General features: G+C 44.3%; 1 protein-coding gene, 2 long non-coding RNA genes and 3 pseudogenes across 7 annotated transcripts; 1 reads left to right on the top strand and 5 right to left on the bottom strand.

Moving 5' to 3' along the window:
• Nucleotides 1–14,881: 14,881 nt before the first annotated feature.
• Nucleotides 14,882–17,897, bottom strand: LOC118717788 (annotated as a pseudogene).
• Nucleotides 17,898–18,524: 627 nt separating this feature from the next.
• Nucleotides 18,525–19,057, bottom strand: LOC123652234. The gene is made up of 2 exons (XR_006741465.1): nt 18,898–19,057; nt 18,525–18,643 (listed from the first exon to the last, which is right to left on the bottom strand). It is a non-coding gene; the product is annotated as an uncharacterized LOC123652234 (long non-coding RNA).
• Nucleotides 19,058–19,092: 35 nt separating this feature from the next.
• On the bottom strand, nt 19,093–19,904 carry LOC118717789 (annotated as a pseudogene).
• Nucleotides 19,905–23,125: 3,221 nt separating this feature from the next.
• LOC123652233 lies at nt 23,126–30,726 on the bottom strand. 3 transcript variants are annotated; one of them, XR_006741464.1, is made up of 3 exons: nt 30,617–30,726; nt 29,395–29,768; nt 23,126–23,175 (listed from the first exon to the last, which is right to left on the bottom strand). It is a non-coding gene; the product is annotated as an uncharacterized LOC123652233 (long non-coding RNA). The 3 variants fall into 3 exon arrangements; XR_006741462.1 differs by having other exon boundaries at nt 28,702–29,768; XR_006741463.1 differs by lacking the exon at nt 23,126–23,175 and adding an exon at nt 28,101–28,843.
• Nucleotides 30,727–31,117: 391 nt separating this feature from the next.
• On the top strand, nt 31,118–92,151 carry KCMF1 (potassium channel modulatory factor 1). 3 transcript variants are annotated; one of them, XM_045580950.1, is made up of 8 exons: nt 40,794–40,850; nt 44,422–44,425; nt 62,505–62,672; nt 66,449–66,588; nt 80,855–80,956; nt 83,463–83,637; nt 85,432–85,714; nt 90,087–92,151. In XM_045580950.1, the coding sequence occupies exons 1-8, from the start codon at nt 40,809–40,811 to the stop codon at nt 90,346–90,348; spliced, it is 1,176 nt and encodes a 391-aa protein (XP_045436906.1). In that variant the 5' UTR covers nt 40,794–40,808; the 3' UTR covers nt 90,349–92,151. The 3 variants fall into 3 exon arrangements, with proteins under 3 accessions (XP_045436907.1, XP_036291756.1, XP_045436906.1); XM_036435863.2 differs by lacking the exons at nt 40,794–40,850; nt 44,422–44,425 and adding an exon at nt 31,650–31,993; XM_045580951.1 differs by lacking the exons at nt 44,422–44,425; nt 62,505–62,672; nt 66,449–66,588; ... (2 more) ...; nt 85,432–85,714; nt 90,087–92,151 and adding an exon at nt 31,118–31,993 and having other exon boundaries at nt 38,497–40,848.
• Nucleotides 48,604–49,117, bottom strand: LOC118717729 (annotated as a pseudogene).
• Nucleotides 92,152–124,361: the final 32,210 nt, after the last annotated feature.

A 124,361-nucleotide genomic window follows, 5' to 3' on the forward strand; every position in this document is an offset into this window, starting at 1 on the left:
ACTTGCTTTTTCATTTCTCAATGTATCTTGGAGAATGTTTCAGGACAACACACAGTTTCCTCTTTGATTTTATGCAATGAATGCTCATTTAACGTTGTGGGTCTGTCCTGTGAATTTAAGTGAAACAACATATAATGAAACCAATTTTACAATAGGCTAATGGTATAAACAGGCATCTATCCACGAGAGTTAAGTTCCTACGGCACCTAGGCACCTGTTGTTAGAAAATGACATTGACAGAAACATTAGTTGAGGACCTGCTGGAGGGCTGCATTTCTCTGTGTGGTGGCATCGTCTTCTCTCTCTCTCTCTCTCTCTCTCTCTCTCTCTCTCTCTCTCTCTCTCTCTCTCTTTAATTGATATTTCACAGAAAGGAAGGGAGAGGAATAGAGTTAGAAACATCAATGAGAGAAACATCAATCAGCTGCCTCCTGCACACCCCCCACTGGGGATGTGCCTGCAACCAAGGTACATGCCCTTGACCAGAATCGAACCTGGAACCCCTCAATCCACAGGCCGATGCTCTAACCATTGAGCAAAACTGGCTAGGGCTTTTCTTTTTATATAATATATTTTTATTGATTTCAGAGAGGAAGGTTGAGAGAGATGGAAACATCAATTATGAGATCGGCTGTCTCCTGCTCGCCCCACATTGGGCGAACCCAGGACCCTGAGCCAAACCAGCTAGGACCATCTTTTTTTTTTTTCAATATATATTTTATTGATTTTTTTACAGACAGGAAGGGAGAGGGATAGAGAGTTTGAAACATTGATGAGAGAGAAGCATCAATCAGCTGCTTCCTGCACACTCTCCACTGGGTATGTGCCCGCAACATGTGTACATGCCCTTGACCAGAATCAAACCTGGGACTCTTGAGTCAGCAGGCCGACACTCTATCCATTGAGCCAAACCGGTTAGGGATTGGACCATCTTTTGAATTAATGTTGAGCATTAAGGTTATTTCCAATCTTTGTTATAATCAATAGCACTGCAGCGTACAACCCTGTTCACATGTGCTTTCTTACACGTGAAAATAAAGGTATATTCCTGGAAGGGAAAATTTAGCTAGTTATTATTTCCTTCATAAAACTCATGCCAACTTTACCCTCCCTTTGCAATATAGAGCAGTGCTCCAGGCATGAATTTAGATGATTTCAACCCTACTGTGCTGAGTAACCGCCCGCAGAGGGCACAGGAGAAACAGCCCCTGAGGATGCTTGGAGGAGGGGGGAGGGCTGCTCTTTCCTTCCAAAGCTCTCCCATTATACTTTAATTTTTCAGTTATTAAATTCAGAATGGTCATTTGTTTATTAGTCTCCCCAAACCTCAACAGCTAAGACAGGGCCTTATTCACCTTTGTACCTCTAGGATCTGGCCCAGAGTAGGTGATCAGTACATTCTTATTAGGTGGTTGAACAAATAAATTGAGCTCCTAGGTTTCATCTAACGAACTATAGAATAAGGACTAAGGCCGAAACCGGTTTGGCTCAATGGATAGAACATCGGCCTGCGGACTGAAAGGTCCCAGGTTCAATTCTGGTCAAGGGCATGTACCATGGTTGTGGGCACATCCCCAGTAGGGGATGTGCAAGAGGCAATTGGTCGATGATTCTAACTCTATCCCTCTTCCTTCCTCTCTGTAAAAAATCAATAAAATATATTTAAAAAAAAAAAAGAATAAGGACTAAGGCTATAATAACCTTAAAAGATTCCTCGACTCTGCAACTTTCCTGTGTTTGGGGCTTTTGTCTTCTTGCCTGAGAGCGATTAGCAATTAGGTCCGATCTAATAAGGATGGAATATGCAAACTGACTGTAACTCTGTGACAAAGATGGTGGTGCCCACAGACAATAAGGAGGGAATATGCAAATTGACACAGCAAGGCAAGAGGTGGAAAGGCAGCTCTGGCCGAGGCGAAGGCGGTGCTGGCAGCAAGGGGAAAGAAGGCCTATCCTTGCACGAATCTTCGTGCATGGGGCCTCCAGTCAAAAATAAAAAGGGCTTCTAGAGTGTCTTCACTCAGCCAGCAGGCATCCTCACCCTTCAGGCCCACACTGAGCATAAAGGCAGGCCACAGCTTCTGCCCAGAGTGCCAGGTCATGGCTCGGCCTTGCATATGTTCATGCAACATGGAAGTATTTCCTGAGAGCTGCAAAAGTACCGGGCACTGTGCCAAGGGGTCTGCACTCCACCATGGCAGGATCGCAGAGCATTGCCCCCCACCCTCATGGGGCACGTTTGTTGCTTCCCCACCCTTCAGGGACCCATCCCTCCTTATCTACCACAAGACCCTGCCGCTGGCCCCTGACCTCAGATGGCTTCAGGGGCCAGCAAACAAGTCACTCATCAGAGTGGCTATCAGGGCTGTTGCAGGTCCCAGGACTAAATAAGAAGCATTCCCCTTCTGGCTGGAACTGAGCTGCAGAGCAAGGGCAGGAGCAACTGTAGCCAATTGTTGTCACCCGCCAAGGTCAAGGTGCTGAGAACGGATCTCAGAGATGGGAAGTGAGATGAAATCATCAGGGAGTGAAATCAGCCCCTGACATTTGTATCCAGCCTTGGCTAAAGTTAGATGGAGCCCTCTGGAATTTTCAGATTTGTGAGCCAATACATTCCTTCTTTGCTTAACCTGTGCATGCCAGGTGTTCAGTTAACATGCAATGGGATTCAAAGAGCTTCTAGGCTGGTAGACACAGTGAGGGCCTAGGTGCTAGGAGGATGGCACACCCAGAGAGGGCATGGACGCTCTGCCTCCAATACTTGGCCACAGGCGTCTCTTCCATCCAGCTGTTCCTTTATAATAATGCGGTAAATGTAAGTAAGGTGTTTCTGTGAGCCGTTTGTTAAGCACTGAAAATGGAAGAGCGGCTGATAGAAAGCCCCACTGTACAGCCAGTAGGTCAGAAGTACGGGTGGGAAGCTCTGACTTGCAATGGGCATCTGACGTAGAGGCCATCTTGTGGAACTGAGCTCCTAACCTGTGGAACCTGGCACTACCTCCAGGTAGACAGTAGCGAATAGAATTGAATTGTTGGACACTCAGTTGGTGTCCAGAGAGCCGGAGAACTGGTTGGTGTGAGTGGGGGAAATCACACATTGGGTGTCAGAAGTATTGTGAGTAAAAACAGTTCAGATCTTCCCTCTTCTCAATCCAGACAACATGGAGTCATCCTCTCTGCCCACCAGCCCTGTCCAATCGCTTGACAAGTTATTCTGATTTAACCTCCCAAATATCTCTCATTTTCCCTCTTTGCTTTTAATTTTTTACTTTCTTTAAGCCTTTATCTGAGGATGTTTTCATTGATTTTTAGAGAGAGGAAAGGGGGAGGAGGGAGGGAGGGAGGAAGGGAGAGAGAGAGAGAGAGAGAGAGAGAGAGAGAGAGAGAGAGAGAGAAATGAGAAGGCAGGGCAGGGTGGGGCTAACTCCTGACTCCATTTTGCACTACAGGGCAGGGCGGAGCTATCCTCCCTAGCCCTCACCCAACCAATCATGGTCAGCCAAAGCAGTGACATCACCACCCGTATAAAACCCCTTGATCTGTTGAAGCTCGCTCTCTTCCGCCATGCCGCTGTTGGTGGAAGTGGGACAGAGCCCATGCTAGCGCGGAATACAGGCTTTCTGCTATTGCATCGGACTCGGCTCCCTGGTGGTCTTCGGGGATCACAAAATCTGGGCACAACAAGAAACATCGATAGGTTGCCTCAGCCTGAGATGGAAAGTGATGGAATGCCCCAAACAGGGAGGGAAGCCCTCAACTTAGATACGTGCCCTGACCTGGATGCAAACCCACAACCTTTTGGTGTGTGGGACGACACTTCAATCCAACCAACTGAATCACCCCAGCCAGGGCTTCCCTCTTTACCTTGCATTCATCCATTTCCTCATTCAGTCACAGATATTTATTGAATTACCTTTTCAGGTCAGGTTTTGTGCCAGGCATTGGAGACCCAAGGACCAATGAGACCTTGCCTGTGCCCTAGGAAAATCATGATCTAATTCAGAAATCAAAATACAACCATAGAGCTATGGGATTCATGCAGAGAGAGAAATGCACAGAGCCTCACAGAGCCCAGATTAGGGGTTCCTGTGTTACCAGAAAAGGACTGGGCCCGTGTGGGTCTGCTTCCGGCCAGCCTGTAGTGAGTGGACTCCTGACTTCCTGCAAGAAAGATTTCACAACACGAGTCAAGGTGACGTTGAGAGTATGTTTATTAAACCTGGGGACAGTGACACAAGGAAGGGCTTAGGATAGAAGCAACAGGAGAGAGCCTGGGCGGGGCTGCTTTGGTTTTCAAGAAATGTTACAGGAAAGAAGTGAGCCAAGGTGGGGCTGCTGTCAGCTCCCTGGAGAGTTAGAGGAAAGGGGGGGGAGGGGGGGTTTGGGGACGGGTTCAGTGGATGAGCTGCTGCTGCCTATTGCTCCCCTGTTTGTAAGCCTGGTGAGGACCCTTAGAGTTTAGGAGATGCCTGGGGGGGGGGGGGGGGGGGGGGGGGAAGAAGAGGGGAAAGGGAAAGGCCAGGGCATGCTTCCGGGAGGAAGAGCATACCCTCCATCCTTTGTCTTCAGGGTTGTAAGGGCTGGGGTTTTGGGGAGATCTTAGGGGAGGCTCTCAATAGAATATTCATCAGCTTTATGCTAATGAACCAAAACAATATTTACTCCTTTAAAACAATTTTTTTAATATGTTTTTATTGATTTCAGAGGAAGGAAGGGAAAGGGAGAGAAGGATAGACACATCAATGATGAGAGAGAATCTGCATGCTCCCTTCTGGGGATTGAGCCAGACACTCAGCCGCTGGGCCACCCTGGCCAGGCTCCATTGATTTTTAGAGAGAATGGAAAGGATGGGGAAAGACAGAGAGAGAAACATCCATGTGAGAGAGATTCACTGATTGGTTGCCTCCCGCACACACCCTGACTGGGGCCAGGGATGGAGCCTGCAAGGAAGGTACATACCCTTGACTAGGAATCAGACCCTTAGCCCTTCAGTTCACGGAGCCAAACTGGATAGGGCGACTTACTCCCTTAACTTCATCTGTCCTTGGGTGTGTTTGGCAAATGGAACTTTTTTAAAAAATGTATTTTTATTGACTTCAGAGAGGAAAGAAGAGGGACAGAGAGATATTGTAGAAGCATCAATGATGAGAGAGAATCATTGATCAGCTGCTTCCTGCAAGCGTCCCACTAGGGATCGAGCCCACAAACCTGGCATGTGCCCTTGATCGGAAACGAACCTCGGACCTTTCAGTCTGCAGGCCGACGTTCTATCCACCAAGCCAAACCGGCTAGGGCAGAACTCTTTTAAAAGTTGGATTTCTGTTATCTCTCTCCCTGAGTAGGGTGATTTAGGCTATTAATACTTTGATTAGGGAGGAGAAGTGCAAACCGTTTACTCTTAAGAGTCCTCGGCTAGTGAAGACAGGATTTGTGATTGATTAGATGGCTGTGAACCGCTGGGCCCTTTAACCCTCTGTCTCAGTTTCCCTGTCCGTTTGTCCTGGCTCACTAGCCTCTCCACCTCACCAGCTGGCAGTGGTGGGGATGGGAGAGGAAGTCAGTGAACTTTTTTTCCTGGAAGTAATACCTGAGTTTTAAAAGTTTAAAGACAGAAAGAGAAGTGGCCATGCCAACAGGAGGGGGAAGGCCACAGCAAGCACCGCGGGCAGCGTGGAGAACGGCCCCGAGGAGGGGGCTGCGTGGTCTGACTCCACCGCCGGCTGAATGCAGGCTCTCATCACTCCTCACCGGGGCGAGAGATCAGCCCCCGTCCCCTCCGCTACCCCCAGGAAAACCTCTCTAACGCTCCCATTTGACTTCCTGTCTCTCCTGCACATAACCCTCACTAGTTCCCCTTCCTGATCCGTGGCCTCTCAGCCTCTTCTGTCTTCCTGGAACTTCCGGCCCTGCCTTGGTGGATTCATACTCAGAGGTGACTGATTGCACAAGGACCCCTCCCACTTTTACGGCCTCCGTGGTGTACGCACTGCATTCCAGGGCGGTGAACTTGGCCTGTTTACGAGTCTCCCTCCTGCTCAGGGTGAGGGGGTGAGGACACGGACCTCCCCGCACCAGCCCCAGGAATGGCCTGCAGCGGAGTTTCCGAAAATGAGGAAACAAGGGTGAAAATGCAGCCCATGACCCAGAAGGTAGAAGCTGCTATAACATTCTTGAGACCCTTTAGACCTAGAAGGAGCTGGATGTGAGGGGGTTCCTGACTGGAAGGCTGGTGCCTCAGACCCTTCCCAGCCAAGGCCCTGCTCTGGCTTCTCCATCCAACCTGCCTCCCCTTGGTCCATGGAAACAGCTAGAAGCCCATGTACAACCCCGGGTGGATGCTTTAGGGCACTGTGTAAGGTGTCTGTGGCTATTCTTCTTATAAAGTTGTTAATTACGTAGAATAAAGCTTAGGGTACATTCTGCCTGACTAGTAAACGCTTTTGAATTAAAAAAAAAATTCCCAGAGGCTCAGTGGTTGAGTGTTGACCTATGAACCAGGAGGTCATGGTTCAATTCCCAGTCAGGGCACATTCCCTGAGTTACGGGCTCAGTCCCCAGTGTGAGGTGTGAAGGAGGAAGCTGATCATTGATTCTCTCTCATCACTGATGTTTCTATCTCTTGCTTCCTCTCTGAAATCAATTTTAAAAAATATTTTGAATTCAAATTGAATTAAAATTTTTTTAAATTTATTTTAGAGAGAGGAAGGGAGGGAGAGAGAGAAATTTTGCTTTGTTGTTCCACTTATTTATGCATTCATTGGTTGATTCTTGTTTGTGCGCTGACTGGGGATCAAACCCCAAACCTTGGTGTATCAGATGATGTTCTAACCAACTGAGCTACCTGGCCAAGGCTAGGTGAATTTTATTTAATTACATTTATTTTTTTTTAATATATGTTTATTGATTTGTTACAGAGAGGAAGGGAGAGAGAAGAGAGCTAGAAACGTCGATGAGAGAGAAACGCCGACCAGTTGTCTCTTGCACACCCCCTACCGGGGATGTGCCCGCAACCAATGTACATGCCCCTGACTGGAATCGAACCTGGGACCTTTCAGTCCGCAGACCGACGCTCTACCACTGAGCCAAACCGGTTTCGGCTATTTAATTGCATTTAAACAATAAGTTAAGGAAGAGTACCCCTCTGCCCCATCTCCCACTTCCCCGGTTCTAATCACTTGCTGTGACTGCTGTTAACAGTTAGGTGTGTGTCTATATAAATGTGTGTGTAATTTTCACCCTTCCTCCTAAAATATTTTTTGTTTGTTTAACAGCTTGGTGGATGTCTCTGCCAATATACATAATTTTACTTTAATGCTTTTAATAGCCAAATTGTAAGAGTTCAGCAAATTATGGCCTGCGGGTCGAAGGTGACCTAGCCCCTAAATCAATGTTCCTGGAGCACAGACAAGCCCATTCATTTGCATATTGTCTTCGCTGCTTCAGCTTCACAACAGCTGAGTTGAATAGTTACATCAGAGACTCTGTGGCCCGTAAGTCTAAAACATTACTCTCTGGTCTTTTACAGAAAAAGTGTGGCAACTTTGCAGGAAATGGCGGTACGAGGCTTTATTTAACCCTATAAATAATATTTAAATTATTTCCATTTGTTCAGCATTACAAATGACAATTAACACCTTTTTTCCCACCATACCAGTCAATGGTCACCTGGGTGTCAGTGAGTGAGAACACAACTGAATGTGAACTCAGTGTGTCCACACAGAAAAATTACCTTTAAAAAGGTTCTTCAAGTCTGGCCTGTGTTGCTCAGTGGTTGAGCTTGACCCAGAACCAGAAGGTCATGCTTCAGCTCACAGTCAGGGCACATGCCTGGGTTTCAGGCTCAGCCCCCAGCAGGGGGCATGCAGGAGGCAGCGGATGGATCATTCTCTCTCATCATTGACTAGAGGCCCGGTGCATGAAATTCATGCATGGGTAGAATCCCTAGGCCTGGCTGACAATCAGGAATGATATGTGGGGAGATTGGCAGGGCGATCAGGGGATCTCCACTGATACCTGCCATGGCTAGTCTGGGGCCTGCAGGCTGGGGGCAGCTCCGTCATTGAGCATCTGCCCCCTGATGGTCAATGCTTGTCATAGCAACTAGTTGTTCCACTGTTCTGTATATTTGCATATTAGACTTTTATTATATAGGATGTTTCCATCTCTCTCTCCCTATCCCTTCCTCTCTCTCTGAAATCAATGAAAACATATTTTAAAAAGGTTCTTCAAGTTAACAGATCCAGGGGCTCAATGAGGGACTCTGGGATTATAACCAATGGCCAAAGTCGTTGTGGCAAAGGGCTATATAGAAAGATTTTATTTTCATGATAAAGAACCAGAACACCCAACAAAGAACACCAAAGCACACTCCAGGGTCCAGCTGAGGTGAAAATTCAGGGATGTAAAACAACCAATGGCCTCCTCTCAAGGATGGCAAGATATAAAAGAGCCCAAAAGAGAAGGAAAGGAAAGGAAATTAAGAATTACCAACCGTATGCCAGGTGAGTGAGCCAGATGATTGATGAACAGGAATGTTAAACAGCCATTGTAAGGGAACTCACTGAGATGCGATGGGGCTCCAGCAGCAAAGGCAGCTGGGAAATGTTGGACTCAATCCTCTGAGGCCTCCAGCTTGGCTGACTAAGCAGAAAACCAGATTCTTTCTCACCACTGATGTTTCTCTCTCTCCCTCACCCTTTTTTAAAAAACGGAACGAAATCTTGATATATGCTACAACATGGGTCAGCAAAGAAAGCCTTATGCTAAGTGAAAGAGCATACACAAAGGCCAAATGCGTATGCATGATTCCATTTACATGAAATGTTCAAAATATGCAAATTCATAGAGACTGAAAGTAGATAAGTGGTGGCCAGATGCTAGAAGGAGGGGGGAGGGGGATGGGGAGTGATTCAGTGGCTACAGGGTGATGAAATGTTCTAGAATTAGATAGAACTCTGTGAATATGCTAAAAACCCCTGTATTCATCTTTCAGAAGGCTGGACTTCAGGGCACGTGAATAAAATTCTTTCAACAGGTATATGTTGTTACACCAATGGACCGACCATATTTATTGGTGATTTGAAGTTTCATCCCAAAGATCTGCCTTTATACGTAAGAGAGAACATTCATTTGGCATCTCACCTAAGCCCTGTTCCAGCAAATCCAGCTAGTTCCTTTTTGAAACCAAGTCCTCTGCGGGCACTGCTACCAACAGGCCTGCTTCAGCCAGAGGTCTTCCCTAGGCCTGCTGGCCCCACCCCACGCCTCAGAGCCAGTCCGGCTTCCTTCCTGCACATGGTGCCCTGCCTGTTCAGTGCACTGCCACCCTGATGGGGACAGGATTTCATACCTCTTCCAGGATGGGGCATAGCCTTCTTAGGAGCAGAGATAGAGGAGAGAGAGAGAGAAAGAGGAGAGAGGAGGGAGGAGGGAGGAGGGAGGAAGGAGGAGGGAGGAGGGAGGAGGGAGGAGGGGAGAGGGGAGAGGGGAGGGGAGGAGATGAAAAGAAGTGCTTGAAAAAAAAAAAAAGAAGTGCTTGATATTCTGCTTTTTTCTTTCTTTCTTAATTCCTTGAATGAACTTACCCATTCACTCTTTCATTCACACATTATTCTTATGTACCAGGCACAGAACCAAGCCCTGAGGAATACATGTTTTCTTCTTTACTTTTGCTCAGAGAGGAAAGGGGGGATGGAGGGGGGCGCGGAGAGAGTTACAGAGAGAAACATCAATGATGAGGGAGACTCATTGATCGGCTGCCTCCTACACACCTCACAATGGGGATTGAGCCCAAAACCCAGGCATGTGCCCCAATCGGTAATCGAACCCTCTCCTTCTGATTCATATGGCAATGTTCCACCACTGAGCATGCTGGCCGGCTCCTCCTCCTTCCTGATTACCGCCAGCTGCCCTCCTGGCTGACTTTCCTCGGTGACCGCGGGGCCCTGATGGCAGAGGTCCTCTGCTCCTGGGGCCCGTCAGCAGCACCTCCGCAGCTTCTGACAACCCTGCATCTTCCAGTTTCAAAGCCCATGTCCACTGGAGTCCAGGTCCTGGACTCAGAGACGCCTCTTGCCCACAGTCTAATTATAATGAAAGGACAGCGGGTCCTGGGCGCTGTCCAAGTGCCACGCTGCCATTGGGATTTAGGGAAGGACAGTTAACAGCGCTGTCTTCGTTCTGGCGGAGGGTTCCTCGGGGCGAGGAGTAGATGAAATAACTCCACACCGGACTGGATGGAAGGGCCGCTGGGTCACCAGCTGAGAGGGAAGCCACAGGAATAGACCCAGAGGGAGTCCCGGCACAGGAAAGGTCAAGGTGAGTCCCGTGTGCCAGGTACGTGGGGCACGGTTTGAGGCAATGTGTCAGGGGTGAGGGAATGGACAGCCACCTCTCAAATGTTATTATTATTTTTTCATTTTTTGTTAATGCTCACCCGAGACTATTTTTTCCATTGCTTTGCAGAGATAGCGGATTGGAAGGGAGGGAGGAAGAGGGAGAGAGAGAAAGAGAGACAGAGACAGAGAGGGAGAGAGACAGAGAGAGAGAGAAAGAGGAGAGAAACATTGACTGGCTGTCTCCTGCACATGTTCCAATTGGGGGCGGGGAGTGAATCCGCAGCCTAGGTACCTGCCCTTGACCGTGAATCAAACCCACAACCCTTCCGTCCACCGACTGACGCTCTAACCACTGGGCAGCACCGGGCAGGGCTGGCTTATTATTTTTAACTGCTGTGTGTGCCTTCCTCTTTGTGGACCACACCTTGCCTACTTTAATCATAAGGCAATAGCAACAACAGAAACAGTAAGTAACACACTCCCCTAGGCTGACTCTAGGCCAGACACTGCACTCTGTACTTTACCAGAGTGAACAGCTCTATTGGGTGGGAGGGGCCACTGTTTATACTCCTGGTCAATGGCCCCTGGGGTCTCCCCATTAGAGTCCTGAAGAGGTGGCCTTCACATGGGGATGGTGGGCAGCAGTGGTGCAGAGAGAGCCCAGGGCACTGTGTCCCAAAGAGTCCAAAGGAAACGCAGAACCCTGGCAGAGGGTAGCCTGAGACAGTGCCCAGCAACAAAGGAACAAGGTGAAGCTCAGAATCTGGAGCCAGGCTGCAGCCTGAGATTGGAAAAGCAGTCAGAGTGGGAGGTGGGCTCCTAAGGGAACAACCCTCAGCACCCCGTGAACGGGCTGGTGCTGCAGCATCTGATCCCAAATCCAGGTCTCCACCAAGAGCTCCCGGGCTCCTCACGGAAAGACGGGGCTCAGATCTGGACAGGACGTGCAGGGGTGATGCCGGTGTAGATTCCCAGGCCTGGCTGCCCCAGGGGTTCCGACAAGGCAGTGCCCGGGAGAACAAGAGCAGGCTGAAATGTTTGGAGTGGTGTTCAAAGATCCAGTCCATGGGAAGGGCAAGATAGAGAGCAAGACAGAACAGCAGGACCCCAACAAAAGGCCAAGCCCGGGGCTGCGGGGATCATGGGCAGGGCAAGCAATGGCTTCGGAAACACGATGTAGGCTCCGTGGGGGTCCCTGGGCTGTAGGCTCCAGTAGCCAGCGCATAAAGCAAAGGCGTGGGAAGCAAAACGCAGCTCGGGGGTAGAGCACGGCTGTCAGAGCGGAGTCTGTTCCCAACGTGCTCCTTGGAATGAAGCTGGGCTGGTGGGCTGCAAAACAGGACGCGGATGGAGACAACGGGACAGCATTGTAAACCAGGATTAATTCTAGACTGTAATCAAGAATAAAAAGCTTTTATTTGAGCAAAAGGAGCTGCCACCCAGGAGACAGAGATTCGGGCAGCAACCTAAATCGGGTCCCACTGAGATGAAGGGCAGGCTGCCTTTTACGCTGCAAGTTCCCACCCACTTCGGTCCCATTTACGTAAGTGAAAACGCAAATTGCGCAGTCCCGATTAGCTAACGTAGGTGCACAAGGATACAATGTGTGCAGGTCGGATTGGACGGGGCAGGTCTCAGTGGGTGGAAGGATGAAGCCAAGGTTTCCCTGCCATTGTTGACTCAGAGAAGGTGTAAGGGAGCCAGGTATCCTGAGTTCAGGCTGACGTTCTTCCCGGCACATAGCGTGTGTGAGGAGCCTCCATCAGCAAATGGCCACTAGACTCTTTATATTTATTTTTTAAATATGTTTTATTTATTTATTTATGTATTTATTTATTTATTTAATTTATTTATTTATTTACAGAGAGGAAGGGAGAGGGATAGAGAGCTAGAAACATCGATGAGAGAGAAACATTGACCAGCTGCCGCCTGCACACCCCCTACAGGGCATGTTCCCGCAACCAAGGTACATGCCCTTGACCGGAATCGAACCTGGGACCCTTCAGTCCGCAGGCCGACTCTCTATCCTCTGAGCCACTAGACTTTTTTTATTTATAAAATTTGGGCTCTTGGCTGGTCATAGGGAGTCCATCTCAGCAGATAAATTCCTTCTCCGGGTTCATATTAAAGAGATCTTCTTGGGGTCCACAGAGTCCCAGGGAAAAGCTAAGGGCGAGCCTAGCAGACTGTTTACAAAATGTCAGTCTTGAGGGGCTGGGCGGAAACGAAGTACCAGGGGGCAAGACAGGACCAGACATCCCTGGGATGAGATGCACAGGGTGAGAAAGTGTGGTCAGAATGGGGACAGGACACAGCCCTGGGAGAGCTCCCCGGGGCCACTAGGAGTGTGGTCAAACGTGGTTCCATGCCCCCGGGGGAGGGTCTGATGAAAGCACCGCGCCGGCCGGTTCAGACAGAAGCTGGGTCTTCCCTCCTCCCTCAACTGCACCACCGGGCTCAGGCGGCTCCCACACGCGTGTCCCAGGAAGAACCGGCTCTAGAACTTGTTAGAGAAAGTAGCAGTGGCCCAGCTGTGAGCCAGTGTTTCTTTTCTTCTTTTTCTTTTTTTTTTGGCCCATTTTTTTGAAGGAAATGGGCCTCTGTGACCCATCTTCAGCAAGGCCCGCTTTTGATGGAATCCTTGCTGAATTTCCTCAGGGCAAACAGGATATGAGGAGGAGGGAAGAGGATGTAAAAGGAGCTGTGGGCGTGGGCCAGCATCAGGGTGGGAAAACCCCCCCCCCCTCCAGGCGCCTGCCTCAGCTAGACAGTGGGAGGCAGAGACAACTAAAAAAAGGCCTCAGCCCAATTTGTTTTTATTTTTTAAAAATATTTTTATATATTATCTTATTGATTTCAAAGAGAAAAGAAAAGGGAGAGAGAGGTAGAAACATCAATGATGAGAGAGAATCATTGATTGGCTGCCTCTTGCACAGGTCCCACTGGAGATTGAGCCCACAACCTGGGTATGTGCCTTTGACCGGAATCAAACCCAGGACCCTTCAGTCCACGGGCCGATGCTCTATCCACTGAGCCAAACCAGGTAGTCAGTCCAATTTTTTTAAATGGCCCAATGAGAGACAGCAAGATCTAGGCGACTTATGAGGAAACCAGTGATGCCATCGTATTCAGCCAATGAGGAACCAGAGAAGGAACTGAATAAACGGGCTGTGTTCGCTGCCCCAGGTGTGCCTGCACAACCGAATGGACACCCGCTCTCGAGAGAGAACGTATTAACACTCTCGTTTTTTGCCAGCCTTCTGTCTCCGAGTCCGTTATTTGACCTTGGGCAGGTGAGCATTTCTCACAATCCTCACCCAAGTATATTTTCCCATTGATTTTAGAAAGACTGGAAGAGAGAGGGAAAGACAGTATTAACATAAAAACATTCGAACCTGTACAGAATTTTCATGAGTTTATTTGAGCCAAACTGTCTACAATCATGGAAGCAGAATCTCAATGTATTGGGATAATGCTCTGGAAAATGGTGGTTTTTCACCTACCGTATTTTTCCATGTATAAGACGCCCACACTTTTCCAATCCAAAATTTAAAAATCAATATTTTAAATGTTTTGCTGGTTTTTCTCTTATGGCCTTCTTCTTTTTTGGCATCTTAAGGAGTTGTTTCTCCTGTTTTCTCTACTGTCTGATCATATACTCAGTGGGAAGAGGTCCAAATTGTCTCTCTGCAGCTCTATATCTATGCTCTTTTGCATAGCTGATTACATTCAGCTGAATTTTTGCAGTTAGACAATCGTTTACTGGTATTTACCTTCTTTTTTTTTTTTTTTTTTTTTTTTTTACACCTTTATGGGCTCAGAATGCTCCAGTCCCTGTTGTTTCTGCACACTCTCCACCTGCACCTCCAATTATGGCATCAGCTGACCTCGGTAACAATAAGGCTCGTGATTGGAAGAAGCCTGTTTGACAAGGTATGGGCAGCTCCCTCCTTGCCTGGCTTCCAGGTATAAGACGCCCCTTGATTTTCAGTCTACTGATTTTTAGAAAAAAATAGCATATAATACATGGGAAAATAGGATATTTTTATACACTATTTTGAAATCCATTGATGATAGATTAAGAAGTCAGAAGAAAGCACAGCAGGGGAAATCTCTGAGATTGGCTGACAAGTAAATTGATAGGCACATACTTCTTTTACTTAGGTGGGTACAGGATAATTAACAGTCAACAACTAACATGATGACAATAACAATGAAGGAATTTATGGCCTCTATTCTGGGCACCCAGGAGCATTTGGTTGTACCCTGAGAGGTCCAGAGAAAAAGGGAAGTTATAAGTTACCCTGACATTTCAAGGGTATGCTATTAGAGATGCAAAAAGACAGACAGGCTCAGTTAAGGTAAAGGTTGACCTTGGCAGTGAAGATATCGGCCTAGGATGTGACCACCCACCATCACTGCTTTTAGTTAAAGTGTAATTTCAGACAATCCTTTGTGGTTACTTTAGGTCTCTGAGTCTGCAAGACCGCCATGCAGGCCTTCCCTGAGCTGGTCAGGTTAGCATGTGGCCCCTTTCATCCACACACTTACCATGCCATGAACTCATAGGGAATGTGTTCCAGCAGCTCAGGCTCCTTCCCATTGGTTCTCACAAAGCGTGCTTCTCTGGGTGGAGCAGGCTGGCACTTCAGCTGAACACAGGTACCTTTCTCTTGGCTTCCTCCTTTTTCTGATCATTTTCCTTCACATGTTCCAGGAAGCTGTCTCGGCTCTTAGAGAGCTTAATATGCTCAAGACGTACATTAACTCTCTTGGCAAGAATCTTGCCCTTACCTTGCTTGTCCACAGCAATGCCCACCGCATGCTGCGTGGCTCAGACTCTTCAGTTCTGCCATAGTAACATGTGTGGGGCATTCCTTTTTGAGCAGTGCCCATTTCCTTGATGCCCACAATGTCACCTTCCTGGTAGATTCGCATGCATGTGGCCAAAGGAACAACTCCATGTTTTCTTTCTCGCTCTCTCTCTTTTTTTTAATATATATTTTTATTGATTTTTTACAGAGAGGAAGGGAGAGGGATAGAGATAGGGCTCCATGTTTTCTAAAAGGCCTAGAAAACATATAGCAGGGGCCTCTCCTCTTTTCCTTTGTGTTGTCATTTTGGTGAAATACTGGAAGATGGCTGTTCCAGCCAAAAGGCAATAAATGTTCTAATACCAAAAAGAAGAAATAAGGTCCAGATAGTCAGTAACTTGCTTAGGGTCATACTGATGGTGTATGGCAAAGTTGGGATTCAGACTCCAGTCTGATTCTGGAGCTCATGTCCTTTTGCTATTCTAATGCTACCTCGGAAAGCAGGAAGGAAGAGAGAGGGGTTGTCAGTCTCAGTGCCTGAGATCATTCACTCATCCATCCATTCATTCAAGGAATATATTGCTTATACTATGTGTGAAGTACAGGGGATTCAGAGATGAATGAGATAAGATTTTTGTCCTTGAGTAGCTCAGAGTCTAGCATTTAAACCTATTGTTGTATGCGGGGCGATGAAGAAAAGGAAGTATGATTTATTAAGAAGATCAAGGAGCCGAAACTGGTTTGGCTCAGTGGTAGAGCGTCGGTCTGCGGACTGAAAGGTCCCAAGTTCGATTCCGGTCAAGGGCATGTACCTTGGTTGCGGGCACATCCCCAGTATGGGGTGTGCAAGAGGCAACTGGTCGATGTTTCTCTCTCATCGACGTTTCTAGCTCTCTATCTCTCTCCCTTCCTCTCTGTAAAAAATCAATAAAAATATATTTAAACACAATCTTTGCTTTAAAAAAAAAAAAAAAAAAGATGATGATCAAGGAAATAAAACATTAAAGTTGCTCTCATCCCTCTCCTTCCCTCTAAACATCCAGAGTCCTCTGATCTTTTGGATTAGATACACCCATATTTTACCCTCTAGCATTGAACGAATGGGGGGGGAAAGGGGGTGGATTTACTATGAAACCGTTGAAGCTTAAGCTTCAGGGTCCCTTGTTTCCTGAAACAAAGCCTTCTGAGGCCCTGTGATTTCTGCAGCCTCAAGCTCCAGAATCAGAGACACCCAGGGTTTCAATGCTCCAAGAATCTTCTCAACAACCTCCCTGTGGGCAGGAAAGGACACACACAATCTTAAGGGGCCAGAAGTAGGACTGAGGCAGTGCTGTAACTGAGCAATGAAGGCAGGTCACTGTGGTCAAAGGACTTCCCCGTATGGGAAGCTTTCTATCCATCTGTCCATAAAAAATCAAACCCTGAAGAATTTAACTGTTAAAAACAAACAGCAGGCCCAAAATGGAGTCTCTTATGCTAAGCCCCTCACCAACAAATTGAAACTTAATTCGTTTGGGCTCTCCCAGAGATGGAATCTTAAACCGATCGATCAAGAACCACCGAATCAGCTCTAGGTAGGTGTTCTGCCTGATCGACTCCTGCAATCCTCTGAAGGAAAAAGTGACTTTGCAAGAACCAGTCACTTTTTTTGTCTAGTATAACTTCCTTGTTCCCGTTCCCTTCTCCCTATTAAAGTATTTCATTTTCCACAGCTCCTCAGAGCTCCTTTCTATCTGCTAGTTTGGATACTGATTCGTGAATTGTTGAATAAAGCCAACAAGATCTTTAAAATATATTCAGTTGGCCCTAAGCAGTTTGGCTCAGTGGATAGAGCATAGATCTGCGGACTGAAAGGTCCCAGGTTCAATTCCGGTCAAGGGCATGTACCTTGGTTGCGGGCACATCCACAGTAGGGTGTGCAGGAGGTGGCTGATGGATGTTTCTCTCATTGATGTTTCTAACTCTCTATTCCTCTCCCTGCCTCTCTATAAAATAAAAAAAAAATCAATAAAACAAATTTTAAAATAATAAAGTATGGGAGATCCAACCTGCACTTAAAAAAAATAAATGTATTCAGTTGAATTTTGTTTAACAACTGTTTTACACTCACCCAAGTCATAAGTGATTCAAGACTAAAAAGGTGTGGGTTTTTTTTTATGTTTTATTGATTTTTTACAGAGAGGAAGGGAAAGAGATAATCAGAAACATAGATGAGAGAGAAACATCGATCAGCTGTCTCCTGCACACCTCCTCCTGGGGATATGCCCTCGGTCAGAATGGAACCTGGGACCTTTTAGTCTGCAGGCTGACGCTCTATCCACTGAGCCAAACCGGTTAGGGCAAGACTCGAAAGTTCTTAGAATGAGAACAGGAGGCCTCACTGGCAAAATCTGCCAGGTGGATCCACAAAGCATGCCACGCTACACGGGTGAGTGAGAACATGTGACTCCTTAGGGCAGGTACTGTACCTGCTGTGCCTACTGTCACATCTCTGGCAGCTGGTACAGCCCTTGACCTATGGGAGATGCTCAAATAAAGACTGTAGTTAAAAAAGGAGTTGTTCTTGTGAGAGATACCTATTTCTCCCAAGATATACTGGCAGTCTTTTGGACTAGCTCTCTCTAAATTAGTAGCATGAGCCAATACCATCAGAGCATCTTTATCCTTGGATAGAGATACACTGTAATTTCTCCAGGCAAACCACACGCAAGCCTTGTTACATGACTCGTTACCTGCGAGCAACCATCTTGTATCATCCCAGGGCTCTTTTCCAGAGGATGTTTTAACTCCTGGCTGGGTTTGGGGGAGACGGGGCTTGCTTGCTCCCCCGTCTTGTGGTGATTCTATTCACTTCACTATCAGAAGGCCTCATTTTCTGACTTTCCTTAGAGCAGTCAATCCTCCAAAAACCCCATTCTTCCCAGAATCTATGTGGATTTGTGCGGTTTGGGGGTTTCTTTTTATTTTTAATATATATTTTTATTGATTTCAGAGAAGAAGGGAAAGAGATAGAAACATCAATGATGAGAGAGAATCATTAATTGGCTGCCTCCTGCAAACCCCACACGGGGCATTGAGCCCGCAACCCAGGCAGGTGTCCTGACCGGGAATGGAACCATGACCTCCTGGATCACAAATGAACTCCCAACCACTGAGCCACGTGAGCTTGGGCCGTTTTTTGTTGGTTTACTTTTTTGGCAGAATTTTACGGTTTTATTAACACAAATACAATGTGTACACAAGTCTATTCATCTCCTTCACTGCGCAGTCTGGCACTGGGGTTGGTGACCTGATGGCCTGCTGGCTGCCCTTCCCACATGGCTTTGCGGTTCTCTGAGGAGACGTGTGAGCGATCTCAGCACAGTGACATGTGTTGCACATCAGCAGCACTTCAAGCTCCTTGACCCTGTGGACCAGGAACTTCCGAAAGCCACTGGGCAGCACGTGCTTTGTTTCTGTGCTGCTCCCATAACTCATATTGGGCATTAAGACCTGGCCTTGGGCGAAACCAGTTTGACTCAATGGATAGAGCGTCAGCCTGCGAACTGAAGGGTCCCAGGTTCAATTCTGGTCAGGGGCATGTGCCTTGGTTTCAGGCACATCCCCAGTAAGGGGAGTGGGGGGTAGGTGTAGGAGGCATGATTGATGTTTCTCTCTCATCAATGTTTCTGGCTCTCTGTCCCTCTCCCTTCCTCTCTGTAAAAAAATTAAAATAAAAAAAAATTATATATATATATATAAAAGACCTGGCCTTGAACCTTCTGCACACACTATTGTCAATGCCTCTGGATATGTTGACATTTGTGTTTGGCTGGTGTTGATGAACTTCTTGGTTCTCTTTTGACAAGCTGAGGGCAGCCTTGGTGCCCAGTGAGCTGCCAGGCCCACAGACAGCACCGAGGAAGAGAGATTTGTGAGGTTTTTATTTCTTTTTAATTTTATTTTTTTTTTAGAACATCTTAAATTTTTAATCTTTTCTTTACAGGTTACCTAAGACCACTTTTGATTAAGAAAACTGTAGAAAGTTGGTAACTGCCACAAGCAAACGCCCGTGTCCATTTCCGCAGAGTCCTGCTTTGCGGGGTGTCTGAATGCACTGCTCGGGGTCTCTGCTTACATTTGCTGGAATCAATCGTGGCAGATTCTAGTCCACAGGTCGCTTTTCCCATATTTCTTTGTAAACTCTTCCGTATTCTTACAGAATTTCTTATGGTCCTTATTCTTCAGCTAGGTCAGCCCGAAGCGGGTGCTCAGGCTGGGGGTCATCCACCAGTGCTATGAGAGACTGGATTACTTGGTCGGTTTTCATTGCTAGCTTCCAGTTTTCAGCACTAATTACTGGCAGACATACCTGCCCCTTTTCATCGATGTTGGGGTGATAGATCTTTGTTTTAAATGTGATCATCGGTGGTTTGAATGGGTATTCTGCTGGAAAGCTGATTTCGATTCTGAAGGCCCCTTATCCTAGGGAGGGTTGTCAGGAACAAATAAGCCCTTGCCAAGTCAATAAGTTAGCTTCATCAACCTGGATGTGACGGAAGTTTTTCACTCCACATGTGCGGATTTCTTCAAGCTCCTTCGTCAGCCTCCTGCTGCCCGCCATCTTGGATCTGGTGCTGCTCTGATTTGTGAGGTTTTTAAGTTGGCTTGTGATGTTTAGGCATAGTTGGAGCAGGAAATGCTTTCACAAAGAATTAGGCAGCTGCCGAAACCGGTTTGGCTCAGTGGATAGAGCGTCGGCCTGCAGACTGAAAGGTTCCGGGTTTGATTCCGGTCAAGGGCATGTACCTTGGTTGCAGGCACATCCCCAGTGGGGGTGTGCAGGAGGCAGCTGATCGATGATTCTCTCTCATCGACGTTTCTAATTCTCTATCCCTCTCAATTCCTCTCTGTGTAAAAATCAATAAAATATATATATTTTTTAAAAGAATTAGGCGGCTTATGGAGATAAACATGTGACAACAAAAACAGTAGATCTGGGGATCAGAACACCTGGGCTCCCTCCTCTTTTGGGCACATCACTCATTTCACAAATGAGCACCCATAGTCCACTGTGATAGCCAAGGGCAAGGTGTTAGATCGCCGAAGGAGGGAGGCCAGAATGGTGAGGGATTATGAAATTATTCAACCATCTACACACTGGTGGCTGAGCCTAGATTAGGGGTGTCGAACTCAATCAGAGAAGGGGCCAAAATCTAAAATCCAGCCTAAATCGTGGGCCGAATGGTTTACTGAACAGTCATAAACTGTCATTGTGATGGAAACGCAGCGGAGTGCAGTGATGACAGCGAGGTGCGGGCCACATTGCAAGGCCTGGCGGGACGGATTTGGCCCAAGGGCCTTGTGTTTGACATGTGGCCTAGATGGTCCAGCCCCCAGTGATGGGAGTCGGCGGCTTTTAAATGACTTTTTCTTTCTGGGCGGGGAATTCTCTGTGCAGAGCCGGAGGGGAGAGAATGGAGTGTGGTCCGAGCAAGTGAGTTGTGGGTCTCAGCAAAGGGAATGTCCACTGTGAAATGGCCTGAAAAGCCAGTTCCCAAGAGAGGGGTATCGATTCAATTATTTGACCAGACCTAACACAGGGAGGGCTGCGCTGGAAGTATGTAAATGAGAAGACTCTCCTTCCCAAGAGCAGCATGGTGGGCAAAGGAAATAGTTTAATTGCAACAATGGAGAATTGTAAAATGAATTGGGACATTTACTGGGGTGGTTTTCCAACTTGATTGCACCATCAGGATCCCCGTGGGTGGTCTTTCAAATACAGATCCGTGGGCCCCACCCTTCAAAAAGTCTGACCCAGTAAGTCTGAAAGTGTTCAAGGACTCCGAAGCCTTCGCAGGCGCCCCTCTCCCTAGCCCCCCACAAAAGTGATTCTACTGGAAGTGGCCCCAGCACATGACAAGGGAAGAGCCAGGAAATGGTTCTCAAAGGCAGGGGCCTACTGTTGATTTTTTGTTCTTTGTTTGCTTGTTTTTAACCTCACCTGAAAATATTTTTTTCCATAGACTTTTAAAGAGAGAGAGGAAGGGATGGGGAGAGACAAGAGAAACATCAAGGTCAAAGAGATACATCAATTGGTTGCCTCTGCAGGCGCCTCAACCAGGGCCTGGGATTGAGCTAGCAACTTAGGCACATGCCCTCACAAAAATTCAACTAGTGACCTCCTGGTTCATGGGTCAATGCTCAACCACTGAGCCACACCAGCCTGGCAAAATGCCCCTATAGATTAAGCTCCTTCAAAAAGAGTATGCCATCCTCCAGTCTTTTATGTATTTGCTTTACTAAAAAACTAAAAATGGCATCATGCTATATATCACTTAGAAAAGGATCAGTATAAGTTTGAAACTTGCTTTTTTTTTTCTTCTGATAATATACCACAAATATATTTCTAGCTCCTTTGGGTTTGAACAAACCATAACTTATTTAAATTGTCATCAATTTTAAATATTAAAAAGAACATTGTGATAAGCATCTGTATCTAAAATCTTTGCGTATTATCAATCATAATTTAAAAAGACTAAATGAGTTGAAGCTGGATTGCTATATCAAAGAATGGGCAAGTCTATGGCTTTTGAAATCCTGTTTTGAAATGGTTGTAATTATTTACGTGAATAAATGAAGAAAAAACAGAACTAAAAAAATATAGTGTGGCCGAAACTGGTTTGGCTCAGTGGATAGAGCATTAGCCTGCAGACTGAAAGATCCCAGGTTTGATTCTGGTCAAGGGCATGTACTTTGGTTGCGGGCACATCCCCAGTAGGGGGTATGCAAGAGGCAGCTGATCAATGATTCTCTCTCATTGATTGTTTCTAACTCTTTATCCCTCTCTCTTCCTCTCTGTAAAAAAATCAATAAAATATATTACACTATAAAATATAAATATACTATCAATATATATTGGGTCGGCAGCTAAGTAATTGCGGATTTTTTAAAGAAAATCAAAGACAATTTTTTCATGGAACTAAATAACTTTATTCTGTAATGTATTGCCCATTTTGATCAATGACCTCTTGCCATCTTTCAGGCAGCATCATAATCCCACGTTCAAAAAACTTCTGGTTTTTATTAGCAAAAAACTGAATCAGGTACGATTTGACATCATCATCATTATTGAAATTTTTACCATTCAAGGAGTTTTGTAAAGATCGAAACAAAAAGTAATCAGATGGTGCAAAGTCAGGACTATATGGTGGATGTGGCAAAACATCCCAACCAAGCTCCATTAATTTTTGCCGAGTGACCAAAAATGTGTGTGGCCTTGCATTGTCATGATGTAATACAGCTCCTTTTCGATTTGTCAATTCGGGCCGCTTTTCTTCAACTGCATTGTTTAATTTCGTTAGTTGTTCAATGTAGACATCAGAATTGATCGTTCAGTTGGGTGGTAAGAGTTCAAAGTAGACAATTCCTTTGTAATCCCACCAAACTGATAACAAAACCTTCTTTTGATGAATATCAGCTTTTGATGTTGTTTGAGTTGGTTCACCTGGCCTGCTCCACGATCTTTTCCGCTTGATATTGTTGTAAACAACCCATTTTTCATCGCCAGTTATCAGTCGTTTTAAAAATGGACCATTTTCATTACGTTTCTTTAGCAAATCGCAGCTGCTAATGCGTTGCATTAACTCTGATTCTTTCAGTTCGCGAGGAACCCATGTATCGAGTTTTTGAACATAGCCAAGTTGTTTTAAGTGATTTTCAATGCATGTATGTGATACATGAAGCTTCTCTGCAATCTCACGTGTTGTACTGTGACAGTCCGAATTGATTATTGCTTTGATTAGGGCGTCATCAACTTCAACTGGACGACCAGAGCGTTTTTCATCTTTGAGTGAAAAATCACCAGAACGAAATTTGGCAAACCAATTTTGACACTGCCGTTATTTTAAGGCTTCGTCACCATAAACAGCACATAACTTTTTATGAGCTTGCGATGCGTTTTTCCCTTTGAGGAAGTAAAAAAGCAAAATATGACGAAAATGTTCCTTTTGATTTTCCATTTTTCAACGAACGCCAAACGAAAACTACAAAACAGATCAAAAAACTTTTTTTACTGATTAACAGCTGAATAGCCAACTATCAAATAACAAAATGTGTTTTACATTTGTACTACGTCTGCAAACCTAAAAATTCAACTGAAGCCATATATGTGTGAAACCAGCAATTACTTAGTTGCCGACCCAATATATTATATAGTTTGTGTGTAGGGGGGGCAAGTTAGTTGGAGTGACATCCCATACATCAAAAGGTTGTGGGTTCAGTCCTTGAGGGGCCTGGCCATACAGGAGGCAACCAATTTTTATTTCTCCATTGAATTTTTTTTTCTCTCTCTCTAAAAAAAAAAATCAATGAAAACATATCCTGGGATGCGGAAAAAAAAAAAAAAAAAAGAAAGAAAGAAAGAAAAGAAGTAACTCAGGCCCTGGCTGGAGAGCTCAGTTGGTTAGAGCATCATCCCTGTACACCAAGGCTGAGGGTTCAGATCCCTAATCAGGGTACATATAAGAATTAAAAATGAATGTATAAATAAGTGGAGCAACAAATCAATCATCTCCCTCTTTCCCTGTGTCTAAAATCAATTCATCCATCCATCCATCCAATGGGAAGAGCACCATAATGTTAGGTAGAGTGCTCAGTAATGGCTTCTTCAAGATGATTTTAAATTATCATGACAAATCAGGTATAAACATTCCAGAGGCCCCGAGGCAGGAAAGAAAAGGAGACCACCCTGCAGCCAGGGCAGCCACCTAAGACCGGCCACACGGCGGGCAGCAAGAGACACGCGGGAGTAGAGGCGGACCCACGGGACTTCAGACTATGGCAGGAATTTGAGTTAAGTCTGTAAGAGGGGGGCAGCAGTGAAAGTGAACCACTGAAGGACTCTAAGCAGTGGAATATGATCTGATTTATGATTCTGAACAACTCTAGCAAGAAAACAAAATTATAATATTTATCTCTGGGTGGTAAGGTTATGAGTGATTTCTAATATCTTCATCCTTTTCTGTATTTTTCAAATTTTCTCTAATGTGCGTTTATCACATTTGTGGTTTAAGAAATTTAGTCAAGTCCTGACCAGTTTGGCTCAGTGGATGGAGCATTGGCCTGTGGACTGGGTGGTCCTGGGTTCTGTGTGCGTCGAGGGCATGTACCTTTGGTTGTGGGCACATCCCCAGTAGTGGGTATGCAGGAGGCAGTTGATCAATGTTTCTCTCTCATTGATGTTTCTAGCTCTCTGTCCTTCTCCCTTCCTTTCTGTAAAAAATCAATAAATTTAAAAAATAAAAATAAAAAATTTAGTCAAAAAGGCTAATTGGAAAGCAGTTCAAAGGACAACGAAAGGAAGTATAATTGATGGTGATCCTTGGGCCCCACCCTTCAGAAAGTCTGACCCAGTAAGTCTGAAAGTGTTCAAGGACTCTGAGGCCTTCCCAAGTGCCCCTCTCCCTAGAATGGTTTGGTGGACAGGGAAATGGAAAGGCAAGAACCTGACCAATGTTTTATGGGTAAAATCCACCAGTGACTGGTTGAGTGGGAGATAAGTCTAAAATGAGTGCTGGGTTCCATCTTGGGTGACTGGCTCACAGTGACCCCCTCTCAACCCAACAGGGGACACAGGAAGAGCACAAACACGGGAGGGAAGGTGAATGGGGTATCATAGAAAATGAGTGGCCCACAGCACCAAAAGCCAAGTAATCAGATGACTCGGGTTATAGAGCTAAGAGGAATGACGATTCTTTCCAGAAGCTTGACTCTAAAGAGAAACAATAGGGCAGTACCAGAGTGTAGGGCTGAAGGAGTGTTTCAGCCAAGGGAAATGAACCAGTGGAGGCTGAGTGGTTGCAAGTACAGATGTTAAGGGGGCGGCTGAGGAGCATGGTCACAAAGTGAGATCATAAGCAGAGGTGGAACTTCACTAGAGAAAGGACATCAGTTCTCTTGGGACTGGGGGCAGAGGCAGCAAGATCCACACGTACAGGCTCTTTTGGAGGCTCATAGTGGGAAGGGGGAGTTCTTGCTTTTGGAATTTTACTACCTCTGTGCATTAGAAGGCGGTTATCTACTGGGGATGCGGATGAGTAAGCAGTTGAAGCAAAGTAGTAAAGGTTTATAATAATCTGAGAAGAATGGTAGAGGCTGCTGATCCAAGATCAGGACTGTTGACTTAACTAGATTTTATAACCACCCTCCCCATCATCTGTACATTCCATCTTTTTTTTTTTAATCTTTTTGAAAGTATTACAGATGTCTCCCCCCCCCCCCCCCGCCCCATGACCCTCTTCACCCCGTACTGTCCCCCTCCCTCTCTTCCCTATTTGTTGTTTTTTTTACACTGTTTTGCAACCCAAGAAGACATAGGTGGGAAATGAAATCATGCAATTGATTCAGGATTGGGAGTTGGCAGAGTAGGCAAACCTTGAGAATAAGGGCTCTAAAGCATGGAGTGTTATGAATGAGAATAGCTTGATACCACACATTGCACTGCCTCTGCTTTGGATCTCTTGCCTCACCTCTGCTCAAAATGGACTCCAACTGCTCCTGTCTCACTGCTGGATCCTGCACCTGTGCTGGCTCCTGCAATGCAAAGCCTGCAAATGACCTCCCATGGGCTGTGCGGGCTGCGCCCGGAGCCTGTCTGCAGGAGCGTGGGCAATGTGCATGTTGGGGAGAGCTGCTCCCAGCTGGAAATAGAGCGTGTTCAAACCTGCATTTTCTTTTCATTCCACCCCGAACTGTTTGCCACATTCCCTTTTTATGAAATATGTGAGGGATAATAAAAATTGTTGACTTAAAAAAAAAAACCAGTTTGAGTTAATCATAGGGTACCTACTGGGTCAGGCAGAGAATAGAGTTAAAAGAGAAAAAAAAAAAAAAAAAAAGAAAAAGAAAAAGAAAAGAAAAGAAGGAAAGAAAGAAAGAGCTGAAACCGGTTTGGCTCAGTGGATAGAGCGTCGGCCTGTGGACTGAAAGGTCCTGGGTTCGATTCCGGTCAAGGGCATGTACCTTGGTTGCGGGCACATCCCCAGTAGGGGGTGTGCAAGAGGCAGCTGATCGATGATTCTCTCTCATCGATGTTTCTAGCTCTCTCTCTCTCTTCCTCTCTGTGAAAAATCAATAAAATATATTTTAAAAAAAGAAAGAGAAAAAAAAATAAGGTCAAGCAGAAATATCAAGAGATTGGGACCCAAAAGTAAAAAAATAGATTTAGTGACGAAGGAAGAAAACTGGAAAAGCAGTCAAATCCTGGCTCTCCTAGTGTCTAGGTTGCCTCCTCCGTGCCTCGCTTGTCTTACAAGTAAAACCTGTATCTATAAAAGCCTAAGTGACCACTGAGACCGAACAGACGGCCGGACAGGCTGTGTGGGGTGACCAGGCCTGCTGGGGCGGGGGTGGGCAGTTGGGAGGGACTAGACTGGCGAGGGGTGGGGTGGGGGGCAGTGAGAGATGACCAGGCAGGCAGGCAAGCAGTTAGGAGCCAGTGGTCCCAGATTGTGAGAACTGAGATCAGGCCTAAACTGTAGTCAGCCCCCAAGGGGTCCCTGATTAGAGAGGATGCAGGCCAGGCTGAGACCACCCCCACCCCCCATGCACGAATTTCATGCACTGGGACTCTAGAATATAATACTGGACACTAAACTGGTCTGAGGCCACCTATCACTACTTGAACCAAATTAAGCGGAGACAGGATTGAATCATGTATGAGCACTTATGCCAGTACTGTTGGCAGTATGGAAGAGCAGTCAATCATCCTGAAAATTCTGCTGATCCCCCTTGCCAGTTGGCTGGTTATGTGAGTGAGTGAGAAGGTAACTGCATGCAGCTGCAGGTTGCAAGGGAAACAGGGAGAGGAGAGGGGAGGGGAGGGCTGGGGAAGGTCTGCAGTCCTGCCTTCAGGAACTCAAAGTCTGATAACGAGGTGGCTAATCTTCTATGATGTTACGAATAGCTCAGCCCATCCCTGGGACCAGAGAATGGTCAGTATTCCTGAGGCAAACTCCCAAAGAGGGGCAGGGTCTGGGCACAGCAACCAAATCAAAGCGTGTCCTGTGCTTGGTTTGTTCTCCAAATAAATTTCTCTTCTGAGTAACTGACCCTCCGAGGCATCTTATCTTTTTGTTGTTGTAGTTAATCCTCACCCTAGGATATTTTTTCCATTGATATTTTATTTTATTATTGATTTCAGAGAGGGAGAGATAGAAACATTAATGATGAGAATCATTGATTGACTGCTTCCTGCATGCCCCCTCTGAGAATCAAGCCCACAACCCGGGCATGTGCGCTGACTAGGAATCAAACTGGGAGTTCCTGGTTCATTGGTCCATATACAACCACTGAGCCATGTTAGCTGGGCTCCGCTGTTTTTTAGAGAATGGAAGGGAGGGGGAAGAGACAAACATGCAAGAGACACATCTGACTGGTTGCCTCCTGCTCATGCCCCAACCAATATCAAGGATTGAGTTTGAAATCGAGGCACATGCTCTTGCCCGGAATTGAACCCGCAACCCTTCAGTCCACAGGCTCTATCCACTGAGCAAAATTGGCTAGGGCAGTGGTTGGTAAACTCATTAGTCAACAGAGCCAAATATCAACAGTACAATTAAAATTTCTTTTGAGAGCCAATTTTTTTTTAACTTAAACTTCTTCTAATGCCACTTCTTCAAAACAGACTCGCCCAGGCCGTGATATTTTGTGGAAAAGCCACACTTAAGGGGTCAAAGAGCAGCCATGTGGCTCGTGAGCCGCAGTTTGCCAACCATGGGGCTAGGACATGGCATTTTATCTTTTTCCAGCCTTGTTTCATCCTCCAGTTTCCCAGGGTCATAAGAAAACCTCTTGCCTGGCCAGCATGTCTCAGTGGTGGAGCATCTACCTATGAATCATGGTTCGATTCCTGGACAGGGCACATGCCCAGGTTACAGGCTTGATCCCCAGTAGAGGGCGTAGAGTAAGCCCATCAGTGATTCTCTCTCATCATTGAGGTTATTTCTCCCTTCCTCTCTGAAATCAATACAAAATATATATAAAAAAATAAAAATATATTTAAAAAGAAAACCTATCTATAGTTAGTAAGGTGAATAATTAGTAAGTATTCTTAGTACGTGCCTTTAACCCATCAGAAGTAACAGCGCCTGCACCTAAAGTGCTTGGAACAGGGCCTGCCACATGGACCACAGCATCACTTAAATTCAGCAGCAGCATCATTTCTCATTTGAACAATGAGGGGGCCTATAACAGTCTCTAAAGCAGATATTCTCAAATGTCTTGGCCTATGAACACCTTTACACGCTTAAAATGATTGAAGATGCCAAAGAACTTTTAAAAATGTGTAGTTTACCTATTGATTTTTTAATCTCTTAAAACTATTTCTTAGTAAAATAAGTATTTTTAAGAAACGTAACTTTAAAATATATATATATATAAAAGTGTGACACATTGTGCAAATACCTTTAATGTTTGGCTTAATTAAAGACAGCTGGATTCTCAGCGTCTACATGCAGCATACTGAGGTGTGCTGTTTGAAGGATATAAGAAAACCCAAGCACCTCACTGACCTTCTAAAAGGGTCTGGAAGACCCTGGCCCACATTTTGAGAACTTTTTCTAAAGTTTTCTTCCAGCTTTAAAGCACTCATTCATTCATCCATTCGGCACCACTTTATCCCAGAGGTAGAAACAAAACATATGGCTGCCTGTCCTGGAAGAATTTAGTTAAGAGATGAAAATTAATGAAAATGACAGCACAGCATAAGTGAACACAGGAGGAAGTTGCCGAGAGGCAAGGAAGGTGGAACAGAGTCCAGGAAATTGGAATTTGGGCTGTATTTCTTGCAAGAGACTACGCGAAGGCCCAGCGGCAGGAATCAATCTGGTACAAGAAAACCCAGGTACACTGGCAGAGAAAGGAAGTCTTTTCCAGAGGAGGGGAAAGGTTGTTGGGCCTGAGATGATAAGTTAAATCTCACCCTCAGGAGGCTGGGGTAAGGAACTTGTTTTCCCCTTTTCTGCCAGGTTCATTGAGGTTTAATTTACACAGAAAATATTTTACCTTTTTAGGTGTAGTATAGTTCTGTAAGTCATGACATAGGTACAGTAAACAATGACACAATCAAGACATAATATATTCTCATCACCTCAAAAAGTTCTCTTTGGCCAATCCCCAACCTCCACTCCTTTGGCTGCAGGCAACGATTGGCCTGATTTCTGTTTCAACAGTTTTAATTTTTACTTTGAAATAATTATACTCACTGGACGTTGCAGAGAGGGTCCATGTACACAAGCTCCAGCTCCTTCCAATACTAACTACTTCAGATTCCACCAGTGCTTACGTGCATCAGCTCACTTTAAGGAACATAATCGGGCCGTATATGCAAGCTGGGCTGATGAAGCAAGGTCATGGAAGAACTCAAGGAGGTGCAGGGAGAGGAGAGGACTGAAGGAAACATTCCTGGAGAACAGGCATTATTTGATGAACAATTCGTATGAGTATTTAAGTTCATCCCTTTTTCGGAAATGAACTCTCCTATAGGGCAGGACAGCAAGCAGGTTGTTAGAAGTTGAAGAGCCCGATCTTTGACTGAATTGAGGAAATGTTTCTTCCAGGCATGATATTCCTGCTTACTCTTAAACAGGAAAAAAAAAATTTTTTCAGTCACTTTCTTCATTTTCTTACTTTTGCATGATCGGAAACAATGAAATAACTGTCAAAGACCTGATATTACCTTGAGATGTAGACCCTTACCTATTGGCTCTCACGAACAGAATTAACTAACTCCCAAAAACCGAAACAAACTAAACTATACTTTCATTGCTTCCTGGAGTTCTGAACTTTTGTTGGTTCTCCCACCTGCTTCAGCCTTGCATCTGCCTGTGGTATTAATAATGCCTGTAACTTAACGTATTTACAAATATCATTTGCTCATCCCAAGACTGGGTGTTATCTTCACTTTTACAGTCCGAGACATTGAGACTCGTGTTTGGTGCCCAGGACCACACCCACACTGTAAAAAGCTTAGAAAGGTGCTGGCGCCGGGGATGCATGCTGTCACGTTAGCGAGCCTTGTCCGAAGCCTGTTTCTCTCCACCCCAATTATGGCCGGCACGGACCGTTTTCTCCCACAGCTGCGGCGGACTAAATTTAGACAAAAGCTCCATCCATGCCATGGAAGTGTTTCTGGTGACAAAATCTGCACTTAAAACCCCAGTTTGTTTAAACCTTACTCCGGCTGCTACCTAGTTTCTCACTAGTTATAACCAAACACAGCCCTGCGGTACCTCTGAGTGATCTTGTACCTATTCATGACGAGCTTTTAAATACGTATCTTTAAAATCAGGAAGTATCTTAAAACCCAGATTTAATGAAATATGCTAACATAGTGTTGTGTGTGTGGTTTTTTTTTGTTTTTTTTTTTACCATTCCCTGGACTAGATATTTTATAAACACTTAATATTCAACCCTCCAAACACCTACCTGTGAATAACATCATCGTTAATAACGCAGACAGGTCCTTCTGACCCAATTTCAGTCAACTCGGCCCCGAGTCACAGCTCCGTTTTATGCAAACACACAGGAAACAATCCCAAACATAAGGGGGTACATTAAAAATAACAACCACAACCAAACAAAAACGGGAAAACTCCGAGGCTCAGCACGGCTCCACACCCGGCCCGAGCTCACCCCGAGGGCATCAGCCCCGGAATCCCCCAGCTCCACCCGCTTCCACCAACCCCGCCGCCGCTGCCACGTGGTGGGGCAGCACCAGCTCCGTTTTGCAGAAGCCGAGCCTGGGAGCAAGGCGGGCGGGGCGGAGGGTAAACATGTAATGGGAACAGAACCAAACGTGCAGGAGAAAGGAGCGCACCTCCACCCTCCAAAAAAACCCCCTAGTTTTCAAAGCAGAGCGTTCGGGGTGCGCCGGGTGCCGGACACCCTCCGCGCGGGTCCCGCAAGACGGCGGAGTCTTCAGAGAAGATGGTTCCGATCCGGCGACCTTGGGGGCCCCGCTGCCACCCGGCCGGGCCACACCCGAGGCGGCCGCCCGCTCCCCCGGGGGCGCTGCTCAAACACACACGCGCGCACGTGTCCCGGGCGGCCCCGCAGCCCCGCGCCCGAGGTGGGGCCCCCGCAGCCGCCGTCACCGCCGGCCGCCTGCGGTGCAGCCCGCCCCGCAGCGGGCCTCCCCCCCGCCCGGCCCCGGGAGGCCCCGCAGGGCGCAGGGCGGCGCGGCAGCCGGAGCCCGGGCCACGCGGGCGCCGCACTTCCTCTTCCTCCCCCCGCGCGGGCGGCGGGGCGGCCGGAGCGAGGCCCCTCCGCGAGCCGCCGGCCCCGCCGCGCCCCCGCCGCCGCCGCCCCCGCCGCGCCCTCGGACCGCGCGGCCTCCGGGTGGCTGGGCCCCGCGCGGGCAGCGAGAGGCGGGGCCGCCGTGCGGGCGGCGGAAGGAGGCGGAGGAGGAGGAAGAGGAGGCGGAGGCGGCGGCCGGGAGCGGGGAGAGGGCGGGGGGCGGGCCGGGGAAGGGGAGGAGCGGGATTTCAGGAGCGCGGCGCCGCAGCCGGGAGCCGGCGGCCCGAGAGTGACCGAGTCACGGCGGCCGCCGGGGGAGCCGCGGCGTCGGACCCGCCTCCTGGAGCGCAGCCCCGGCCAGGCCCGGCCCCGTTCCCGCCCCGCGCCGCCTCCCCGCCGCCGCCGCCGCCGCCGGAGCGCTCCTGCCCACCCCGCCCCCGCGGCCGAGCCCGGGAGACGAGTGGGAGTCGGCCGCCGGCGCGGGCACCGGGACCCCGCGGGGGACACTGCAGCCGGAGCCCGGAGGCCGCGCCGCCGCCGTCTCAACTAGGATGTCCCGACATGAAGGTGAGCGCCCCCCTCCCCTCCCCCCGCCGGGCCTCGGCCTACCCTCCCGGGCCGCGCGCCGCGGGGGCCGGCCGGCCGGAGGCGGCGGGGACGGCGGCCGGGCGAGCCGGCCCCGAAACGCCCGGCCCGGGAGCGAGCGGGCCCGGCGGAGAGCCCGGCGCCTCCGCGGTGGCCGCCGCGGCCCGGCCCGGAGCTGGGCCTGGAGCCGGAGGCGGGGCGGCGGGCCGGCGGAGGGTTTGCACTGTCATGGGGAGGGGGAGGGGAGGCGGCGGGGCCCGTTACCGGCGGGGGCCCGGCCCCGGGAGCGGATACCGGACGCCGCGGGGCCGCCGGGCCGGTGCCGGAGCCGTGGGCCCCGCCGCGGCCTAGCGCGCCCGCCACCCCGGAAGGGCCCGGCGCGGCCGCCGCCGAGCAGGCCACCGGCGGAGGCGGGAGGCCGGGGAGCCGGGCCCGGGATCGGCGGGCGCGTCCGGTCGCCGGGAGACGACAGCGAGGGCCCTGCGTGCGGGCGGCGGGAAGGCGCCGCGGCCGGGGACCGAGAGAGCCCCGCCGCCGCCGGCCTCGCGGCTAGGCCTCGGCGCGGCCCTGGGCTCGGGTAACCCAGTTCCCCGGGCGGGTCCGGCCCGGCCGCGGCGGCGAGCAAACTCCCTGCCCCGTCACCTGGTCGGACGGGCTGGCCCCCGCGGCCGGCCGGCTCCCGGCGTGCACCACCCCGGAGCCCGGCTTTGGTAAATGACCTGGCGAGGTCTCTTCATGGTCAGGGGGGGCATGCGGGGCTTGGTTTTGAGGCTTAAAAACATGATCGGGGCGCAGTTGCAAATAAGTAGGCAGCTCTATCTAGCCTAGTCCCTGCCGGGGCACAAAGAGAAACACGTCCAGGGCACATGTATAAGGCGTTGTGCTGGTTCAAAAGTAAATAAATAAATAAGTTAACTTCAGTTTACTGCCATATGGTTTAGAAAAGGGGGAGAAAGGGGGTCGTGTTCTCTTTGTTTCCCTGCCACAGGTCTTCAAATAAAAAAAAGTATTAAGAGACTTGGCGAATACTTTAGCCTGGTCAGGTCAATGCAACATTGTAGAAGTGGCCGGAAAGTATAGTGTGCACTCTCAAGTTTAAAATCCTGTGTGGTGGGTAGGTGATGTGGGGAGGAGGAGTGGAGAAAGTTTAGGGAGTCAGATGAGTGTGTGCTTTCACACCCGTTGGAAAGGTATTCTTAGGGAAGGAAATACAGGCCTTAGGATTTTGAGGTTGAAAAACTCAGATTGATTTAAAATGGTACAGAGAGCAAATTGCATTACTAATTGCAACGTTGAGATTGACTCAGAGAATATTTTTGGTTTCAAGGATTCCGTATTTTGAACGTCCAAGGTGAATTGGAAATACAATGCACTTTTTTCACTTACTGTGTACAACTGTGGACATTTTGAAATAATAATGTGCTTAGGCTCATAGGAATACTTTGAAACAATACCTAGTTTTCCTTCCCCCCCCCCCCCTTATTGGAAATATATTTCCTATCTGTAATTTAAAAGAAATTCTAATTGAAATTCTAATCAAATTTGGAATATTAAAGTTTACATTAGACTCTACTTGTGTGTACGTTGACCATCTTCAAGACAAACTTAATTTGATTAGTAGCTCCAGGCCCCTCTCACTCATAAGAACGGGAGAGTTAAAATTATGGTATCAAAGCGATGGGAGAACTGGAGTTGAGACCCATTCTCCTTGCTTCAGGAAAACAGGCAAGTAGTTTCAAACTGAGTAATTCAAATGGAGTAGTATCCTTTATCCACAGTAATCTTTGAGAACACCAATTTTCAACAGGTGTGCTACAAGGATTTTTAAAACATGCAATATCTGACTAGTCAGGTGCACTGGTATCTTTTCCCTTATATTATCCAATTAAAAAAACCCAACACAGCAGTAGCTGTCTGGTGTGAATTAATCAAAATTATACCTTTTTTTTGTCAGAGTGGCAAAAGTATTTTTTAGTGTCCTCCAAATTTTAGTAATTAGTGTGTGCCATGAGTTGGAAAAGGTTAAAAATCGCTGTTTTAGAGTAATTAAAATCCCACAGTGACAGTATTTTTGCGTATAACAAATCTGTAATCTAAGCCCATTTTCCCTGTGGAAAAGCATGTGGATTAGAAAGTTACAATACTTTTTAGTTGTTGAATATTACTGAACCTTAGGACATTAATAGCACACCTTTTCTGGTAACTTACATAACACCAGATATTTCTGAAAAAGGAACATTCTTGTAATACATCAGTTGAAGACTGTAGTACAGTATTTAACAAGTGATCTTTTAACGGTCTAGTTTATATCTAAGGGTCTAAGGCAGGAATGACAGTCTCATTAAGAATCACATTTAATTCATTAGATGTTTTGTAGCATATTAGTTCAGATTTCCATTACTTTCATCATTAGGAATTCAACCTAACAATGATTACAGTTTGACACCCTTACTGTTCTAGCTTTTTTTTACCTCTCTCTTTAACCTACTAATCCTATTTCTTTTAACTATATTTTATTGATTTCAGAGAGGAAGAAGAGGGGGAGAGAGATAAAAACATCAGTGATGAGAGAGAATCATTGATCGGCTGCTTCCTGCAAGCCCCACACTTGGGGATCGAGCCTGCTGCCACAGCCCAGGCATGTGCCCTGACGGGGAATCAAACGGTGACCTCCTGGTTTATAGATTGATGCTCAACCGCTGAGCAACGCCAGCCTAGCTAATCCCATTTCTTCTAGCATTTCAGTGGTATTAATCTGTTCACCTTCAAATTCTCTGTAGTTCTTGTTTCCTTTCACTAGTATATCCCAGAACTGGATGTAGTAGTAGTCTGGTGCACTGTGCTGCAGGTAATGTACTTGCATTGTGTTTCCTTTTCAGTACCTTCTGTGTGGTGTAATTTGTTACTTTGTCTTTGTGCCCACCTTAATGAGTAGCACTAATGTATCTATATGTAAGATATAACTTTGGACAACACAGCTCCAAGATGAACATCTATCAAGCTTAGACTCTACGTTGTGAAGCAGTGGACTGACTACCTCTGAAAAAGGAGAAGCAGCCAGCAGCATAGAATGCCGTAGCTCAGGGGTCTGCATAAGTCTTCTGAGAAGGGCAGGTAGTAAATATTGTGGTTTGGTAAGCCATGAGGTCAGCTCTGCCACTGTAGTGTAAATGCAGCGTTAGCCAACATGTAAATGAATGAGCACAACCATGTTCTAATTAAAACTTTTATTTATAGACTGACATTTCAATTTCATGTAATTTTCATGTGTCATGAAATAAGACTCAGGTTTACCATTTAAAAATGTAAAACCATTCTTAGCTTGCAGACCTTACGTAGAAAGTGGCTGAATTTGGCCCAGTTTGGCCCAGGGCTATAATTTGCCTTCTTTGGCTCTACTAAAGCTTTGGAGAGTTTATAGAAATGGAATTTTGTATTCCCTCATTTCCTTTGGTGTAATGGGGCTGAATCTATGGACCAAACCCGTTCTGTACCTCAGTTTCCAGTAGCGCTGTGCAGATTGGGATGGAAGTAATTGTTCCCAGGTTTGGAAACTGGCTCCTCACCTTTCCAGAACCTGAGTGGGGAGGCAGACCCTCCATTGTCTCCTGCTTGGCCAATTATTTAATGTTCACTATTACAAAGTGCCCAATTACTTAATGTTCACTATACAAATACCATGTTACACGTGGCAAAACCAATTATTTTCTACTTTATTTGTAAGAATATCTTTTAATGTTTCACTACATACAACACATCTAAGTACTTATTAGCTAAAATGAAGTTGTTAATGCTCTTGCATGAATTGGAACCTAATTGACTACCCAAAGTTAGGAACACACTTACTGTCTTAAGACATTCAACCTTTTTTCAGTTGCTACTATATGTTAGGCACTTTGCTAGATACCAAGGAATGTGAGGATAAATGATACGAAGCTCCTTACTTTAACTATAGCACAATGTGAGACATGCCATAAGAAAAGGACAAACAAATTGATGACAATATTACCATTTTTCATAATTTTGTCCAGTTTCAGAGACAATCTATTGTAATTTCTAACACTTTTTTCCTCTTAAATATGTTTTTACTGATTTGAGAGAGGAAGGAAAAGTGGAAGAGAGAGAAACATTGATGTGAGAGACATTGATTGGCTGTCTCCCTTCCATGTCCTAACCAGGAATTGAACCTGCCAACTTTTGGTGCATAGGACTATGTTCAGCTAACTGAGCCACGCTGGCTAGGACTTTCTTGAGTGCTGTCTTAACTTTTGGTGGATTACTCTTGGGTTTGGATAAAATTACTTACTACTTCAAATACTGTACAGTCCTTATCTTTACCTGATTTATGCTTTCCCTAGCTTTGAAGATTTCCATATGTAAAAATGATAGTGGATAAATGGACAGGTGATCATATTGTTTTGTTATTCTTTGAAGCATTTGTGATACTGTTTATTTTTTGAATGTAAAGTACAAGAGTGGGCAGGCCATTAATCTAATTTCTGAAAGTTGTACCATTTTTTTTGAAATTGTACCGTTCTTCTGTTAGTAGATTCAAATTTTCTCTTTTTTAAAAATTGTCTGACACTAAAAACATATATAAACAATTCTAGAGTGAATTGCAATAATATTGTTTTCAGAATTTGGGGATTACAAAGACAAGATTGGTAATTAACATGTGATTTTAATGTGGTGACTTTTGCCTTCTGCAGCAAAGTAAAATTAACTCCCACTGAAAAGATCTTTATCATGTCAGTTTATTTAACTGTGATCTATAAAAGGATTGTGACATTCTTATACTTTTTCAATTTCAATACATCATGAATTATACTTAACTTGACTTTCAATAAAAGAAAGATAAGAATATAAATATTTTAACTTTTGGAGTCTTTGATTCGTGATTTCATATAAAGTTGATTTTGAAGCCTATTTTTCCTATATTGACATTTGTGTTTTATTGCAAAAAAATATAACTTTACTCTCTTTTAAGTTGGAGATTTAATTTGGAAAGAATTCCTTTTAGTTTTAGAATCTTTTTTTTTTTTAATATATATTTTATTGATTTTGCACAGAGAGGAAGGGAGAGAGATAGAGAGTTAGAAACATCGATGAGAGAGAGTCATCGATTGGCTGCCTCTTGCACACTCCCTACTGGGGATATGCCCGCAACCAAGGTACATGCCCTTGACCGGAATCAAACCCGGGACCTTTCAGTCCCCAAACCGACGCTCTATCCATTGAGCCAAACCGGTCTCGGCTAGTTTTAGAATCTTAAGCTGTATTAGCAGCAAACTTGTTTAAAGATTCAATATTTTTTCACAGTAGAAACTTAGGAAACTTCTGATATGAAATGACCAAACAAGTTCCTTCATATTAGGCTTGCAGTGTTTTTAAAAATCCATGCACTTATGAGTCATCAGCTCTATAGTATCTGTGTACATTTGCTGAGGTTTGGTGGTTTTCTTTTTAATCCTCCTCACCCAAGGATATGTGGGGTTTGTTTGTTTGTTTGTTTGTTTTTTATTTTAGGGGGAGAGGAAGGGAGTGAGAGAAAACCATTAATCCTTGTCTCCCGTACTTGCCTTGACCTGGGAGCGAACCAGCAGCCTTTTTGGTGTACCGGACTACTCTCCAACCAACTATGCCACCCAGCCGGAACTGTTTTCATTTTCTAAATGGAGGTTCCAAAAGTTGTTTTTAGTGAAGGTTAAGGCATCATTGGATTATTATAGAAATAGTGTTTTTTAATTACATTATAAATACTGCTTTTGGGCTACTGGCATAAATACAGACTCAGAGGAAACATTTCCTACAATTCATATTCATAAAAGTTAAAACTAGAGTGCTGTTCATAATTAAAATATTTATTTATGAAATATTAATTTCAGTGTTGTGCTAGGAGCCATGATGTTTTTCATTTCCTTAATATAGTTTTTTTCACTCACTAAAGTTATTCATTAAAATTGAGCCAAGAGCCTCTTAATTATACAGATCCGAGCATTTTAAAAAATATGCTCTAATCTGTATAAATACTTTAATTTTTAAAATAAGCCATGTCCTGATTCATGTGAAAGATACAGGGAAAAGGCAGACAGCTTCCTAAGGGAACATATTATTACCTTGTTTCTATGGTAAGGAAGGAAGTGGTGAAGAAAAGAGGTTGTTCTTGGGTGGTAAATGACCAGAGGCCTGGGGGGTAATGGCAGAGGAAAGGCACGGGAAGCTTGGAAATGATCTGTAGCCAGTCAGAAACAAACCAGTTTGTGCCTCATGAAACATCCTAAGCGCTGGTATCAGGAGATGCAAGCTCAGTGTCCTGTGGAACTAGGCAAAGGTGAATTGCCTTGTGATGCAGTTTCCATGGTGCCATCCCTTCTACCTCTCACACGTTCCCACGGTGTATGTTAATCGTGTTTTTGTCGATAGTTGTCTTTTTGAATAACAAAGCAATGTGTGGGCCCATCAGTTTATCGCTTCCATGACCACAGTTCCAACCAGCAATCCAGCAGTCGGGCCAGTGGCCACAGGGGTGTCAGGGAGAACGAGTGGAGGGAGCCTGCAAATCCATCACTGCTGCTAGAAAAACCAACAACTCACAAGAGTGGGTCAGTCTAGTCACCTTCAGCCAGGAGGGACGACAGTGGGTAAAGCCTCTTGATATCATTACTAATTTGGTTTGCATTATCTTCTGCTGAATTGTGTGTGTGTGTGGGAGGGGGCGGGGGGGGGGGGGTCCTCTCTTGATAGTACTCAGTGCCAGTGTCACGAACTTCAACTCTTTCCAGAGTAAAAGGATTTTCATTAGGAGAGTCACTTCAGAGTGCTAACTAGATGCTTTAACTATCACAACAGTCACAGGCATTTCGATGATAATTTATTTTTTAATTTTGATTTCTTTTTTAATTGCTCCTCTAAGATTGTCACCCTCCCCTCCCACCTAGCAAAGTTAAGGTTCCATCCATTGGCACTCCTGCCTTATTCTGCAGGCATTTTTTTTCTTTACAGCTATCATTGCTCACTTGTCTGTCTGCCTCCCCCACAGGCTACCTGAGGGGCAGGTATAGTGTTACTTACCTTTGTGCCTTACCTCTTAGCATGGTGTCTGATCTTTGGGAGGCCCACTGCACATTTTGTGGGTGATGATTAGAGATGGTAATACTTGTATAAAAAATGATGAGACTGGAAAATACTCTCCTTTTTTTTTCTGAGGAAGCTGGTTAAAAGGAAGGGATATTATGGAAAAGAAGGCTTACAATTTTCATAAAAGTAAGATGAGATAAATACGTAGAGCGAAAATAACTTAAGAGAGCTGGCTCATGAGGGAATGGCCAGGGATAGACTCGGTATGTTTTGTTCTAGCTACTCCTGCTCTGATTTCAGAGTAACTAGCTGTGGGTTCTGCATAGTAATTGTACCATGTGCATGAGTTTCTGGTTCATTTGGTCATTCATCCAGTGAATATTTATGGACTACCTACTTGAGTAGCACTCAGAGCATTTCCAGAGCTGGCCACAAGTTGTTGACCCTGCTTCAGGATGATAACATTCAGTGGTTTGAAACACATGTTTGGGATTTACGTGCTTTCCTGTTGCATGGGCTGTTGTCTTCCCAGCGTGCTGGAATTAGTCCTTAAAAGTTTATATTTTATTACAAGGTAATGAAATAATATAAGTATTTTAATCTTTTAGCATTATTTGCAACCCCCTCCTTTTTAAAAAGTTTATTTTTATTTGTTTAACAGTTATTTCTAATTCCACTCAGTTTATTTCTCTCCATAACAGTACTGCCCTTAGACTACGGGAGTCTCAAAATACTTCTGTCTGCACATGTTAAAATACGTTGAAGTAGATTGTTCCTTATAGGTTTGTATTCTTTTTATGCTTGGAGAGAAAAGAACTTGGGTGAAATGTTTAATTTTTCTATTCAGTGTAGTTTTTTGCAATGGTAATATAGCAGCTGTTGGGTAACCAGACCCTACTTCTGCTATTCTTTTTCAGCCAGTGTCAGTGTCCCCCTTCGGGGCCTTCCTCTGTGGCTGTAGAAGTGAGGCAGCACAAGCCAGTGCAAAGCTTTCTAAAGTCAAAGTTAAGGGCATTGAAGTAAAACGGCAGGGATTACAGGAATTGTTACAGATGTTCCCTTTCTGTAAGAGGGAAATAACTGCTGGGCGCTGGGGGTGGCAGGGTGCCGGGAACCAGGTCATTTTTATAGGCGGAGATCTTATGTTCAGCTTTATGAACACCACTAGGGATTCTGATACATTCAGTTGCAATTCGAAATGAATGTCAACTGTGCAGTGTGTTTGTATAGCTATTGATATGGATATACAGAATGGTCACGAGGAACTAATCTTCCCTAGGAAATACTAGTATGGTGATTAGAACATCAAGTGACAATGGGTGACCTGTGGTGTTCCTACATTAGGCCAAGGTCAAAGATCTTCAGTCCATGTTAGACATGCTCATATCTTCATGTTCACTCATTGCTCCATAACATTTTCTAGAAGCTTTATAGAAATCAACCAAAGTGGGAGGAGATAGCAAATCTATTAGCAGAATTGGGGTATACTATATCACCTTCCAATGGAAATCTAGTGCAAGTCACATGTAATTTTAACACTCCGGTAGCCACAGTAACAACTGAGAAGGTACAATTAATTTTAATAATTTAATACTTTAGCCCAATATATCCAAAATAACATTTCCATCTGTAATCAACATAAACTTTATTAATGAGATGTTTTTACAGTCTTTTTCTTTACAAAGTTGATGTATATTTTACACTTAACAGTTTAATTCAGATGCTAAATTTTTACCAAAAATACTTTTCTTTTTCAATTACAGTTGGCACTCAATATTATATCACTTTTATTTTTTTAAAATATATATTTTATTGATTTTTTTTTTTTTTTTTTTTTTTTACAGAGAGGAAAGGAGAGAGATAGAGTTAGAAACATTGATGAGAGAGAAACATCGATCAGCTGCCTCCTGCACACCCCACTGGGGATTTGCCCACAACCAAGGTACATGCCCCTGACCGGAATCGAACCTGAGACCCTTCAGTCTGCAGGCCAACTGAGCCAAACCAGCCAGGGCATTATATCAGTTTTAGTTGTACAGTATAATGGTTAGCCATATATATAACTTACAGAGTGATCCCTGGGATAAATCTAGTACCCATCTGGTACCATGTTACTAAAATATTATTTACTATATTCCCTAGGCTATACTTAACATCCCTATATCCCCATGACTTTTGTAACTGCCAATTTGTATTTAATCCTTCACCCTTTTCACCCAGCCCCTCAATAATCTCCCTCCACTCTGACAACCATCAGTTTGTTCTCTATATCTATGAATTTGTTTCTGTTTTGCTTATTTGTTTAATACATTTCACATATAAGTAAAATCATGTTATTCGTCTTTCTCTTATCTGACTTATTCACTTAGCATAATATTCTAGGTCCACCCATCTTGTTGCAAATTATAAGATCCTAGAGGCCCGGTGCACAAAATTGGTGGGGTGGGGGTAGGGGTGTTCCTCAGCCCAGCCTGCACCGTTTCCAATCTGGGATCCCTCTCACAATCCAGGACTGCTGGCCCCAACTGCTCGCCTGCCTGCCTTCCTGATTGCTTCTAACTGCTTCTGCCTGCCAGCCTGATCACTCCCTAACCACTCCCATGCCAGCCTGATTGAGGTCTACTTGCTCCCCTGCCAGCCCGTTTGCCCCCAACTTCCCTCCTCTGCCAGCCTGGTCCCTCCCAACTGTCCTCCCCTGCTGGCCATCTTGTGGTGGCCATCTTGTGTCCACATGGGGGCCAGATCTTTGACCACATGGGGGCAGCCATTTTGATCTTGTGTGTTGGAGTGATGGTCAATCTGCATATTGCTCTTTTATTAGGATAGAGGCCTGGTGCACGGGAGGAAGCCAGCTGGTTTGCCCTGAAGGGTGTCCCGGATCAGGGTGTGGGTTCCCTTGGGGCATAGGGAGGCCTGGGCGAGGGGCCTGTGATGGTTTGCAGGCCAACTACGCCCCGACCCAAGCAGAGGCCCTGGTATCTGGAATTTATTTACCTTCTACAATTGAAACTTTTGTAGCCTTGAGTGGAGGCCTAAGCTGGCCCATTGCCTGGGAAACCCAAGCGTCCCTCCTGCTCTCTGTGGCCACAGCCATCTTGGTTGGGGTTAATTTGCATACTCACTCTGATTAGCTGGTGGGTGTGGCTTGTGTGGTGTAGCAGAGGTATGGTCAATTTGCATATTACTTTTTTTATTAGATAAGATCATTCTTGTGGCCAAGTAATATTCTATTGTATATATGTACCACATCGTCTTTATTTAATCTCACCAAAAATACTTGATCTTAGCTAAAATCATCTTTAGACTTGTGCATTGGGGATCTGCTAATTCATGGTTGATTATATACTTTCTCTTCTGTAGGTACATTTAAAAAAAATCTTTGCTGATTTCAGAGAGGAAGGGAGAGAGAGGGACATAGAAACATCAGTGATGAGAGAGAATTGTTGATCAGCTGCTTCCTGCATGCCCCACACTGGGGATCGAGCCTGCAATCTGGATGTACCCTGACTGGGAATCAAACTGTGACCTCCTGGGTCATAGGTTGATGCTCAACCACTGAGCCACGCTGGCCAGGCTATATGTACATTGTTTAAAATGTAGATATTTTTATTGATTTCAGAGAGAGATAGAAACATCAATGATGAGAATCATTGATTGAATGTCTCCTGCATGTCCCCTACTGGGGATCAAACCCGGGACCCTTCAATCTGCAGGCTGACACTCTATCCACCGAACCAAACCAGCTAGGGCTTTATGTACAATACATTTTGATGCAGTATTGCCATATCCTTAATGATCTATTCGTTAACATTCTGGATTTCTACTTCTTAAATTTCTCTTCTAGGAACCTAGGTTTCTCCTTTTTCACCCTAAAATTATTTTTTAATCTACTTTAGTTACCATTTATAATAAAAACCCACTATATAGACATCTACAAATGTATACAAATTCTGATCACTTTGTAGGTGTTCAGATTGAAGAGCATTTATATCAATTTTTAAAAATGATTTACATGTAAATCATTTGAAAATAAAGGGATTTGTAACCAACAACAAAAAAACAGTATAAAAATGTTAGTACTCTAATATTTTGGTACTCTCATCCAGTGGTTCTCAAAGTGTGATTCAGGGCCAGCAGTATCAGCATCACCTGGGCACTTGCTGGAAGGCGGATTCTTGGACAGCACCTAAACCTACTGCATTGGCACTTCTGTGAGTGAAGCCCAGCAGTCTGTTTTAACATGTTCTCAGGGCCCAGTTGTGACCAAAGGCATTTGTGTGTGAGACGGTCACTGCTGTTGACGAGCACACTGAGTGTACAACCATCTTTCATGCTGTGCTACTACTAACAGGAAATGGAGCTGCTGACCTTGACCTCGTTCTTCTTGAACAGCACGTTATTTGGAGGTGGAAGAGGAGTATAACTCCCAACTCCAGACTACTGCTGTTTATTTACTCAGCACACATTTATCAGAAGTGTACTTGGGGCCAGAGAAAATCCTTGTCCTTGGGACAGTCACTTTTTATTAGGAGTATAGCAGGAGTATATGGCCTGTGGGACAAATCTAGCCGGCTACCTGTTCTGTTGTTTTTTTTTTTTTAGCTTATTTTAATCCTTACCCAAGGATACGTTTTTTTAAATTGATTTTAGAGAGAGAGGAAAAGAGAGTGAGAAACGTTGATGTGATGGAGAAATATTGATCGGTTGCCTCCTGAATGCACCTGCACCCTGTACTGAATGACTCCAACCAACTGAGCCACCTGGCCAGGGCTACCTGTTTTTGTAAATAAAGTTTTATTGCACCACAGCAACATCTGCTCATTTACATATTGTCTAAGCTGTTTTTGTACTAGAGTACAAAGTGCCCAGGTGATGCTGATACTGCTGGTCCTGAATCACACTTTGAGAACCACTGGATGAGAGTACCAAAATATTAGAGTACTAACATTTTTATACTGTTTTTTTGTTGTTGTTGTTGTTGGTTACAAATCCCTTTATTTTCAAATGACTTACATGTAAATCATTTTAAAAAATTGATATAAATGCTCTTCAATCTGAACACCTACACAGTGATCAGAATTTCTCTGGCACAGTTGAGTAGCTGTGACAGAGAAAGCTGAAAATATATATTATCTGGCTCTTTACAGAAAAAGTTTGTGGATCCTTGGGATAGACCATGGAGGAATAAATGTGCAATTAAGAGGTGGCAAGTATTAGGAAAAAACATGCAGCAGGTTAAGGGACTAGGGAAGGGGGGCTACTTTATATATGGTGATCATGGAGGGCCTTTCTGAAGATGGGACGTTAACAGAGAAGGATACTATTTAAAGGAGGAAGGTAGGAAATGTCTTAATGTGCAGCAAGTGCAGAGGCCCTGAAACTTGGAATGTCTGGGAATAGCAATGAGGCCGAGGAGGAAAGTGGTTGAGGGGGAAAGGAGGTAGGAACTGAGGCTGGGATGGCGGGGGCCAGATCCTGCATCCTCTTGCATTGTATGCTGCAGTGCGCTCTAGGTTTCAGAGTGAGTGCTTCGAGAGAATTTTGGAAACCCTTCTATATAGTGGCTAAATAAATGGCAGAGTCTGGAAACTAAATACCCTTGTAGCATATTTCAACATCTCTAAGTAACATTTCTTTGTTTTAATATATATTTTTGGTGTTTTCAGCAAGAAAGGGAGAGGGAGAGAGAGAGAGAAACATCAATGATGAGAGAGAATCTGGCTGTCTCCTGTACACCCCCTACTGGGGATTGAGCCTGCAATACGAAGTGTATGCCCTGTCCATAACCTAACCATGACCTCCTGGTTCATAGGTCGACACTCAACCATGCTGGCCCGGCTCTAAGAAACATTTTTTTTTTTTTTTTAACAAACTTTCCCCTACTCTCATCACTCTTAAGCTTTGTCTCCCACAGCCCCTAGGTGCTATCTATGTATTCTATTTCACTGAATGTTCTTGGAGGGTATACAGTTTGGTGGAGAAAAAATATCTCCCTGGTTAGAATGTAAAACGCTGGAGCCTAGAAATCGGATCATCTACATTAGCAGCGTTCAAACTTAAAAAAATACATAATCTAACAAAAAATATATTTGGTATTATGAGTCAGTAATTATATATATATGTAATGAAATAAGGGTTTCACAAAACAGTACTCATCTTTACTATGAGAGATGAATTCCATTTTCTATTCTGTTTTATTAAAAACAAAAATACTAGTTGTGACTAGTATATAATAGAAATCTGGATTGATTTCTCATTCTACTCATTGTGCCTGGCTATTTGAAGACCCAGGCCTAGGCTGTCTAATCCAAAACTTTGAGTCCTTATGGACAAGGTATTGTCATAAATAGAAAACTCCCAATACATTTTCCTCCTGTAGTATGACTGGGGCAATAAGTATCAAATCAATTACTACAAGTTCCACAGTATTGGCAAGTGGAATAGAATGCTTTTTGGATGTCAGAGAAGGCATTCCCCAAAAGTTGGCATTTAAACTCAGGACTTGAAGACGTTTTGTGTTTTTATAACAAGAGTTGGGGGACAGAGGAGTCTACCAAGTGGGAGAATAGTGGGAGATAAAGTGCAGAGCTAAGAAAACACGAGGTGGGTTGGAGATGGTGGAGAGGACTACACCAAAGAGACCAGAGTTTCTGAAACAGAAGACTCCTATGTATTAGTGGTGAGAGTGAGGTATTAGAAAGATTGATGGATTGCGTATGATTCCCAGGGGAAAGTGAAACAGGGACCCTTTGTTTTGACTTTAGCTCAGTGCTAAAGTCTGTTTTTTCTTCCGTAAAAGAAGGATACCAATGCTTGTTTTGCTTTTCTCTAAAGGTGTGTGGTGATAGAGTGCCAGCACTTGTAAGAATGTTTTCTAAGTTAAGGAAAGCACTGCATAAATATAAGATGATGGTATTTTTAAAAAGTATATCTTTCTGTTGATTTTTTAAAGAGAGAAAGGGAGAGGGACAAAGAAACATTGACAGGTTGCCTCTCATACTCACCCCAACCTGGGACCAAACCCACAACCCGGGCATGTGCTCTGACCCGGGCATGTGCTCTGACCCAAAATCAAACTAGCAACCTTTTGGTGTATGGGACAATGCTCAGCCAACTGAGCTTGACCAGGCAGGACAAAGTGGTGGTATTTTTAACATGGGAGGTAAGATTAGAAAGGTGGATTAGAGCAAGATAGATAGGAAAGGATTTTGGTTGCCACACTAAAGTGAATCTTTTCCTTTTTCCATACTGATTATGGGATAGAAAAGAAAGGGCAGTGAAGTTTTTTTTTCCCCTTCTAATTCTTTTTTTAAAATATATTTTATTAATTTTTTAAATATATTTTATTGATTTTTTTACAGAGAGGAATAGAGCTAGAAACATCGATGAGAGAGAAACATCGATCAGCTGTCTTCTGCACACCCCCTACTGGTGTGCAGTAGGGGGTGTGCAGAAGAGATGCCTAACCGGTTTGGCTCAGAGCATCGGCCTACAGAAAGAAGGGTCCCTGATTCGACTCCAGTTAAGGGCCTGTACCTTGGTTGCGGGCACATCCCCAGTGAGGGGTGTGTAAGAGGCAGCTGAGCGATGATTCTCTCTCATCGATGCAACCAGTATACATGCCCTTGACTGGAATCGAACCTGGGATCTTTCAGTTCACAGTCCGACACACTATCCACTGAGCCAAACTGGTTTCGGCATATTTTACTAATTTTTTTACAGAGAAGAAGGGAGAGGGATAGAGACTTAGAAACATTGATGAGAGAGAATCATCGATCAGCTGCCTCTTACACACCCCCCACTGGGGATGTGCCTGCAACCAAGGTACAGGCCCTTAACTGGAGTCGAATCAGGGACCCTTCTTTCTGTAGGCCGATTCTCTGAGCCAAACCTGTTAGGCATCTCTAGTTTTAAGCAGAGAAAGGTCATGATGAAAAATGGTATGTTTTAGTGAAGGTTAGTGTGTACAGAAGAGATTATTGCCTATGGCAGGGAGTCCAGTACAGTTAGAGGCTTTTTGGTGAAATAAACTTGAAATTAAAAGAGCCTGAATTAGTCCATGGCAGTGGGGGGGGGGGGGGGGGGGAAGACTTGAAATAAGGTTTCCATGCGAGAGAGCAGGGACTAAAGTATAATTTCAGGACAAACTATCCAGAGGAGAGATGGGATAAAGCAATTTTCAGCTTTTAACATTTTGAATTTAAAGTGATGGTAGGCCATTAGGTAGAAATCAAGAGTTGCAAAATGCTATAGTGCCATTCAGGGGGGAGAGATCTTAGCTAGAGATAAGAATTTTATAGCCTCTACATTTAATCCTGGGATTGGCTAGATTTCTAAGGAAGAAGGCATCTGGAGAAGGGAAGATTATCAGATTGCTAAGAGAAGAATCATGATTGTGAAGTGACTTGGAAGCCACAAAGACCCTAACAGCACTTACCAAGCAGTTATTGACTTACTCCTTTAGATGAAGGCTTTTTTTTTTTTTTTTTAACAACTATTCAGTTTTTATTTTATAATCATAAACTTAACTCTGCAATCTAGTAGACTGGGAAGGAAGAGGTAAGGAAATTATGGAACCCAGTGAACTGTAGCAAGAGCACAAAGATTATAGAACACTAGAGGCCTGGTGCACGGATTTGTGCACCGGTGGGGCCCCTTGGCCTGGCCTGCAGGGATCCGGCCAAAGCCAGCTCTCCAATATCTCCTGAAGGGTCCTGGATTTTAAAAGGGCACAGGCCAGGCCAAGGGACCTCACCAGTGTACGAATCTGTACATCGGGCCAGTTTTGGCCCGATCCCTACAGGCCAGGCCAAGGGACCCCACTGGTGCACAAATCTGTGCACCAAGCCTGTGGTATACATATAATTTCTTTGTTTAATCTTTTCCCATCCTCCCCCTTCCTCCCTTCCCTCTGAGATTCATCAGTTTGTTCCATGTTTCCATGCCTGTGGTTTCTGCTCCTGCATTGAGCGTCTGCCCCCTGGTGGTCAGTGTATGTCACGTGTCAAACCCAAGGCCCGCGGGCAAAATCCGTCCGCACCGGGCTGTCATCACTGCACTCCGCTGCGTTTCCATTACAATGACAGTTTATGACTGTTCAGTAAACCATTCGGCCCGCGATTTAGGCTGGATTTTAGATTTTGGCCCCTTCTCTGATTGAGTTCGACACCCCTAGTGTATGTCATAGCTACCAGCCAGTCAGCCGGTCATTTAGGCATTTTTTTATTTTTTTTAATTTTTTTAAAATACATTTTATTGATTTCCTACAGAGAGGAAGGGAGAGAGATAGAGAGCTAGAAACGTCAATGAGAGAGAAACATTGACCAGCCGCCTCCTGCACACCCCCCACCGGGGATGTGCCCGCAACCAATGTACATGCCCTTGACCGGAATCGAACCTGGGACCCTCCAGTCCGCAGGCCAACGCTCTACCGCTGAGCCAAACCGGTTTTGGCTAGGCATTTATATATATTTTTTTTTTTTCTTTTTTTTTTTTTTCATTCCAAGCAAATCTCCTTATCTGGTAGTTAAGATAAAACACAAGTCAAATTTATTAGAATTTTCCATATTGCTGGCAAGACCAGCAGTGGTGATCTTCTTGCTGGTCTTGCCATTCCTGGACCCAAATGCTCCATGGCTGTCAAAATATCCATGCCGCCTTTCACCTGGCCGAAGATCACATGCTTGCCATCCAACCACTCAGTCTTGGCAGCGCAGATGAAAAACTGGGAGCCGTTTGTCTAAGGTCAGCATTTGCCATGGACAAGATGCCAGGACCTGCATGTTTCAGGATGAAGTTCTTATCTTCAAATTTCTCCCCATTGATGGACTTGCTGCTGTGCCATTATGGCATGTGAAGTCACCATACTGGCATATACATTGCAGAATAATTCTGTGAAAGCAGGAACCTTTATTTTTCCCCAGTCCTCAGAGCATGGAAGTTTTCTGCTGTCTTTGAAACTTTGTCTGCAAACAGCTTGAAGGAGACGCAGCCCAAGGCCTGTTGTGAGCAGCTTCGGGGTGACAGCATCTATGGAGATGAAGGTTTCTTTGAATAGGGATGGAATGTAGAGGATATGAAGAGGTGGGAAGGGGAGAAACTAGTATTAATCAAGTGTCTGATATATTAACCTATATATATAAAAGCCTACCATGCAAATTTCCCCCATGGGAGTTCAATCAGGAGACCCATCGCTCACTATGATGTGCGCTGACTACCAGGGGGTGGCGCAGAATAAAGGGAGGCCCTGGCCAGCAGCTGGGAGGCCCCAATTGACCATGATCGGACTCCACCTGTGCACTGTTTTTGTGCACTGGGCCTCTAATAGTACTGTACATATTGAGTGCTTACTACCTGATATTCAGCATTGATGTTCAGCTTTGCACATGTGCCAACTCATTTAATTCTTGCAACTGTCTTTGAGATACATATTATTATTCCAGTTTTACAGATGAGGAAGTTGATGCACTGAGAAATTGAGTACCTTGCCAAAAGTCACATGGTCTGATACAGTGGGGATTTAGACCCAGGCCATACTCTGTACTGGCCCTTTATAGACTGGTTTCTACAGCAGGGATCTGTAAAAATTAAAAGGCCTAGTAAGATTTTAAAGCAACACAGCAAGATGTTTTCCCATTTTACAAAATAAGGAATTGGGTCTCAAAGGTTAGGTTATTTGTTCTAGTAAAAAAGCTAATAAATGGTAAAACCAGGAATTGAATTAATTCTGTCAGAAACCAAAGCCCATGTTCACTTATATTTCATACAAAGGTCAACAAACTTCTTTGTGTAGTTAGATAGCATCCATGGCTTTGTGGGCCATATGGTCTCCATTGCAACTCCTCCACTCTGCTGTTGGCATGAAAGCTGCCATAAGACTACACATACGCAGGTGAACATGGGTGACTATGATCCAATAAACCTTTGGTTATGGGCACTGAAATTTTCAGGCATCACCAAATAGTACTCTTTAGAATTTCCTTTTCTAAACAATTAAAGATGTAAAAAGTATTCTTAGCTAGTAGGCTGTACAAAAACAGGTGGTAGGGCATGATTTGCTGACCCCAGCTTTAATCTGTTCACTTAATATATATTGAATATATTTTCTATGTGGAGACATTGTGTTGGAGACTGGAGACAAATAAAGGGGGTTCCAAGGTGAGAAAGGTGATCATAATACAGTGAAGTAAGAACTATAATAAGTTTATACTTAAAAGGTATAATGAAAGGATATAGGAGGTTTCTCAGTTCCTTGGGTGAATTCATGAAGACATCCCAAAAGAAGTCATGCATTTGAGCTGGGAGTTGATAGATTGCTGGCTAGGTGGTGTGGGGGAGGGTATCCCTTGAACGAGAGTGTTCTTTGAGGGGAGGCCATGGGAAATTTGGCATCTGAAGGATGGACTTAAGGGAGGAGGGAGGACAGGTAAATGACCATAAGTAAGACGGTTGCTGTAATGGGTACCAATAGAAGATATATTTGGTGACTGGTTAGACATTGGGATTGAGGAAGAGCAAAATGTCTAGTAAAACTTAGGGTTTTGGCTTGATTAGTTGGTCAGTGCCATTCATTAAGAAGTTTATCTAGGGCAGAGAAGCATGTGTTAAGGGTGGGAAGCAGGGAAAAGAGAAGTGACTTTCCATTTTCAGCATGTTGGGTTTGAGGTACCTATGGGACATCTAGGTAGAGATGTCCAGTGGCAGTAGAATATGTGGATCTGGAATTTAGGAGGAAGATGTCTGAGCTAAGAATATGAATCTCTAGTATAGGGGTGTCGAACTCAATCAGAGAAGGGGCCAAAATCTAAAATCCAGCCTAAATCGCGGGCCGAATGGTTTACTGAACAGTCATAAACTGTCATTGTGATGGAAACGCAGCGGAGTGCAGTGATGACAGCGCGGTGCGGGCCACATTGCAAGGCCTGGCGGGACGGATTTGGCCCGCGGGCCTTGTGTTTGACACATGTGCTCTAGTAGTAGAGTTGATTATTGCTCAATGAAGTTGAGAACATATGGATTGAGGAGACTGATCTTTAAGCCCTTTGGACCATAACATTGAACAGGACACTGGCTGAATGGGGACAGTCTGGAGAGAAGGGGGAGAACCAGGAGACAGTTGAAATTTAGGAAGGTGATTTGCCGGAAGGAGGATATTGTCAGTTTTTCTGCAGAAAGGTCAAGAAGATAAGGAATGAAGTGTCTATTGGCTGGGTCTGTTGAAATCAGGAAGGTTGTGGAACTTAATGAGCACGTTCAAAGGAGTGGACTAGATCCCAGATTTCAGTTTGTTAAATCCTGAATGAACATGAGAGGTTAGAAATACTATTTAAAGATTTAGTTGGGAAGGGAAGGGAAGGAGATAGCCATAGCTAAGACATCTCTAGCAGTTATTTAGTGTAGGTTTTGGCAGATATTAGAGGATAGGAAAATTCATTCAACAAACACTGTGCCAGGCACTGTTGTTGAAACTGGGGATAGAGTAATGAAAAAGAGTAAGAGGAAGTTCTTATTGTAGAACTTACATTTTAATGGGGAGAAGGGTACAGAAAAGAAACATAATATAATATTGGTTAGTGGTAAAATTCTGAAGAAAATAAAGCAGAGAATAAGGATTGAATAGATAGAAAGAGGAGGAGAGGTCTGTGTGGCTATTTTTAAGAGAAGATGGTCAGGAAGACCTTGCAGAGAAGGTGACTACTCTCAAGCAGAGACTTTATCAAGTGTACAGGCCTGGGGTGAGAAAAAAGTGGGTTCTTTGAGGAATGGGGTGGATGAGGCAGAGAAGTAGGGAAGATGAGGTAGGGAAAGACTGGTTCCAGATTAAATGGGGCATTACAGGCTATGGCAACGCATTTTAATTCTTTGAATGTAGAGCTGACAGGACTTGATGGTATAGTGTAGGTAAAAGCAAGTAGGTGAGAAGAAGACCACTTACTGAGATGGGGAAGGCAGGAGGAGGGGCAGAGCATTTGGGGGAAAGGAGATCAAGAGTTTTATTTCAGACTAAGGTTAGGGATGTCAGATGTTCAGGTGGATATGTATAAGCCATTTGGAGGAATAAACTAGAATTTAGTTGGTTGAATATCAGAGATCTAGACTTGATGTGATTATGTTACCTTTTCTCTAGTTGAATGTGCTTGAGTTCCCCAAATATTTTAGTAGGTAAATGTCTTTTCGGGGGAGGTCTTGTCTTTTTACCAAAATGGCAGAAAAGAGAGCTCATGTTTGTAGAAAGCCCACTGTGGCTTCTGTGCCAGCGCTTCAGGGATAGAGGCACTGGCCAGCAGAGCTCACTGTGAGAATTGGGCCATTCTGGCAGCCTGATAATGAATCAGCTCATTTTAGTGCTTTTCTCACCAATAAAATCAAGAGGAAGGTAGGATAAATATAGGCAGTCCTCAGGTTACGTTGGAGATCCATTCCTACAGCTCGATGTAACATAGTTTTCGCTATAAGTCGGAACCCATCTATTATACATCACTCACATGGAGCACACACACGGCAGTAATGAAATGAAACAGTAAAAAAAAAATTTTTTTAAGATAACAATTCTTGGACTTTACTTGTGGTAAATAAATAATAAAAAACATAAAGCACATATGTACATACGTCTGAACGACGGAACTTTTTTTTTTTTTTTTTAATCTGTAAATAGAAGATGGCGACATAACCACAAAGCAACATAAGTAGAGTCCAGTGTAACCCAAGGACTGCATGTAGACCTTTTGGTCTAGAAGGAAATCAACATTCTTCCTTTTTCCCCCAATAAAATTGTGGTTTGGAAAGGCCACATTACTTGAGATCATATTACTTGAGATCAATGTCAGGACTAGAATTCAGATCCAATGGCTTTTTAAAATATATATATATATATATATATATATATATATATATATATATATATATATATTTTTTTTTTTTTTTTAATTTTTTTTTTAATATTAAAAGAGAGAGACCGAAACATCAATGATGAGAGAATCCCATCCTACACGCCCCCTGCTGGGGATCGAGCCCACAACCAGGGCATGTGACCTGACGGAATTGAAATGTGACCTCTCCTGGTTCATAGGTTGACACTCAACCACTGAGCTATGCTAGTCGGGCCAAATCCCATGGCTTTTACTCGAGCCTATTTTCTACTGTGTACGCTTCTGGGATGAAGTGACCCAAAACTGCAGGCTCATTAGTTTATAGGTACTCTAAGGCTAGACTTCTGCAGTGGGTAAAATTTGCCTGTTTGCTCAAGTTTTTTCTGAGTTTCTGAGCACTTAATTTGGGAATGGGACTTTGGAGCCAGATTGCATGGGTTCAAACCCCAGCTTGGATACTTACTTACTTACTGTAACATCGGTAAATTGTTTCTCTCTCTGTGCATCATTTCACAAAATAGGCATAATGCTTAGTAACTTCAGGGTAGTTGTATTTGATGGTTAGCCTATCTAATAAAGAGGGAATATGCAAATTGACCATCACACAATAACGGTGCCCACAGTGGGGAGAGGGCTCAATGGGCCGTCTTCACCTGGAACTGCTGACTACCCCACCCACCACCTCCCCCACTCACCATGGCCTCCCTGCTGCTCACCTCGCCCATCAGGCCGTCTGCAGACTGCGGGGCTCTAGGCAGGCAGTGCCTGGTGGAGCCTGTACTGAGGTGGGTGAGGCAGGTGCATGGGCCACAGCAGTCCCTGCGGCACGGGGACGGACTGAAACTTCAGGTGACTCACTGCGGCTTCCAGGTGTCACTGGGCTGGGCTCGGGGTGGGATTGGGATGGGTGGGGGCAAAGCTTCACTACAGGCCACGGGCGGGGGTGCGAGCAGAGGTTTAGTGCTGGAGATGGAAGGGCGTGGCCTGCACAGTGTCATCCGTCTGCAAGTCCCTGAGGGGCGCTGCTAGGAGGTGTGGGGCAGGTCCAGGCAGGTGGAGACAGTGCCCGGGAGCGCCTGGACCCGCCTTTGACAGATGTGTTCTGTCACACTTCTCTTCATGATGCACCCAAGCCGGAGTGGTAGGGAGTGGATGTTAGAAGTGGCGTCGAGAGTAAGCCTGGAGCACAGGGTCACGGAAGCGGGTCCCCAAAGACTGACCGTCTGCCTGGGTGGGAGGATGGGCTGAGGTGAGAAGATCTGCGGACGGGAAGGACTAGGGAGCAGGCAGCAAGCATGTCTCACACAAATCCCAGGCTCTTTGTGGTAATTGCCGTGCTCTGGAGTATTGTGTAAACCCTGGAGAGAAATGTATAGGTCATTTTGGCTTTTATCTCTTAAAAATGCGATTTTTAACTGCAGATCCGTTTAACATAATTAATGTAAGGCTCCCTATTACTTATGAAGGGATGTGACCTAATATGGCAGTCATGTCAGGATTAAAGATATATCATTTCAATTGATACCATGTGGTTAAAAAACAGGACTTTGTCTAAGTCAACAGGTAAATTCCTATTTAAAATTCCTTATATGAAAATAAACACAGAGAAACTGTTGCCTTTCTGGAAAGATGTACATATCCTTTTGGAAAATGAATTAAGAAATAGCTTTGCTTTAACTGTCGTGATTCTCTTATGATAATTTTCTGACTTTTCTGGGAGGGATCTAGAGTTACAATTTTGGTCACATTTTTAGATCAATGCGATTCTTCTCTCCTCATCCCTACCCCCAGCCATATATTTCTGTTGTAACTATAAGATTGATCTAATTTTGCATTCTTATTTATGATAACATTTCTTTACTGGTGACTGAGGAGGGGCACAAAAGTCTTCTTTGAAGGGCTTTGTACAGTTACTGAAGGGTGTCAGAAGCAGTGTTGATTGATCTGTTTGGTTTGACATTGAACTCTCAGAAAAACTATCAGACATTACTGAAGACATTGAATGTTGTTAGGTACCACCATGCTGCCAAGGCCAAGTTCCTTTGCATAATGTGTTCAACCGGCAGTTGGACATCCCCTGAGGGGTGGGTCCCAGTTTGGAGAGAGTGCAGGCTGGGCTGAGGAGGACCCCCACCCCCACCCCTGCTCTCTCTCTCTCTCTCTCTCTCTCTCACACACACACACACACACACACACACACACACACACACTATGCATGAATTTCGTGCACCAGGCCTATAGTCTATATATATATATATAAAGGTCTAATATGCTGTATCCAACAAGTTACTGTGATGCACACTGACTACCAGGGGACATATGTGCAATGCAGGAGCTACTGAGCTGCAGTGACTTGGCAGCGGCCATTCTCGGTTGATGCACCCTGAAACCAGAGAGGAGGGAGCCTGATTCCTTCAGGGCCATGCGATTCCACCTTCGACTGTGGGTTATGTTGTTGCTGGGGCTTTTGGCCCCAAATCTGGTTTACTGCACACTGTGTTTGCCTTCCACACCCTGTACAACAGCAACTTAGCAGAATGCTCTCTCATACTCCGGGACCCCTCAGGGGATGTGGGAGAGCGGGTTTTGGCCCAAGCCCTGCAGGTCAGGCCAAGGGGTCCCACTTGCAGGAGGGACTGGTGGGAGGTTGGTTCCAGGGTGTATCTGGCCCATCTTGCCCAGGCCTGCACCACCTGGGCCTGCACCGCCCACATTCTAATTAATTTCCTTTCAATGAGCAGCAATCTGTGTTAGTAGTCCTATATAATAAAGAGGTATCATGCAAATTGATCATCACACCCTTACAAGATTGTTGCCTACAACTGGGCTGGCAGGGGGGTCAGTGAGGGATGACTAAACAAGCAGGCTGCATGGGGCAACCAGGCCAGCGGGGGAGGGGGGAGAGTTGGGGGTGACCAGGAAGGTAGGCAGGTGAGTGATTAGGAGCCAGCAGTCCAGGATTGTGAGAGGGATGTCCCAGATTGGAGAGGATGCAGGCTGGACTGAGGGGACCCCTACCCCCGTGTACAAATTTTGTGCACTGGGCCTCTAGTGTGTGTGTGTGTGTGTGTGTGTGTGTGTGCATACACACACACACACACACACACGCACACGATCTTTGATTAAACTCTTCCAATCCCCTTCCCCCTTCCTTCTGAGATTCTTCAGTGTGTTCCATGTTTCCATGCCTCTGATACTATTTTACTCAAGTTTATTTTGTTCATTAAATTTCTTGTTTGTTTTGGTTTTTAGATTCAATTGTTGATAATGTATTTATTGCTATTTTATTCATATTTTTACCTTTTTTTCTTCCTCTTCTTAAAAAAATACCCTTCAACATTTCATGTAATACTGGTTAGGTGGTGATGAACTCCTTTAGCTTTTTCTTCTCTGTGAAGCTTTTTATCTGACCTTTAATCGTAAACAATAGCTTTGCTGGGTAATCTTGCTGGTAGTTGCTTGCTTTTCATAAGTTTGAATATTTCTTGCCATTCCTTCTAGCCTACAAAGTTTCTCTTGAGAAATCAGCTGACAGTAGTATGAGTGCTTCCTTGTAGGTAACTAACTGCTTTTTTTTTTTTTTTTTGTGCTGCTTTTAGATCTCTCTTTAACACTTGGCATTATAATTGTGATGTGTCTTGTGGGCCTCTTTGGGTTTCTCCTGTTTGAAACTCTCTGTGCTTCCTGGACTTGTAAGTTTATTTCTTTTCCCAGGTAGAGGAATTTTTTTGCCATTATTTCTTCAAATAGGTTTTTAATATCTTGCTCTCTCTTCTCCTTCTGGCACTCCCACAATGCAATGTTGGTACACTTGAAGTTGTCCCAGAGACTCCTTACACCACCTTAATATTTATTTATTTATTTATTTATTTATGCTCTTCTGACTGGGTGTTTTTTGCTTTTATTCTCAGAATCCTTTATTGTTGTATCTCTGTAAATTTTTCTTTTATTTTAGTTAGTATGTGCTTAATTTCTGACTGTTCTTTGTTTATGTCTTTGACATTCTCACTAATATCCTTGAAAGTCTCACTAAGTCCCTTGAAGCCCTCATTAAGATTCTTGAGTAATCATATAACCATTGGTTTATATTCTGGATCCAGTAATTTGCACACTTCTATTTCTTTCATTTGTAACATGTTTCTTTATCTCCCCATTTTGGCTGCTTCTCTGTGTTTGTTTCTATTTACTAGGTAGAGTTGTTGTGTCTCCTGGAATTGGTAGACTAGCCTTGTGTAATAGGTGTCCTGTAAGGCCCAGTGACTCAGCCTCCCCAGTCACCTGAGCTGGACACTCTAGGTCAGGCGTCCTCAAACTTTTTAAAGTGGGGGCCAGATCACGGTCCCTCAGAGAGCTGGAGGGCCAGACTATATGAACTACTAATTCCTACTGGAACACCTCGGCTGTGCTCACTGCCCAAAAAACCTGGTGGGCCGGATCAGACTCCTCTGCGGGCCACATGTGGCCCGGGGGCCGTAGTTTGAAGACCCCTGCTAGGTGCACCCTGTGTGGGCTGTGTGTACAGTCTTGTTATAGTTGAGCTTTGATTGGCATCACTGGGAGGAATTGGCCTTCAGGCCAATTGACTATGAGGACCAGCTGAATCTACAGTGGAAGAGGTGTGCTATGCAGTAGACCCCTATATAGCAGGACTTGCTTTAAAGTGGGGGCCAGATCACGGTCCCTCAGAGAGCTGGAGGGCCGGACTATATGAACTACTAATTCCTACTGTAACACCTCGGCTGCGCTCACTGCCCAAAAAACCTGGCGGGCTGGATCAGACTCCTCTGCGGGCCACATGTGGCCCGCGGGCCGTAGTTTGAAGACCCCTGCTTTGGGGCCTCCAGGACAGTGCAAAGTTAGCTACTGCCTAGGGCCACCTGGCAAGAGTTATAGAAGGATCTGCAGATGACTGCTATTTATATTGAGCTTGGGAGTGCTCAGATGAGGCCCAACTGTGAAGTAAGGCAGGCGAGTGCTATTGCTGGGTCTTGGGCCTTTTATTGGTAGGCTTGGGGCATGCTGACACCAGCTGCAGCTTGTTTGAGAGATTCTAGCAAAGTCTGAAGCCTGAGGCAGGACAGCTTTTTTTCATATGGAAAAGCTGAAGCAAACAGGGAGTGGGGCTCTGGGAATCACCAGGGCAGAGCAAAGAGTATGGGCCATGCTGATGGAAACTCAGATATGCCTGCCAGTCAGCCCTGACAGGGAGGGTCCCAGAACAGGAACAGTGACCCCCTGCAAGCTCTCCCATCTGGGAGAAAGTCAAATTCCTGCCCTGATAGCAGACAATCCAGTTCCTCCCCATATGTGTCCAGGTTCGAGTCTGAGTAAGTTTGTGACCAGCTCTTTAAGAGGAACACCTGGGTCTCCAGCATCCTCTGTCACACAGCCACAATCCCCACTAGTTTTTACAGCCCTCAATTACAAGGACTACTCAGTTTTGAAACCCTAAACTGGGGCCTGGTGTGGGGCTGGGACACCTCCCTTGCTCCTCACAGGCAGCCTCCACAAAGACGATCTTTCTTTCTCCCGATTAAAAAATGGGCACATGTGGGTGTCGGACCAGCCCATTCCATGCCTCCACTCTTCCTACCAGTCTCAGTGTGCTTTCTTCTTTATTTCCTAGTTATAGGACTGCCATTCTGCCAGCCTTCGGGCAATTCTGAATGATGGTTGTTCTGTATTTTAGCTGTAATTTTTATGTGTTTGTGAGGCGACAGTACAGTTGTTTACCTATGCTGCCATCCTTGAACATTTCTTGTAGCAATATTGTTTTTTCCTGATATATCACCCAGGCAAGGGAAACAAAAGAAAAGAAAAGAAATAGAACTACATGAAACTAAAAAAAAAAAAAAAAAAAAAATTGCACAGCAAAGGAAAGGATAAATAAAATGAGAAAACAGCCCACCGAATGGGAGACTATATTCACTAATGATAAGCCGTTAATTTCCAAAGTTTATAAAGAACTTATAAAACTCAACACCAAAATAACAAATAGTCCAATTAAAAAATGGTCACAATACCTGAGTAGATACTTTGGGCAATTGACCTGAAAAAATGCTCAGTGTTACTGACCATCAGAGAAATGCAAATTAAAACCACCTCATGCCTGCCAGAATGGGTATATTGGTAAATCAACAAACAGCCCTAGCCTGTTCAGCTCAGTGGATAGAGCATCAGTCCGTGGACCATAGGTTCCCAGGTTTGATTTCAGTCAAAGGCACATACCTTGGTTGCAGGCTTTTCTTTAGCCTGGGTCCTGATTGGGGCTTGTGTAGGAGGCAACCAGTTGATGTTTTCTCTCACATCAATGTTTCTATCTTTCTTTCCTTCTCTCTTCTCGCCCCTCCTCCCAAAAAAAATCAATAGAAAAATATTATTGGGTGAGGATTTAAAAATGAAAAAATAAATCAACAAACAAGTGTTGGTGAGGATATGGAGAAAAGGGAACCCTTGTGCACTGTTGGTCTGAAGGCAGATTGGTACAGCCACTGTGAAAAGCATTATGGAATTACCTCAAAAAATAGCAAATAGCCTCACCAATGTGGTTCAGTGGTTGATTGTCAACCCATGCACCAAGACGTCGCTGTTTTGATTTCCTATCAGAACATATGTCCAGGTTACTGACTGGATACCCAGTAGGAGTTATGCAGGTGGCAGGTGATTGATATAACACCTTCACATACATGTTTCTTTCTCCTTCTCCTTCCTCTCTCTAAAAAATCCATGAAAAACATGCTTTATAAAAAATAAAAATGGAGCTAGCAGGTTCACCCTGGGAATATATCCAAAGAAACCTGAAACACTATTTTAAAAAAATAAATGCCCACCCTTATCTTCACTACAGCATTATTTATAATAGCGAAGATTTGGAATCAGCCCAAGTGTCTTATCAGTGGATGAGTAGATAAAAAGCTTTGAACACAATGGAATACTACTCAATTGTACAAAAAGGAAATCTTACCCTTAGCGACAACATGGATAGACCTAGAGAGCATTATGCTAAATTAAATAAGCCAGTCAGAGAAAGACAGGTACCATATGTTTAATTTTTATAGGGAATCTAGTGAACAAAATAAACTAAAGATAGAAACAAACTCAGAGAACAGACTGAGAGCTCAGAAGGAGGGGTATGCACAGCTGGGTGAATAAGGTGAAGGTATTAAGCAAAAACAAAAAACTCAGACACAGGCAATAGTATAGTGATTACGAGGGGCAGGAAAAGGAAGAAGGTATAGGGGCATATGGTGAACACACAATATACAGATGATATATTATAGAATTATACACCTGAAACCTATATAATTTTATTAACCAATGTCACCCCAATACATTCATTAAAAAAGAATAAATAAAATAACAACACATCGTAGCAAAAAAAAAAAAAGTATTGAACTACTAAGGTATATAGCTGATAAAATCACCAAACTTCTAAATAATTAGGTGCAAAATATTTCTAGTATTAAACATTGAAATAAGTGTGAGTTGTATATACATTTAAGAAAGATGAATAAAAACAAGCAGGATCATCTATTCCAAGCTGATTCCAGTTCAGTTTGGTTGGTGGTTGGAATCGCTCCTAGCAGCTTGGGGTACAAGGTGAGACCCGCTTCCATCACAGGGCCACTTACATGAGACACTGCCAATTTACCTCACATGTACGTATTTGGGAGGTGGGAGGGAATAGAGTCCCCAGAGAAAAGCCACGCAGATATGGGGAGACAGTGGTGACCCTGGCACAGAATTATGTTTTTTTTTTTCTCATCAGCATTATAATGAAATAGAATTATTCGAGAACCTGCTATAATAGGGTCTCAGCTTTATGAGAAATTGCCTGTTAGACACTACGCCTTAACAGACCTTGGATTTTGCTTCCTATTTTTTATCTTACAAGACTATGAAAATCTATACTAGGATATTTTTAGTGATTCCAGTTACCTTTTTCTCTTTCATTTGGTTTTTAACCTCTTGCAAGGTCATCAAGGCATAATTTTTGAAAAATATATTTTTATTGGTTTTAGAGAGGAAGGGAAAGAGAGGGAGAGAGAGACAGAAACATCAATAAAGAGAGAGAATCATCAACTGTCTCCTGCACATCCCCTACTGGGGATGGAGCCTACAACCCAGGCATTTGCTCTTGACTGGAATCAAATCTGGGACCCTTTAGTCCACAAGCCAACGCTTTATTCACTGAGCCAAACAAGCTAGGGCAAGGCATAAATTTTTAATTAAAGGTAACATTGGTTTATAATATTATGTAAGTTTTTGGTGTGCAACATTATAATTTATACATTATGCTATTATACACTATTAGAAGCCCGGTGCACGAAATTCATGCACTGGGGGAGGAGGGGGGAGGTTATCCCTCAGCCCAGCCTGCTCCCTCTCCAATCCAGGTCTGCTGGCTACCAACTGCTCGCCTACCTACCTTCCTAATTGCTCCTAACTGCTTCTGCCTGCCAACCTGATCATCCCCTAACCACTCCCCTGCCAACCTGATTGATGCCTAATTGCTCCCCTGCAGGCCTGGTCACCCCTAACTGCCCTTCCCTGCTGGCCTTGTCATCCCTATCTGCCCTCCCCTGCTGGGCTGATCACCCCCAACTGCCCTCCCTTGAAGGCCTGGTTCCTCCCAACTACCCTCCCCTGTTGACCATCTTGTGGTGTCCATTTTGTGTTTACATAGGGGCAGCCATCTTGTGTGTTGGAGTGATGGTCAATTTGCATATTACTCTTTAATTAGGTAGAATTATTGGATTGGATAGGATAGAGAGGCCTGGTGCACAGGTGGGGGCCACCTGGTTTCCCCTGAAGGGAGTCCCAGATCAGGGTGGTGGTTCCCTTGGGGCATGGGGCAGCCAGGGCGAAGGGTCTGTTGTGGTTTGCAGGCCAGCCATGCCCCCGCCATCCCAAGCGGAGGCCCTGGTATCTGGGATTTATTTATCTTCTATAATTGAAACTTTGTAGCCTTGAGTGGAAGCCCTGACCTGCCAAGGTGTGCAGAAAGCTTGGCTTCATCCATTGCTAGGGAAACAAACCCAAGCCTCCTATTTGCTTCGTGGCCGCAGCCATATTGCTTGGGATTAATTTGCATACTTGCTCCTAATTGGCTAGTGGGTGTGACTTGTGTCTATAGTTCAATGGTGGTTAATTTGCATATAACTTTTTTATTAGATAGAATAGCATTCTCAACATCAAAAGTCTAGTTTCCATCTGTCACCATACATTTGACCCCCCCTTTACCCATTTCACCCTCGCATACCTATCACCTCCTTCCCTTTTGGTAACCACCCATCTGTTGCTGTATCTGTGAGTTTGATTTTGTAACATTTTATTAAACATTTTAAGTTATTTTCATTAAGTGTAAAGCAGAGTAACATATTCACCATATTTTTGGATATTCCTATACTATTTTCCTATTTTGTTTCTAGTCATTTTGGAAAGGAAATATGGGGTTAAATGAACACCTGAACAATTTATAAATGTGAAATGGAGAGTGGTCTTTTACAGTTGCTAATTAATGATCTTTTTTTTTTTTTTTTTTGTAGGTGTCAGCTGTGATGCATGTTTAAAAGGAAATTTTCGAGGTCGCAGATATAAGTGTTTAATTTGCTACGATTACGATCTTTGTGCGTCTTGTTATGAAAGTGGTGCAACAACAACAAGGCATACAACTGACCACCCAATGCAGTGCATATTAACAAGGGTAGATTTTGGTACGTATTTAATAATATTTTAGTGGATTATCATTTAGAATTTTATGTATATGTGTGTGAAGAAGTAAAGGCAAAAGGTTCTAAGAACTAATCCCCAACAGCATACATAAGGCACCAAACTTATTAAAAATAACATGAATCTTTTATAAATTTTATGTAATTCTTTCTCCTAATCATAGTTTACTTGTTTATGAAAGCCATTCAGAAACATAACTGACAAGATATGATACAAGAGTGCTTCAGTAAGAAGGAATAAGTTAAACTGCCTGTTCTAATAATATACACATATTCTTTTTTTAATATAATATATTTTATTGATTTTTTTACAGAGAGGAAGAGAGAGGATAGAGAGCTAGAAACATCGATGAGAGAGAATCATCGATCAGCTGCCTCCTGCACACCCCCTACTGGGGATGTGCCCGCAACCAAGGTACATGCCCTTGACCGGAATCGAACCTGGGACCTTTCAGTCCACAGGCCGTCGCTCTGTCCACTGAGCCAAACTGGTTTTGGCAATATACACATATTCTTGTTCTAGTTATTCCTACAGTTGATTAGAAGGCATTGTCAGTCCATAGGAAACCTATGAACGTTCCATTGCTATAATTTCTTACATAGTCAGCTCTTGTTATTATCTGTCCTTTTTTTTATTATAGTCAAAAAAGACTAGTGGGTGTCTCAGGTGGTTTTAATTTGCATTTCTCTGATGGCTAATATATTGACCATCTTTTCTTGTGCTTATTGGCCATTTGTATGCATATCCTTTGAAGAAATGTCTATTCAGATCCTTTGCAAATTTTTAAAATGGAGATATATCTTTTGTTACTGAGTTTTAATAGTTCATTTGTATTTTTATACAAATTCCTTATCAGAAATTTTGGTTTGCAGAAATTTTTTTCTATTCTGTGGGTTGTCTTTACTTTCTTAATATGTTTTGAAGCACAAAAGTTTTAATTTTGTTGATGTCCAGTTAACCTGTTTTATTCCTTACATTGTGCTTTTGGTGTCATAGCTAGGAAACCTATTGCCTAATTCAAGATCACAAAAATTTAAAACTGTTTTCTTCTAAGAGTTTTGTAATTTTAGCTTTTATATTTAGATCTTTGATCCACTTTGCTTTAATTTTTATAAATGGAATGAGAAAGAGGTTCAACTTCATTCTTTGGCATATGGATATTCAGTTGTCCCAGCACCATTTGTTAAATGACAATTCTTTACCCAGTGAAATATGTCTTGGCATTCTTGTTGAAAATCACTTGGCAGGAATAGGGGGAAATAGAGTGATGTTGGTCAAAGGGTACAAAGTTTTGTTATGCAAGATGAATAAGCTCAAGAAATGAATAAATTCTAATGCATAGCACGATGACCATAGTTAGCAGTATTGTATTCTATATCAACAAACACAGGGGTAATTATGTAGAGGTGGAGGATATGTTAATTAGGTTGATTATGGTGATCTTTCTATAGTATTAAGTAATCCAAACATCAAGTTGTAACCATTAATATATATAATTTTTATGTGTCAAAGATATCTTGATAATGCTGTTAAAAAGTTAGTTGATCATAAATGTGTTTATTTCTAGAATCTTAAGTGATTTCATTGATTTATATGACTATCTTTATCAAGACAGTACCATAATATCATGATAACTAGCTTTGCAGTAAGCTTTGAAATCAAGAAGTGTGAGTCAACTTTGTTGTTCTTCAAGGTTATTTTGGGTATTCTAGATCCCTTGAGTTTCTGTGTAAATTTTGGATCAATTTGCCAAATTTTTGCAAGGAAGCCAACAAGGATTTTGATAGGAATTGTTTTGAATCTGTAGATCAGTTGGGAGAGTAATATTAAATCTCTCAGTCCATGAACATGAGATCTCTTTCCATTTACTTAGGTCATTTAATTTTTTTCAACAATAATTTATAGTTATCAAAGAATAAGTTTTATGCTTCTTTAAATATATTCCTAATATTCTATTATTTTTGCTATTGTATATGGAATTTTTAAATTTTAATTTTTTTATATATTTTTTTTACTGCAAGTATATAGAACAACAATTGGTTTTGTATATAGAACTTGTGTCCTGTGATGTTACTGAACTCACTTATTACTTTTAATAGTTTTTTAGTGGATTCCTTAGGGTTTGGAAGGAGTTCATCTGTTATTAGAGGTGAATTTATTAAAGCCATCTGGATGGCTTTAGTGTCACTTTCTTACCTAGATTTTTAGTAAAATATTGAATAGAAATGGCAAGAGTGAACCATTCTTGTCGTTTCTGGTGTGTGTGTGGGTGGTAATCAAGTCTTTTACCAGTATACTGTTAGCTGTGCCTTTTTTGTAAATGCCCTTTAATAGCTGAGGAAGTTTTTTATATATTTACCCTCACTATCCCAAATTTACCTGACAAGTCTTATGCACATAATAAATGGTCAGTATATATGTAGTGGATACATACTTTTAAGATAGTCTAAATCTCCCTAGAAATTAATGTGAACAAATTAATCTCGTAATGAGCACTTACTTCCATTTTCTCATCTCACAAAAATAGTCATGTCCTCTTAAATTAGGCATTTGTTTCATGTTAAAAAATGAGAGAGTTCTTTGTAATGAAGTGACCTATTAAGTATACTTTCAATTACATCTTTTGTGTACTCTTATGGAGGAAAATAGAGTTATTCCTTGAGATGTACTAATGAAGCAAACAGATTATTCCCACAGATTCTCAGAGTGGTTGGTTCTTCACTAAGTTGAGCAGAGTATGTTATGGTAGCGTCCAAGTTAGCATTACAAGAACTGAATGCCGAGGAACCTTGCTGCTTATAAGAATGGTATATGATGGCCGAAACCGGTTTGGCTCAGTGGTAGAGCGTCGGTCTGCGGACTGAAAGGTCCCAGGTTCGATCCCGGTCAGGGGCATGTACGTTGGTTGCGGGCACATCCCCAGTAGGGGGTGTGCAAGAGGCAGCTGGTCGGTGTTTCTCTCTCATCGACATTTCTAGCTATCCCTCTCCCTTCCTCTCTGTAAAAAATCAATAAAAATATATTTTAAAAAAGAAGAAAAAAGAATGGTATATGATGAAACTGCATCTGGGAGTTGGCATACTGATCATGGTCGTCTGCTTCTTCCCTCTGAGCACTTGTGTTCTTGTATATAATACACCCTGACCATTTTTTTGTGTTGACATTGGTACTGCCACAGTATATACAGAAAAAAATAAATTGCAAGAAAATTAGAACCAAGCCTTGGCCAGGTAGCCCAGTTGGTGATCATGTCATCTTGATATGCCAAGGTTGTGGGTTTTATCCCTGATCCCAGGGCACTTAAAAGAATCAGCCAATAGATATATAGATAAGTGGAACAACAAACTTACCCTCTCTCTTTCTCTGTCTCAATAATTAAAATTTAAAATAAAATTAGAACCTGATGTGAAATGATTATTAATAGTAAATGAAGGAATTGAAAGCTCTTTGCTTTATTTTTGTCTTACGACTATACTATCCCATATGGAGAAGGAATTCGCGGGCTGTCGTGGAATCCTTGAGAGAAGAAGGATTTTGCAGATATAAATAGGGAGGCACCTAAACACACATTGACAGTAAAGTTGTTGGTGAAGATTTTAGACACAACTTTTTAAAAAAAATATCATTGCAAATCCTTTTTCACATTCAGTCAATTGCTATTTTTTAGGCACACTTAAACTTTTGTACCATATGATTGCATTCTTATAATTAAAAAACTAATAATAACTCTTTCTCAGTGCAATTCCATTTTATTTTTCAGATTTGTACTATGGTGGGGAAGCTTTCTCTGTAGAGCAGCCACAGTCTTTTACTTGTCCCTATTGTGGAAAAATGGGCTATACGGAGACATCTCTTCAAGAACATGTTACGTCTGAACACGCAGAAACATCAACAGAAGTGGTAAGTAGAACAACTTCGTGTCTAAAATGATGGGGTTAAGTAAATTATTTCTAATGTAAACAAAGCTAGGTCACTATCATGTACCTTCTAAGTTTGCATAATACTTTTTTTTTTATTGATTTCAGAGAGGAAGAGGGAGGGAGAGAGAAAGAGAGAAACATCAATGATGAGAGAGAATCATTGATAGGCTGCTGCCTGCAAACCCCCTACTGGGGATTGAGCCTGCAACCTGGGCATGTGCCTTGACCAGGAATCGAACCCAGGACCTTTCAGTCTACAGACCAATACTCTATCCACTGAGCCAAACCAGCTAGGGCTAAAATTATATTTTAACAGCAAATTTTATACAGCCTAGGAAGTAGCATGTGTTCAAGATAATACCCCTCATTTGACCACACTTTTCATTCACATTTGCTGGAAGCAAAGTGTAGAGTCTTCACCAAATTCAAGAGCCTTCAGGAAATAAATGCATTGTGAAAAGATTAAAAATACTTCAACCTGCCACACAGCTCTTTTTATAGTATTCTTGCTACCTGTCTCATTTTTCTTCTGTAAGGAAATCTTCACAAGGAAATTTAAAAATCTTTGGTCATGTATTGTATTTAAGTAGTAATCCATTATCACATCTCACTGACTTTACTGTACTTGGTTTTCTTCCAATCAGATCTCTTGCTTCATAGCACAAAGCTCTGAGGTTCCTAGAAGTCCCTTGCATTTTGATCTTTTCCACAACCTAAAAGCCGGAGACCCGGAATAATACACCAAGAAAGTCTTGCCTAGAAAGCTTTTTAGATATTTAACTTGACATGTATATATCCAACTTCAAGAGATGATAAAGTTCACCCAAAAGAGTCCTCTTCCCCCCTTTACTGTTGGTAATAATAAAGAGGTGAGAGATGGAACTGTAGGTGTGCAATTTGGAGAATTTTGCACAAGCAGTTACACACTGCATCAACTAATGATCTCCTAAATACACTCAAAACAAATGAACTAAAACTGAAGAGAAATAAAATAGTGTCCAAGAGCATGCAGCTAATAAGGGGCAGAGCCAGTGTTTGAACTTACTCAGAGTCCTCTGGGTTATAGAGTCTCTAATTAACCAATTTCCTATACATCTCCACTACAGCTCTGCTGTTACAGCTGTGAATAACAGGTTCACTTTCATTCCCATTTACATTGCTGGTTTGATGCTCAGAGTTGTTAAAGACTTATCATTCAAACAGTTGGTCAGTTTACATTATGTCATTCTCAAACCCACTTTTACTATCTGATGACTCAGAAATGCTCTTATTTTGCATGTTGGGAAACCTGAGAACACGGTTGTCACATTTCGCTACTGTTCTTAATTTGTTCGTTTTATTCTGTCAAGGTGATTTTGCTTCCTTTTGTGTAGTCCCAAACACCAGGGTAAAGAATATTGACTGGGTTGCATCTTCATTCTGGTTACTGTGGAAAACTTGGAATAACTTCTCCTTGATTTAATTTCTGCCAGGTGTGGTCCTTTATTTACCTAGATACAGTTAGAGAGATGTTTCCCTTATTATAAACAAGGCATCCTTAAGATCAGTATAGCCAACAGGCCCTGATCCACTCTCATCAGCTCAGTTTTTCACATCCGAAATTGGAGAATACGGTGGAAATTTAAGTCCTACCTATAAAGGAAAAGCTAATTTCTCATTCCTTTAAAATAAGAGTTAGTTCCTGAAAGTAAATACAATTTTATACTCCTCTATACCGGATACACGGTTTGAAAATTAATTACTGACTGTGTCCAAATGGTTCTGTGGTCTGGCGCACAGGGTGTGTCCAGTTACATGCTTCATTAAGTTCCACATGTTTGTGCTCTAGGAGCTTTAGGCAGTGGCTATCTGTTTTTCAGATTGTGGGCTTGATCTCCAGGAAGGGGCCTGAAAAAAGCAGCTGATCAGTAATGTTTCTCTCTCTTACTCCTCTATCCTCTCTAACATCAATAAAAATAAATTTAAAATAAATAAATGTCCAGATGATATTGCTATGGATCCCTTCTCACCCCATCCCCAATATTTGGCAAAGTCAGGGTTAATTAGACATTTTGAATCCTGGAGTTTGAGTGACTCATGTCATTTTGGTGAGGGATTATGTTCATGTAATAGCTGACTCTTTTCTCCTTTTCTGTTCTTGTTTACATTTTTGTTTCTAAATGCTCAATTTGTTACTTTGCTTTGTCCCTGTGTTTCCCACCTATGTCCTCTAGAGTCTAGACCACCACTTTGTACCTATCTACAGGCTTTAAGGAGCTCATTCCATTTAAAACCATTGGGATATACCACACAGATACTGCTGTCACCACTAGTAAGGATTTACTGGTGCCTGACATAGCTAGTGAGAAAGACTCCTGAAGGTTAATTTTGAAAACAACTTTGTTGTCTTTGTCTTTATTTCTGTTTCCCTTTTCAGCGAGGGACTCTTAAGACCCAACTTGAAGATTTTCCTTCTTTCTTAAGATTATTGTAAGATTACTCGAGGTTTTTTATTTTGATAGTATGACATCTGACATAGAATGCACAGTGAAGGTGATTACCAGTTAAAAATTAAAAAGCAGATTGGGTATAGTCTCAGGAGTCTTTATGTAAACACCAAATATAAACAATGTGATTTTGAAATTAAATACAAGTTCTTAAAAACCCTCATAGGTATCATGAGATTTGGTAGATCAGGACAACTAACTGGATTTTGATTGTGGAAAGAATTGGAGGAAATAGCACTGTATGTAATTATCGAAATCCATCAACCTGGTAGTAGAAATAAACAATAGAGGTCAAACGGGATTGCAGATAGGAGGATCTAGTTTGGGTTGTGAAAGAAACATGGTGGGAAAACTTTTGTTTGAGCATAAAAGGATTTTAAGAGTGACTCCTAAAAGTTTTCTTAAATCTTGCATTTGAATTGACTTGTCCTTCAGCTAATTAGAAAGCCTTCAGGATTTTATAAAGTAAAAGCACTTTTTGGTTTACCAACATTTTTTTCTCACTTCTAGAAATTTATGTTATATTATTTTGTCCATAATTAATAACAGTCTTCTAATAGTTCACGCCTAGGACTTTTTCTATTTTTTACTTATTTGCTCTTTGTTTTCATTACTCCTCAGTAAAGGGGTGAGGGGAGGGGTGTCTCCCACTTTTATAGGTGCTTCATATATGTTAGTGAGACATTCCCCCCCTTTTTAATGAAGACTAAGATGTGTTTTTAACAAGTTGAGTTAATTTTTAAGTAGCATGGTAGTCTTTTGTCCCAATTATAGTAATTTGATAAAAATCAAGTAGAACAATTATTTTTCAATTTTTCACGATCTGAATTGAGACAATTTTATTTTGAATGATAAATTTTATGGAGAAAAACGTTGGCATAAAAGGACATAAAATATTTTAAAATGATTTATAATAATCACTTTTAGCAAATAATGTGTTTAATTTTTTATTGATTTTGAGAGAAAACATAAGTAGATTTGTTCTACTTTTTTTTTTTTTAATATATTTTATTGATTTTTTACAGAGAGAAAGAGAGTGGGGGGAGAGAGTTAGAAACATTGATGAAAGAGAATCACCTATCAGCTGCCTCTTGCACACCCCCTACTGGATGTGCCTGCAACCAAGGTACATGCCCTTGACCGGAATCGAACCTGGGACCTTTCAGTCCGCAGACCGATGCTCTACCACTGAGCCAAACCGGTTTCGGCCTTCATGTAACTTTTGAGCCTTCCCTCCTCCTACAATCCCTTACCCACCTATGCCCCTTACATTTAAAAATAAAATAAACTGGTTAGGAAAATTATTTTTTAAGATGCCAATCTTGGTATTCAAAGTGAGGTCATTCCTTCTAAGAAGCCCTGCTGCACTCCGCCTCACTGAACAGGCTCCCTGGAGGAGAGGGGCATGCACACCTCTGTCCTCACCAGGCTCTAATTTCTAACAGCCGTGTAAACGGTATAATGCCACCAGCTCAGGTGGCTTCATCTCCAGTTCTTCACCAAAATTATTGCTGGCTTTTGGGCACTGCCTCCATTCCTGTTCCCCTGCCACATTCTGTTCTTATTGGCACCATTAAGCAAAGGGCAGCTCCCATTTCCTTTTCTTAAAGTCCACATATAGAATACCCAGCTTACCCTTGGGAAGACAGAAAAGTAAAGCTTTACATTGGGGTTTTCTCCTAGGAGAGCACAGGTGCTCACAACTAGAGAATTGTGGGAAGTCAAGCTCAGGCTCTTTTAGTTATTTATTTTTTAAAAACATTTTTGTATTGATTTTAGAGATGTAGGGACAGAAAGAGATAGAAACATCAGTGATGAGAGAGAATCATAGACTGGCTGTCTCCTGCATGCCCCACACTGGGGATCGAACCCACAACCAGGCATGTGCCCTGACCGGGAATCATCGAACCATAGCCTTCTGGTTCACAGATTGACACTCAGCCACTGAGCCATGTGGCTGGGCTGGAGTTATTTTTTATTGTGGTTAAATATGTTAGTTCAAGGTTTATGAATCCCAGAACATCAATATACACATATAATTTATGTTTCTGTCCACAAAACATGTTTAAAAGCAAACCTTAATTACTTAGGACTTTTAAATCAAGCATAACGTAAGAAAAATTAAAAACATATATATAACAAAAATCACTGAATTTCTAAATGCTAACTCTCTAGAAGTAGATGATAGATCCAACCTCAGCATTATATGGGAAAAATGGAACTGAGGAGAAAAACAAAACTTTATATGAATTAATTCATATTTAAATCATGTTAATTTCAGTTTTCCACTGCGACACAGAAAATTAGAATACTGTGAAGTTGAACAGTGTACTTACTCAAATCTTATAAGGACCTGTATCTGTTTTGGCAAAATGGATGGCTACAGAGGCAGGAGGAGGAGAGATGGTTGTTACGGGAAATAAATTGAGTCTGCAAGTGAGACCAGATAATAGAGAACTTTTAAAACTAGAATATTTTTCCATTTGGTTTGGTGGACAGTAAAGAGACGTTTGACACCTGTGCAGAGGAATGGCATGACTTTCTTCACCGTCATGCCACCTTGGCTACCATTGGGAAGGGAAGTAAGGTAGGGTTCCAGTGATTCTGTTGTCCTTTTGAAACAGGATGAATGTAGTCATAATGATTATGTGAAAGAACATGGATCAAAAAGAGGCTAGAAATTGCAAAGAAGCTGTGCTGCCTGTTATAAGATCATGGTTGCCAGAGAAATGATACATCAAACATTTGGTGTCTCCCAGAAAGTAACAATATAAGGTGATATAGTAAAATCACAACTTTTGTGTGCTGTTGTTTTTAATTCCAGTTTCTAGTTATCTTTATATATATATATTTCAGGGAGAAAGGAAGAGGGAAAGAAAGATAGAAACATCAACAATGAGAGAGAATCATTGATTGGTTGCCTCCTGCACACCCCTTACTGGGGATCAAGCTCACAACCCTTGGCATGTGGCCTTGACCAGAATCAAACCCAGGACCCACTCAGTCTTCAGGCCAACACTCCATCCACTGAGCCAAACCAGCTAGGGCTGAAATCACAACTTCTTAAAAAAACATTTTATTGAGATATAATTGACATATAACATTATATTTGTTTCAGATGTACAACATGATTCGATTATTTGTGTACATTGTAAAATGATCACCACCATAAGCCTAGTTAATGTCCAACACCACACATAGCTACAAATTTGCTATATATATATATATATATATATATATATATATAAATTCCCCCCACACACACTCATTTTCTTCACTTAATCCTTCTCCATCCAGGTCCTATCCCCCCTTCATCGCCCTCTCTGTGTCCATGGCTATGCATATAAGTATCTAAGTTTGAAATCACAACTTTGAACAGAAAAATGTTTCTCATAAATCTAAAATTAGTATCTTCAAAGGAGTTTATCAAGTTTATGCTCCCAAAACCAAATCAAGAAATGCCAATTGCCAAGACAGGTATTTCACTTAAGGTGTTTGTTGTTAACACAAAGCATGATGTCCCACAGTTGAAGGACAGTTCATATGGTCTGAGAGGATGATGCTTCAAAATGAATGGGCCTCGTTCTAAAGAACCAACCTAGCTCTTTGGCATCTACCTGATGCTTTGGTGAAGGGACAATCTCTGCACAATGCTGCAGGCTAGCTTCAGTTCAAGCCAGGCTTGTGTGGAGCAGATAGGCAGTTTTTGAAAATGCATTTTTCTAAGGCAGTGAAAGGGCAGGAAATGTGTTATGAAGCCTATCCAGAAAGAAAAGAAAAGAGAAAAGAATTCATCACATGGAACTTAACTCTTCCTCTTGTTTTTAAAGCTCTACACAATACCTAAAGCAAGGATGTTGTTTGGAGGGAAGTGTGAGTTCAAGAAAGAGGCTAGAGGAGCCGAAACCAGTTTAGCTCAGTGGATAGAGTGTCAGCTTGGGGACTGAAAGGTCCCGGGTTCGATTCCGGTCAAAGGCATGTGCCTTGGTTGCAGGCATATCCCCAGTGGGGGGTATGCAAGAGGCAGCTGATCGATGACTCTCTCTCATCGATGTTTCTAGCTCTCTAACTCTCTCCCTTCCTCTCTGTACAAAATCAATAAAATATATTTTTTTTAAAAAAAAAACAAAAAAGCCGAAACCGGTTTGGCTCAGTGGTAGAGCGTCGGTCTGCGGACTGAAAGGTCCCAGGTTCGATTCCAGTCAAGGGCATGTACCTGGGTTCGGGCACATCCCCAGTAGGGGGTGCGCAAGAGGCAGCTGGTTGATGCTTCTCTCTCATCGACGTTCCTAGCTCTCTATCTCTCTCCCTTCCTCTCTGTAAAAAAATCAATAAAATTTATTTTAAAAAAAAACAACACACAAAAAGAAAGAGGCTGGAGGAAATCTCAACTTGCTTTAGACTGGTTAATGAAATAGGGATGGCTGAGTGGCATTCTTGTTTAAAAACAAAAGCCATGCCGAAACCGGTTTGGTTCAGTGGATAGAACGTCGGTCTTCAGACTAAAAGGTCCCAGGTTCGATTCCAGTCAAGGGCATGTACATTGGTTGTGGGAACATCCTTGGTGTGCAGGAGGCAGCTGGTCAGTGTTTCTCTCTCATCCATGTTTCTAGCTCTCTATCCATCTCCCTTCCTCTCTGTAAAAAAAAAAAAAAATCTATAAAATATATTTTTTTAAAAGAAAAACGACAGCTATGCATGCTGACTTTAAATTATTTTTGTGTTTGTGTAGACATGGCCTGTCTCAAAGAAAAAGTTTTGCAAATTAAGTAGAGACTTAGCATTTATGTGTGGACTTTAAGAGATTTGTTCTAGACCACGTGTCAAACACAAGGCCCTCGGGCCAAATCTGTCCCACCAGGCCTTGCAATGTGGCCCGCACCGCGCTGTCATCACTGCACTCCGCTGCGTTTCCATCACAATGACAGTTTATGACTGTTCAGTAAATCATTCGGCCCGCGATTTAGGCTGGATTTTAGATTTTGGCCCCTTCTCTGATTGAGTTCGACACCCCTATTAGACATTGGTAACCAACCACCTGTATTAAGAATGCACTGACTGGTTGCTGGCTGTGAATCATAATCTGGGACCACGTGGGAAAGTGGAAACTCCATTATGTTCTAAGCATGGGATCTCAGTACATTGGTAAAGGCTTCCAAATGGGCTGCAGATAAATAGCATGTCTGATGCTGCCCTTCAGTGGCAAGGTGAAGCGAAGGGGAAGACTTGCAATACCAAGACAGCATGTAAGGATGGGGGAAGAGGGTAATAACAGTAACACCTGGTGTTTCATGCACAGGATAAATATTTAGTTTTCAGGTCCATTGTATATTGAAGCTGTAGTATAAGATAACTGGGACCCTTGTCAAAAATACAGATTCTTGCCGAAACCGGTTTGGCTCAGTGGATAGAGCATCGGCCTGCGGACTGAAGGGTCCCAGGTTCGATTCCAGTCAAGGGCATGTACCTTGGTTGCGGGCACATCCCCAGTGGGGGGGGGGGGGGGTGCAAGAGGCAGCTGATCAATGATTCTCTCTCATCGATGTTTCTAACTGTATCCCTCTTTCTTCCTCTCTGTAAAAAAAAATCAATTATTTTTTAAAAAATACAGAATCTTGAAACTCCTAGACTCAGTTTCCAAGAAGGGGCCTGGGAAACTTTATTTTTTTTAAATCCGCAGTCAAATTTAGGAAACACTGACTTAAGCCAATTCAGTAAGCCTTGATGTTTACAAGTTGTTATAATTTTAAGTTAATTTGTTATGTAAAATTTTCTTGTTCAAGTAATATGCATTATTATGTCATGTGGCAGAAGTATAATAAATATAAATGTTGACAAACTCATAATTTTAGGGTTAATAGGAAAAGTGTGGAATTTTGCTCTCCTGTATAAGGATTAGGTACCATCATGTGGACGTAAGACACACTTAAGACTAAGCAGTATTTGTGATCCTGAATGTTGGGGTAGTGTTCCGTCTGCCCCTCTCCCTTCCACCTCTTCCCTGTTTCTCCTGCCCTGTTTTGCTCTTGATTTTCTTTCTTCTTCTTGTTCCCTCCATGAATTCTCAGGAAGTACATCCTGCCCTGGCCAGTTTACTCAGTGGTTAGAATGTCACCCCGAGGACCAATGGGTCTGGATTCAATTCCTGGGCAAGGGCAATGTACCTTGGTTGTAGGCTTGATCTGAGGCTCCAGTCAGGGTGTGGGGTGTGTGTAAGAGGCAATCAGTCGATGCTCCCCCCTCACGCCCCCCCATATTTCATATTGACATTTTTCTCTCTCCCCCTCTCTCATGCCCTCCACTTTCTCTCAAAAAAAGTCAGTGGAAAAAATGTTCTCAGGTGAAAATTATAAAAAGTAAGAAAAAGAAAATACAACCTTAAGTTACCCAAATTCTTATTCTAGAACATGAATTAGCTTGCTAAGTATATAAAACGTAAAAGGTAACTAGGCATCTGGTCCCATCAGCAGTTCCAAATCCTCATCTGAGTTACCTTCATCTCACCCGAGTGTGACAACATCTTCCATTTGGTTCTAATCTAGTCTCTTAATTTTTCTTTCTTTTTTCTTTCTTTTTTTTTTTTTTAATATATTTTATTGATTTTTTACAGAGAGGAGGAGAGAGGGATAGAGAGCTAGAAACGTCGATGAGAGAGAAACATCGACCAGCTGCCTCCTGCACACCTCCTACCGGGGATGTGCCCGCAACCAATGTACATGCCCTTGACTGGAATCGAACCTGGGACCTTTCAGTCCGCAGACCAACTCTCTATCCACTGAGCCAAACCGGTTTCAGCTAGTCTCTTAATTTTTCTACACCAGCTGCCAAGCCAGGTGATCCTCCTGCTCCAGTAATTCCTTATGTAGATAGTTCATTCTTTATCACTAGTTACTATATAAGTTTGAGTAATTTGTTTTATTTCTCTCTGAATGAGGCAGTTCTGAATACCCTCATCTTGCCACCTTAGCACACTTACAACAAAATCTAAAAGACTTTGAGTTACAGAACTAGAACTAATATACATTGTTAAAGATCTTGATTGTCTTTCTATTTTACATCTTCACCTTAGAGTGCTTTTCTAGAATATCCTTAGTGCATTTGGCATCAGTCCTTTCCCACTCTGCCTTCCGTCCGGGAATGTGTGTTCCTGAAGAGACTTCTCATCCATGAGCACTACATGCATCCTCAGCACTGAAACTTCTGTAGCTGTGCAAGTCAAGATGCACACAGATTTTATCTAAAGGCCAAACTAAAAAGATGCCTTTTCCTTTGGTGGTTATTTTCTCATCTGATAAAAGTCTTAAACTGTGCGGTCTTATGATACTACTTGAGGCCTAATGCACGAAAATTCGTGAAGAGTAGGCCTTCCTTTCCCCAGCTGCTGGCCCTGGCTTCCCTCCAGCACCCGGGACCCGGGCCTCCCTCCTCCAGCCACCAGCAGGCACCCAGGGCCCAGGTTGGCTTCACTCCAGCCCTGGCTTTGTCAGGAAGAACACCCAAATGACATCTGGAAGACGTTCAGTCTAATTAACATATTACCCTTTTATTCTATCTAATAAATAGGGATATGCTAATTGACCACTACACCCTCACAAAGATAGTGGCGCCCACAGCCAATAAGGAGGGAGTATGCTAATTGACTGTCACACCCTCAAAGATAGCAGTGCCCAGTCCCTTCGGCCCCACTGGGGCAGCAGGCACGTGGTACAGCCAGGCCTGCCCCGCATCTGCCTCAGGAGTCCCCAAGTCCCCTCAGCCCCCCAGCTGCCCAGGGCTGACCCAAGGTGCAGGCAAGCCTCGGATGGCAGCTTCCCAGCCATCCTGGGCTGCCCGAGGCTCAAGTAACCAGGGTTGGCTGAGGCTTGCACTGCTGGCAGTGGCAGCAGCAGAGATGTGATGGGGACATCACCTTCCCCTGATCACCAAGTTGCCTCCCACCCCTGAGGGCTCCCAGTCTGTGAGAGGAGACAGTTTAGGCTGAGGACCCCCCCCCCCTCCAGTGCATGGATTTTCATATAGATAACTAGAGGCCTGGTACACGAAATTTGTGCATGAGGGGGGAGGTGTCCCTCAGCCCAGCCTGCACCCAATCCAGTCGGACATCCCACTCACAATCCAGGACTGCTGGCTCCCAATGGTTTGCCTGCCTGCCTTCCTAATTGCCCCTAACCACTTCTAGGCAGAACACGCCCTAACCACTCCCCTGCCAGCCTGATTGATGCCTAACTGCTCCTCTGTCAGCCTGCTTGCCCTTAGCTGCCCTTCCCTGCAGGCCTTGTCACCCCTAACTGCACTCCCCTTCAGGCCTGGTCACCCCTAACTGCCATCCCTTGCAGGCCTGGTCCCTCCCAACTGCCCTCCCCTGCTGGCCATCTTATGGTGTCCATCTTGTGTCCACATGGGGGCGGGATCTTTGACCACATGGGAGCAGCCATCTTGATCTTGTGTGTTGGAGTGATGGTCAATCTGCATATTACTCTCTTATTTCTATCTTCTCTCTATTTATCTCAGAGGCACATCTCATTTGACCACCCTACTTTTTTTTGCACAGTGTTATGTTCCAACATTATTTCTCATGACCATCTTAAGGTGTTCTTTTTTAAAAGTATATTTTTTATTGATTTCAGAGAGGAAGGGAGAGGGAGAGAGAGATAGAAACATCAATGATGAGAGAGAATCATTGATTGGCTGCCTCCTGCACACCCCCTACTGGGGATTGAGCCCGCAACCCAGGCATGTGCCCTTGGCCGGAATCGAACCCAGTACCCTTCAGTCCCCAGGCCAATGCTCTATCCACTGAGCCAAACCAGCTAGGGCTTAAGGTGTTCTTGAGGGTATTTCTCAGTTCTCTGGTGGACGATCAGGACAGCTGGCTGCTAGGGCACAAAAGTACTGGGATCAAAGCAGAGTCATTCTCAGGGGACTTCTGCTTTCTAATCTCTAGAGGACAGTTTGTGTTGACTTAGGCTCTAGAAGTCAGAGCAGTTTTTCCCTGTGTTCAGTGTTGTCCTCACAAGTCTCACCTTTCCCTGCCGCCTCATCTCCAGTGCCACTCTCCTCCCACATGGCTGAAAGAATTTAAGCACGTGACTCCTATATTGGCAAAATGAATCATATATCCCAACTCTATTAGAGAGGCACAAACCTAAAACTTGGACTGTTCCAGTTCCCCAGGCTTCCTTTGGAGCAGGCCTGCATGCATGGCTGTGTTCTTTAAGATTGAAGTTCTTCCTACTTCAGGGCTTAGCTGCCACTCTTAGATCATCACCTGCCCTTTGGGCTTCTGAAAGAATAAGCCTCTCCCCTGAAAGGTCTGAGTTCTTTCTACCCTTGCCCTCTCCTGCCTCCTTCCACCACTTCTGTTGAAACTGCTATTTCAGAAGACATATTTCTAACCTATCCAGCCTTCTCTGCCTCTCTATATGCCATTTTATTCCTACTTCCTCCGTTTATCCCTTGCCCTATGGCCCAAAGTAAGTTGGTCTTCTAATCCTTTACTGTGCCTTGATCCCAAGCTTTTTTTTTTTTTTTTTTTTTTTTTTTTAATATCTATTTTATTGATTTTGTACAGAGAGGAAGGGAAAGAGATAGTTAGAAACATCAATGAGAGAGTCATCATCAGCTGCCTCTTGCACACCCCCTACTGGGGATATGCCTGAAACCAAGGTACATGCCCTTGACCAGAATTGAACCCGGGACCTTTCCGTCCCCAAGCCGATGCTCTGTCCATTGAGCCAAACCGGTTTCGGCTGATCCCAAGCTTTTGTCCCACCTCCCATCCTCTGGAAAACAAGGATCTAAAAATGGGCTTCAGCCGGGACCGGTTTGGCTCAATGGATAGAGCGTCGGCTTGGGGACTGAAGGGTCCCGGGTTCGATTCCGGTCAAGGGCATGTACCTTGGTTGCGGGCATATCCCCAGTGGGGGGTGTGCAAGAGGCAGCTGATCGATGACTCTCTCTCATCGATGTTTCTGACTCTCTGTCTCTCTCCCTTCCTCTCTGTATAAAATCAATAAAATGTATTTTATAAAAAAAAAAAAAAAACAATAAAAAAAAATAATAAAAATGGGCTTCAGCTGAAACTGGCTGCAGACTGAAAGGTCCCAGGTTCGATTCCAGTCAAGGGCATGTACCTTGGTTGTGGGCACATCCCCAGTGGGGGGGGGAGGATGTGCAGGAGGCAGCTGATCTATGTTTCTCTCTCATCGATGTTTCTAACTCTATCCCTCTCCCTTCCTCTCTGTAAAAAATGAATAAAATATATTTTAAAAATAAATAAAAATGGGCTTCTACCCCACCCACCCATTACCCCCCTGGAAATCCCATTCATGAAGTTATAGAGCACATTTGCATATGATCAGTAATCATTGTGTCTTATACCACATTGAAAGTATATAAATTTGTGCTGAAACTGGTTTGGCTCAGTGGTAGAGCATCAGTCTGCAGACTGAAAGGTCCCAGGTTCGATTCCGGTCAGGGGCATGTACATTGGTTGCGGGCACATCCCCGGTAGGGGGTGTGCAAGAGGCAGTTGGTCAGTGTCTCTCTCATCGACGTTTCTAGCTCTCTATCTCTCTCCCTTCCTCTCTGTAAAAAATCAATTAAAAAATATAAAATAAAAAAAGTATAAAACAAATTTATGTACAGTTGCACCCTAATACGAGTTTTGCTGTCTTATTTGGAGATTGACCCTGAAGTCTAGCTTATGGATAAGCTTATGTTCCAGTTTTGACCATTCAAGACTAGACTTAAGCATGATGTGCACTAAATAGCACATTTTAAATATGTTTTATGGAACTATTTTGCTAGACTATGTAAATGAATCAGCCAAGCTGTTGGGAAGCTCATCAGAGATCAAGTGTGAACTTGATCTGGAACTATTGTGTCTGACTCGAGGGACTGTCTGTTTTCACTCTGAGTGACAGCACGATGTGCTGCAGTTCTTGTTCAGGCCTCTATGTGTTCACTGGTTCAGGATCGGCTGAGTTTTGCCTGGCTAAAACTTGGTAACAATACACTTTATAGTAAAACTAGAGGCCCAGTGCACTGGGGATGTTGGGGGTGGGGTGTCCCTCAGTCCAGCCTGCGCCCTCTCACAGTCCAAGACCCCTCAGGGGATGTTGGACTGCTGGCTTAGGCCCTCTGGGGAGCAGGCCTAAGCCGACAGTCAGATATCCCATGGGGATTCCTTAGCACTGCTGCCAAGGTGGGAGAGGCTCCTGCCACTATCACTGCACTCACCAGCCTTGAGCCCTGCTTCTGGCTGAGTGGCTCTGCCCCCTGGTGGTGAGTGCTCATCATAGCCACCAGCCATTCCACCATTAAGTTGATTTGCATATTAGGGTTTTATTATATAGGACTAGAGGCCTGGTGCATGAGATTTGTGCACTTGTGGGGGTGAGGGGTCTCCTTCAGCCCGGCCTGCTCCCTCACAGCCCAGAAGCCCTTGGAGAATATCTGACTGACAGCTAGCACGGCCCCGGAGGTGGGAGAGGCTCGCTCCACCACCACTGCACTCGCCAGCCATGAGCCTGGCTCAGGGCTTCTGGCTGAGTGGCACTCCCTCTGTGGGAGCACATTGATCACCAGGGGGCAGCTCCTGTGTTGAGCATCTGCCCCCAGTGGTCAGTGCATGTCATAGTGACTGGTAGTTCTGCCATTTGGTTGATTTGCATATTAGCTTTTTATTATATAGGATAATCATTCAGAAAGATGTCTGATCAGTGTTCATTAATTACATCTGCTTTCTTTTCATTTCAGATTTGTCCTATATGTGCAGCATTACCTGGAGGCGATCCTAATCATGTCACGGACGATTTTGCAGCTCATCTGACACTTGAACACAGAGCCCCTAGAGATTTAATATCCTTTGTTTTATTTGGGGTTTATTTGTTGTTAATCTTCACCTGAGGATATTTTTTCCATTGCTTTTCAGAGAGTGGAGGGTGGGGTTACAGAGAGAGAAAGAAAACCATCCATGTGAGAGACACACATCTATGGGCTGCCTCCCGCATGCACTCTGACCAGAAGTGAACCTGCAACCCAGGTGTGTGCCCTTGACCAGTAATCAAACGTGCCCCCCTTTGGTGCACGACCAACAAACTATCCAATGAGCAACACTGACCAGGGCTCATTTTGATTGTCTTTAAGAATGGTATTCTCATCGAGAAAAACTAACCTTCAATTTATTTTATGTAGTTTATTAGGTGTTTTCCTAAAAGTCATTCAGTGTTGAAATACAGTTTCTTATTCCTTTTTATTTGCTGACTTTGATATGAATCATGCTCATTAAGTGAAAGTTGTTAGTTTATTACAGATATTTAAGACAGTATTTTCATATAAAAGAGGAAAATGCTAATTCAAATTAAAATCTGTTTGCAGTTGCCTCCTACGGTAGGTGGGATGGTGGGCAGACGTGCCCTTTGAGTCCCCTTCCCCAGGGAAAGCCGTCTCCTGTGCAGACTCTGGAGGAGAGCACATGGCTGGTCCAGCTCTGAACTCCCTTCCCAGACCATTTCAGCTCCCCCTCCAAGCCCAGCCCAAGGCAGGTGCTAGTAGTTCCCTGTGACCTCCCTGAGGTTGACCACCCCACCAGTGATTGATTTTGTAGACTCCATGCTCGGGTTCCAGGTTATGAATTGTTTTTCTAAAACTATCACCAATTAATTTAGAGTTCAGTGTATATGTAAAGGTGTCAGTGTTCATTCCATTTTGAAGTGATTCGAGCACTAATCACAAGACTTTATTCTTATAAGGTCTTTATTCTTTTTTTTTAATATTTTTAAAAATAATTTCAAAGAAGAAGGGAGTGAGAGATATAGAAACATCAATGATGAGAAGGATTCATTGATTGGGTGCCTTCTTCATGCCCCCTACTGGTGATCGAGCCCCCAACCCAAGCATGTGCCCTTAACCAGAATCAAACCTGGGACCCTTCAGTCCACAGGCTGACACTCTTATCCACTGAGCCAAACAGGCTAGGGCTAAAGTTTTTATTCTTATTATTTTGAATGCCTCTTGGCAATCATAATTTAACCATGGATCTATTGAGAAAGAAACAGGTTTCCTGGTTTTCTTTTTCCCATTCCTTGCTCACAGTTCCTAACTTTCTAACTGGAAACATAGCCCTTTAGATTTATGGGGAGATATGGGGAAGCCGATGGAAAGTAAAGATATGGACGCAGCCTGAGATATTAGCACGTCAGCCTGAGCTGAGCAGTACTTGCTTTTTCTCCTAAGAGCAGGGACCCTGAAGGCAACATGAAAAGAGCAGTGATTTCCTTTTTTGAGAGCATAAGAAAACCCAAATGGGCCCCAAGTACTTAAGCGTTTGAGTCACTTGCATTTTGTGCAGAAGAATCCTAACAATGTACTGTTATAGGATTGTACATGCTCACTCCATCTCCATGAAGAAGCTAGGCAAGGAATTTAAAACCACGCTGTTATCCTGAACTTTGCTGCAAGTTCAAGGGTGTCTAGTGAAGTTGGTGTCCATTCACTAGAATGTCCCACATCATTTATATCTTTTTCTGTGAGATTTTTATAAGAGTCTCTGGTTACCAAGGGAAGATTAAATTATGTAAAATGGAAGAGTAGCAGAAGACATTTGTTACATTTTAGATTCCAAATGAGCATTATAATGAAGTTCTAGAAACAAAATGCTGGCAGCGCAGGGATCCTGGAAGCATTCTGGTGTTTCAGGGGCTTCGGGTGCTACCTGGTGACTGTGACATGAGGAGTGGCTTCTCACTGAGCCTCCTAAGCTCCTTTTTTTTGCAGCAGCAGCAGTAGCAGCAGCACTGAAGAACTTAACAACAATGCTTTAAAACTAGTAACCCAGAGGACTCTCGCTCCTCAATGTAAATTATTCACACTATTCCTTTCTCGTTACAGACCATGAGATTTGGTTAGCTTATATATTAACATGGATCTAAAAACTGATGTTTATTAGTTGTGGTCACTTCATTGAGAACATATAAGAAATTCAGCACTGAGAGCGTGGCTAGGGAGTGTCTCAGCTGGGGCATCTGAACGGCAGTGCCTTTCCCTCTGTCTGCAGCGTTATTCTGGTAGCTGGAGCCAGGAAGAAAAAGGGAGACGCTTTTCCCTTTGAAAACTCACACACACACACATTATACACACTATACACACACACTCACATTGCTTTGTATTTGAGTGGCTTTTTTTTTTTTTTTTAAGCGTTAATAGCCCTTATATAGTACAGATGAAGTGGTGATATTTTGTACTCTAAATTGAAATGCTTACAATTTAGGAAATCTTCATTTATCTAGCAAGGGCTCAGGTGATTTTTTTTTTTTTCTTTTCTGTCCGTATAATACTTGGTTTTCCCCCTTAACTTTGGAGTTATGATGAATCGAGTGGTGTTCGACACGTACGTAGAATGTTTCACCCTGGCCGGGGACTAGGAGGTCCTCGTGCTCGTAGATCAAACATGCACTTTACTAGCAGTTCTACTGGTGGACTTTCTTCTTCTCAGAGTTCATATTCTCCAAGCAATAGGGAAGCCATGGATCCTATAGCTGGTAAGTTAGCTTAACATTAATAAACGGAATGGCCGGGAAAGGGGCTCCCTTTTAAGTGTTTTGGTGGGATTTGTGGTTCTAATCTCTCAACACGCTCATAATTCCTTCACAAAATTCCCCAAGTTTTTATAATTATAAAAGTATTTTTAAAATAGCATAATGTTCATATTATTCTTACATTTTTTAAAGTAGTTAGAGGCATAAAAGATAGTAAGACATAGCTCTATGTTCTGTTTGTGGCCTTCATTGAAACACAAGAAAATCGTAAGAGTGTTCAGTTAAAAGACCACTAGGTTCAACCTCCACAAATACACAGATAAGAAAACTAATTGACAAGATAAAGAATTCGGCTCCTCTCATACAAGAAAGTAAAGTAGGAATTTCTCTGTTCTTGCTTTGTTTTGGGAGCTATGTTGGTATCAAACATACCAAAAAGTACATGTTTTTTAATAATTTGGGAAAGTCTTACTAAAAGAACATTTGAACATGGAGCTTATAGCAAGTTGCAGAGTTTAGTGCATGGGCAACCTAGAAGCCAGCCACAGAACACAGGAGTTGAGAGTCAAAATAAAATGTCAGAAATCACTGTAAGTAATGGGAGGAAATTAGATTGGGTGGATGTGCACACAATAGAGTATACAGACATTGAATTATGTTGTACACCTGGAATTTATATCATGTTTTTAACTAACATTACTTCAGTAAATTTAAATTTTTTTTAAGTAAGTGTATCCTAAAATTGACCGGCACAGACAGGCAGTGAGACGGGGAGGCCTGGAGCAGGTCAGAGTGTTCACACGGTGCCTGGGAGCCATGGTGTGGCTCGCAGAGCATGCTAACACAACAGGCGTAAATCTGTGACGGAAACTAGGACCCATTTTACTCATAACTGTCCTTCAAAATGTGAGATATGCATGTAAAGTCTTCATTCCAGATGTGCTTTGGGCATTGGATGTGCAATACATTCAATAACCTGAGTTTGGGATTTTAAGAAATGCGTATTTATCCAAAGGGAATCCAGTATTGACTTGCTATCTTTGGTAATGAGGTTCTAAACTAAAACAAAATAGTTTCTCAGCTGAGTTTTAATGATGGAGAACATTTGCCAGCCTGGGAATGTCTACAAGACAATTGTCAACTCCAGGTGACCCTCCGGGTGGAGAAGGCATGACTGCACCTTTTGATGACGGTTCAGGGACAGAGGTCACCTGACTCTTAATGAGGGCGGATCAGAATAGACCACGGAGGCCGCGCAGTCAGGGGCCCACCAGCCTTACTGTGCATCTCCAGGGGTGCTCTGGCCTTCTCATGTGACGGTGCCAGCGAAGGCCGAGGCAAGTGGGCAAGGTCTCTTGGATTTCATTTTGATCATTCATTCATTCAATCACTGAGTAAGTGTTTGAGTGCCTACTATGTATCCAGCACGATTATAAGAATTCATGCAGAGGGTTTATATTTTGGTTGGATTAGAGGATAAACCACTTTAATCTAAAAAGTAGAGAAAGTATAACTAAATTAGCTCATTAAGCAAATAACTTCAACAATCTGTTATGTTTTGCCTAAAACAAAAATAATTGTATGTGGGCTAATATTCATATGTGCATTCCCCACACATAACACCTTCTGCCTCCAAGAGGTATTCTAAAAAGTGTTGAGTTCCAAACTGAAACTAAATGTTGCCACGGGTACCTGCCTGTGGGCCCTCCGTTTTAATGTTCCTCGGGTAGAAGAGTGCACCATTTTGTTTTCTGCAATATTTAAGTAGACATTAACCATCTTCATTTCCATTGGCAGAGCTTTTATCTCAGTTATCAGGAGTGAGACGTTCTGCAGGAGGACAGCTTAATTCTTCTGGCCCTTCCGCTTCTCAGTTACAACAACTGCAGATGCAGCTGCAGCTAGAACGGCAGCACGCCCAGGCGGCACGGCAGCAACTGGAGACCGCACGCAATGCAAGCCGGCGCACTAACACAAGCAGTGTCACCACTACAATCACACAGTCCACAGCAACGCCCAACCCAGCTAGCACGGAAAGCAGTCAGCAGACTCTCCAGAATTCCCAGTTTCTTTTAACAAGGTAGCTCATTTATTAACATTCTTTCAGAAGCAGCGTTTCATTAGCTCTACTCAGTCTGAAATTATCTTTTCTCTTTTGTGCTTATGTATGTTCTTGAACATCTGTCTTTGATCAAAACATTAAAGCCCATGGGTCTCTGATCAGAATTGCACATTCAGTCTAGCCAGTGTGGCTCAGTGGTTGGGCCTCAACCTATGAATCAAGAGGTCACAGTTCTATTCCTGGTCAGGGCACATGCCCAGATTGCCGGCTTTATCTCCATTCAGGAAATAGTCGATCAATGATTCTCATCATTGATGTTTCTATCTCTTTCTCTCTCCCTCTTTGAAATCAATAAAAAAATATTTTTAAAAACACACACAAAACTGCACATTTAATATTTCCCTAAGAATTTCTTTTCCCAGGTTGCCCATAAAACTTAAACACCATATCATTACATATATGGGGTGGATTAGGTACATTTGTTATAATTAATTTCTTTTTATTACCATTTTCAGTCTGCTATGAAATATTAAAAGATACAAGAGATACAAAATATTAAAAGATACATTTCATAACATGATTTTCTCCTGTGACTTTGTAAAGAAGTGTTATTTAAATTCTTATGGTCAGCAAACACACAAGGGTTTATCACAGTGTAAAAAAAATATTCAGTATACACAGTAAGTGGCTCTACTGGATGGAGTAGAATTTGTATTTGCTTCTAAAAACTACCATTAGCAACTGAATATGTCCCTGTGCCCAAAACCTCACAGGCATTTGCTGTGACTTTTAAGCATATAAAGGAGTTTATAAAGAGCAATGACGAGTAGACTTTGGCCCAACAGAGAGTGAATCTGGACTAAGGGCTTCTAATGGAACAGAGAGGAAAATAAAGTAAAACTAAAATAAAGAAGAAAAGTACAGTAGCCCTTGCCAGTTTGGCTCAGTGGATAGAGCATCGGACTAAAGGATCTCAGGTTCAGTTCCGGTCAAGGGCACATGCTCGGGTTGCAGGCTCACTCTCCAGTAGGGGGCGTGCAGGAGGCAGTATATCAGTAATTCTCTTTGATCATTGATGTTTCTATCTTTCCCTCTCCTTTCCTCTCTGAAATTGATGAAAAAATTAAAAAAGAAAAGAAAGAAAATACTGTAATCCATCAATTGTCTCTAAAATGCAATGTGTGTGACAGATGTTAGAATGAAATATTATTTCTATGTAAATGTTTTTTATTTCATCCTTTTACATATTCCTGGCACATTTACCGAATTGTACTAGTAAATAATGTACTATGGATGCAGAATAGAAAGTGTTTGTGGACCCCGACTAAAACCCCAGTTTGGCATTTACTAGTTTGGACATTAGGCAAGTCACTAACTTCTCCAAACCTCAGTGTTATCATTAATATTCTATTTGAAAGAGAATTGTTTTAGGATGAATTGAAATACTGATATGTATAGGGTCTGGCTCAGTAAAGGCCCAATTAATGGGGCCCATTTTTATCATTTGTTATGGATCTAAGAAGTAAGTTTCAAGTGGGGATTTACCTTTAGATTGTGAGAAAATGTTGCTTCACCATAAATCACAGAGCCACAGAGAGCTCCAGCCCACTGCCATGTACCTTACCTGTAGGGATTGACCAGCTGCAAACTTCTAAGTTGCCAGATGTAGGTTCCTACCTCAGAAAGGAGACCTGCCAATGCGTGCGTCCTCTGAGAGCCCACTGGCCTGTGGGTGGAATGAATGTCTTGCCAGTGCCCTTTAGAAAAGACATCTTTCTACCCTTGCCCCATTGTTTGCTTTTTCATTGTTGTTTTGTTAGCCCCAGACTCAGTGGCTTGATACGGGGTTTTTCTACACTAGATATCCAGCTCCCAGGGAATGCTGTGGTGACTGAGTGCTTTCTCTCCATTATTGAAGGCCCCCTGCTGTCATCTGATGCTGTACTTTGCATAGCACCTTGCCATTTGTAGATCATTTCCCACATCTTTCATTGTATCATTTGTTCCTGAATCACTATTTACCTAAGGCAGTAGTTCCCCAAAAATACTCCCTGAAACTTTATATATTCTAAGGAATATATGTAGTTAATTATTTTCATTTTTTTCCCTAATGAATAAGTTTGGGCAAAACTGAGTAACAGAAATAATTTATTTACTGTTGGGCTTCCCAGAACTTCAAGTAGTGTATGGACATGCACTGTGTTGTCAAGGCCAGGAGAGTGGCTGCAGTGTCTCCAGGCAAAAACTGGTCTCTGCTCACACAGCCTCTTCAGTATGTGTGAGCTCAGCCTGACCGCTGGTCCCTTTGGCCAGGGACATCTGTTCGTGTTGCCCTGAAACTGATGGTGAGAACACAGTTTTTTTGGGATTCAAAATGGTTGACCTTTTAGACAGGCGGGGATACTCACCACTATACTAATGAGGACGAGGACCAGCCATTGGTTGACCTTTTAGAAATGATTAAGGGCCTGTGTCAGGTTTCAGTCTTGGAGGTGGAGCCAGCTGGTTTGGTACTTCTCCATCCCAGGTGCAGTCTGGCCCACCAGAAACCTATCCCTCTTTTCAGTTATGTCCTAGAAAAACAAAACAGTAAGATTGGAATTACATGATCTCCAAAGGATTGGAGCCTCAGTCTGTATGCTTCTAGTTTTTCTGCTTTCTATATAGTTACTCCTCTATACATACTTTATTTTTCTACAAGGGCTTTGACTTAGACTTAGGGTTGTTCTCTCCTCCCCCACCCTCAACTCCCCTTTTCTGGAGGCCTTTTTCCAAAACGAAGGGTGTGGAATATACTTCAATTCTTAATACTTTTATAGCTTTTGATTGAGAATATGTAGCCTATTGCTCAGTCTTCTATTCCATTTGATACTTATGATATTCTTTTTTATGTTTTATTGGTTTTTAGAGGGGAGGAAGGGAGGAGGAGAGAGGGACGTCAGTGGGCTGCCTCCTGCACGCCTCCCATGGGGGATCAAGCTTCACCCGGCATGTGCCCTGCCTGGGAGCAAACCTGTGTCCTCTTCCTTGGCGCGTGGCACGGCGCTCACCCAGCTGAGCCGCACGGCCAGGACTCATGGCGGTCTTCTTTGTTTTTACCATAAATGTCCTCAGTCATTTTCTTCCAATGTCCATTTAATGGCTTTTTATGTAATTACTTTCCACATCCTTTTGCTTTCTTTAAGTTCTGAAATTCAGATATTTTCCTTTGTTCTCTGTGCCATAGATCTGATCATTCAGTGGTGGTGAACTTGGCAGCTATGAGATTTTGAGCATCACTTAACCTCTTCTTCAGTTTCCTCTTCCTTTAAAATGTTGATAACAACAGGATTTAACTCATAGGAGTTAAAGGAGATACTACATACAAAACGCACTTAACACCGAGCCTGGCCTCTAGGAAGTGCCCAGAGTGTGTCCCTCATTGTTACTGTGGGAAGCCCCTGTCCTGTGCCTCTCGGCACCGGTGAGACAGCAGAGGGCAGGGCCGCCATAGCGGAGTGGGAGCAGCCCATGTGCCACCGGCGCGCCCAGCTCTCAGGGACAGCTCTGCCCTGTGTGCCTGCTGCACCTCCGGTCACTTCGCCTCTTCTCCCTGGATGGTCACTTCTGACTCCAGTGCCCCGGCTAGTTTTCCTTCCTTTCTTCCCTTTCTTTGCTTCCTTTCTCTACTAAAAATGTAGAGAAATAAAATCAGTGCTGAAATTAAGCAGAAATTTTTTAAGTTATTTAAGAGATTAGTTACAAAAATTCAGCTCTTAACATCTATCCTGTCTCCAGGCAGATAAGCATTCGGTCAGCCCTGCTTCCAAGGTCCTCGGTAGGAGGAGTGGGGGATGGGGTGGGAGCGGGTGGTTCTTGTCCTCTCGGGCTTCTGTGTATATCTTCATCTCAGGAAGAATTCCATGGAATCAGAGAAAAGTCAAGGGAACCTGTAGGAAATTTTTCAGTCAAACACTCTAATCACTGCAGCTTTTGGTTTCTGTGGCCGGGGTTGCTATACCAGTATCCCCATTGTTGCTCCTATCCATGGGTGAAATCCTGGTTAAGGAAATCACTGCTTCCTCAGGCATCTGATCTATTAGAAAGTTTGTTTTGCTCAGAACAATTTTCACTGCAGTTTTCTCTGAAGGAAGGGTGAGAAAGCTAAATGTACTTGTCTTACTGAATCTAATTAAAACATAGATTGCACTTCAGGCAGCAGGATTGCTACAAATGTGTGGAATTTCAACAAAATAACGGTAATAACTTAGAGCAAAATGTTCCAACAGTGTGCCTCAGGTGCTGACTTTTGCCACCGGGAAAGCCTGCAGTGCAGGACATTGCAGAAGTTGGCCATGTCTCTGTCCGTTGATATTTGTCCAATAAGATCTTTTCTTTTTGACTTGCACAGGTTGAATGATCCTAAAATGTCTGAAGCAGAGCGCCAGTCCATGGAGAGTGAGCGTGCAGACCGCAGCCTGTTTGTCCAGGAGCTCCTTCTGTCCACCTTAGTGCGCGAGGAGAGCTCCTCCTCGGACGAGGATGACCGGGGGGAGATGGCCGATTTTGGTGCTATGGGCTGTGTAGATATTATGCCTTTAGATGTTGCTTTAGAAAACCTAAATTTAAAAGAGAGTAATAAAGGAAATGAGCCTCCACCACCTCCTCTTTGATGACATCCCAATTCGCAGACAATGTCCTCTGTGCTGTATTTGCCAATGAAAGTGGACAACAACTATCTTGGGTTTGTTTGGTGATTGTAATTTCAGGTCTGTCACTCTTGTTACATTGTGTACATTCAAAAGGAAGAGAGAAAATATATATGATAATCATTTCCACTTAACTAATTTTTACTTCTAGCAGGTAAATGTAGGTAGCAGTGCAGGGGCGACCTCTGCTTCCTGTACCTTGACATGCAAAAGGCTCTCCTAATACTCCACATTCAAACTGAAGAGGAAAATTGAAATCTCTAATGAAGCTGCTGTGTGTATTTATGAATATTAATGAATAAAAACTGCTTGGATGGTTTACCTTAACTACTGCATGAGGTTTTTTGCAGCGTGCATGAGTTTTAGTGCCCTTGTTATTTAAAATATTAAATACAAGGAGTAAAACTTAAAAATAAAAGCCCAAAGCTTTCCCAAACATTATTCAGTGGTTACCAGGCAAAAGAGTTACATGATGAAGTAGCTTTTGAATAATGTCTGCCTGAATCACCTTTCTTTGTGTGCCTCCTACGCATAAAGCCAGCTCTGCAGTGGAACCTGGGAGTTGTAGCGGGTGTCAGCTCCGCCTGTGTGACTGTCCTAGCGCCCTGTTCGTTCCCTTTCCCACGTGGAGCTCAGCCTGTCTCTGTAACGCATCTAGAGAAGACACACCAGTAAAGCCACTGTCGGGATCTGCTGCAGGGCGCTCGTGTGCCCTAAAACAAATCTGCTCATGTTTGTTCCAAGTTTTTACTTTTTGTGGTTGTTTAAAGTTTTTTCCAATTGTTAAATATGTTTTATTCAGGTGTAGATGAATTTCATTTGTTCGCTGTTCAACAAAATTAACCTGAATTATGTCGTCTTTGTTTTTGAAAATCTCACATTCTCAATCATATCTGCGTTGTTTATGTATGTGCTTCATAGTTGCTGAGACAGATCAGTATCAGGGGAGCTTGGAGGATTTGCCTTTCCGGGTTTTGTCGATATAACAACCAAATTCTTAATGCTAACTTCAGCACCTTTTATTTATTGGGTTTTTCAGGCATAAAAAGTAAAGCCTTTTAATTGAATCATGCCACCTATATGCCTATATTATTGATCCTATGTGTAAAAAAAAAAAATGTACAGCTTTTTTGGGGTTTGGAGGGGCCGGGATATTTTTTTATTTTCTGTTGCAGTTTTTGTGCATAGACTTTCACAATAGCTCCAAGGCAGGGACAGCGGGTTTGGGGTTTGGGGGGCAGTTTTTGGAATGTAAATGTAGGACTTTTAAAAAAGGTGCGCACAGCTTCTGATAAATTTATAACCTAATCATGTGTTGTTCCAGTTCTCATCTCCGAACCCTTCTCTCAATCTCCTCTCCCTAGTCCTCTTCCTTCCTGTGTATTTCTCTGTGTCTGCAACACAACGAGCATACAGACTTGAACACCCCCTGGTGTTCTTCCGAGAACTGTGAAGTCCGTGTCCATCCAGATGTAACCAAAAAGAAGTCACCCCACCTGTCTAGAAAACTGTCGCTCTCCTCCACAACCTCAGACTCCAGCCGTTTCCAAATATAACAGCTTTGTTTCCTTGAGTTTCTGTGACGGAGGTGTTTTAAAGGAGAACTTTACAGCAGGCTTCTGGTTACCCCAGAAGCCCAGTCCAGTAGCGATTTTCTTTTTCTCGGTTGCTGAAACGTTTCCAAACCCAGTTTTCAAGCTGTGGTCTTTTCAAACCCATCTTCTGCACATAAGTCACACATTTCAATAAAGCATTTTCAAGACTGTTGACCACTTGAATTTCTTTGCTGTTGGTGAACTAGCCTCTAACTAACCATTAATCAGAGATTTTATATCTCAAATCCAGTATTTTTTTTTTTTTTCCTTTTTATGCTAAACTGAGAGGTCCTGGTTTTGTGTGAATGCATTACTTTGTATGTGAGGCATAGAAATTGCCAATTACAATATATGCTTTCCCTTTTCTGCACAAATTCTGGGGAAATGTAAGATCCTTTTTTAACATGGTTTGAGGAGACAACTGTAAGTTTGTGAGGGCAGCTTAATTTAGGTGGTGAATTGAACACTTAAGAAGACTTAAGATTCCATCTCATGTAGAATACTGTATATTAATTATTTTTTACCAGCTATTTTACAAATACCTCACCTCATCCTGTATGTAATCAATAATGATGTATTATCTTAGGGTAGAAAGACACAGACTATCAATATAAAAATATATTTTAAGTCCTTCAAATTCTTGTGTCCTTTTTCTTTAGTTTCTGAATTAACATATTTTTGGAATAACTGAATAATAATTGCAAAGGCTTTGATGTAGAGACAAAAATCAACACACTTGTTTATTTTGGTTGCACCCTCACATTTCTTAGGAGCAGGTGCTGAGTTTTGAGAGGTTTGGTTTGGTTTAGTTTAGTTTTGAGAGGCTGGGGTTTAGTTAAGTTGGTCAGGGTTGTGTGGAGCTTGTCTTCACGTCCTAGTTGTTAGTAACTGAAGTCTTTCTGTTCAGTGTTCTGGAAGAAGTTTAATGTCATGACTCGGAGAACCCAAAAAAGTTCACAGTGAAGAGGAAGAGCTACCGAGAATGTTCACTTCTGTATGTGTGATTTATGGAATAGAATATGCCGTGTGTGTAAGACTCGCGGAGTCATTCCTGCTAAACTATAATTGTGGGTAGGCTTTCCATGGGCATCACATTCCTGGACATCTCATCACAGAGAACAATGGAATTTGAAATCTGACTGAAATAGTAGAATCTACCTCATGACTTCCTCAGATTGTCATTCATTTAGCTTCCTAAAATATTTTAACTCTGAACAAAAAGACATTCCTATGATTTTATGGCTATAATCAAAATATAATTTCTGTTAATGGCTATAGTGAAATGTTTGGTTTTGCATTTAGATCATACTGTTTTTAACCCACAGAACAAGCCTGGGTTTTTACTAACAGTAATATAGTCTCATAATTAGAAATGGGTAATTTAACAGAAAACCCATCTCCCTGTGCTCTTCCCCCCCCCCCCCCCCCCCCATAGCTTAGAATAGCAGGTTACATTATTAGAATAACAGAAGCGACACACAAGCCCACCCCATCATCCTCTCCCCTAATATTTTTCCCTCTCAATACTTGATTTTCCAATAATGCACAGTGGTCACTAAGCCTATTATGAGTTTGTTGGTTTTTTGGGTTTTTTGTTTTCTGATCCGTAGGCCACACACACACACGAAAGAAAGAATAGGAAGGGTTCCCAAGAGTTCTCTTGATAGTTCCTCACAGCAAGTATTCTACTTGCCTGTGTTTTACTCTGTGCCTTTTGGAATCCACACAAATCTCAGTAGTCTGAAGTTCTACTTCAGGGTAAATGGGAAAGGGAGGTGGTTGGAGGAAAGGGAGCTTTGAATGGGATCTCTGTTCAGAAAAAAAATCTGTCATTGGAGTCTAATATGGTTAGCACAGCCCTATGAAACAGAAGTATGGAAGTTACAGATAACGGGAGTGGGTGCTAAAAGCTCGTTAACAAATGTATCAGTTTTGTAAGGAAAAGCCCCATAGCTAATATAAAATGTGTTCCTAAATTACTGGCATGTACAGTTTTGGAGGCACATGCAAAATGGATTTCATTAACAGTAGGTATAAAATTTCCCAGAGATACACTAAAGTAGGTGTTAGTGCTGGCACCAAGGGCATGCTTTTCTGTGCTCTCCAAAGCTCTCCTGGGCACTTGAAAACCATAACAGTTCTCCCTTCAGCCTGGGAACAGGCCCTGTCTCCAGGTTGCAGTGGGGAGAGGTTAAGCTGGGATGCACGATGGAGCCACAGTGCAGATTTTCTGGTCATTTGTGACAACGTGAAATTCTGTGGCTTTAAGATGGCCTTATCTGAATAATTACATTGCAGAATATTCCAAAGCCAAGCATCTAAAGTAACTCGTGCCCTTCAGCTTCAACCATACTTGAGCAATGTGTTGCCTTTGTTTCTGATTAAGGCTCGTTAACTCGGTTTTTCAGCCCATCTCTGTCAAAATTCTGCAAATGTATGAGCTGAGGGAGCTCCTGAAGGAACCCTGCTGCAAGTCTCACACACACATGTTGCCACTTGGCGAGCAGATTTCAATTCGAAAGATTCTTCGTCTCAGAGAAGCTGGCCAGAACCTAAAACCCTGTGGCATTTTAGTTGCTATCCGATGGGTAGTGCCTCGGTTAGGTCCTCAGATTGCAAGGTAAGATGTTCCCCTCAAGTCCTCTGGTTTTATGAAGTCGAGTTTGACAGCATCTGTTTGGTGTGGTGGTTGTTTTTTTCTTTTTAAGTTCAATTAAAAAAGATAAGTATGATTCTGTGCCCCTGAGAAGGCCCCTAGGTGTCCAGATTGTGCACAGACACTGATGTGTGCACACAGGACCTGAAAACCCTGTGGGCCCTGTGTGCGCACACCCCTCAGGCCTATGGTTTTTCTGTCCTACTGTAAAGAGCCTTTACTAACCACCAGGAATCGGTGTTTTCATTGTTTCCTTCGTAGACAATGGCTGCGGCCTGTGGTTTGTTGGCTCCTCTTTACACAAACCACCCTCACCCCCATCTCTTCCAAGCCGTATTTTTTTAGCTCGGTAGGTTCAGAGCTTTGGTCTAAGCCCCATTAATTTTGCAGAATCCTCCCTTCTTTTTCTCTCCCCCACCCCCAAGAGAATTCTTCAGAAACAGTTTCTAAAGGCCTTCCTCACCTCGTTGGGAGTGTTTGTTGGAGTTGGTAGATGAATCTCGTGACACATCTGAGCTGGAGAGAACTTCAGATTTTGCTTTCAGATTTTGGTGAGCGTGTTTAGAATTCTACCTTACATATGAAACAGCCCGCATTTAAAGCCACGCTGGCACGAAGACAGTTGGGACATCCTATTCTGTAAACCGGATGAAGTCCCAGCTCGCTCCTTTGAGACTCTGACCACACCATGCATAAAAGGTTTGACTGAGGTGGAAGCACCACTGTTCCCAGTAGGGACGTGTGACACTCCTGAATCGGCAAGCAGACCCAGCCAACTAGGAAGCACCAGCCGATCTGGGGGCCGAAGACTTCCCAGGTTCCTGCACCCTAGTCACGTCCACTATTCTGGACAAGCCTGAACGCTTTTCATTTTGTCTAGGAGAGCTTCTCCTGACAATTAACAAGACACTAGTTTCACCACTAAAACCTGTTTTTTGATATGCAGTGTGCGAATGGAAGGCGGTTGAATTACAAAAGAGCTTGTCAGGCTGCCCCTGGAGCCCAGCCCAATTGGACAGCAGCCACCTCGTTAGCGGACCACTCTCAGATTGAGAGCTTACCTTGGAAAACACACCGACTTCACAGTAGATTTTTTATTTTTAACATTTTTGTTGATTTCAGAGAGGAAGGGAGAGGGCGAGAGAGAAACATCAATGATAAGAATCATCAGTTGGCTGCCTCGGGCACTCCCCACACTGGGGATCAAGCTCACAACCCTGGCATGTGCCCTGACCGGGAATTGAACTATGATGTCCTGGTTTATAGCTCAATGCATAACCACTGAGCCATGCTCGAACTTTGTATTACACACATCACTTTGCATTTCATTCATGTGGCTATCCTTTTTTTTTTTTTTTTTTTTTTTAAGAGAAAGGGTTTACTATTTATTTTCATATATTTTATTGGTTTTTTTACAGAAAGGAAGAGAGAGGGATAGAAAGTTAGAAACATCAATGAGAGAGAATCATCGATCAGCTGCCTCTTGCACATCCCCCCGCTGGGGATGTGCCCGCAACCAAGGGCATCTGGTACCTTTCAGTCTGCAGGTTGACGCTCTATCCACTGAACCAAACCAGTTTCGGCAATGTGGCTATCCTTGACTTCAATGTCAGTGTTGTATCATCTATAATAATAATAAAAACATAATATGCTAATTAGACCAGACAGCCGAACGACCTTCTGGAGTCCTTCCAGACAAAGCCATCACAGTGGGGCCCGAGGCAGAGGCAGTTAGGAGCAATCAGGCAGGCAAATGAGAGGTTGGGGCGATGAGGCAGGCAGGCAGAGTGGTTAGGGGTGATCAGGCAGGCAGGAAAGCAATTAGGAGCTCGCAGTCCCAAATTGTGATAGGGTGTGGGGTCATGCCTAAACCAGCAGTAGGACATCCCCCAAGGGGTCCTGCATTGCAAGAGGGTGCAGGCCGGGCTGAGGGGGCCCACCCACTCCAGTGCATGCATTTCCTGGGCCTCTCTATATATATTAAAGGCTAAGTGAGCAGCCAACCAGCTGGTAAATATGATGCTCACAGACCATCAGGGGGCAGACGCTCAACACTGGTGCTGCCGAGCAACAGCAACTTTGCAGAGTGCCCTCTTGCATTCTGGGACCCCTCGGGGATGTCGAACTGCCAGTTTTGGCCCTATCTCCACAGGCCAGGCTGAGGAACCCCACCTACTGGAGGGACCCCACTCACTCTGCAGATGCCCTTTAAGCCCCGGAACTGCCCCAGGTGTGGCCTGCCGGGCAAGGACCCCCAGGAGGATGGCTCCAGGGCGTGTCCGGCCTATCTCACCCAGTCCAGCCCCACCAGCCACCTTCTGATTAATCTTTCAATGTGCATGAATCCATGCACTGGGCCTCTGGTATGATATAAGTAATGCTCAACAGGTCGACGTCTGTGGTGCCGAGGTCTGCAGTCCCAGCGCCTTAGCTGTCCTCCAGGGGATTTCTACCGTTTAAATGCCCCGTGAATATCTTGTTTCTTCTGTCCGTGTGCCTGTTTCACCAGTGCTTCCAGCGACACCTCAAGCTTCAGCTCCATTTGCCTACGGAATTGTCAGGACTCACCCAGGTCCTGATGGCATCGGGGATGCGGAGCCTGAGAGGTCCGGGTGTGGCCTCTGTCCAGAAAAGAAATTTCGAAAACATCCTCTGCTCTAGCTTCCCATGACGAGGGAGACTCAAAAGAAGGAACTCCAGCACTTCACCTGTGAGGAGGTGGGTGCACCCACCCAGGGCCCGAGGAGGGACCAGGCTGCTCCTGGCCCACGTCCTCTTCCTCCTCACAGGCCCTGTTGGCTTGCTTTTCCTTTTCCGACACCCGACGGCCTTCCGTGAGTGACAGGGGTTAAAGGTGACGGTGAAAACCACCAGTGTTAGAGCCTTTCCGTTCAGCCGAGGGCTCGAGGGGTGAGATGATGAATGCTTCCCCAAGTACTCACCGTTCCATGGGGGCAGAGCGCCAAACAGGTCCAGCTGGTCAAACCAAACCCGCCAGGTAGACCCTCAGGTGCTCGTCCAGTCCCAGCATTCTACTTCAAATCGCCTCTGGCGAGGCCAGGGAGGGGCCGAGGCTTCTTACAGGATGTAATAAATATTACTTTCTTGTTAGTCTGTGGTAAGGTAGGCACTGTTATGGGACATTCAAGTACAATTTAGGGCAGCATGTAGCAACGTATTGGGGAAATGCCCAGCTGTTAGATGTTTGTAAGTTCTGGAACCAGACATAACAGAAGATGGTCAGGAGAAAGAGTGGAATGAGATGGGTGGAAAGGAGAAGTCGCTGGAAAGATGAACCCTGAGTAGTAAGAATGGATGTGAGTTTTCAGTGTTAGAAATTGGGGTTCAGCTCATCATCTTGAGGTTCCCTCTCCCACCTCAGAAGTGCCCAGATCGCGTCTGGGTGAGGAGGCAAGTGCTGGGCGATAACTGGTCAGCTGATTGGGGAAAGGAGTGTGACATCGCAGAATTCCCAGGGTTCCCGGCACCGCTTGCCCGAGGGAGGCCGAGGGAGGGATGGTGTTCCTTGACCCGAGGATAGCATTGGAAAAGCATGGTGAGGACGAGCAGAGGCCCGGTGCAGCAGATGAGGCTGGAGGTCACGGGCAGGAGAACGGACAATCTGGAATGACAGTTTAACATTGGAAAGGCGCAGCTGTCATCTGAGTGCAATTCCCACGGAAACGCTCCTGAGGTGGACATCCACCTCAGAACAGAGAAGATAAGGACAATGGTTACCGCACGGACAGGGGGTTCAATCCTGGATTACCACCTCTTAGCTGTGCGATCTTGGCCAAGTTAACGAACCTTGATTAAGCAGAGTGCCTATTTCCTCACTGTTAGATGACACCAATAGTGTTAAATAATGTGCGAATGTGGTTCCTGGTGCAAAGTAACGGTTCAGTAAGTGGTAGGTGGGGTTCAGAAGGCAGAGAACACAACGCAAGATTCATGTGGGAGCAAACTCCAGAAGACAGAGCACACGCCTCCCTGCACACGCGTGATCAGCCTGCCCTCCTTCAGACACGGCGAAGGTCTTCTGCCAAAATCTCCTTGAGGATCAGCGACCTAGTAAAAATCACAAAAACCAGAGATTCTTTTAAAAAAAAACACAAACATATATATATTTTATTGATTTTTTTACAGAGTGGAAGGGAGAAGGATAGAGAGCTAGAAACATCAATGTGAGAGAAATATCTTTCAGCTGCCTCCTGCACACCACCTACTAGGGATGTGCCTGCAACCAAGGTACATGCCCTTGATTGGAATCAAACCTGAGACCTTTCATTCCGCAGGCCAACGCTCTATCCACTGAGCCAAATCAGTCAGGAAAACCAGAGATTCTTTATAGGAAAAGTTTGAGCTCAAGGGGAGAGCTATCACCCTAGGTCGGTGGTCACAGGTATTAACACTGAGAGGCCCCCGGAGCTCCCACCACCTTCCATGGTCTGGGGTCGGGGTGCCTGCTGAGTGCCGGGCACTCGGGCTTCTGCCGGCACCGCTTTCTTCCCATGCAGCTGCTGAGGCCAAAACTGTGGGGTCATTTTCTCCTTTTTCCTCTCACTTCACATCCATTTAATCAGCAAATCCTGTTGTGCTATTACCACAACTTCTCCAGGGCCTGACTCACCCTCTCGCGGTCTCCCCTGCGCCCCTCCCAAGACCATGCCCCTCCCAAGACCATGCCCATTACCCCCCACTGCATGTCGGTCTCCTCTCCGCCCCCTGTCAGCACAGCAGCTGGACCGTCTCAGGAGACCCGAGAGACCCCGCACTGCGCACCTCAGGTCCCTGCTAAGGTGGCCTGGGGCCCGAGGATGTGGTTCTTGTTACTTTCTGTGCCCTTCTCCTGCCCCTCCCCGTACTCCCCTCCCCACAGTGCTGCCCCTCAGGCTGGCTGCAGCTTCCAGACGTTTGCCTTCACAGTTCTCTTTTCTCAGTAGGTCCATGTCCCCTACCTCTTCTTTCTTAAAGAGGCCGCCCCCACCATCCAATTAAAAACAGCGATCCCATGCCCACCCAGGCTTCCCAGAATTCTCTAGTTCCCTTTCCCACTTTATTATTTCCCCATAACCTATAGTATCATCTGCTTCCCCCTAACGAACATGCTCACACATACATAAACATATACAAACACACATACACACTCAAGCATATACACATTCACATACAGTCACACACATACACACACACACGGTGCTAGCTTTGTCTACAACAATGTTTGGCACATGGTAGGTGCTCTGTAAATGCTTATGAGAAAATGAATATTGTGGGCCAGGCTGTCCAGGGTGATTTTAAAAGTGCACACCAATGTAAAACACTTAGCCCCTCTGGGAAAGGTGTTGGGAGCTCCTTAAAACGTTAAACATGGCCGAAGCCGGTTTGGCTCAGTGGTAGAGCGTCGGTCTGCGGACAGAAAGGTCCCAGGTTGATTCCGGTCAAGAGCATGTACATTGGTTGTGGGCACATCCCCGGTAGGGGGGGGTGCAAGAGGCAGCTGGTTGATGTTTCTCTCTCATTGATGTTTCTAACTCTCTATCCCTCTCTCTGTAAGAAATCAATAAAATATATTTTTTTTAAAAAATTAAACATGTAGTTCCCATATGACCCAGCAATTCCACTCCTAGGTGTATACCCAAGAGCATTAAAACATATGTTCACACACAAATTCACACATGAATAGTCAAGACAGCATTACTCAGAATAGGTAAAAAGTGGAAACAGCTCACGTGTCCTTCAAGTGATGGGTAAGCAGCACATGACATATCAGTGCCATGAAATAGCATTTGTCCTAAAGAGGAATGAAGCACTACAACCTGGGGGGGGCGGTGAAAGAAGCTGGAAGCAAAGGCCACAGACTGTATGATTTCATTTAAATGAAATGACCAGAATAGACAAACCCATAGAGACAGCAAGTGGATTCATGGTCTCCAGGGGTGGGTGGAAGGGGCGTGGAGGGTAACTGCTAATGGTTGCGGGGTTTCTTTTTAGAGTGATGAAATGTTCTAGAAGCAGGGAGTGTGATGGTTGTATAATTCTGAACTGCACACTTTAAAATGGTGAATTTTAGCCCTAACAAGATTGGCTCAGTGAATAGAGTGTCGGCCTGCAGACTGAAGGGTCCCAGGTTCAATTCTGGTCAAGGGCATGTACCTTGGTTGCAGGCACATCCCTAGTAGGGGGTGTGCAGGAGGCAGCTGATCTATGTTTCTCTCTCATCGATGTTTCTAACTCTCTCTTTCTATCATTTACTCTCTGTAAAAATCAATAAAATATACATATATTTAAAAATAGAATAAAATGGTGAATTTTATGTGAACTTTAAGTAAAAAACACACCTGTGTTAATGGTCCCATCCTACAAAAGATAAAGCCAAGGTTAGGGGGCAGCTCTGCTCTGGCGCCCAGCAGCCTTGCTCGTCTGCATGGGCCAGGCTTGGCGGCCGTGGAGGTAAGCAGCCTTGTGAGTTGCTTGGCTGGAGTTGAGGCTTGGCTTCTGCACAGCAGAGCGACCCACCACCCAGGCCATCTGTTATCTGGACCTCCCGCTCGGCGTCATCCTGTGGGGCCAGGGATGCACGAACACCATGCTGATCCTGCTTTTGCTGGCTGTGCGGGCAGCATCCTGTCTGCATCCGCGTGAGCCCCGTGTCTGCTAAGTCTGTGGAAGTGTGGTCCCAGCAGGTCAAGAGTGATCCTCTAGGCCCCGCTGGCCACCACGCTGCTGCCCTGGGGATGCTGAACACTATGATGCAGAGACAAAATAAGTTTTCTCAGTCCCACCCCTGCCAGAGCCAAGATCCTAACCCAGGTTCGACTCAGCAACACAAAGTCAAACCCATGGGGCACGGTCTCTGATACGAGAGTAAGTTACAATTGGGACATTTCCAGGAAACCCAAAACCATCTGTTCTACTAAAGTTCTCTGACCTCTTCAGAACATCTGCCTTCTTTTTACTACAACAAATCCAGAGGAGTCGAGAATTCAGAAAAGTCTCCTAAGAGCAGTGGTCAGCAAACTGCAGCTCGCAAGCCACATGCGGCTCTTTGGCCCCTTGAATGTGGTCTTCCACAAAACACTACGGCCTGAGCAAGTCTATTTTGAAGGAAATGGTGTTAGAAGATGTTTAAGTTTAAGAAATTTGACTCTCAAAAGAAATTTCAATTGTTGTACTGTTGAGCTTTGGCTCCGTTGACTAATGAGTTTGCCGACCACTGGCCTAGTCATCCTCGGGAGAATTTGGGGGTAGGACACGTAAAGCCACTTCACTTATAGAAGCACTGGCCTCAGAACACCCCAGAATGTCTTTCTCAGGATTAGAATCAAACTGGCGGCCTTTGTGCTGTATTTGAGCTCCCAATTGCACGGCCGTTTCCAAAGGTGAGGAACGTTTGCATCGTGGCACCTCCCCTGGGCATCTGTCACCTCCTGATCTTCCAGCTGCCTCCGTCCTGGAGGTGGACGAGCTTGGCTGGATCCTGGGAGCCAGAGGCAGCAGGTCCTGCAGAGTTGCTGCTGTGTTTGCTGTCGGAGGGATGGCTTCGGCAGCGATGGGGGTACCTAGGCTGGGCCAGAGCTCCCTTCTTGGCCTGCGAGGGGTTCCATATTGACAAAGAGGCAGGGAGGCCCGGCTCTGGTTCCACGGGGCGAACCTGGGGAGTGCCAGATCGGAGCTCCACTCCCAGCTCGGGCCCAGGCCAGCACGTGGGGTTAGAGCCCCCCTGACTGGGAGCCCGGCCTCTGCTCTGTGACTTCCTCCCAGGCTGGCTGCAGAGGGCATATCCGGAAGGCACCTGGAGTCTCACACCTCCAGCCACTGGTCCCAGAAGGAGCAGTGTGGGGAAAACCACACTTTCATGACCCCAACCATGGGCAGTAGTCCTCCAGCCTGAAGGGCAGTGGGCATTGTCCGCTGAGGGACGTCTGAGTCTCAAAATCAGGGATCTGAGCCCCACCTCCCGTCATCTCAGCAACTTCTCCTCCACTGGGAGCTCGGCAAGGCAGCAAGGGCCAGGCCAGGCCAGCAGCGCGCTTTCCAAGAGCCTTAGGGAGGGGTGCTTGTGTAGAGCACTCATCCCCAACATTGCAGCTGGCTTTGCAGCTCGCTCCTTGCAACCAAGGCGAGAGAAAGGCACTGAGCAGCGCTGCTCCATAGCGGACGCTTATTTGGGCCCTTAGTTTGTTTGACGCAGGAATTTTGTTGTATTATTTTATTTCCTTTGCTATCGTTACCGTTTTAGAAAGGAGGAAACTGAGGCCCAGGAGGTTGAGCAGCCTGCTCAGTGCTGTCCCAGGCCAGCGGGCTGTGCTCCCCAGGAGGTGAGCTGGGGGTCTTTCCAGCGGGGACAGCATCAGGAGCCTGATGGGCTTCTGGAACAACGTGGCCACGTGGGGGCAGTGGATCAACACAAACGGAAAAGCCGCCCCTTGCCCAGCCCTCAGCCCGTGGAGGCCGCCCAGGGGTCCGCTTTAACCTTGGTTTCACAGGTTTCCCAGGCAGTGGAGGGAACTGGGTAAAAGGGTGATGTCTGGGCCCAACTGCCCAGGATGGAAGCGGCCTTCCTTTCCCCGCTGTGTGACCTCAGGGAGGTCATTGCCTGGTGGCCCTGTTCATCCTCTGCAAAGGCTCATGCAGACATGGCCCACGGACCCCGCAGCAAGAGAGGGCGGTGGCTGCTCATAACTGCACGGAGCCAGGAGCTGCAGTCACCACGGGGAGCGGCAAGGTGGAAGTGGCAGCCGACGGGTTCCCAGCAGAGGAATTTTTTTTTTAAATATATTTTATTGATTTTTACAGAGAGGAAGAGAGAGGGATAGAGTGTTAGAAACATCGATGAGAGAGAATCATCAATCAGCTGCCTCTTGCACACCCCCTACCGGGGAAGTGCCCGCAACCAAGGTACATGCCCTTGCCCGGAATCGAACCCAGGACCTTTCAGTCCGCAGGCCGACGCTCTATCCACTGAGCCAAACCGGTCCCGGCCCAGCAGAGGAATTTTAGCGATGACTGCTAGACCTTAGAATAACCACAGGCAAAACAGTTGCTTAGCCAACAAATTGAAGCACCAAAGAAATCAAGGATGATAATGATGAAGCTGAAGGCAGTTGCTACAATAAAAAGTCACATCCAGCCCCGGCTGGCATGGCTCAGCGGTTGAGCATCAACCTATGAACCAGGAGGTCACAGGTTCGATTCCGGTCAGGGCACGTGCCCAGTGTGGAGCACACAGAAGGCAGTCTATGAATGATTCTCTCTCATCATTGATGGTTCTATCTCTCCCTCTCCCTTCCCCTCTGAAATCAATAAAAACATATTTTTAAAAAGTGACACTCCAGCTCAGCCTGTGTGGCTCAGTGATTGAGCATCAACCTAGGAACCAGGAGGTCAATCACGGTTTGATTCCCAGTCAGGGCACATGTCTGGGTTGCAGGCTTGATCTCCAGTAGAGGGCATGCAAGAGGCAGCCGATCAATGATTCACTGATATTTCTCTCTCTCTCCTTCTCCCTTCCTCTCTAAAATCAATTAAATATATAAATATAAATATAAATATAAATATAAATATAAATATAAATATAAATATAAATATATATATATTTTAAAGTCACACCCCTTGTTCAATTTCTACCCTGAGCCAATTTTCAAACCCCGAACCCACTGATTGAAGAAGAGGCTAGAACTCCAGGATGAAGGACCCTCCAACACATGGCAATTGGACATGATATTGATTCTTTCTGGTCATCTATCAAAGGGAACTACTTTCTTGGGCGACTGAGCATTGGGAAAAGGGAACTATCTAAACTTTTGAGGACAGTTGGTCATAGACCACAAGTTGATTAACTGTATCATGGGCTCTTGTTAGACCAGGAGCATGCAGGGGTTACGTAGTAAGTGACAGTTACATGGAGCTACGGCCAACGTCTAGTTCAGAGTAGGTCCGTTAAAGTTTGTACTACCCATCGGTCATTTTCCCAGTCACCAAGGCATATTGGGCATAAACATCTGAAAGTTGCCTAATCCTTACAGTACTTTTACTAATAGCCATTGAGTGGCTATGTAATGGTATCTCAATGTGCTTTAAACTTTTTTAATTGTTCAATTACAGCTGATATTCAATATTACATTAGTTTCAGGTGTCGTGCATAATGGTTAGACAGGTATATAACTTACGAGGTGATCCCCCAATAATCTAGACTCACCTACACCATACACAGCCATTACGGTTTTACTGACGATGTTTTCTATGCCTTACTCTACATGCCATGACTACTTTGTTTTTGTTTTTTTGTTTTTACATATATTTTATTGATTTTTTACAGAGAGGAAAAGAGAAAGATAGAGAGCTAGAAACATCGATGAGAGAAAAACATCCACCAGCTGCTCCCTGCACACCCCCTACAGGGGATGTGCCCACAACCAATGTACATGCCCTTGACTGGATTTGAACCCAGGACCTTTCAGTCCGCAGACTGATGCTCTATCCACTGAGCCAAACTAGTTTTGGCACCATGACTACTTTGTAACTGCCAGTTTGTACTCTGAATTCCTCATCATTCCACCCAGCCCCCCAAACCCCCTCACATCAGGCAGCCATCAGTATGTTCTCCGAATCTATGAGTTTGTTTCTGTTTTGTTTGTTCATTTGTTTTGTTCTTTAGATTTCACGTGTAAGTGAAATCATAGGGTATTTGTCTTTCTCTGTCTGATTTATTTCACTTTGCATAACACCTTCAAGATCCATTCATGTTGTTGGAAATGGCAAGATTTCATTCTTTTGTATGGCTGAGTAATATTTATATATATATATATATATATATATATATATATATATATATATATATATCACATCTTCTTTGTTCATTTGTCTGTCAATGGGACACTTAGTTGCTTCCATATTTTTTTAATATATTTTATTGATTTTTTACAGAGAGGAAGGGAGAGAGATAGAGAGTTAGAAACATCGATGAGAGACAGTCATCGATCAGCTGCCTCTTGCACACCCCCTACCAGGGATGTGCCCACAACTAAAGTACATGCCCTTGACTGGAATCGAACCCAGGACCTTTCAGTCTGCAGACCGATGCTCTACCACTGAGCCAAACCGGTTTCGGCAGGTTGCTTCCATATCTTGGTGATTGTGTAAATAATGCTGCAATGAACATAGAGGTGCATATATCTTTTCAAATTAGTGTTTTGGGTTTCTTCAGATAAATATCCAGAGGCGAGATTGCTGGATTATATGGTAGTTCTATTTTTAAGTTTTTGAGCAAACTTCATACTGTTTTCCATAGTTGCTGCACCAATCTGCATTCTCACCAACAGTGCCCGAAGGCTCCCTTTGGTCTGCAGGCTGACACTCTATCCATTGAGCCAATCTGGCCAGGGCTTCGGGTAGGTCTTCAATCCCTTGCTCTCTCTCCCCTCCTTCTGGTATCCCAATGATGAGAGTGTTGTTATGCTTAATGTTGTCCCAGAAGTCCCTTAAACTATCCTCATTTTTTTTTTGTTTGTTTGTTTGTTTTTGCTGTTCTGACGGGGTGTTTTCCACTACTCTTCTTCCAAATCGTTAATTCAGTTCCTCTGTTTCATCTAATCTCTTTTTTAAAATACATATTTTATTGATTTTTTTACAGAGAGGAAGAGAGAGGGATAGAGAGTCAGAAACATCGATGAGAGAGAAACATAGATCAGCTGCCTCCTGCACAACCCCCACTGGGGATGTGCCCGCAACCAAGGTACATGCCTTTAACCAGAATCGAACCTGGGACCTTTCAGTCTGCAGGCCGATGCTCCCTCCACTGAGCCAAACCGGCTTCGGCCTAATCTGTTCTTGATTCCATCTAATGTAGTCATCATTTGGCTGATTGTAGCCTTCATTGCTAACTGGTTCTTTCTTATGTTTTCCATCTCCCTTTTTATGTTTTCTGTCTCTTTGTTGATGTTCTCACTGTGCTCATCTAGTCTCCACCTGTTTACTGAACATGCTTATAATGAGTGTTTTGAGCTCAACATCTGGTGAATTGTTTGCCTCCCTTTTGGTTAGTTCTTTTTCTGGAGTTTTGTCTTGTTCTTTCCTTCGGAGATTCATCCTTTGTCTCCTTGTTTTGGCTGCCTCCCTGTGCTTGTTTCTACGTCGTAGGTAGATCTGCCACATCTCCCAGTCTTGGCAGGGAGCCCTAATGGAGTAGGTGCCTTGTGGAGCCCAGGGACACAGTCTTCCTACTCACCTGAGCCAGGTGCCACTTCCTACCAGGTGCTCCCTGCTGTGGGTAACGTGTGCCCTCCTGTTGTGGTTGAGCCTTGACTGTCGTTGGCACATCAGTGGGTGGGACTGAGCCTCAGACTGACTGGCTGTGGGGACTGGCGGTGACTGTAAGAGAGGAGCTGACCCTACAGGGTGGGGTTGGCTGCAGTGGGGCTCTGGTGCTTCCTGAGTCCACCCTGTGGGTGTGTTTTGGAGCTGACGGGGCAGTGCTCTGGTGTGGTGTGAAGCAGGCCACCGTGTGTGTTGATTCTGGGTCCTTTGGGAGGGGCTGCAGTGCAGGCCCAGGGCAGTGACTGCTTGTGCCCCAAGGGGAGCACCTGGTAGAAACAGCTCAATCACCTGTGGTCGGGAGCTACTGTGCTGGCCTTGGAGGTGCCTGGGAGAGGCTCTGCTGTGAAATGAGGCCGTCTCTCACTAGTGCCGGGCTTGGGGCCACTTACCTAGAGGAACATAACACACGGAGACCAGCCGCTGCTGGTTCGGGGTTTCTGGACCTCGGAGACATCTCCAGGAAGGCTGCTGGTGTGCCAGAGCTGCCGGGAGAGGTTTGAGCAGCCAGGTGTGAGGGCTGGGTGGGGCAGAGTCTCAGGGCACCTCCAAGGTGGGGCGAGAGGTGTTAGCCAAATTGATGGGGACTCCGATTTGGCTCCCACCTGTGCCTGCTGGCTGTGCGGGGGGGTGGGGGCGGTGGAGGGAGCTCAGCACAGGAGCAGTGGCTCCCGCCAGCACTTCCATCCTGGAGAGAGAGCTGCCTCTCCAGCCCTCGCCCTGAAGCCAGACCATTTCGTTCCTCCCCACACGTCCCAGGCGGGGCTGCTATGCCTTCTCCACGCCTTCTCTGGAGCTTCTGGTGAGTGTTTGTGAGTCTGTGCTTGGGCCCTTTAATAGACACGGCTCATAGCAGCTCCCTGACTCCCTCTCGTTGACATTCACACCAGGTGTTGTGGGTCCTCTTCCTGGCACCCCTGCTCTGGGCTCAGGAGCCCAGTGTAGGGCCGGAACCCCTCACTTCTCAAAGGTGGTTGGTCTATATTTTAGTTGTAATTTTAAGGTGGTCATGAGAGAAAGCAAGCACCTCCTCTGACATCTCTACCAAAAGTCTCTCTCGCCGGGACCGGTTTGGCTCAATGGATAGAGCGTCGGCTTGGGGACTGAAGGGTCCTGGGTTCGATTCCGGTCAAGGGCATGTACCTTGGTTGCGGGCACATCCCCAGTAGGGGGTGTGCAAGAGGCCGCTGATCGATGACTGTCTCTCATCGATGTTTCTAACTCTCTATCTCTCTCCCTTCCTCTCTGTACAAAATCAATAAAATATATATTTTTTTAAAAAAGTCTCTCTCAATGTGCTTTGAATGTACTTTTTCGAATTGGTTGATTTTCGAATTTAGCATTTTTCGTGTGCTTATTAGCTATTTGTATATCTCTTTTGGTGAAATGTCTATATTGCCCAAACTTTAATTGGTTTGTTTTTCTTATTTTTAAGTTTAGCTCTTTATATGTTTTTGATGGAAGTCCATCACATATGTGATGTGCAAGTAATTTTTCCCAGTCTACAGCTTATGTTTTCACTTACTTAATGTTGTCTTTCACACAGCAAAGGCCTTGTTTGATGAAGTTCAATTTTTTCCCTTTTATGGGTAATACTTTCAGTATCATGGCTAAGAATTTTTTGCCTAACCCCAGGTCATGAAGATTTTCTCCTATATTTTCTTCTAAAACTTTTATAGTGTTACTTCATACATTTATATCTATAAACAAATTTATGTTCCTACCAGATTCCATTACATCATTCAAGAACCATACAATTATTTTTTATTGAGTTTAAATTTACATAATATAAAATTAACCATTTTATAGTATATGATTTAGTGGCTTTCAACACATTCAAAATGTTATGAAACCACCACCTCTTTCTAGTTCCAAAACACTTCAGCATTCAACAAACAAGCAAAACAAAACAAAACAAAAAACACACAAACACAACAAACACAAACACCTGTAGTTATTCTCCCTTCTATACAACCCCTGGCAACCAACAATCCTATTTCTATTTCTATAGACTTACCTATTCTGGACATTGCATATAAATGGAATTTAAAAATATGTGACCTTGCCCTAACTGGTTTGGCTCAGTGGATAGAGCGTCGGCCTGCGGATCGAAAGGTCCCAGGTTTGAATCTGGTCAAGGGCATGTACCTTGGTTGCGGGCACATCCCCAGTGGGGAGTGTGCAGGAGGCAGCTGGTTGATCAATGAAATATATTTTTTTAAAAAGAAAGAACTGTGACCTCCTGGTTCACAGATAGATGTTCAACCACTGAGCCACACTGGCCAGGCAATGCACAAAAATTTTTTAATGTTGTTTCTATATTTATTTTGACTTAATAAAAAAAAAAAATAAGGCATGAAGTTTAAGTCAAAGTTCCTTTTTGTTTTTATCAAAGTTTCTTTTTCTTTTTAAAATTTATTGATTGATTTTTAAGACAGAGGAAGGGAGAGAGAGCCAAACATGGATTTGTTGTCCATCCATTCATGCATTTTTTAAAAAAATTATATATATATATATATATATATCTATATATATATATATATATATATAATTGATTTTTCACAGAGAGGAAGAGAGAGGGATAGAGAGCCAGAAACATCAATGAGAGAGAAACATCAATCGGCTGCCTCCTGCACACCCCCCATTGGAGATGTGCCCACAAACATGCCCCTGACCAGAATCAAACTTGAGAACCCTCAGTCCGCAGGCTGGCACTCTATCCACTGAGCCAAACGGGTCAGGGCCCATTCATGCATTCTTTGGTTGATTCCTGTATGTGCCCTGCCTGGGGGGCGGGGGTGTCAAATCTGCAATCTTGGCAAATCAGGGACGACACTCCAGCCAACTGAGCTCCCCCCCGCCAGGCTGCCAAGGCGCATTTCTCACATGGATGTGCTATCATTCCAATGTCATTTGTTGAGAAGATTACCCTTCCACCATTGCACCAGTGTCAAAGACCAAATCGCCAATTTTGTTTCATTGATATGTATCTAAACATCCACCAATACCACATTGTCTTGATTATTTTATGTTTAAAATGGATATAGCATTCCTTTGAATTTTCTTCTTTTTTTCATTTAAAAAAATATTTTATTGATTTTTTACAGAGAGGAAAGGAGAGAGATAGAGAGCTAGAAACGTCGATGAGAGAAAAACATTGACCAGCTGCCTCCTGCACACCCCCAACTGGGGATGTGCCCGCAACCAAGGTACATGCCCTTGACCGGAATCGAACCCGGGACCTTTCAGTCTGTAGACCGACGCTCTATCCACTGAGTCAAACTGGTTTCAGCTCTTCATTTTTTTCAGATTGTGTAAGCTAATCTTCACCTTTCTGTACCAATTTTAGAATCATCTTGTTTATGTTTATTAAAAATCCTGCTTGAGCCCTGACCGGTTTGGCTCAGTGGATAGAGCGTCGGCCTGCGGACTCAAGGGTCCCGGGTTCAATTCTAGTCAAGGGCTCATGCCTGGGTTGTGGGCTCGATCCCCAGTGGGGGTCTTACAGGAGGCAGCCAATCAATGATTCTCTTTCATCATTGATGTTTCTATCTCTCTCTCCTTCTCTCTTCCTCTCTAAAATCAATAAATAAAATATTTTTTTAAAAAGTCCTGCTTGGATTTTTATTGGTAGTGAGTTTGATGAATTTAAGAAAAATTAACACCTTTATTATAAGTCTGCCAATTTAGGAGCATGCTGTGTTTCTTCATTTACCTTGACCTTCTTTAACACCTTTCATCAGAGTGTTGTCATTTTTAAATATATATATATATATATATTTTATTTTAATTGATTTTAGAGAGGAAGGGAGTGGGAGATAGAAATACAATGATGAGAGAGAACCACTGATTGGATGCTTCTGCATCCCTGGGCATATGCCCTTGACTAGAATCAAACCTGGAACCATCTGGCCCCCAGGCCGATGCTCTATCCACTGAGCCAATGTTTCTCTCATCAATGTTTCTATCTCTCTCTCCCTCTTCCTTTGTCTATCTGAAATCAATGAAAAGTATTTAAAACAACAACAACAACAACAACAACAACAAAAAACCATGTTCCCATCTCTCCTGTCACTCAAGAAATTCCCAGGGACTTAGCAGCTCTGTGCCAGGAAGCGGGACAAAAACCAAGTAAAAGATTTCTTATTGTATCACAGGTTACACACCATGACTTGCACTTGAGAACCCGCTCTTGCTCCCTCGCTCGCTCGCTCCAGAGGAAGCCAGTTGCCATGTTGTGAGCTGCTCCATGGAGAGGTGCCGATGGCCGAGAGCCGCCTCTGGCCTCTGGCCAGTAGCCACTGAGGAACCGAGACCCTGGTCCAGCAGCCTGGACACAGCTACGTGAGAGCACTCTCAGCAGCACCTCCTGCCCATCAGTATTGAGTGGACCCTCAAGCTCCCCTCTGTCCCTCAAGCCTTGGGGCAGGTTTGGGAGAGGATGGTGCCAAAGGGTGCCAGGTCCTTAGGAAGGAGCTGCAGGCCTCACTGGCAGGGAGGGGTGGCTATTTGTTGTTAATCCTCACCCGAGGGTATTTTTCCTCAGTTGATTTTTAGAGAGAGTGGGAGGGAGAGGGAGAGAGAGAAAAACGTTGATGTGAGAGAGACAGGGCTAGGGATCGAGCCTACAACCCAGGCATGTGCCCTTGACCGGAATTGAACCCGGACTCTTCAGTCCACAGGCCAATGCTCTATCCACTGAGCGAAACCAGCTAAGGTGAGGAGTGGTTTTTGTACCCAAGAAAGCAGAGAGGCTGTGGGAGGCTGGGACTTGGTCCTAGGCCATGCCCCATGAAGAAGGGTCAGGCTAAGGGCCTCGCGTGGTGCTGTTGGAAGACCAAGCAGTTACTGTCAGGGTTCAGGGACAGAGCAGTCTTAGGGTCTCGAGGCAGCCCAGGAGGAAAAGAGAGGCATTCAGGGACACGGAAAAGTGTGATGGGAGGGCAGTGGGGTGGGGGTGCTGTCCACAGGCCCAAATGGTCCACAGGGTGCAATTCACAGACAGGATAGAGGAGGCCAAAGGCACAGGACCTGCCAGGGCCTGGGGACTGGGTAGTGCCCTGGCCAATAACTTGGAGTAGCAGCCATTTCTAACCCAAATTCCTACCTCTGGACACGGGGCAGGAGGGGCCAGGAGGGGCCAGGAGGGTGGGGAGAAACAGGAGCAGGGACCTCGGTGAGAGCCCCTGGCCCTATGACTCCTCTGCCTTTCACAGGCTGCTGAGCTGAGTCTAATGTTTTTATTGAACAAATACCATTTATCAGTAAGCGCTTTACCCACATGAACTTAGTCCTTAAAATTTTTTAAATATTTTTTTATTGATTTCAGAGAGGAAGGGAGAGGGAGAGAGAGATAGAAACATCAATGATGAGAGAAAACCAATGATTGGCTGCCTCCTGCACGCCCCCTACTGGGGTTCCAGCCTGCAATTTGGGCATGTGCTCTGGGCATCAAACCACGACTTCCTGGTTCACAGGTCGAAGCTCAACCACTGAGCCCCCAGGGCCGGGCTTATGCAGAGGAAGCCAAGCTTTTTTGTAAAATGAAGCCAAGCTCCATTTTGCAAATGATTCCAAAGCAGGGGAGCAGGCGTCTTCCCGCGGTCGGTCACTGAGGGCATGCGAATCTGCCCGTCTGGCCCTGAGTCCTGGCTCTCCGTCACCAGGAGAGAAGCCCCCTTCCCCCTCCAAATGGGCAATATTTATGTTTTCCCCAATTCTGAAAGTCAGGAGATAGGAAATATTCGAACCGTGTAAAGGGTATACACAGAAAAGAAAAGTGACATAGAGATGCAGACCTAGTTTTTAGCACCACACGTGGTAACCAGTTCTTCGGCGTCTAAAACAGCAGCCAGCGTGAGGACAGCCAGGCTCGGGGCCACCGCAGGGCCAACAGGGAACCTGGGAGGAGGAAGAGAGGGGTGCACAGCAGCTGTGGGGCCCCGGAATGGAAGGCGGGGAAGGGCATGCCGAGGGTCTGGGGGGACCACGGGCCTGGGGAAGGGAGGCCTTGGCACTTAGGAATGTTCCGGGCTGCCTGCTGGGCCTTCGGCAGTGGGCACAGCGGGGCCTGGAGCTGGCACAATGCAGAGCACATGTAGCTCAGCAAGCCCTGCCCCCTCTCCTGCCTACTCCCAGCCCACAGCCTGGCTGGGGCTGTCAGGGGAGAGCAGATCTCCTAGACACCGCCCCCCCCCCACCCCATTTCCCCCATCTCCCCTGCCCATTCCCCCCTCCCCCCCTCCCCGCCCCCAGCTTCCCTAATGAGCCCCAGAGGAGCGCTGCTGTCAATCACCTGGCTCCCAGCACAGCCTTCACATTAGAAAGAGGCTGATGAGCCAAGATGCCCGGGCTGGTGGCAGCCGGTCTGGCCAGGAGGGCAGTGGCCAGGGACTGGCCATACTGCAAGGCCACACCCCACCGACCCAGGATATGAGGCCCCTGGGCTCCCAGGAGAACTAGGGCCCCTGAGCAATCACACTGTCTTCCTTCACGGACACTTCCTAGAAGCCTGGACTGCTTTCCCACTGAGGGCTCCCCGGAGCGTGTGAGGTTTCGGGGGAGCACACAGAGCTCAGGGTGGTGCTCTCACAGGAGGCGAGAAGCTGCAGACGGAGAGGCTGGGGAAGAAGCCAAGTCTCCGGAGCCCCCGGGAGGGACGTCAGGCCTGGCTGCCTTCCGCCCTTCTCCGGGAACCCTTGCCGCAAAGCCAAGCAGTGGCCCACGGCACCTGGACCTGAGTGCCCTGTGCAAGTGTTCCTGGCTTCAGGGAGGGTCCCCAGGCCGCAGCCACAGGCAGGAGAGAGGACCCAGGAGGGAGAATGCTCAGAAGTGGGGACATCAAGGGCCCTTTTAGAAGCTGCTGACCATAGTCCACCTTCTGGCCCCAAAGATTCACGTCCCTGTCACACGCAAAACACATTCACTTCTTCCCACGGCCCCCGATGTCTCCTCCCACCGGGGCATTTGCTCCGAGCCCCAAAGTCAGGCGTGGATGAAGCTCCTCAGTTCTGGTCCGGCTCTCAAGGATGGCTCCCCTTTGTGGCTTTCTGAGGCTAAAGAGGTGAGGTATTTGCCCCATCCCACCCCATGCCCAATGGTGGGATAGAAATAGGATAACTGCTAGAGACATTCCTGTTCAAAAACGGAGAAAAGGAATCCTAGCTGATTTGGCTCAGTGGATGGAGTGTTGGTCTGTTGAGGGTCCCAGGTTCAATTCCAGTCAAGAGCACATGCCTGGGTTGTGAGTGCTGTCAGAAATGCTCCTGTTGAGGCAGCCAATCAATGATTCTCATCATCATCCTCATCATCATCATCATCATCATCATATCTCTCTCTCTCTCTCTCTCTCTCTCTCTCTCTCTCTCTCTCTCTCTCTCTCTCTCTCCCCACACACCCCCTTCCACCAGAAATCAATAAACATATATTTAAAAAATCAAAAATGGAGAAAATGGGAGGCAAAGGAAATCCCTGGTCCACAGAAGTTCCAAAATGCAGCTGGCTAGATGATGCAAGCTCCCTGGTCAGGGTTTAAGGCCGGAGAATAACTCCATGACTTTTGGCTGCACCCCACAGGCTCCTGCTTCTGCCGCTGGCCACCCTTCTTCTCAAAAGGCAGTGATGTTGGCACCTGCGGAGTGTTCCTGTCCTGCTTCCTTCAGTAACATTTGGAGGTCCAGCAGCCTTTTCTCATTGTGTACATCTCTCTCTGCCCCTTTCAGACCAAGCTCGCAGTGTTTCTGCTTATATGGTTTTCTCAAAAACATGTGGATCTCACTGGGGTTCATGCCATTCAACAAATTCATTTTCACAGATCTCCGTAAGAGTAGTGTTTCTCTACCTGGGGCTCCTGCTGGGGATCAATGCTCTTCAACTTCTGACGACCCTACTGTTTGATTGGAAAGGATGGAAGAAGCTTTTAATTGACTGAATTCTCTTATGCTTTGATCTAAAAAAAAAAAAAAAAACCCACAAAATTTTTATTTATTTCTGAGAGGAATGGAGAGGGAGGGGGAGAGAGAAACATCAGTGATAAGAGAGAATCATTGACCAGCTGCCTCCTGCATGCAAACTCTGGGATTGAGCCCACAACCAGGCATGTGCCCTGATTGGGAATCGAACCATGACCTCCTGATTCATAGGCTGATGCTCAACCACTGAGCCATGCTGGCTGGGTGTATGCCTTGATTTTTAGTGAGAAACTTTTCATATATTTATGAGCAATACATGGATTTCTATTTCTATTTTTTTTCCTCCAATTTTTCTTTAGATTCAAGTCCTACCCACCTTATTGATATTCTAGAGGCCAGATGCACAAAAATTCATGCACTGGGAGGGGGGTCCTCAGCCTGGCCTGCGCCCTCTCATAGTCTGGGAGTCCTTACGGGATGTCCCACTGCACCTTTGGCCTGCTCCCTGCGGACAGCCTTAGAGGGGAGCTCCCCTTGTGGAAGAATCTGCCCCCTGGTGATCAATGCACATCATAGCAACCAGTCATTCCCAGTTGTTCTGCATTAGGGTCAATTTGCATATTACCCTTTCATTCTATCGGATAGGAATTCTTTATATAATCCCCCTTCAAACCTTGATTGAGTGTAAGTGCTGCAAATATCTTCTTCCTTTCTGAAGCTCAAACAAGCAATGATGCTATCAGGTCAAACACTATTGCAGTTACTTTCGGAGCTATGGAGCTTGTTTTTAAACCAAAGTAATATATGCGTATAGTTTAAGGAGCCAAACAATAGCTAAAAGTCTACAATAAAATTAGTCTGCTGGTTCCCCTTCTCTCCCCTCTTCTCACCTCCCTCATTCTCCAGAGGCAACCACTTTCAGTTGTTTTTATTTACCTCTATGTTTTTTCATTGTGGGGTGTGTTTTTGAGAGGTTGTTTATAAAAAGCAAGAGAGAGGGAAAGAGAAACATCAATGCGAGAGAGAAACATCGATCAGTTGCCTCCTATACGCACCCCAACAGGGGATTGTACTGACAACCTGGGTATGTGCCCTGACCAGAATCAAACCAGCGATTTTTTTTATGCATGGGATGATACCCAACCATCCAAGTCACACCAGCTAGGCCTCTCTCTCTCTCTCTCTCTCTCTCTCTCTCTCTCTCTCTATATATATATATATATATATATATATATATATGTGTGTGTGTGTGTGTGTGTGTGTGTGTGTGTGTATGTGTGTGTGTAAATATATTTTATTGATTTTTTTACAGAGAGAAAGGGAGAGGGATAGAGAGTTAGAAACATCGATGAGAGAGAAACATCGATTAGCTGCCTCCTGGGGATGTGCCTGAAACCAAGATACATGCCCTTGACTGAATCTAACCCAGGACCCCCCAGTCCGCTGGCCGACACTCTATCCACTGAGCCAAACCAGTCAGGCTGCCTCTATATTTAAAGTAACACCCATGCTGCTGTCTTTTACTAATCTGACTTAATCATTATTCATTCATTATGCACCGACTCCCTGTTGAGGAAAGATAATCAGTTATTCCATTATTATGCCTATTAAACACTGTTCACAACTAAGCCACGTGAAGTATTAGGATTGCGTTTTTCTTTCTAACATATCTTTTTGTGTCTGACTCATTCTTTCTTATTTGTTTAGCTTTCTCCAGTCCTCTGGCCAGTCTTCCCTTACATTGCAGCAGCTCTATCCCAACGGGCTGTGTCTCGGTGTGACGCACAGCAGCCTTCTGGGAAAGGCATGTTCTTGTGTGCTTACTTGCTGACTGGTGCGTTGTTTTTTTTACTTTGAAAGTTTGAAAACACCGTTAAGCTTTATGTACATTTCATTGATAGTTGGGCTCAGCGGAATTTTATGGGTTAAAAAACATTGTCACTCAGAATTTTGTAAGTGTATCTCCATTACCTTTTACTTTTCAAGGTTGTCATTTAAAAAAAAAAATGAAATCCCATCCTGTTCTACCTGAATAAATGTAGTATTTTATTTCTTGAAGACTATTAATGACCATTTTTTTGAGGTTTGCTTCTGCTCGGCCATCTTGAACTTAGAAGTCCCGCCTCCCATAATTAAAATGAAATTTTAACAGGCGTGCGCCCCTGCCAGTTGGCCTCAGGTCCCCACAGCGGAGGCGCTCAAACTTTAGTGACCATTACAACCCCCTGAGGAGTTTCTAAAAGCTGAGCACTCTCTCCCACCCAGAGATGTGCTGACACCATGGGCCTGGGGGGGGGGGCTCAGGAATGCAAGTCCCCTGGGGCTCCCCCTCAGGGGCTCCCTGGAAGGAGTCCTGCCTCTGGGCGTCTTGGGAATGAAGTCAGGTTACAGTTCTGGCTCCGCCTGAAACGTGCAATCCACCTCACCCTTCTGGGCTTCAGAGCCCTCCTCTCCAGGCAGAGATTACATCTGCCTGCCTTCCTCACCTCCGTGCGTGGACTGAGATGTCGCCTGAGGAAACCCCTGTCCACACCGCCCTCTCACTACATCAGGGAAAACTGGAACCATGTGCGCTGCCCTCCCAGAGGAGGACTGTGTCCAAGTCCTACTGTGTGCCATTCGGAGCTGCTTGACCTGCGGCCTCAGCCCATCAGGATCACCTGCTGAGGGCTGGAGCCACGTCCCAAGGTCCCGATCGCATAGGTCTGGAGTGGGGCCCGAGCATCTGTCTGTTCTAAGATGCTTCTTGAATGATTCTCCTGGGCAGCCTCGGCCGAACCACAGGCTAGGTGATCTGGAAGGCCTTCTCCGTCGGTTCTAAAAATAATCCAAGGCCTGCTGGGGATTCCCAGGCCAGAGGCACAGATGGTGGGACCGGATGGGCTGGGGCTGCCGCAGCAGTTCTTGGCTCCCTCATCTCCGCTCAGCTCCAGCAGGACCCTCTCCCCGGTCGGCCAGGCCCTCAGCTCTCCGTAGTGAGAGCAGCCCACGCTGGAAGGGTCACAGCTGTGCACCTGGCAGGCGGCCCTGAGACACGGAGCCACGCAGCCTGCTGAGCTCCGGGCGGGCAGCTGCAGGTGGGGCAGCCGCTCGGCTGCCTTGGAGGGGGCTCTGTGCAGAAGCACGTTCCCAAACCTTGCAGAGTAAGGGCTTCCAACTAGAAGGTGCTGCATTTAAAAAAAATTTTTTTTTTGTAAAAAGTCTTTTGCATTCATTAAGTAACATACAATCAATATGGAAAACTTCAAAAACACAGAACAAGGTAAGAAAAGAAAGAACAACCCCAAATCACACAAAATACTACCACCCAGCCACGATCTCATTTAGCATTTTTGGAATATTTCCAAATGTCTATACACGTCATGACCTGACACTGACATTGCTGACTGTTTACTCCAGGGCAGGCCAAAGCCAAGCGTCCCTCCCCTTGAGTTACCTTTTGAGATCGCTACAGGACCCAAGGGGGTAAGAACTCAGACAATTCCATTCTTACGGGGAGAAACGGGCAAGAGACTGCCCCACGTTGTTACCTGAAAGTGCGCGACTTCAGGCCCAGGTCAGTGTGAGTCCTCGTTCTATCATTCACACCTGCCGACCGCTCAGCAGCTGAGGCACATGGTAAAGGCATGTCCTTCAAAAGGATGTCATCTTTATCCTTCCCTTCTATCTCCTGGCCTTTCCTCCAAATCAGTAAAATGCGTCTATAGTCTACCCGCTGTGAGGGTCAGCTCATAAAGAAAAGCCACTCAAAGGGCGGTACCATTCTTCCCCTGACACTTCGACAATAATGGGTTCATATTGTCTCAGACGTTATTGTTCAATGCGGTGTTTCAACTTCACAATTTTAAAATATCACACACAAAGCCGAAACTGGTTTGGCTCAGTGGATAGAGTATCGATCTGGGGACTGAAAGGTCCCAGGTTCGATTCCAGTCAAGGGCATGTACATTGGTTGCGGGCACATCCCCGGTGGGGAGTGTGCAGGAGGCAGCTGGTCGATGTTTCTCTCTCATTGATGTTTATAGCTCTCTATCCCTCTCCCTTCCTCTCTGTAAAAAAATCAATAAAATATATATATTTAAAATATCACACACATGCATCTGAGGAGTTTTAAGGCGCTCACAGGCCTTGACTCAGTAGTCCCATTTCTCGAAACCTCTCCTGAGGAAACCCAGAGGCAGTGGAAACCTATTTACAAAACCATTGCAGCATTATTTCAAATGGTGGGAAATACCGAGGAAAAAACCATTTGGATGTATACCATGCAGACTTCGGGAAACCATGCCAGCACTAAAAATCACATGATAAAGTATATTTCATGGCAAGTGAAGATATTTTCAGAATATGGAAATCGGAAAAAAAAATAGGGTATGATCCTGATTTGAGTAAAGTTTGCAAAATAAATCCAAATACGCTTTTTGGAAGTTCAGTCTTCTTGTTACCCAATAACACAGAAAGGGGGCCAGAGCTCTCCAAATGCGTGGCGTGTATCTAGGAAAGCCTGAATTCAAGCACGGCTTATGACACACTCGTATTCGCTCTGTAGGGTGAGGGCCTGACGGATGGTGCAGAGAATGGCAGCTGAACAAGTTCAAGGAGAGGCCGGTGTGAGGGCCAGAAGGGACCTGCCCTAGGAAGATCCTGAGTCATGGCAAAAAAAACCAAAAACCTGTCCCGGACACTCGCTCAAAACCACAGTGTCGAAGGTGGAGCCTCTGGATCACAGGTGCCAGTTTGCAAGCCAGTTGCTTCTCTTCTGGGGAGCCATGGGGTGCATCTCCCTGGAGAGCAGCAGAGGGCTGTGTTCACTCAACGATGGCTAATGATACTCCTGAGCATAGCTGGAGTTTGCCAGTTTGACTAGGAACAGCCTAGAAGAATGACCCAGGTAACTTACGCTTTCATTTTTTTCATTATGAAAATATCAGCAAATAGGTTTGTATATTTATATTTCTATACTTCTCTTACCCAAAGAATATTACACTATGCACTATCCTGTACCTTCCTCCTTTCCCATTTATCCATAGAGGTAGATGGGTATCTTAGGCAGCTAGAGCTGCCATTACAAGATACCACAGACTGTGTGGTGTATACGACAAAAATTAATTTTCTCACAGTTCTAGAGGCTGGAAGTCCAAGATCAAGATGCCAGCATGGTTGGTTCCTGGTGAGGACTCTCTTCTTATCTTGTAGATTGCCACCTGCTCTCTATAGCCTCACACGGTAGGGAGACAGAGTAAGTTTTCTGGTGTCTCTTCTTATAAGGGCATTAATCCCATCATGAGGGCCCCACCCTCACGACCTCTTCTAAACTTGAAGGCCCTATCTCAAATAGCATCATATTAGGGGTTAGGGCTTCAATATGCACTTTTTTTCTTTTTTTCTTTTTTTTTCTTTTAAGGGAAATGGTTCAGACCCTAGCAATAGGGAATCTTCTCATTGCTTTTCACATTGATATATTACTCCATTGCATGAGTATAACCTTCAACCAGACCCTTTTTAATGGACATTTGTGGTTTTTATGGTCTTTTTTATAATTATAAATAGTTCTGCAATGAGCTCCTTGTTTGCATGCCATTTCATAACTTTACCTGAGTCTTTGGGAAAGATTCTTACAAGTAGGATTGCTAAATCAAAGGGTGAACACATATTTAATTTTGCTGCATTTTGCCAAATCGCCTTGAGAGAGCCTGACTCCCTGCATCTCACCATCAGAGTATGTTATCAAACTTTTGGATTTTTTCCAATCTGATAGAGGAGAAATGTTATCTTAGGGTAATTTTAATATGCACTTCCCTTATTATGAAAAACATTGAGCATCTTTGCTATTTTCATTTCTTTTTCTATTAACTATATCCATATATTTTCTCATTTTAAAAATCAAGAACACTTTATATATTAGTAGTTATCAGCCCTTTGCGAATTAACTTTTTCCAGTTTATCAATTTGTCTTTTGAAAATGTTTGGTGATCTCTCTCAGTCTTCTCTCTGTCCTTAAAAATATACAGGCATGCCTCATAAATATTTTGGGTTCAGTTCCAGATGTCTGCCACAAAGTGACTGCTACAGTAAAGAGTGATAAGCTTTTTGGTTTCCAAGTGCATGTAAAAGTTATGTTTACACTATACTACAACCTATTAGGTGTGCAATAATGTTATATATTTAAAAACCCATGTATATACCCTAATTTAGAAAATAGCTTATTGCTAAACAATGTTTCTGCACTTTCCAGCAAGAAATCTTTTTTTCCTTCTCTCTCTCTCTCTCTCTCTCTCTCTCTCTCTGATAGAAGATCTTGCCTCGATATTGAAGAAGGGGAGTCCTCAGGTCTGTTCTGTCCCAAAACTGTTGAAGCAAGAGGTACATCTTCAGGACAGTTGGGCATGTTGCTAAAAGAAACATTTTATCTCTTCCTTCTCAATGATTATATCTCTTATCTAACATGCTTCCTCTTGTATAATACGTGTTGGCTAATACTTCCAAAATGCTGTTAAATCACAGTAAAGAGAGTAGCATTATTCCTGATTTCAACATGCTACCTTATGTAAGATAACTGTTGGGTAGTTATATATATATATAGTCAGATTTGAGTTATGTCACATGCCTTTTTTACGTTGTCTTGTGGGTTCCCCTGGAAGTAGACAAGAGATTGTGTATAGATAGTGTTTTGGGGAAGGTGGTCCCAGGAAATAAGAGTGAGGGACAAGAGAGAGTGAACCAGGGCGAAAGGGAAAGTCAGTGATACAAGGACTGTTAAACTGGTCACCACTACAGGACTATCGGAGAAGCTTTATGAAATGTCCTTCCGAATTGTTTGCCGGGTAATGAAAGAGGGAAGCTTGCACCCCCCATTGATCAGGTTACCTCATATTTCTGGGCTGCACACAGATGGAACGCTGAGAAGGTTTCTGCAGGCATCCCACGGCACCACAGCGCAGACGCCCTGCAGCAGACTGTAGTGTGTTACCTCACAGTGTCTATGGGTCAGAGTGCAGGAGTAGCTTAGCTGGGTGGTTCTGGCTCAGGACCTCCCATGTGGTTACAGTCAAGACACCCCCAGTTTCCGCAGTCACTGGAAGGCCTAATTGGTGCTGAGGACTCTCATTCTATCGATAGATGGCTCACTCACATGGGTGTCGCCGGGAAGCCTCACACGATGGGCCTCTTTGTTGGTTGCTTGAGGGTCCTCACAACATGGCTGCTAACTTCCCTGAGAGCAAGTGATCTGCAACGGCAGATAAATTAGGCTCTAACTTCGGAGGCAAGAAATATTAAAGAATTTGTGGGCAAATTTTGAATTCAGCACACCATCCTAATATAGTCCAAATAGATTTGTACTAGAAGAATCGACTGGTGAGTATAATGGAATCAGGGACATAGGAAGGGAGTGGACTGACAATTCTCAGTGGGAAAGGGTGTGGGAAGAGATTGGACAAAAGACTTACACCTGTGGATGAAAATAGTAGTGGGGGGTAAGGGCATGGGGTGGGGAATCAGGTGGAGGGGAGTTATGAGGGGGGAAAAAGAGGAACACCTGTAATAATCTGAACAATAAAGATTTATTTAAAAAATAAAATAGAGAAACTTCTATTATGTCACACACAAAAAAAAAGATTTTCTTTTTGCTTTTGGATTTCAGCAGTTAGGCTATGATTATGGTATTTTTTGGTTTTTGTTTGTTTGTTTGTTTATATCTTCCTGGCATCTGTCTAGTTTCCTAAATCATCTGTCTTGATGTCTTCAATAAATGTTGAAAAATTCCCAGCTGGAATCTCTTCAAATATTACTTCTGCCCATTTCATTTTTCTTTTTCATGTCTAAATGTCTAACATAATTTAGACATTTTCACTACATTCAAATGTCTCTTGTACACTTTTTTGGTTTTTCATCCTTTCTTTCTCTCTGTGCTTCTACCTGGGATATTGTATACTGACTGATTGTGGTAGGCAAAATTTTAATATAGTTCACATGACTTCTGTCTTCTAGGGTTACTCCATGATTATGTTATGTTATATATGTGTAGACATATGTTGTCAACTCTTTTGGCTACTTACTAGAACTGGAATTGCTGGGTCGTATGGTAACTATGTTTAGCAACATGATGAACTGCCATATGGATTTCCAAAGCAGGTGCACCCTTTTTACATTGCCACCAGCAGTGTATGAGGCTTCCAATTTGTTTACCCCCTCACCACCACTTGTTATTATCTCTGTTTTAGCTACCGTACTGGATGTGAAATGGGTTCTCATTGTGGTTTTGATTTGACTTCTCAGATAAATAATAATGTTGAACAACTTTTCATGGCTTCTTGGCCATTTGCTTATCTATTTTGGATAAATGTCTATTCAGATTCTTTGCCAATTTAAAAATTGGGTTATTGCTTCTTTTATTAGTGAGGTATAATATTCTTTATATATGCTAGATTCAATTCCATTATCAGGAAAATGATTTGTAAAAATTCCCTCTCATTTTGTGGGTTGTCTTTTCACCTTCGTCATGGTGTCCTTTGAAGCACAAAAAAATTTAACTTTGGTGATATCTAATTTACTAACTTCTTTGTTCTACTTGTATTTATGGTGTCAGATCAGCTGCAAATTTATGTGAAAATGCAGACCTTTTTGTTTTAACTTCTGGCAACATGGGAAATTTTTAAAGCAGCTCAACAGTATTTGTGATTTAAAAATAAAACATTAGCTGTCATCAAGATGACTTTACTGCAGTCTAAGTTTCACATATAAGGGATTTTTTTCACCTTTTAGTTGTAGGTTAATTTATTTAGTAACATTATCAAGACTAAAGTATTGTAGCAAAAAGTATTTTTTAAAGTGATTTACTGTTTGATGACACTTGAGAGCAGTTGTTCCTGTTTTAAAAATTTCAATCTCAGTTCTGAGTTAAAAAAAAAAAAAAAAACTCAATAAAAATATGCTACTGCTGCCCTAACTGGTTTGGCTCAGTGGATAGAGCATTGGCCCGCGGACTCAAGGGTCCCAGATTTGATTCCGGTCAAGAGCATGTACCTTGGTTGCGGGCACATCCCCAGTGAGGAGTGTGAAGGAGGCAGCTGATCGATGTTTCTCTCTCATCGTCGTTTCTAACCTTCTATCTCTCTCCCTTCCTCCCTGTAAAAAAATTAATAAAATATATTATATATATATATATATATATATATATATATATATATATATACTACTGCTAAGTCATTAAACTGCTGTGTCATAGGGCAAACAGGATATTCAGCTTCTATTTCTGAAAAAATTTTTATCATCACAAAACTGATGATAGTGAAATCTACAAGAACAAATAAAGTTCACCATCAATATTACTAGTTCAGTCCTGGCCGGTTTGGCTCAGTGGATAGAGCATTGGCCTGCGGGCTGAAGGGTCCCAGTCTCGGGCACATACCTCAGTTGCAGGCTGCTCCCTGGTTGGGGTGCGTGCAGGAGGCAACCAATTGATGTGTCTCTCTCACATCGAAGTTTCTCTCTCTGTCTCTCCCTCTC

The sequence above is a fragment of the Pipistrellus kuhlii genome, unplaced genomic scaffold, assembly GCF_014108245.1.
Source record: "Pipistrellus kuhlii isolate mPipKuh1 unplaced genomic scaffold, mPipKuh1.p scaffold_m20_p_13, whole genome shotgun sequence".
In the NCBI taxonomy this organism is placed as follows: Eukaryota; Metazoa; Chordata; class Mammalia; order Chiroptera; family Vespertilionidae; genus Pipistrellus; species Pipistrellus kuhlii.

Bases quoted from the DNA above. Each gene is read 5' to 3' on its own strand.
- KCMF1 (XM_045580950.1), top strand. From the start codon at position 40,809: ATGCTAAATTTTTACCAAAAATACTTTTCTTTTTCAATTACA. The intron at 62,673-66,448 runs GTACGTATTTAA...TTTATTTTTCAG, and splicing joins ATTAACAAGGGTAGATTTTG to ATTTGTACTATGGTGGGGAA. The intron at 80,957-83,462 runs ATATCCTTTGTT...CTTTGGAGTTAT, and splicing joins ACAGAGCCCCTAGAGATTTA to GATGAATCGAGTGGTGTTCG.